Here is a 144,179-nt window from a genome sequence, read left to right as displayed (position 1 = left end):
ACAGGTCTAACCAGTGCAAGTGTTAAATTAAGGAAAATCTAAGTTGCTCCCTTATGGCACAAGAGTGAAGAAAATGGCCTCAAAGATGGCCTTCTTAATAGGGGAGAAGGAGTGCACAAACATAAAATTGTCCTTTTCCCCAGGGCTTTGAAAATACTGAAAACAGATAGGAGACCATATATCTTCTCGTTACTTTTTTCTTCATAGAATATATTACATGATTTTATTGTTATTTTTGTACCTTTTGCACTCATTATTCAACATCTTCATTAGTTGCAGAATAAGGTCCTGCTTTAGAGTTGGATAGTAATAGAAATATAAAAAATTCTGAGGAAGTACTGAATCTGCAAGAATTTCCATCGGGTGAATATGAACATTTGCCTGCCTTGCAGGGGGCAAGGTATTCAAGTCAGCGGGCAGGGCCGACTTTGGGGCTGATGGCGCCAGGTGCAACAGTCTTTTTGAACCCCTCCCATTGGCCTCCTTCTCCACAGATTCCCTCACTACCATCCTCCAGCAGTGCCCCACATTTCTCCACAGCTCCTATCTGACATACATTTCATTTTCTTTATAGTGCTACTCATAGTTCACTCGGGGAGGGGTGTTGTTTATCAACCTCCACACCAAAGTTTGAGTTTTAGTGCCTCATTTCCAGATTTTATTGCTCCTTATACCTCACAAGTGAGAAACTTTAAACTGTTAGGGGTTTAAACTTCCTTTTTGAAGACAAAAGGACTCTGCATCTGCTTCACTCACCAATAATTTAGAAATCCTAAACCTTAGTCAAAAAGTTGCAATCACAACTCATGTAGCATGGCATATCCCTGACCACATTTTAACAAATCGAAAATTTAATAGTAGACACTCCTTTTACTACTTTTACTTATCTTCTAGACTTTGGCCCAAAATCTCTCACTCTAATTGTTCTCAGGTTCTTACTAACTCCCAAATGACACCAGCTATGGACATTGACACTCATGCAACTAATTTCAATAATTGGATACTGAATGCGCTAGGGAAAATAGCTCCTTCCAAATCACTCAACGTACACCTTAAAAAAATATGTACTAAAGTATTCTGAGTAGCTGTGTACCCTTAAACAATGATTTAAATATTTTGGAAATGTCTGGCAAAAAGATTAAAGTGTTGAAACTAAGTTACCACATAAGTTACCACATAAGTCCACCGTTAGGAAATACCAAGAACTATGTAGAGCAACTCGTACAGCTTCCAATATCTCTAAAATCACATTAGTTAGGAGTTCCACTCAAAAGATTTTAATAATTATCACACATTTCATAGCATGCGATGCCACAACTACTTCCATTACAGCTACACAAATCCTTTGTCCTGAATTCTTCTTTTTTCAGTTGTACACACACACCCTGCATCCACAGAAGCAGAACAGAAGGTCGATTATTCTCCCACCAAGCCTCCAAATCCTTGAAAAACTTCCCCCAAAACATCAGAGCCTCCTCTTCACTTCTTGACTTTCACAAGACGCTGAAGATCAGTTCTGTGATCTGTACAAGTTCTTTGTAGCAGGACCATTAACCTTCTGGGCAACTGTGATGAGTCAAAACTGTCACTAAACAACATTCCGATATCTCATCAGCAGGAAAATGAGTTAGCTTGACATTTTCATTGTTGCCTGAAAACAGCTGGACAAACAATGAAGTCCGCTTGCTTTAAAACCATAAGTTATTTTTAAACACTGCATCCCTTCCACCAAAGTCATCGTCTAGTGCAGCTGCACCGGTCGCACCACCCTAAAGCCAGCCTGTCGGGGGGGTTCTATGCCAGAACTATTTTCCTCATTGATGTCTATACAAAGAGTTTCTCGCCTTTTTGTTATATTTGGAGATAGATGATATTCACTATTTGTTACTCAGTAGTGATTGCTACTAAGCTTCCCTTTGCTTTCTTGATGTTGTTTTCTTGGCAATGAAGCTACCTTGATGATTACTGAAGGAATGCTGTTACCTTTACTCATTCATTTTCGAAGGGCAGCTGGAGGACTCTGTACTAAGCTTAATAAAATGGGAAACACTTGTTATGGGGACAATGTGGCTTGACCTTTGGCTCCCCTGCCTGAAGCAGATCACTGCATTCAGTGGCATACCTATGGTGCTAAAGGTCCTAATGCAAGAAAGAAAAATGGGCTCTGTGCACTCAGATAGTAAAATGCCACCACAATTTAAGAGGAGAGGGCCACCCACACAGTGGGACATGCGCCTTTAAAGATAGCTGCATCCCTGAAAGAAACAATACATATATACCTGTAATAATGATGCACCAAATGTTTTAGTCCAATTAAAAATAGAGTTTTCTTAACATAAAAATCACTTCCCTTCCACTTATAAACATCTGACTATTTCAGCCTCCCCACTCTCACTCTTCTTTCACTGTCAACATGCAATGCTTTTGCCTCTAACTCATAAAGATCCTCCATCTATGTCTATTCTGCACTCATCCTTACCTGTCTCCTTTGTTACCTCCCATCACATTGTTCATTCTCTAACTCGCTCACCTAGTCCTTCCTGCTGCTGCCTCCTCACTTTCCCCTGTCTTTTACACCAGCTTTGTCTGTTTCTCACTTGAGATCTTTGACCCTTTCTTCTCCTGCCCATCACTGTCTTTTTCTGCTATTGGGCACATTTCCCCTTTTCCTATTATTGTATTTTTCTCTCCCTCTGGCTGCTTGTTCTCTTTGACTCATCAATGCAGCTCAATCAATCTACCAATCAATCAATCAGATTCTTGTAGAGAGCAGCAATTCACCCGTGAAGGTCTTAAGGCGCTGAGGGTAGGGCAGTTGCAGTTCAGTCGAAGAGCCAGGTCTTGAGGTCCTTCTTGAATTGAAGCATTGAGGGTGATTGCCTGAGGTGCATTCCATGTCTGAGTAATGAGGTAAGAGAAGGATCTGCCTCCAGCTGTGTTCTTACAGATCCTTTGGGTTGTGGCGAGGGCCAGTTGAACGGGGTGGCGGTGTCTGGTGGGTGTGTAGAAGGGCAGGCTGTGGTTGAGGTATGTGGGTCTGATGTTGTGGAGGGCCTTGTAGGTGTGCTCTCTCCTTTGCCTGGCGTATGTCACTTTGGCCCTAGTGTATCTCATGTATCAAAGTATTCCACCATAGACACTGAAGGTGTTGAACCATTATTAAACTCTGTTTTCTTTTCTCATCCCGCCATTCAGTACACTTTATGCCTCATCCATCTCTTGGCCCTCCCCTTCTCCTCAAGCAGACAGCAAACTTCATGTCTCACCTTCTTTCCCTCTCAAGCGTTACTCTGTACTTTTCTTCTCTCTTAAGCTCACTCATTTCTATTCAATTCTCACTCTCTCAGTTAGTACCTTCTCTCACCAGATCAGTCTGTACACGTGTCCTCTCATACCCATTACCTTTATGCACTGCCCTTCTCTCACTCCAACAATCTGTAGGCTTACCATATCTTGATTCCTTTCTTTTCTCTAACATCACTCTGTACCTTCATTTTCTCTCATCTTTTCACTCAGTTCCTTTACTCTCTCCCTCTATCCCTTCCCTTCTTGTCCCTCACGCTATCATAGTTTGTCATTCTCGCATACTAACTTCTAACTCTTATTCCTGTCTAGGCTGTCCTCTTTCTCTCTACCACCCACAGACTCCTTCCCTCATACCCTATTACCTCTTCATCTGTCTTTCTCTCACAGTCCTTATGTATGAGTTTATCTTCTCTCATGCAGAACGTAATCATCAAAGTTGACTCTTCCTTCGCAATCCAATTTTGCCCCTATCCAATGGAGTACAAATGCATCACATCCTGGAAAGAACTTCCTGTTTCTTTTTTCTCCAGACAATCACCATCTTTCTTACAGGTACGTATGTTTTCATTTCTTTTTTTTTTTAAGACCTGCTTTATCTGTCTTTGTTTTTGCTTTTAGTGGTTGCACTCGTGTGCAGGGCAAATGTGATCACAGAGGGCATCTGTGACTTGGTGGGTAGCTTGTGACTACCTGAGGGAGGTTAGTTTAGTTTTTAAATCACTGTTTTTGTATTCCCCAGTACTAGGAAGGCATCTGATGTGGTATGGTGTGGGGCACTTGTTTTTGCATTGGTTCACACTTATATTACTTGTCTACAGTTGCATGGTGTTCGCCTGGTTGTAAGATGGTACCTCAGTGCTTGCCTATAGGTGCACCCTGATGCTTCCGCCTATCTCGAGTCAGGCGGGAAAAGCGGAACAGCTCGGGCAGTGTTGTTTAGGCAACCAGCTGGCTTTTTCAGGAAGTGTTTTACTGTAGCAGGCTGGTTGCTCTTTTGAGCTTGCCTCTTGCATTTGGATTTACACTCGGTTATAAGTAATTTCTTTGGGACTTGGCTGCTGTTGGTTCTGCCTCTCCATCTCTGCATAATGAGTGATGCAGAGGATCGTCCCTGGTGGATGGGCCATCTGCTGGGGTTGCTGTGACCCCAGATCTTCAGGACATCATTGCAGCCACTGTGGAGGCTGCATTTTGGGCCCAGTAGGGGGCACCACCTGCTAATGCTCCTAGAATTTATTATTTCGTGGAGGGGGATGAGAAGGTCCTACGGGCCATTTGTGCAGGGCACAGTTGTGGCCAAAATCATGTAGCATGTATGGGATAATTTGGGCTTTGCTTCTTTGGTTTAGACACCAACTCATTATTACTTTTTCTCGCAAGATCAGCGTGCGGAGCCAGATTCTTTGCCCTTGCTTGCTTCTATTCACCATGTGGTTACAAATGAATGGAAAGTTGTTGAAAAGTAGTCTTTTCTTCATTTCTTGTTGTAACGTTACACTCTGGAGACGTTTGGAGAGGAATTCCGAGCCTCCATGAAGATTGGCAACAATATGGCTGGTTTGTCCACCCAGGCGACTTTGGCGTCAGAGGATGTTTTGCCATGAGGCGCAGTTGAAAAGAAGGTGGAAGGGGCGGTGAAAAGGGCCTACGTGGCTCAAACTTTGGGGTTAGTGCGAATGGCTACTCCACTCATGCTATTCAGTCCCTCCTTAAGGTCTTCCATTCTTTGGCGGAAAAGCTTCAGGAGGGTGTGGGTTTCACTGCCCTCTTGGCATTGATGGAGCAACTGGTACAATTTCTCCCCGATATCACCTTTGACAATCTTGGTGTATCTGTAGCGGCTTCAAGTGGCACCATTATGGCCTGTTGCAAAATCTGGATGCACTCTTGGAGGCCAGATGCAGCCAGAATGCGGACCTTTTTAAACTTCCTTTTACTGATTCCAATGGTTTTGGGAGTGATTTATAGGAGCGGATTAAGAAGTTGTAGAGAAACAGAAACTGGTTACTCCTGTTCTTCCAATTGTAAAAGGCAGTGTTCTGGCTACAAATGTGCCTTTATCTGTGGGGTAAGGCTTCCCCCACCACACCTTTCAAGGCAGAGGTCATGGCCAGGGCACTCCTACTGCTCACAAGTCCTGGTACTCATCAGCTGTCCCATCTTCTCCTGCACCTCCCAAGGAATGGCTACTCCAGGTTTCGCCCAGTGTGAGGGTCATCTGCAGTACTTCAGGACATTTGGACGTGTGTCATTTTGGATGCATGGGACATCTAAGTGGTCTTGGGTGGCTACAGGATCAATTTCAGTGACACTCCTCCTCGCCATTTTTTTAAACTCCTTCCCCATGCTTTCCAGGGAAGCTGACTGCACTGCATCAGGGGATTCATTTGCTGCTCTGGAAGACTGCAATCCTTCTGGTTCCTCCTAAGGAGGTTTTCCATGGTTATAATTTCCTGCTTTTTTCTGATGACAAAGGCCTCAGGGGAGTTCTGTCCTGTGCTGGAGCTCAAGGGGATCAATCAGTATATCCCCCATGTGCCATTCGAGGTGGTCTCTCTCTAGCTAATTCTGCCTCTCTTGCAAATGGGCGAATCTCTGACCTCCATTGACTCCATGGATGCCTAGCTCCATGTCCCGGTTCATCCAGCTCACCATCAATTCCTCCAGTTTACTTTCCAGGGCAACCGCTATGAGTTCTGGGTCCTGCAATTTCTGCTGGCTGTTGCGCCAATGGTGTTCACAAAGCTGCTGGCACTGTTGGTGGGTATTTTACATTTTGAAAGGGTCCAACTGTTTTCTTATTTGGATGACTGTCTAACTGCCTCTTTTTCTAAGGCACAGTTGGAGAGTCACTGGCTGGCCGCACTGTTACAGTTGTACAGCTTTCTTATCAATTGGAAGAAATCCCAGATCCAACTGCCTCAGGATCTTCTCTTCATTGGGGCCTGCTTCAGGATGGACTTGAAGGAGGTCTTTATGTCCGAAGAGCTTTGTGTTTGTCGCTGCTCCCATCTATCCGCTCTCCTTCTTTGCCCCTCTGCATCTGCGAGAACATGTCTCTGCATTCAGGGGGAGATGTTCTCTATGTTGGCCCTTATCCCTTGGGGAAGATTGCACCTGTATAGCCTTGTACACCATCTCCTGAGGCATTGGAACGTGTTGTCTTCGGAATAGGAGAGACTGGTTACGGTGACTTATCCAATTTGGAGGGATCTCCAGTGGTGGTTGGACCCCGCTCATTTGAGCAATGGTTTTTAATTGGTTCCTCTTCCTGAGCTAGTTCTCACGACAAAGGTCAGTGGAATGGGATGGGGTGCCACTTTGGGGAATTCCACTGCACAAGTGCGGTGGAATAGGAGGGAGACTATTCATTCCTTGAATTGGAAGGAGCTGGCAGCAGTTCTGAAGGCCTTTTTGTTTTTTTGTCACTTGTTGAGATTTAACTGAATGAGAAGCATTGGTAGAAGCTGCTGGTATGGAGCGCACAGGTATGTCAGACTAGGCTGTAAAGGTGGGCAAGGCCATGAGTACCCGGCCTTTTAAGACACCCTAAGACAACCACTGACTGGGATTAGTGGGAAGTGTACAATTAGTTCTTGCACTTGAAGACATGCAGAACAGGAAATAGCATATGTGTGGTGTTCTGTATCTAAGACATGATGTAGTACATTTGTTGCATACTGCGGTGTCTGTACAGACAGACAACCAGATTGTCCGCTCCTATCTGAATCTGCAGGGTGGCATGTGTCCCTCTCTGTTTCTCCTTTCCTGGACGATTTGTCTGTGGGCCAAATTCCATCTCCTGGCTCTCTCTACAGTCTGTCTTCCGTGTAGGGAGAGTGGGCTTGCCGATGCTCTGAGTCAGAGGTTTCCACCCTCTGTGACGATCTGTCTAGATATAACGCCTTTTCAGTCCATTCTTCTCAGTTCTGTCACCCTTGGCTTGATTTGCTCACAACAGAGAAGGCCCTCCTTCCCCACTTCTGCAGTCTGGTTCCATCCTCGAGGGCTTGGGCGTGGGTGCCCTGGTGGTTTCCTGGACCAGGGGTCTCCTATATTGTTTTCCACCTATCCCTCTTCTCCATCAGGTAATTCAGAAGGTGGTGCAGTACCAGGCGGAGATTCTGTTCATTGCACCAGCTTGGACGAAGCACCCTTGGTCCCCTAGACTTCTCCTTCTGTCAGTACGGCCCCAATGAGTTTTGCCAATTCATCCGACCCCACTGCCTCAGCCACTTCTTCCTCTAACATGCTTCGTAGGTTGAGACTTGTGGGTTGGCACTTGAGAGGCAGTCCCACTTAGACCAAGGGTGTTCTTTGGATGTTGAGGTACTAATCCAGCAGGATTAATTTGCCCATTTCTCACTCCTATTATTTAGCTGGCCAACCTGCCCTGGCATCTTTCCCTTGGGGGTCTACTAGGGGTGTAATCTGCCTCTAGGACAACATGTAAGGGGCTTCTGTTCGCAATATTTGCTTTGCAGCCTTTTGGGCTTTGCCTCACTCTTTTATGACCCATTACCATTTGCAATTAGGTCGAGATGCAGCCTCTGATTCTGCTTCTGCTGTTTTGAGTTCTGGGAGTCCTTCTGCAGTGATGTATTTGGATCATTGAATTAAATACACTCGTTTTTACTATACCAGTTGTGTTTTCAATTCAGTTGCTTGGCTTGGGTACGTACTGATACAACAAGGACTGTGAGAGGAAAACAGATGAGGAGGCAATGCCCGGTTACTTACCAGTAATTTTCATTACTCCCAGTCTATGTCTTCCTTGTCACAATCCTGAGTTCCCACCCGCCACTCCCAGTTGTACAACTGATTTCTTTCTAGGCTTACTTATTTCAGGAAGTTCTTCCCAGATTGCGATGTATTTGTACTGCATTGGATGGGGGCCAGATTTGTTTGAGAAGGAAAAGTCAAGTTTGGTGATTATGCTCTGTATGAATGGAGATAAACTCATATATAAAGACTGTGTCATGGACATTGGCTTGGATTGATGAAAATTGCTGGTACATAACCAGGCATTCCCTCTCTTGTTTTCTGTATCTATTTTCTATCTTTTTAAACCTACATGTATAGTTTACCTCCTCCATATAACTCTCATAAGGTATGTCTCTTAGTCTCCATCTTTCAACTTCTACCATAACTCGTTTAATTTCTGTCCCTTTCTCTTCCTAGGCCCGCTCTTCCACTCGTGCATCACTTGCAGATAGGTGTTAGGCTCACAACTCACAGCGAACAGAGCTGCCTAGAGATGTAACTGAATGTGAATTGGCAGAGGTAGAAGCAGCTGGACTGGAGCGCACAAGTGTGTCAGACTAGGCTGCAAAGGTGGGCAAGGCCTCTAGTACCAAGCCCTTTAAGACACCCTAAGCCAATCACTGACTGGAATTAGTTCTAGCACATGAAGACAAGCAGAACAAGAAATAGCATGTCTGTATTACTGATGTAGTACAGTTATGTATTTAAGTTATGATGTAGTTCAAGTGTATCTATATTGTGATGTAGGCTATTAGAATGTGGGGTGGTTATCAAGACAGATTGTTGAGGGAGATCATTGGCAGTTGATCTAAGACATTGGTGTGGGAGGGTTCTCTTCTGCAGATATACCTAATTAAAGAAGATCAACATATTGCTAAATCTTCCTGTTTTATCTGAGCGTCCATCTTACAGAGTGTCATGCAACAACAAACATGAGTTTAGGAGGCTGTTAATAGTTGTTTTATGACATTCGAGTCAGCCATTGCGGCCTCATGCTTGCAATGTCATGTGCTGTCAGATATCATAAGTAAAACACTTATTTTGAACTGAAGTTTTAAGGGGATAGGCATTTTGTGAACATATCTCGCAAAGTTCATTACCGTGTTGAGAAAATGAAGCAAGCATGTATGTCTTGAGAACCAAGGCTTTTTTTAAAGGGAAACTTTAGAACCCTATCAAAAAAGAACATATATTTTGTTTTAATGCACGTGGTGAAAGTCTGCATGCTAAAGGGACAGTTTAAGATCTATGTACACTTTTAGAAATAATTTCAGGTAATTTCCCTGATTGGAACTGGTTTTATATTTTTAAAAGAAACCTAGTCATAACAACCTCTTTCGAGGAAGGATAGGTTGAGATAATGGTCAAGGGATGGTGGAAGGGACCACTTTGAGTTTTGGCAGGCCTCTCTTTCCTTTTTTCACCGTTCCTGCACTTTCCAATATTTAATTACTTAGTCTGATTTTGTCTCTTGGCCATCCTTTATACACTTTCTGACTTATAGAGCTCTAGTAGGAGCTACTGAACTTAGATTACCCTGTGGTGGTATCCAAAAGCCCAGGGCCATTTCTGATTTGTTGTCAACCATTATTGCTACTGGCTACTCCTGTGCCAGGTACTGATAAATCTGATGTGCTATTATACTACCTGATGAGATTTAAATGTACACACCATTTCCAAGATCCATTTAATTCTTCTGTGTTTGCATTTCGCACAATTCCTGGTTTGCTGATCTGCCATTAAATGCACATTTTAAGTGAATACCAATATTGTAATTTTACTAGTGTTTTGTTGTCTTTAGAATTAACTTGGATTACTTCTGCTACTTTCAAACCAAAGGTTTGAAAGTAGGAATCAAGAAACAGTTTCCAAAATGACTGCTTCTACACTCAATTTCTTTTATAGCTGTACTTTCCAAACTTAAAGGGAAAATGAAATGGCTAGAATATTTGGCAGCGCAGTTTGCATATCCTGTTCATATTTCCTTTTTTAGTCTGGCCTATGGAAAGCAATTGGTGTTGCCATCCTCACGTAATCAATTACACAGAAGATCTGGCTCGGCCTTCTTCATCCATTGGTTGGTTCAACTTCAGTTCACACCTTGCTTCTGCCCATCACGGTATACAGCATGAAGCAATCGGTCAGCCATTAGCTGTCTTGCACCAATGGCTGTTGCGTCATTAACTTTCATGTACTGTGAGCCTTCTACTATTACTAAAGTGTTCTGCTGAAGAAACTAATACTTCTCTTTCAACTCAACTTGTTTGGATGACTGTTAAAATGAGTGAAAATAAAGCGAGGTGCAACACCAATGGTTGTAAAAAGAAATTCGGTCTTCTACATTGTTTTAAAAGTTAACGGGTAGAATCAAAGTTACTGGCGCAGAAAAAATAAACGCATTTTCCACATAATTCATTTTGGAGATGAATTAGATTATTTCATATTCATCCCCCCTCTTTGATATCAAATATAAAAACACTAAACAACGGTTTGGAAAGGAAAGTCTGGTAGTCGAAAAAGACACTTGGCGTTAAGTTCTCTGCAGCAATGAGAACACAAAGGTTACTTAGCAATCACAGGGAAGCTCTGTTGAAGTGGAAACGCTTGTGGGACACTAGGAATGAATCGTGTCAGCACGCGCTCTGCCCAAGCCTGCTCAGCACTGAGCTCCCACTTTGTGGCAATGGCGGCGGCTCTTTTAAAGAAGCTCTTTGTTTCTCGTGAACGATTGCGTTCAAAGGCGAGAATCATCCGCAGACCAACTTCTCTCTCAGACACTTAGGTCATGACATTCAAGGAATAATAATGCGGTGAATCGCACACCTCCGGTTGCGTTTAGAAAACCAAATCATTTGGGGGTAATTTAAAGGGCTTCTCGGCATCTAACAGTCTTGTGATATTGGTTTCCTTCCTGGGGAGGCCGGCAGCTCGACATATAGAATTACGCGGGCATAAAAGAAGCTTTATGTTGGAAATACACACAGATTTGTATTTTAAAGTAAGCTGGCGGGGCACAAGGAGGTAGAAAAGGCAATCTTTGTGACTTGGTTTGAACGGCTTATCATGAGTTATATTCCCGTAAATCTCAGCCGCAAACGTGGCATGTTTCCCAATGAGCGCATTTCCTAATGTCTCCTTCGTTTGAGTTTGATTGACAGACGACCTCGCCAGTGCGAGGGAGGGACGGAGGCTGCGCCATTTGGGGGTTGGCGCGCGTTCATCCCTCTGACAGAAGAAGGATGGGTTGGGGCAGTTGTGCCAGGACTAATGTTTCCTTCAAGAGTTTAATGCAGAGCGTAATGTCTGAAAATGTCTGCAGATTGTTAGACCCATAGCAACGTTTTGTGTGCTGTAGAATCAGTGAAATTTCCCATTCAGACTGCACATGTAGGTGTGTTTTGTTTTACTGTTTTTCTTCAGTTGCAGGTTTCCCAAGTGCTCATTCATGTCTTTTCTTCGTGGCAGCAGTATTGTAGGCATCGGGTACTTCTTGACCTAGACGTCTCGTATTCCGACATCTAATGTCACCGCAGAGGAACTTGTTAGAAGCCAAGATTTATGCTGGAGAAACCAAGATATATGCTGGAGAATTGTTGGATCGATTCATAGATTTTTATGTGAAGCCTAGGGGTTCCAAAAACCCTCCTGCTGGAGTAAACCCCAGACAGAATATTTGAATCAAAGTAGGCGGATTATTAATAGTTGCATATGGAAGTTAGGACCACAGACATATTCTGCCAGCAGGTCAGATTTCGCACAGTAGTAAAATTAGTGGTAGGGCTGGGGCCTGGGTCCTCCGAAGGAAGGAGGAGGATTGTAGTTTAATGAGAAGGTAAAGTAAACTGTCAGAGTCATTGCTTGCGGATATTTGTGCACCTTATCCATTTTTCCCATCACCCTTGCACACATTGATTCATTCAAGAAAAGCTTGTAGGTAGTGGGCACAATGATGGAAAAATTCACAAAACACACCATATTTCATGGCTTTGGTGGGGAAGGGATTTTTCCAATAATACCGGAAGAAAATTAAAGTCAGTAATTAACATTTTCACTAACGTTACATCTATGGATTGTCTAATATGGTGGAGTAAATGTAGTGGTGGACACTTACATAATGTAAACCATGTGCATATTACCGTGTCTACACAAAATACCTTATGACAAATTGCCTGGAGTTTACAAAGGGAGATGCTAAAACAAGAATTATAATGTTGACTGTCTGGAATGGGGAATAATAATGCAGACCCAGGATTACTGGAAGTGCCTTTTCTACTCCAGGGAAGGGGTGGGTTGGGGGGGGAGGAATGCATGGTGTATGATGGGTATCGGGGGTCAGGAGGATGGCAAGGCAGGCTGAGATGCTTCTGGGGAGGAGCTTTCAATGCACCCATGTTGTCAAAGGGGGTTAAATGGGAATGGGGCTGAACCTGTGTCTTTTATCTCCCTCTGACCTACAGGTGGTTTTAACCGGGGTGAATATGCACCTGGTGAAAAAAGGTCTTGATGTTCTTGTACCTGGTCATTTTGGGTGCAGTAATAATGGCCAATTGGAATCCTCTGAGCACTATCACCCCAGCCCTTCCCCCGGAATACCACTCCAGGATGCTTATAATGAGAGTAAAAGTCGAAGATCCATTCAAATCGTAGGAAGAAACCCACAATAAATTTGGATTGTGAATTTCCCTTCTGAGATGAAAGTAAGTTTTACGTCTTGCATAGCTGAACAGAGTCTACCCGTACACTCTTGTCACATTATTTAGAAGTACACCAATATGGTTACACCTGAGGAAATATAACAACTCCCATCGAAGTGCTCAAATGCATTTCAATGCAAATTGTATTTCAATTTTCATGATTGTGCTGCTTTTTTTCCTTCTAACAGACACTGAAGTGTGATTGAAACCTTTATGAGACTAATGAATTACACAAATTATAGAATACCAGTGACCGTCCAAACTCAGTTTAAGGACCGGGCTATATTGTGTCACATGTCTGCAAATCTTGATCATCATAACTGTAGAGCACTGATGCATAAGTGATGCATTTCTTGTTAATTACATTTAGTATAAACCATCTCAAACAGACTGGAGCTACTGCACAGAAATCCATTCCAATGAGAGCCACCACCCCCTTCTAGAGATTTGATCTATGATGTGGTTAGTTACTTGTTAAAGAGATGTCCAATGTGGTGCCCAAGAAGCCGACTAGCTGAAGGAATTTTGTTTGTCATCAAGAAGACAGACATCACTTACCCATCTGTTAGGAATGGGGTCTCTAGCTGGCAGTCGGTTTGCACCCTGTCCAAGTAGGGACCCTCATCGGGGGCTCGCATGGCATCATGAACAACAAATCCAACAGTTCAGGCCAGCCGCGGTGTTGCCGGAAGACCCACAATAGTACCTTGGAAATGTAGGGCATTATGATCCTCGCAATGAGATCCGGAGTGCAGCATAGCTGGAGTCGGCGGATGTTGATTCCAGAGGTCAGTGCAGGGGTAGTCGGGCCCTTAAATTCACACATGTTGCAGATCAAACTCTGAGCTGATGACCAAGTCAGGGGCATTGCCATTGATGGCATCAGGGCTGCGGTGCGAAGTAGGATGGTGCGACGTGCAGTGCACACAGGTCACTGTACAGGCAGCGGCTCGGTGACGGTGTCCTGCAGTGGTAGTGAGACCAGGGCTGCAGTGTGAAGCAGGGCAGTGCGACATGTAGTGTCTCCAGGTCACAGTGCAGGCAGCAGCATCGACATTGCTGAAGTGCTGTCGTTGCCAGGCTCAAGGTGTCTGTACGAGATGGGGGGGCACCATGTGCTGCCCACGGCTCGTAGTGCAGGCAGGGTCGTCTGTTGACGATGCTGGAGTCGATGGCGCTGGCATCGATGGACCAGAGCTGTGGTGCGGTACGGGACAGTGCTTTGTGTATCTCATGAGTAATGTCTACAAGCCACGGTGCAGGCGGCGCCGTCGGTGTCAGCGCAATGCGGCGTTGCGGGGGATACCATACTGCGGTGTGAGCAAGGCAATGCAGAGTGTGGGGGGGGTGAAAGGTCACAGTACAAGCAAATGCTCAGTGATGGCATCAGCGTTGGTGAGAACAGGGTTGCGGTGCAAAGTAGGGCACAGCTCCGTGCGTCTTCGTCAGGTCACGGTGCAGGCAGCAGCATCATTGACAGCATCATGGTGGTTTTTCTTCAGTTGCAGCACAAAACACACAGTTCCCAGTGCTGCAGGCAAATTAATCTGAAGTCTTTGGTGTCCCTGAGACTCCCAACAGGAGGCAAGCTCTGCCTCACAAGCAGGATACACAGCAAAATCTAGTTTTTGCACTCTTTAAGGCAGAAGCAGCAACTGCAGGCCAACCCAGCAAAGCACACACAACAAAAGGGCAGTACTCATTCTCCAGCTCTTCAGCACTTCTCTGTGGCAGAGGTTCCTCTTGGTCCAGGACTGTTCTGCAAGTCTGGGGTTTTGGGTCCACTACTTATACCAGTTCTGGCCTTTGAAGAAAGCAAATTTCAAAGGAAAGTCTGTGTTGTTCACAAGATGCTTTCTTGCCCATGCGTGACTCCAGACACACTCCAACGGGATGGAGACTGCATTGTGTGAGGACACGCACAGCCCTTTCAGGTACAGGTGTCAGTTCCTCCCTCCCCACTCTGGCCCAGGAGACTCATTAGGATATGCAGACTATACCTCACCTCCCTCTGTGTCACTGTCTAGAGGGAATTCACAAAGAGCCCAACTGTCACTCTGACCCAGACATGGATTCCACAGGCAGGCAGAGGCACAGAATGGTTAAGCAAGAAAATGCCCACTTTCTAAAAATTGCATTTTCAAACAGACAATCTAAAAACCAACTCTACCAAAAGATGTATTTTTAAAGTGTGAGTTCAGAGACCCTAAACTCCAAATCTCTATCTGCTCCCGATAGGAAATTACACTCAAGAATAATTTAAATGTAATGTTAATGGCAGCCTATAGAGAGTTAGGCCTTGCAATAGTGAAAACTGAATTTTGCAGTATTTCACTATAAGGACTTGTAAAACACACCAGTACATGTTCTACCTTTTAAATACACTGCACCCTGCCCATGGGGCTGCCTAGGGCCTACCTTAGGGGTGTTTTACATGTACCAAAAGGGAAGGTTTGGGCCTGGCAAGTAGGTACACTTGCCAAGTTGAATTGGCAGTGCAAGACTACATACATAGACACTGCAGTGGCAGGCCTGAGACATGGTCACAGGGCTACTCGTGTGGGTGGCACAGTCAGTGCTGCAGGGCCTCACTAGTAGCATTTGGTTTACAGTCTCTGGGTACACATAGTGCACTTTACTAGGGACTTACTAGTAAATCAGAGAGGCCAATAATGGATAAACCAATCACCAATACAATTTACACAGAGAGCATGCACTTTAGCACTGGTTAGCAGTGGCAAAGTGCCAGAGTACTACAGCCAACAAAAACAGGTCAGAACAAATGGGAGGAAGGAGGAAAAAGGTTTGAGGATGACACTGAAAAAAGTCCAGGTCCAATACCATTATTATAAAGCCCAGTGTTCCCTTAGGCGATCGAGGAAACAATCATTTCCTATGAAATTTACTGTAATTTGTTCAGTAAACTGAAGGACTGAGTTTACTCAGCTCTTTCCCACATTCAGTGCCTGGCCATCCTCCCTTTTAAAGACATGATTCTGCCTAGTATTTTTGCTCACTGGCTGAGACATAAATCTTTGATGATCTTATGCGTTTGTGTGTTAAGAGTGGGACAACAATATTATTATTGCTTGTTCTTCCAGAATTTTCACAGTGTTGCTCGTTTGTCCCTAGCTTAGAATGCGCTATTCTTTCAATATCTGAATCATAATGTAGTTTTGGAGTGCCATGATTCGGTTACATCACACAAGGTGTGGCAATCCTCAGGTACAATGATATAAAGTTGGCTTTACAACAACATCTTTCCAGCCAATGAGCCATACTCCATGGAATCTCACAGACAGACATTTGTGAAGGGCACTGAGACAGGTCATACTGCAATTCAAACAAACCAGTAGACCTGGTAACAGCCCCTACTCAAGGGTAAACTTGTGCAGTGAAAGGACTCAAAATGTGAACAGAGAATGTAAGTAATGATCCTAGGTGGCATTTGTTTAGCTGGGGGCTGGATATATAGTGAATTTCTTTGTTATTTCCCCCAGCTGCTGGTTAAAAAGTAGAGTTTATTTACTATTTGGCCAGAGCCTTGCAAATAGCAGCAAACCTTCACTATTTTCCTGGCCACTGGCCAAAGGCGAGATTCTGCACTCACTGGCCAGCAGACATTGAAATAACAAAGACACTTCACTACTACCCAGAGGCTGGCTAAATAATAGAGATTATGTACTATTTGGTCAGACGGCAAGCAAGTAGCAATAAACATTATTATTTACCTGACTCCTGGTTAAATAGCAGGCATTATGATCCATTTGGTCAATGGCTTTTCAATTGGCAAGAAAGTTCACTATTTACCTGTCTGCTGGCTAAATAGCAGATGGTATGGACCATTTGGCCAATGGCCTCACAAATAGCAAAGATAAGAGCACTGTTTTCTCAGTTGGAAAGTCAGTCATCAAGGATAAATTCTGCATAATCCAATACCCAAATATATGATTCTTAAAAGTAGATGATGTTCCATACTTCTGTATATTGATTATCCTCTCATTAACTACTCTGTTTTTAACAAATAGTGTAGCACTGATTACATACAGCCAGTACTTAGACTACTGAGTCAACACGTGGGACTACATAGACACACTTCTGTTGAATCTCAACATCCCTCATATTTTCTGCATGTAAACAAGACAACTGCTGTCTTTCAACAGTCTACTTTCTCTGTCCCACAGACCAACAATGAAATTATTCTTCCATCTCTACGCCGATGTTATGGTACTCGTGGTATTAACAAAGAACATATTAGGGAAACTTATAGAAATATTTAAAATGTCCTCAGAATATTCATCATGAGAGGTTGAGGGAGTAAAGGATTGTGAAGATTCCATTTCACTCCCAAGAATAGAAATGTTTAACTAAATTAGTGGCTGCAAATTCAATCCCATAAGAACCTGTCAGTTATTCGGGCTTTCACTGTGGACCCCCTGGTAAACTGAGTACTTATGCTTGTCCTTTGGTGGGGCTCTGACTCAAATTGTACCCATTCTTCATGAGACTGTCTATGGGTCCATCAACTTAGGCTATACTTTGACATGTCCTAGTCGCAGCAGACTAATATTGCTTTGGCAAAAGACTTTTAACCTGTGTTGCTGTGGAAATATTGGCTGTTCACAGTTTTTGTGCACAGTATGTGTGGTTTATTGATACTCCATAAATGATAAGGTATGTTTGATCCCAAGTGCATGTGCACAAGCTGATTGTCCTGCAAAGTAGGCTTTCTTAAAGCTTGGTGATAATCCTAGTGTGCAAAAACTGCTTCCCAAGGCCACCTCCCTAAACCAGTTATAGTTGGGGGATGAGGAGAAAGCTGCCAATGTAGCCCCTTTGTCACTGTAGGTTTCTTCCTGCTTTAGAGAAACCCAACTATCCCCCACTTCCTATGTTGCGGTCGGTCTCCTATGTCATGAAAACAGCTGGAGTGGGATGTCTGACCTGGAATCAACAAAAAATGACAAAAAGATAGAAGCACTTCTCCAGGATTGTGCTACTTTGTATTGTAAGATTTGTAGAGTGTTTATTTTGCTACTGATAAAACACAAAAGCACATCTGGGTCATCAGCTACAAAGCAACCCTATTTGTTGTGTATTGTTGATGTTGTGTGGTCTATGCTGGAAACACTTAGAAACATGGATGAAGGTTGAAAATGTGCTCCAGTCATTCATAGCAAACTTGTGGGTGTGCTCAAGCATGAAGGGAAGCAGAAAGTTTTAGAAGAGAGAAAGTTGCATTTTCAGATACATACCATTATTTTAGTGGTTTGCTTAGTAGGTTGTGAGTTTGCAGTGTGACTTATATGAAAGGTATCATGTATCCAACTATGTGACAACACTCTTGTATGCATGGAGTGTGGAAGAAAAATGTAAGTCAGATGGAGTCAGACTTGTGGATATGAACCATATCTCTAATCAGACTTATGCATGACCATCTGTGTGGGAACAGCAAGGGTATGCTTCCAATAATAACTATACTTACTGTTAGACCTGTCAGTCCTAGAGTGGTCTCCCTCCAAACTCTTTGCCTGCTTGCCTCATATTTTTGCTGATTCTTTATGTTGGCCTTAGGACTCTGTGCACTTTACCACTGCCAACCAGTGCTGAAGGAAATGTGCTTCTCCCCTAAAACATGGGTTGATTGATGTATCCACAATTGGCACATTTAATTTACCTGTAAATCTCTAGTTCAGTGCACTACATGTGCCCAGGGCCTGTAAATTAAATGATACTAGTGGGATTGCAGCACTGCTTGTTCCTCCCACTCAGGGAGCTCTTAAACATGTCTCAGGCCTGCACTTGCAGAGCCTGTGTGTGCAGTTTACCCTGCCATGTCGACTTGGCATTTAAAACCTATTGCCAGGCCTTAAACTCCCCTTTTATTATTGATGTGACCCCTAAGATAGGCCCTAGATAGCTCATAGGGAGGGTGCTCTGTAGCTAAAAGGTAGGAAATGTACTTTTAAGTTTTTCATACACTTGTAGTGAAAAATGCCAAATTCGTTTTCCACTACTGTGAAGCCTACCCCTCTATTAGGTTAACGTTAGAGATTCCAGATTGCATTTAACAAGATGTAATTCCTAATTGAGAAGGAGTAACTGTGTCATATTTAGTACCTATGGAATTGTAATGACAAATCCTCTTTAATGGTAAAGTCCAAATTAATATTACATTTTGAAAATGCCACTTTTATAAAGTTGGCATTTTCCTGCTCTTTTCCCTGTGTGCCTGCAGCCCATCTCCAATACATGTCTGTGGTGGGGTGATAGCTGGTTTCCCGCATTCCCTCTATGCATCCTCTTACAAAAGAAGAGTAGGTGTGACTGAGCAGCTATCAGAATGTTGATGGATCTTCTTGGGCAGGATGGGAGGGAGCTGCAGACACTTACACCTGAATAAGAAGTGTCCTGCTACCCCACAAAGGCATGCTTAACTCCCTGTAGTGAGTCCGGAGCCAGGGCAGGACGAAAGAACCTCTCTGCACTTTAAAGACCCTTCTTTGAAGTCACCCCCACCTCAAAGGCACAACTGGGTATAATTATTGGACCCTGCTGAGGAAGAACTTGACTCATCTTATTCGAACCCTGAGTGACTCCAAGGGCTCGCAGGTTTGCCTCCTGTTCTTCTGAAGTCTCAGGGACACAAAAGACTTCTGACATATCTGCTACAGGCCCTGGACCCATCTTCAAACAGCTTCTGACTCCTAAAATAAACCTCTGCAGTCCAAAGTCCTTGAGAGTGGTATTTCTGACTTTGCGTCCACTGATCACTGCCAGCGACGCTCTCCTTGGTCTGAGAGAACGTCTTCCCCATGTGCAGGACTCTTGGCTAAACTTTGAGAAGGTAAAAATTCAGCGTGACTTGTCTGGGACTGCATCCAACCCGCACGCCATTTCAGTCAGTCTGAATCTTTTTATTTCACCCGTCTAGCGTGACCAGATGGCCCCAGTTGGCGCTTGAGGCTTTCAAGCACTACAGTCCAGTTTAATCTTTAAAAAAAATCATATCTCAGCATCTATTTATTGGATTTGTGTTGTTTTGGTCTTGTTTTACTCATAAAAATATAATAAAGTATGTTTCTAACTTGGTGTGGAGTCTTTAAGTAGTGTATTTAAAGTGTTACTGTTTTAAGAGTTGCACAAATGCTCTTCATATTGCCTCCTAAATTAAGTTTGCCTGCTCTGTGCCAAGCGACCAAGTTAATTTATGGTGTCTAACTGATGTACTATGACTAAGATTGAGGTCCCTAGTTGGACAGGGTGCATACCTCTAGAGAACCAATTTCTAACCATTAACACCTTGCAATATGCTAGATTCCTTTATTGTAGCCATAAACAGAAAGGCTTCCACAGCAGAAAGTGGTATCATCTGAGTAACAATACTCATGTCATAGCTCAATATAGACATACAAATAAGATGATGGCTGGCAAAGTAGCGTGGTCCTAAACCAACTATATTACTTGCATTTTGGGCAGTGACTAAGTTCCCAGGCGCGGCCCGTCCTTTAGGGTGGAGGGGCCATGCCTCCCACCTTTTTCCCCTCATGAAGAGTGTCTGTCAGGCTGAACAAAGGTCAGCCTGACAGACACTCCTCATGTTCAGGTAAGGCAGCCAGGAGCAGACATCCATTACCTCCTTGGCTCAGCAAAGGTGCCTCGAGGCCCTCCCCTGGGTGACGAGGAAAGCGTCACCCATTGACTTCGACCTGGGCGCTTCAGGTTTTAGCCCTGAGGCACCCAGGGTGAGTGTCAATCAGTGACACCTTGTCACAGAGTGGGGTGGGGTCAGCAGTTTCACTGACCCCATCCCACTCTGTGACGAGGCTGGGACTGCTGCCTTCCCTCATTGGCTGAGAGGGAAGGCAGCAGTCCCAACCCTCCTGGGACCTCTGAGGCTGAAGGTTAGTGTGTGTGTGTGTGTGTGTGTGATCGACCTTTTAAAATGAATGTTTGGTGCGTGCGTGCATGTTTGAATGTTATGAGTGTTGTTAATGGCTGTGCATGCGTGCGTGTGTGTGTGAAAGAATGAGTGTGTGTGTGATATTTTAAAATGAATGTTTGGTGCGTGTACATGTTTGAATCTTATGAGTGGTGTTAATGGATGTGCGTGTATGAAAGAATGTGTCTGTGATCTTTTTAAAGGAATGTTTGGTGCGTGCGGGCATGTTCGAATGTTATGAATGCTGTTAATGGATGTGCATGCATGCGTGTGTGTGTGTGAAAGAATGAGTGTGGGTGATCTTTTAAAATGAATGTTTGGTGCATGCGTGCATGTTTGAATGTTATGAGTGTTAATGGATGGGCGTGCATGTGTGCGTGTGAAAGAATGAGTGTGTGTGCTTCCCGCCCGCCCCCTCCCTCCTAAAGCTGCAGGCCGCCACTGCTAGTTCCTACTTAATTTTCCCCTTATTATGACAGTCAGTGGTAGAAAAGAAAACATTGGAAATATTTTCTGAAAAAGGTTAATAGTCTAATCACTGCTCTCCAAGTATTATCCTGTTTATGCAGCATATTCAACTTGACTTCTTGAGGAATGGCTTTTGAAGTAGCTAAATAGTTGGTGTGGCATTAATATATTCAACTATATCATCACCACTTGTCGATCAGATAATCTTCAAAAGTAGACTCCTGCACTTTTTAGAATATTTACTTTAATCCCAACCTTATTGGATGCACACAGTCTATAGGAATATAAAGAAAACATATTCATATTTAAATGCAATCCTTGTTTGAATTTGATTGACATCATAATTCAGTACTACTTTTGAGAGAAAACTTTCAGAGCACAAGAGCTCAGACATCAACAATCAAGCAACAGACACAATAACATATTGTCCAGTCCTGTGCAAATCTTAGTAAATAGAAAGTATGCCTCACAGGAAAATGAAATACTGCACAGTTCAAATAGGAACACAGTTACTGGGTTGTAATCTCATCTACAAATCTCAGTGAAGCACTACAACCCCTACAGCACCTTCTCCCAGCTCTAGGAGTTCTTCTTATGTCTATGGTCCCTCACAGTTTGTGCCACTACGAGCTCAGAAAAGTAGTCTATGCTTCTTAATGGCAGATTTTGGTGTTCAGTGCATTGTGTGTGTTGTAAGAACAGTCTCTCTGTCTTCTCACTAGACCATGTTTTACTAGCTTGAGGAAGAGGTGACCCTGTTGGTGTTGGAGTGTTTATTCTGCCAGTATGCTCTTCCAGCAGTGGCTGGAGGAGATGTGAGACCACAAACACAGATTTACTTGGCACAAGGGCTGTTATGAGGGGGTCAGCATGGCACCACTTTATATAGGGTGCTCTTCTGCTGCAGTTGCCGCCTTCCAGAGTGGATATAGAGGGGCACTTAGTTTCAGCAGTTGCAGCCTCCCAGGACGGATTTGGGCTTTTGCTTTGGCAGCCACTCCTTGGCAGCCCCAGCGTCAGGCAGTGGCACACTAGTCTGTTAGCACACAGTATACATGCCAGATGAAACAATGTTGCTCTTTAGTTGTATGTCTTGATTCAGTTCTCTATGAAAACCACTAATGACAATTGGGAGACTCTTTATGACACAGTTTGACTCCTGGCTTCATTCCCTTCCGAGTGTTTCAGAAGATCCTGCCTGACAAGAGTCATACCTGGTAAAGGCAACACCTGGTTAAGGTATAGCTCATAAACAACACTATTAAAGTGGTAATGAAGAGCAGACACTGTCAATGGTTTTGGTTTAACAAAGCAGAACTGGGCTGTTCCTGACAGCACCCAAATGGGGGACAGTAGTGTGTGAAGTTTTAAGAAGAAATCAATCTCGATTCCAATTCAGGCTACACAAGTGATGACATAGCGGGCCACAGTGTTTGGCTAGTAAACCCCATTTCTTGGAGCCCTTCTCCCGTAAAGTCAGGGCTGTAGATGGGATTGAGCCAGGCTTTTTATGGGGCACATTAAGGAACAGTTCTTACAGGTGATACTGCAGTCAGAATCCTCAGAATGTTAGGGCCATTCCTTCTGACTGGAACTCCATCAATAGGGAATGATAAGCTTTGCACCCTCCCTGATCCCATTTGAACTCAAATAAAGGAAACTGAAATAGTTTGGATTTTGGGGAACATTCAGACTACCTGCCATAGCTGACCACTGCCTCCTCTTTGTCTCAAGTAGGAATCACCAAGGAAATAAATGGAAGTTATTCATAAGGGGAGATGATGAGAATTCAGGCTACACACAAGAGATAGCCATTTTCCATTTTTCTCTCTGGCTAGGGAAGTATTTCCTGAGGAGTAACATGGAGGGAAGAATCTGGAGGAGACAACTAATTCCTATCAAATAGTCAACTTGCAGGTAATGACTGCTTTACTAGTATAGAAATGAGACTACAATTAATTGAACAGAATGCCAATGGAAAATTAAGGAATATTCTAAGTAAATCAGAGAAAGACAAACAGACTTCAAAGACACCAAACAAAAGCAACTGACATCTATTTTACTGGTTGACTATATTAGAAATGTTCTCTTCCTTCGTTTGTACCAACTAAACGTGATCCTCCTACAAAATACCCACTATCCTACCATTGCATGAGGTCTCTTCCACTTCATGTTTGGCTAATAAAAGACCTCTGTCACACCATTTATCCAATCGTGTGTCAAATATACATGATCTCCACTAGTTAGCCTGCAGCAAGATAAACAGTGAACTTTGAGATATTTAGCCAGCTTCTGGCTAAATAGCAGAGATGATGTACCACTTTGCCGACATCAGAGTAAATATCAGAGATTATGCTATATTTGATCAGCTGAGGATAAATAGCAACTTTTGTGGCCATGATGTTTAAAAGGCAACATAGTGCCACCCTCTTTGGAAGTGTAATCAGACCACTGAAAATTAATCTGTGTAAAGTCTTGGTGTAAACACTTGAATACCTACAGCTAACTAACTAAAACCCCAGAGAATATGCCCTGAAATTTGAAGGACACCATCAAATTGTGATTGCAGTCAAGCCCACACCTGATGGGTGTTACACCATATATCCATCTGAAGTTAAAAGAACCATGACTTTGCTGGTACTTTTGTCACAAATAAATGTTTTAGCTACCACCCGCCCTCTCTCAGGCAACCTAAAGTTTATTTTTTATTGTGAAATATGTCAGCTGGACAATTATGCTTACAAGAAATCAAAGATTCTGAAACCACAGGACATCTTCCCAGTACAATATACAATGTACAAAATAGGGAACAGGGAAATAGAAAAAGGCATGCAACATCCAAGGAGAATCTGCCTTCCAATTGAGAGGCCTCTCACATGACGCAGGTCACAGAGGTGAAGGTTGATTGAAGGAGACCTGGCCGTGAAGGACCCGTAAGTCCCAAGGGAGGATCCTGGGGGAGAAGGAGGGGGCCAGGACTGGAAGAAGTATGCAGATTAAGAAGGACACAGCCAAGGGAGGTTTGCTTGACAGACAACCTGATGTAATCATCCACCAGCAATTCACGTTCCTAGGAATCAAACGATTGATACACAGCAAAGGAATTGCATGTCCAGCATTCCTGATTCATATGTCTAACAAATAAATACAAATTATTGTCCTCATCTAGACAAAAAGCAAATATGTTTTTTGTAGAGATCTGCACCCTGCAGATCATCACTGAAGTCCTGAAGTCAGCAGTTGCCATTCTTCAGTGGCTTCAAACGGTTGTTAACTTGCTTGTTTCCTCCTTTTGCAAGTAATTATTCCTGTGGTGGACTCCCTCCTACTTTTCAACATGCAATGGCATGCCAATAGATCTGGCATTGGCTACCAGTCTTTGGTTTTGTCAATGCTTGGTTTGTTATGTTTTCTCAAAATGGAATTGTTGGGGAAACTTCTTTTGGTCTCAAGCAACAGAGCAACACACATTGGCCATCATTATGACCTTGGCGGTAAATACCGAATACTGCTGTGCTGACTGCTGCCAGCAAACCGCTGCACATTATGACACATACACACAAAATCAACAACCAACAGCCACAACCACAAATCCGCCAGACCCACTGAAAGTGATAAACTGTCGTTACTACCACCCATACCGTTACGCGACCAACTCTACACCCTTCAAATAATGACCCACCAATCACCACAGCGGACATTCAGCGACGGTAAACCATTGGCGGTGTACTCAGCCGTGGCGGATAAGGCCACCCAAAGACAAAACAAGACAACATAGGCCAAAACAAAAAAAAACACACCTGACACAATTACACCCACCCTACCCTCCAACCAACAGCACTATAAAATACCCACCCACATCACCCACAATCCTTTGCTAACACGAAAAGAATCAAAAAGCTAGCCACGCAAATCACAGAGACAACTACACACACACCACAACCACCCATTCATCCGTCACGCACCACACACCCCACACCCACCACATTACTCAATGCCCTTTGCACAACACACACCTCACAACACCCATGTCCCTACAAAGGCACCCCCATTTCACTGATGTGGAGTTGCGGTCATGGTTGAGGAAATAGTCAGGGTAGAGCCACAGATGTTTTGAGCACAAATCCAGTAGATATCCATTGCCAGGAAGATGGAGCCATGGCAGAGAATCATGGACTGGGTGAATGCTGTGGGACAGCATCCACGAACAAGGGACGACATCAGGAAGAGGTTGAATGAACTTCAGAGGAAGGTATGTTCCATAGCAGCAAGGCACCAGCTTGGTATCCAGAGGACTAGTGGTGGACCCCCCCAACTTCTCCCCCACAGCTGACAGCATGGGAGGAGCAATTCTTGGCAATCCTGCATCCTGAGGGACTCACTTGAGTTGCCGGAGGACTAGACACTGGTGATTCAATATTTACTACCTATCCCCCCTCTCCATACCTGCATACCACCACCACCCCACACCCTGACACCCATCACTCCACTCCATCCCAACTAACCTAAATGCCGAGCCCTGCGTGCCATACCCACTGCATGCACATCCGTCTCAGCCCTGCATGTACACCCACCACCAATGCATGCACAGCACAGAGAACTAACAATCCCACAATACATCACCATACACAAACAAAGGGGGCAGGGCAACAGCAACAATATAGGGGAAGCTAGGGCTGCAGAATATGTCACAGACATGTAGCATAATACACCACTTACATGCGCACAGAAGCCCCAGCCAATGTCAGTGGTAAGGAGGTGCCACGGCTACCCAGTCCTCCACCAGAAGATGCCCCCAGTGATGACAGCAACTCTGGACTTCTGGATCTGGATGAACTCCCTGGCCCATCTGGGACCAATGGTCAGTCGGCTACCCCAGCCCACACCCAGTCCACCGAAGACCCTCCCCCCTCAGTATCCAAAACCACAGCAGCCACCCAGCGTCCCCAGACGACTGTCCCCAGGACATGTCAATGGCGTGCAGGTATGGGGGATAGGTAGTAAATATTGACTTGCCAGTGTCCAGTCCTCCGGCAACTCCAGTGAGTCCCTCAGGATCCAGGATTGCCAAGACTTGCTCCTCCCATGCTGTCAGCTGTGGGGGTGGAGGTGGGGGTCCACTGCCAGTCCTCTGGATAGCGAGCTGATGCCTTGCTGCTAAGGAATATACCTTCCCCGTAGGTCATTCCACCTCTTCCTGATGTCGTCCCTTGTTTGTGAATGCTGCCCCACTGCGTTCACCCGGTCCACGATTCTCTGCCATAGCTCCATCTTCCTGGCAATGGATATCTGCTGGATCTGTGCTCCAAACAGCTGCGGCTCTGCCCTGACTATTTCCTCAACTATGACCCGCAACTCCTCATTAGTTAAACAAGGGTACCTTTGTGGGTACATGGGTGTTGTGTGGTGTGTGTTGTGCAGAGGGTGTTGGGTAATGTGGTGGGGTGTGGGGTGTGTGGTGTGTGCCATGTGAATGGGTGGTTTTCGTGTATGTGTGTGTAGTTGTCTCTGTGATTTCAGTGGTTAGCTATTGCAGTATTTTCATGTTAGCAAAGGACTGATGGTGATGTGTGTGTGTGTTTTATAGTGCTGTTGGTGGATGTGTAGGGTGTGTGTAATTGTTTCGGGTGTGGGTTTTATTGTTCTGGCCAATGTTGTCTTGTTTTGTCTTTGGGTGGCCTTATCTGCCACAGCGGTGTTCACCGACGTTGAATGTGGTGATTAGTGGGTCATTATTTGGAGGGTGTAGTGTTGGTGGCGTAACGGTATGGGTGGTAGTACCGACAGTTTATCATGTTCAGTGAGTCTGGTGGATTTGTGGTTGAGGCTGTTTTGTGTTCCTCTGCGGCGGTATGCTGACGGCAGTCAGCACGGCTAAATTCGGGACTTTACCACCAAGGTCATAATGAAGGCCCAATACTTGTAAAGGCAATCATCGGAGTATATCTGTGTAAAAGGGCTCTTTTTGGACAGCTAACAGTCCATTGTGAGCACATCTAGCACAAAATATGATTCTGGAGTGCATTATGATCATAAAATAGTTTCCAAATTATGCATCTCATGCTAAAGTCACAGAATAAATCGACTATGAAAGGTAATTCAAAACATAGGACCATATTTATGAGGGCCTTGTGCTGCTGTTAAGTCACTTTTTGTAAAGCAATCCTGGCACAAACCTTTACATCATATTTATGGAGCCACCAAAAGCCCCTTTGCGTGGCTTTAAATGGCTTTATAAATATGGAGTAAGACAAGGCAGCACAAATCGCTGTGTTGCCTTACTCTGCGCTAGGGAGGTAGTCCATGGGCATTGCAGTGGGTGTTTCTACACAAAACCCATGGATTTCGATGCATCCCCAGACTGTTAAAGACCTTCTAAACCTGGAAAGGCACCAAAACCTTATGCCTCCCCTCTTCTCGATTTCTTCTCCTTTTATGTGCATTCTGCTGCACACATAGAAACAATACAAAGCCTCACCAGGTTTGTTTATGTGCAGGAAGGGAACCCTTCCTGCACAAAAACAATCCTGCATGCATTGCAGACACCCTTGCACCATGGTGCAAAGGTGCCTGAATTGGAACTAGGCAGCCAAAAGGGCACCAGTGCAGAGAGAAAGGGAAGGAATGTACGGTATGCTATAGTTACAGGGCATTCCTGTCCTTTCCCTTTGATGCAGAACAGCCCAGCAAGGTCACTTGTTGCACTGCCTTGCTCCAAAATCCCATACATCTGGCCCGTAGAGTTCCTCCCTTCTGTCACATAGCTGCACCTTCTCTGTTGGCAGAAAATCTCAATACAACATTTAAGTCTGGGGTTAGTGGACAGTATAATGGTATAATGAGCTCTGCAATGTATTAAATGTACAAATCGCTTCAAAACGTTGTACATCTAAATGCATGTTGTACATCTAAATGTAAATACATATAAAACTGAATATGAAAGCACAGTGGCTCTTCAGAAATCTCACATACATTTCAATGTGGCAAATACAACAGGTAGTCACAGAATAAGGAAAATTAGACTCTGGTAGAAGATGATATTACTTAATTGTGTAAAAAAATGCTGTAATAAATCAGTGCCTTAAAAAGCATGGTGAAAATATCAGTAAGCTTAATGTAAACAATTTGCTCTCGTACACTTTTGTCCCACTGCAATCTTGTTGGTATCTGTAAAAAAGTGGGTTATTTTTTGGGGGGGGTAGGAGGACGCTACTCAAGCAATAAACACAATCCTTGTCAGGGTGAAACACAAAAGTCTCTAAATTAACCTGTGTTTAATTGTCTAGTAGATTAGCACAAAAGCAGCTGGCTCGACTTACAGGCAATGTGCAAAGTATTTATGCTGCACACAAACAGTAATAAAATGAAAACACAACAAAAGCCAAATCCCAAAGTAATTTTAAAAATAGAGGAAAGAGGACATTTTAATAAATAAAATGACAACAAAATAAACTGCATCTAATCAGTAGAACTAGAGATATGGAATTTTAAAATTTTCAGTGAAAATAGCGCCATAAAGCAGAAAGCATCATTCAGATTGTCTGGTCGTGATAGAAAGAGGGAAAGTCAGAAGTTCAGGACAAATGCGATAGAGCTTGGGCCGGATACAGGATCAGGTTAGTCTTGCTGAAGAGCTACCTTCTTGAGTTTGGAGCGAAAAATTCCAGTCGCATTGAAGGAGGACACGAGATGGAGCGTTGCAGACAGATGTCACTCTAGCACAAAGATCCAGTCACCACTGGAGCTTCACCATGGTGGATCATGGTGCATGGTTACGGTTAGTGTAAAGGGCAGGTCTTGCATGGCCGATACCTGAGGATGGTCGCTGTTGGTGAGAAAAACAGGTCTCAGTGGAAGTTTGCATCGGCGTTCGTTGTAGGCAGCAGTGTCTTGGGTGACGGGCCCAATCACATTCGTGAAGAGTCCAAACATCAGAATTTTCACTTTTTTTAGGAGGAGTTCACTCTTACACCAACCAAGGGTTCAGGAGCAGAGGAGCGCCTCTTTGGAATCAGGAGTTGGTCCAGAGAAAACCCAGCAGAAGGGCTCAAGTGGATCCAGCAGGGCTAGTTGGAGCCAGTGAGCTGGGCAGTTGTGGGGAGGCCTCAAGAAGCTTTAGCTCACACAGGTGGCTATCCAGCTAGTCCTTGGGGTCACTCTGGTCATCCTGGGTTAAAGGAATGAGGTCCAGCCTTCCTTCCTCAGAGAGCAAGGCAGTCCTTCTAACAGCAGAGCAGCAGGGTAGTCTTTCTTCTGAATCTTCCACAGGTCCAGGAGTGATCTGATTTGGGGTCTGAAAGTGCCACCTTTTATCACCAGTGCCAGCTTGTGGGTGTTGCATGGCCCCTTTTTTCCCCCACAAGTTTAAAAGTGCTACTTTGGTGGGAGGTACAATGAATGCTGGAGGCCCACTAGTAGCGTTTAGTTTACAAGTTCTGCACCCATAGAGTATGATTTACTAGGTATGTACAAGTAACATTAGGTGTAACCTAAATTTATCATGTTTTAGGGAGAGAGCACAAGCCCTTCAGCACTGGTTAGCAGTGGTGAAGTGCACAGAGCCCTAATGCCAACAAAAACAAATTCAGCAAGACAGGAGGGACAAAGGCAAAAATTTGAAGGACTACTGCCCAAGGGTGTCTGGTCTAACACTGAGATTACATCATTATGCAGTGTCATATGAGGAAAATTTTGTTGAGGTAAAAACAGCCACAGGAACAATGCTAGAAGGCTTTACCAAACATAAGTGGCTGTTGTTTTTAATGCAGGACACTGATAACCAACCGACATTCATTTTGAGATGATTTTTTACCTAAGCATAATATTCCGGTAACTTTTGTAGAGCAAAATGCATCTTTTATTACTTTATGCCTTCTATAAATATAGTATCAACACTCTCTTCCTGTCCAGAAGACTCCTCCCTATTCTTTGTTAAATCCTTGGTCATTTTGAGTTTAGATTGTGGAGGGAAACAGCACTTTTTAGGAAAACTGAGCAAGCTCAATAATGTATTTTGCAAAGTATTTGATGACTGAGGGAGGGTAGGCACCAATATTTCTTTTCCATTTTTGTTTTGCTTTTTTGTTGATTTTGTTTGTAGGTTGCACATGCCCTGGAGTTTTAGAGTGTGCAGGGGCGCATGGCATCTCTATGTGGGTAAAGGAGGAAAGAGTGTAAGGGCAGTGGACAGTTTGGGATGGTAGAGGCCTTGGGTTATATTTCCCCTTTTTCTTGCATTTATTTTGTCCAGATGTGTTATGTTCTGGTCTTTGTTTGGGCCTTATGTGCTTTAGACCAATCATTTTGGCTTCAGCATTCTCATTACTTCTGTGCTGGAAATATTTCATGAGCTTGTGGATGTCCTTGAATGTAAGCCACATTTATTTTTTTGTCTGTTCCTGGGTGGGGTACCCTCACCCAGTAGGTAAACTATCAGGCCATGGGCAATTTAATTTGTGGTCTGGGTCTTTGAAGTTTTATGCTGTGGATCTGCTTTTTTTAAGTGGGCACTTCTCCTTTTAATCTTCCTTCATGAAAGAGGCCTGCCCCAGTCAGGGATGACTCTGAAGCTGACAACACAATTCACATAAGAGTGAACAGAGTGCTCTCAAGTAATTCTAACTCGTGCCCTAAGGTCACTATAACTCACGTCTCCGCCATGCACTACACATCACTGATAACATCTTCTATGACATTATTGATATCACTGCAACATTTGTAGTGAAATTATTGATGAGAAAAGTGTGCATGGTGAAGGTGCGAGTTATAGTTACCATAGCGCACAAGTTATAATTACTTAAGATAACTATAACTGCTGAATATCTCTGTATTTTGTACCTAAACTCTGAACCTAACTATAATGTCCTTGTAACCTTTGTTTTTCTCATTGTGTTTCTAAGGTTTTTTTAAATTAAATTATGTATATATATATATATATATATATATATATATATATATATATATATATATATATATATATATGTATATATAATTTGCTCCCAGGAATCCTACCCCAATTCACAGTCTTTTTCTCTCAGGCAAATCCAGGAGACGGCACAAACCGGCACAGGAATGACTTGCTATTTCGAAAAAAGGTATTTTTTTAAATGTCATACAATAAAGTATGAGGTGTCACAAAGAAACCCGAACTATGTGTTTTGGCAAAAGCCTTCGACTGGGCCATCTAATAATGCAGTGCAAAACATAAATTTAAAGGAAGATCCTCCTTTTTTGCCCACACCTTTTCATAAAGCTATATACACACAGACTGTGTGAAGTAAACAGTATTACCTCTTAACATTGTATGATCTTTTGTGGTCAAACCACACCTCTTTCATGAAAAAAGAAGAAAGACATTGAATTCATACAATAATCACATGGTTCGTCAATGATTTGCTTGAAATGTTTTCTCACTAATGGTGAAGTATCACAATATAATTCATCAAAACGAGATAAGCAGCATGAATTAATAGGACAGCAGTTATTCTACTGCATTCTACAATTGCAATCCTGGTAAAGTACCGATTTTACAAAAGTATCAAAAGAATATAATCCATCCCCATAAGCAACACATTTCCTAATAACAAGCACATTCATGACCATATGACCCATATGTGAGACCTTATTTTGTCAACGAGAATTAATAAGAAAGTATAAATGATAGATAGCATAAATAAAGAAAAAAAGAGGAAAAAGATGGAGATAAAAGGTTGAAGGACAGCACTTATTCACCTCTGTTTTACAATTCGACTGCCTGAAAAATGAAGCATGAATGGCATCCACATTAACCCATCCAATCCATAATTCATTTATAAATGTGCATAAAGCTCAACGTCCATATTTAGACCCCAAGGTATCTCTGTTCCTATCATCATAATCAATCTAGATTCTGCTCTCCTGGGGGTTTCAGTTCCCGATTTCCCACTTTTATATTAGTCTTTACATGATGGAATGCCATAATAGCGTACTTCCCTGTATTCCCCAGCGTGTTGTTTCCAAATATGTTTAGCAATAACATGGGAAAAGTCTTTGTTAATTATTGCTTTAAAATGTTGAAAGATACATAATTTCAGTTTGTTTACAGAGCTAACTATTTATCTTTTGCCACAACCACCTTCTAGGGAATAAATTACAAATGAGGTTTCGCATGATATCCATCATCCTATTTTCCTTGAGGACCCATCAAGGCATTTGAACTCTGTCACATTCTTACCATAACAGCATGCTTTGCATTTAGTCCAAACCTTGGACTACCCAGAGTTCCTTGGTTCCTGTTTTGCATATATTCATACCTAATGGCAGTCGCCACTAGGTAGTTAAAATTAGGTCTGCTTTTCCATGGAATTTTTTTTTTTTAAATAATAGCTTTAGCCCTGTTTGCCGAATCTTCGTGAAACTTTCCAAATAAACATTTCATCTACATCAGCTCCTTCCTGGAAGGTTGTGGGATTTTTCATCAAGTGAGGGCTGAGAAAAAAGGGGAGGGGGTGCATTTTCTATAGAATGCTTTAGGCAGGGCTACACCAAAAACAGCTGAATGATATTACACCAAATTCAGCAGGAAGCTAGATCTTGGTGTGCAAATTTTGCCTTTTGTGAATTGGTGTAAATCAGTTCAGTAGTTTTTGAGAAATTCAGGGTAAAAATAATTGTATATTTTGGAGGTGGACTCACTGGAGACTCCTAGACTCTTGTGGAAGCACCAATTTAAAAAGTGTTCTGATTGGCCCAGGGGGCTTTATTTCCCTTGGCCCATCTCTCTCCTGTAGGAGTGAGACTCCTGCAAGAGCATGCGATCTGATTGGTTGCCAGCAACATGAGAAAATGTTGTTGGCAGCCATTACAAGACTCTGGGACTTAGGCCCTCATTTCAACCTTGGCGGTTGGACGAGGCCGACCGCCAAGGCTGAACCGACAGTCGGCCGCACATGCGGCTGGAAACCCGCAAGCCGCATTTGGACCTCCCTGCTGGTCCGGCGGGTGGAAGCAGAGCTTCCACCCGCCGGACCAGCAGGGATGTCGGCCGTAACATTGCAGCCGGCTCCATGTCGCATAGGCTCTCATTATCTTAATGAGACTACTGGATTTTGAGCAACAAGATCGTCCACGATGTGGGTGGACTGAGTCTGGCCCACAGTAGATGACGCTTGTCACTCCAAATCCGGGTTTTGTTCCGGCTAACTAGCAGTGCCTCATCTCTCCCAAATGGTAGAGACAATGGGCAGCCTAGCGCATGACATCTCAGTACTTCTCAGGTAAGTCGTGGTCACTCAGGTCACAACCGGTTCTCTCATACACAGTGCAGTCTCATATATAAATGACAATAGAGGCAGTATAAGTTTTAAAGATTGGTTTAAAAAACAACTGCATTTTGGATAACAAAGCGTGAGCTGCAATAACCAGAACTACACAACACAATAATATTAAAATAGTAACAATGAGAGTGAAGCACAAGAATAAGGCTATTATAGTGCCGCTAGATTATTCTCTCTCTAAGTTATATTTCGAGCACAGCATGTTAAGCTCTAAGCCTGCCTTTCAGGTTCCCCCGGGAGGACATAAACCCTCATACCTGAGCAAAGGCCTGTAATCTGCATCAGCATCTGCAACAGGGCATTCAGCATACAGTTGTGGTTCCCTGGCTGGAATCTCCCTCTTGACGTGTACTAGGACTAGAAAGTGTTTTTATAACTAACACCCAGATGTTCTAAGAAAATGTCCCTACGTAAGGATGTGTATTTTTTACGAATGCTGGAGACTAAACATCTACCATGTTTACCGGCAATGTACCAGACTGTAGCCTTGACTGAAGCACAGGACGATCAAGAATGCATTATTTGAGAACACAGTGCTGAGCTAAGCTAAACAGTGCGATAGAAGAAATTAAAACAAGACCGTAAAAACTGGTTATTGTAAAATAACAATGTGAAGCTGAATAAAATATATCTAGGGCAAAGTGCACAGTGGCCTAATATTTTAAACTAACGTGCATGGAGCTATACTTGAAATGGCAACACAACACCCTCCCCTTGTCGGTAGAAAGTGGTTCAAGCCAAAGCTAAAATGCCCTAACCTAAAATATATCTAAAACCCTACTTAATTTTGACAAGTCAAGAGGACACACAAGCATACTACTCGGCAATTTAAAAGATGAGCATGCGGCCCAGAGCCGAATTCAAAGGAAAATTTCAATTTAGGACAGTTCCAAATCAAGCATCCGTCATGGAAAGCAGGAGATCCTCCACTTCAGAAGATGAGAAAACCGGTAAATCCGCGCCAAAACCCACTAAGGAGCAGGTGTGTTCCATAGCCCCAGTGTCAACCAAGGCGGCATCCCGTGCAGTGCCTATTAACGAATTAATGGTAACTTCCTCCAAGAAGGGTAGCTCGTAATCAGCTTCTTTGAGCAAACGCAGCCGCAGCGCGCATGTCTGGTAATAAACCCTCAGCGAGAACATCAACAGATCAGCATCAATCACTGAGGGGGTTGCTGTGAAAGACAAACTTCCAGTGCATGTTCAAAAGAGCACTAACGGCACCGAAATACTGGCTGCACACAATCCAAAACCGGTCTGAATGACAGAGACCAGTCACACCCCAAATGTTCCAGGAGTGTTGCTCCAAACTGCTGCATCATGCGGTCACGACACAGCTGCGCTAATGGGAGCGCCTTCATTTGTCCTTGTTGCGGCGGGACATCTATTGCGGAAAAACAGCAACAGCAAAATGCCGGCTAATAAAGCGATAGTTATTGGAAATCCCCAAAAAATGCTTCCGAAAATTGAGTGAATAGCCGAAGGTATCAAACCGAATATAAAGGAAAAGGTGTGAACAAAACCAATACCAACAGCTTTGAAAAAATTTGCTAATCCAGCCATGCTGGACACATTAAATATACATCCCACGAGTTCACCAAAGTGTCATGGAAAGTTCGTATTTAACAGGGACTGTATTTCTGCCGACGACCTTGCCACTTGAAGTGCGTAGGTCTCCCGTGCAGATGTAAGGGCCACATGCTTCTGAAACAATAAAGCCTTCAGTCTACTTAACTTGTCAAAGTTCACCTTGGATGTAGCAATGTGAGGCCAGATGTCAGCTACCTTCTTAATTTTAGTGGGGGGAAACAACACGTTCCCGCAGCATGTAACGACCTTAGAGACCGAAACAGCGTAAACTATTCCGGCACGCATGCCACAACAGTCTTCACTATTGAGAAGGACGTAGCTGCCGTTTGAAAGCACCTGGAACGTGCGTTTAATCAAGGGGACTGGAACTCCCTTCAGATAGCAAGCGAACTTCGCAACCGAGGCATTACACACCCCATGCAAGGACAGCTGCTTACAAATCATCGAATGGCTGACTGAAGTCTCGCATTCACTACCGCTAACAAAGACCTCTTTCATGCCATTGAGGCATTTGTACGAGAAGGGAAGCTCCCACACCTCATGGCAGTCAGACAGTGAAAATCGCGATGAGGCTGTGCCTGGGGCCCCCAGGGGCCCCGCGACTCCCTTTACCACCAGCCTTTCCATGGCAGTGTTTACTGCCATGGACAGGCTGGGGGTAAGGGGAGTCAAAATCCCCAGGGTAACGCTGCAAGCAACGCTGCCCTGGTCGATTCTGACCGCCGGGACATCCATGGCAGTAAACCGCCGGTCCCGGCAGTGTGACCACTGCGATACTGCTGCGGTCATATTATGGCAATTTGTACCGCCAGCCTGTTGGCGGTACGAACGCCACTTTAACGGGTTGTAATGAGGCCCTTAGTCTTCAATCGTGAAGAAATATGGGGGCAGGGTGGGGATACCCTGACCCCTTAGGCCCAGTGGGGGGTCCAGAGGGACCAGGCAGGGAAACCTGTGTTTGCTCTCGCTTGGCAGGAGCATTTTTAAACCTCCAGTATCAAGGGCCAGATGTATGTAAAAAGCGGTTTGTGATTACCTAATAATTAATCTTTGTGATTCGCTATTAGGAAATCACAAACTGGGATGTAGTACAGTGTGTTTGACACTGTTTGCGAGTCCTCATATTACTTTTTTAGAGCACTAACCATAACTTCCATGGGAATAAGACCCCCTAATTTTGTCATTTCTAAAGGACATGCTTTAGGTATTACAGTTTTGATTACATCAACATGACATCAGGCTTGCTACACTTTTGTAATAAATATAGAATGTTAGCAATCGAGTTCTTCATTAGAATACTGTGGGGAGACAGATGTCAGGACATGGACTCGGATAATTGAGGGCAGGCAGGAGGGGCAGTGGCAGCACAATGGACCATGAAGGGAAGGTGAAAGGGAAGGAGGGAATTGGACAGGTGCCCCAAACTGACCTTACAGTGCAGGTGTCAGGGGTTGCAGCAGCACAATATACCACACAGGGCAAGCTAGATGGCAGTGCAGCACAACGGACCAGTGAAAGCAATAGGGAGGAGACAGGGCCATGCACATGGACAACAGAGAGCAGAGGGAAAAAGGACAGGGCAGGAAGCTGACCATACTAGACAGACAGAAAAGACAGTTGCTGCAATGCAGACCATGAAGGGCAGAAGGGAGGGAGCAGGGGCATGACAACGGACCAGACAAGGCAGGTGGGAGGGTATAGGGGCTTGCACATGAAAATCAGAGGGCAGAGGGCAAGGGGGCAGTGCAGGAACAGCAAGCCGACCATGGAGGGCAGGTGGGATGGGCACTGGAAGCATGACACATCATGGAGGGCAACAGTGAGACTATAATGACATACACATAGACAACAGAGAGTAGATGGGAGGCGGTCAGGGACAACAAGCTGACCACACTAGACAGCTGGGTGGGGCTGCAGCAGCACAAAGGATCATACATGGCAAGCAGGAGGTTAGTGGCAGCACAATGGCCATGGTGAGCAAGAGGGAGGTGGTAGGGGCATGCACAAAGGACCGCGGAGGACAGAAGGGATGGCTAGCGCCTGGACACAGACAAGAGAAGACAGGGGAAAAGGCTTTACAACAAACCACACAGGGCAGGCAGGAGGAGCAGTTGCAACACAAAGACCATGGAGGGCAGAAGGGAGTGGCAGCAAAATTGACCATGGACACCAGGAGGGAGGAGTTAGGGGTATGGAACTCGGACAGGCAGAGTGGAGGTGGCGGGGGCAGGTGGCAGCCATCTGACCATGCTAGGGAGGTGGGAGGGGCAGTGGCAGCTCAACAGAACACTCAGAATAGATAGGAGGGGTTAGTGGCAGGTCCATGGAACATGGTAGGCAAAAAAGAGGGAGAAGGGGCATGCAGACAGACATCAGAGGGCAGGAGGACGGAGGGTAGGGAAGTAAGCTAAGCATAGAGGCCAAGCAGGAGGGCAATGATGTGGCATAGAATGGGGCAACAGAGGGCAGAAGGAGTGGGCAGGGACAAAAAACTAATGGAGGCAGTGGCAGCACATCAGACCATGAAGGGCAGGCGGGAGGGGGATGATGCATGAACTCAAACAACAGAGTGTAGGGAGGAGGTGGATGGGGCAGCAAGCTACTGTTCAGTACAGGGGAGAAGGGCAGTGGCTGAACAACAGCCACAGGGCTGTAATAAGGGAGCAAGGGCATTGACTTAGACAATGGATGGCAAGGGAAGGCAGGAGTATTCCAGGCCTGGCACAGCCCCCAGTCCCCCGACCATGCATTGCGATGGCCATCTTATTTAATGTTAACAAAACCCTAGAAATTCACCAAAAAAAAATAAAGGCTACAGGGACATTATAGTTAGGAAATAGAATTAAAAAAACTCAGAAATTCTCTAAAAAAACAAAGGTTACATGGACGTTATAATTAGGTTCAGATTTTACACGCACAAAATAATAGAAATTCAGCTTTTATAGTTAGATTTATTTCAAGTAACTATAACTTGTGCCCTAATGTAACTATAACTCGCACTCTCAAAATGCACTGCTAATTAGACCAGATATTACATCACTCGTGACATCTCCTATGAATGAAATAATTAATAATATCATGCTGAATTTCTATGGTTTTGTGCATCTAAAATCTTAACCTTGTGCCTGGCCCCCACATGGAGCCAAATTGGGAGGAGGGTACGCATTCCCCTTCCCTGTGGCTATCTCAGCCCTGGGGACCGTACATTGCCGGTATGGGAGGAGGGTTACAAAGCCCCTCATCCCCTGGCATGCATCCAGCACCCTGGTGGCACCCAACCCCATGTCATTCACAGCCCACGGCCATGCTCTACAGGGGTCAGCTGAGAGGCCAGACCCTGCTGCCAGCTCTTGGCAGGCACCCAACTTTGCCCCTCTAATGGCTTTTGTTGTGCGCAGCAGGTGGCCTTCTGCAGAGTCTGGCCTGCAGCTGGCCATGTGGGCAAAACCCACATGCAGCCAACCAAGGAGGGGGGCATGCAACCCCCCTCCCCAAGCCACTATTGGCCCTCGGAACCCCATCTCCCAGGGCCTACACAAATAATAATTGGGGTGGCGCTTGGTCCTCCTCTCCGGGCTGATTTTGGCCCTGGGCACCCCATCTCCCAGGCCCTGGCACATTATTAAGTGGGAGTGGGAACACAGTCCCCCTCCCTGGGACAATATTTGCCCCGGGGACCCTGTTCCCTGGGGTCCAGCTGAAATTAGTGAATGAGGAAGGGGGCCATGGCCCTCTCCTCAGGCTGATTTTGGCCCTGGGGACCCATCCCCGGGGCCAGTTCAAAATTAGTGAAGGGTAAAGGAGCCACACAGCCACCCTCCCTGGGTAGATATTGCAGTGGGTCCTATTTAATTCTAAAGGGAATCAGGAGTTTAGCTTAGCCTTCTGGCTTGCAGACCTGTGCCCCCATCACCCAGTGACGTTTAACCTACTTAGCTTGCTCTTTTTTAGCCTATTTATTTCAAAATGGTTGCTATGTTTATAGTTAGTGAAATGTTTTAATTTTACCTTATCAGTGCCACTCTGTGAAGGCGTCACTATCAGCATTAAAGTTAAGTGAGATACATAGGTATTCACATCATGTCCCTTTCCCACTTACGTGAGACAGGAACATAATGTACTTTCGGAGGTAATTGTTTAAATAATTGCCACCCCAAGCATGCCTCCTTATCTATTGTTTGGAAACATACCTGCATAAAGGGTCCTACAAGATCTGTATAAATCCATCTCATGCAGACAAGGTTATCAGAGGGATTCCTACCAGATGCTATTGATGCCATCTATACTGCATGTCTCCTTGATGCAGACCCAGCCTTCGTGACCCCACAGAGTCTGATCTAGAGACCTCATTTAAAGGTAACAAGGGTTGGGTGGCGCTTCTCATGTACTGGCACATTAGGTTTATCACATCTAGTTCTCTTTAGGTTAGAGATTAGGTTCTTCATGACTAGGGTTTTAATTATATTTTTAATTCCATGTTGTAGCAAGATGGTGGGGGTCTTTGTATTCATGACTCTCGTCTTTTTCTCGTCACTTCTTGCATTATTCATTATCCTAATCAATGCAGCTCATGCATTTTACATTAGATTGCAGCCTTGTTAATGAACCTATTGAAAAATTAACTGCATCTCCTTCATTGCCTGTGTGCAACTGAGACTTATTACTCATGTGAGAAAAGGGTACTTTTCCTTTTAACCATGACTCCCTTGAGATGTCGCACACTTGAGTCCATGCATAAAGGCTGCCCGAAATCGCCCTTTACTGTTTGGGATTTTGGTGAGGTACTGCTTGTGAGTTAGAAGGGTTGGGCCGACAGTTGTGACTTGTTGTAGGATTGGCCTAGTCACCTACACACAAAAGTGCTGTTATCCCTAAACCAGCAATCTTGCCTAAGAGCGTGAGTCCAACTACGACAATATCATCCCTGGGGACCCCATCCCCTGGGCACTGCAAGTTAATGGTGGGTGCCCTTACCCCACCCAGGGCACCTATTGTCTTACTGTTGGAGGCCACACGGGGAGCCTCAATACCGCAGCTCCTCCAGCAGGAGCCAACAATGCTCACAAACACAGGAAGCAGCAAAAATGCTGCTCCCTGCTTGCGAGACCAAGGGTCTGATTACAACTTTGGAGGAGGTGTTAATCCATCCCAAATGTGACGGATATACCACCAGCCATATTACGAGTTCCATAGGATATAATGGACTCGTAATACGACTGGTGGTATATCCGTCACATTTGGGACGGATTAACACCTTCCTCCAAAGTTGTAATCAGGCCCCAAGTTTTTTATCTATTTCTGTGCCCGCCTAACAGAAGGCAGGAAAACAGATGAAAAGTCCACTGTCAGAGGTGGGAGCATTCCTAATGCTCCCACCCACTGTGAACAGAGTTACTGTTCGCACTGGCTTGGTGGAACCTTTTGAAATAGCTGCGGCCAAGTGAGAGCAAACAGCTATGTCCTGAAGGGAGCCAGCCATGGGCCACTATGGCTCTGGGAGGGAGGTTGCAGCCCCTCTCCTTTTAAAGTGCATAGCCGCGATCTGGCGGAGTGGTGGTCCTGGGGTCTGAAAATGGCCCAGATAGGTCGTCCATATTGCCCCAGTCTCCCTTTAATGTAATGGCCTGGCCTCTGGAAGGTGGTGGTCCCCGGGCCTGAAAACAGCCTGGGAGAGGGGCTCCTCGGCCCCATCCCTGTTTTTGTTATCTGTCAGGCCCCATGTGATGGGGTCCCTGGGGCCGAAAACAGCCTGGGAGGGGGTTGCGAAGTCCCCCTCACCATTTTTTCTATCGGCTGGGTCTTTGGGAATGGGATCCCAGGGGCTGCACAACCCCCACCACAATTGGTGAGACTGCACTTACACGGATTGCACTTGCTGCACACACTGGGCTTCACCAAAAGAGGATTTTGCCTTGTTTTCAGGACTCATGAGTGGAATCCCTGAAAGCAACAGGTAGGAAAGAGCTACCAAGAGATACATACATCATTTTGTGCAAGAACAAACACAGCCGACCAGCTCAACTGGGCTTTTAAGAATTTACCCAGGTTCATTGTGTGGATTGCAGTCTCAACTCTCAAGGAGCAACTCAGAGCTTCCAGTGTTGTGGATCCTTCAAGACCCCAAAAGGACCTTCAGTAAGAAGCTCCAGAAGTTTGGAACCATTTGGAGAATTTTGGGTAAAAATCCCTATAAGTTGACCAATCTTTCGTCGAGAGTCAAGCTGGTGACATTGAACCATGACCAGGCTTTGCCCCACGAAAGCTCCAGAGGTCCTCACTGTGGACGATGAGAACCAAGACCTCGAGGACTTTACTGAGGCCTCCACCTGAAGCAAGCTGGGTGATCGAGTAGACTCACTCAACATTGAGAGGAAAAGAAGCAAGTGACTAAGTGCGAAGGTAAAATTTAGACTGAGGCCTGTCACTCAGTGTAGCCAACCTGGGCTCCATTGCGGTCAGACTTGGCACTTTTCACTTTTTGGAGCTAGGAAGCACATTTTTACATTTGGGGCTTTATTAAGAGGCTGGCGGTCCGAAGACCGCCAGCATCGCGATGGTGGTCAGATCGCTGTAGCTGTGGCTGATCCGACCGCTACATTACGAGGTTGGCAGGCAGACCCGCTAACCTACTGCCGTGACCACCAGGATTAGTGATCCCGACAGGCTGACGACAGTCCTGGTTGTAATCACCCTGCTGATTACAACTTTGTTCTCCACCAGCCTTTTCATGGTGGTCTGACCACCATGAAAAGGCTGGCAGAGAACAGGTGCAGGGGGCCACAGCGACACCCCCTGCACTCCTTGAAATGAGCACTGTCTGCTGCCCGCTCCAATATGAGTCGGAGCCAATGCTGCCACACCTTTCACACTTGGCTGATGGGCAGGAACCTTGGTACCCGTCAGCCCAGTAGGAAAGTGTTAATAGGGCCAGTGAGGAGAACACCACCTTGACGAATGTCTCCTCACCACAGTTCTGGCAGTCAGGTTTTCCGACCACCAAACTCGTAATCAGGCCCTTAATCTTTAACATTTCATATCTGTGGTTCCCTACATTTGATTTGTGCTATTTTGGTGTAATTTTAATCATAAAAATATTTCCTATTTGTATAATTTGGTGTTGGATTTTCATTTTGTGTTGTGTCTTATGTATTTACTGTAGTGGTGTTCATAAGTGCTTTACACACCTGTCTCTTAAGTTAAGTCTGTTTGCTCACAGCCAAGCTACCAAGGGTTGAGCAAGGATTAATTTATTGAGAACTTGACTGGACCTTATTTGTGGCTGAGGTGTTATTAGTAGCTAAAGGCACCTACAGGCACCTACTACTAAACCACTTTCCAACAAACATCAATTCTCAAATTCACTCATACAGTCAACCAGCCTAAATCTGCCACATTTATAATAATTAGATAAAAATATGTTTTTAATTCTACAAAATGTTGTATTAACAATAGCAAAATACAATAATTTTACCATAAGCAGGTAATTTCATGAAATGAATATTGGAGGTGCAATGGAGGAGTTATAGTTGCGTAACTCAAGAAGTGACATTGAGAATTGATGTGACACTGTGGGCTCTACTGTGAGAATTAATGTTGGAATTAAAAACATAACTACATAACTATAACTGTTGCATTTCTAATGTTTGTGTAGTTTAAATTTGGGTTGTGTTTGCAGACCACTATAATACCCTCTGACTATAACTCACTTGTAACCCTTTTTTTTCTAAATTTGATGGGTTTTTAGAAATAATAAGTTAAAATGTATGATATTTTTTGATGAAAGATTTAAAAATGTAGAATGTTTGTTAATATTTTTACATATTTGAAAGCTACTACATATATGAAATATAACCAAATAAATATGTGTTATAATATATGTATTGTATTTAAAGGGGGCATGGCCAAAAGGTCACCCTTTTGTAAGGCGCCACTCAGGAATGGGTCCACCTACATTAATCCTAGCATGAAGAGGCACTATGAGACCCCCAAACTGAAGAGCAGACTCTCCCTCCCTGCCTCAGGTAGATGGGGGTGGTCCTATCGACCCCTACGAGACCGACGAGGTGGCGGGCGTGGCTGTCTGACATGCCCAGCCTCGTGACTTGGCCTAAGCCCAGGACATGATCGATCATTGGAGCGGAGGTATTGAGCCCCCATGCCCCAAAGGAAAGCAACTGCACCTCTAGATTTTACTGCGGAGGCTGTCTGGGGACCTGTAATACAGACCCTCTTTCCTGCTCAGTGCGACTGAGGGTGGTGGAGGGCAAGGAAGCTGCCTGGTTGCCCGTGACAGGCCCCGGACGTGCTTAGCCCTGTTCGGCTGCACCCACTACAACTGCTCGACTGCCCAGTGAGCAGTGGCGGCCACGCTTGCACAAACTACTTGCCTTGCTGGATGAGGCATTGAATGGATGGGCCCAAGTGGCCACTGTGGCTGGAGCTGCGTGGATGCACTGGAAGATGCAGCCGCACTCCATTACACCGACTGCCCTGCTGGGTGAGGCTCTGGAGGGTCTCCTATGTACTGTGGGCCTAGCTGATGCCAGCATTTGTACAGCTGACGAGCCTTCTGGCCGGGGTGGCGGACATTGCTTCATGTGTGCAGTGCCCCTGTGTACATGTGAGCGTGCCGGTGTGGCTAGTCGAGGAGCAAGTTACTTCCTTGGGCCTGGGGGGACTATGCAGCAAGTTGATCTGGTGGTGCTGGGGGAACCATAAGCAGTGTGACCATGGCACTTCAGACATCAGATGCAGCCATTTCGTGGACGCCTCTCATGCTGGACCTCCATTTGGCACCCGGAGGGATGGTGCTGGGGCAGATAGCATGGCCCCCAGACACCAGGCATTCATTCCTTTATGACAATGCACTAGTGAGCGATCTATGGTGCCATATCGAACAGCCACCTTTTCTAGCTGCTAACCACCTCAACTGTCCATAGAAACACAGCAGGTATTCGAAGATGTGCTTGTGGGACCCCACCTCTGGCTGTTTTCTTGTTGACGATGCTGGGGGGCACTTGGTGTGTGGCCCCTGGCAGCAGGACTCTTGGCTGCTTCCTTGGTGACATTGCAGTGCAGACAGCTACACCAGAGATTTGGGTCGCCTCTGAAAACACAAACCACTGCAGTGCTGACCTCTGGGAGACGTTCTCCCCCCTTTTTTACTTCATCCAGACTCCCACCCAGTGCTGGCAGGGATGTGAGCAGTGGACACACGGATCTATTGCTCCTTGCTTGATGATCCACCTGCTTTGCCGCTCCTTCCCCATTGTCTTGCTAGACATTCCCTGGCCCTCTTCTGGACATTGCTGTTGGTCAGGCAGTAGCTTTGCTACAGAACTCCAGTCCCCATGAGCGGCAGCTGCCGGGGCATGGTCTGGCCAAAAACATCGAAGCCTCCATCCCAGAAGTTCATCAAGGCTGTGCTGGCAGCTTTTCCCACATAGACCCAATCCTCCAGCTGGAGGGCACACTAAAAAAACATACAGGGATGTTTGACAAGGTGTTGCAAGCCATCCAAGTCTCTAAGACCACCATGAAGACTCAAATCAGGGCGATCCAAACAAAAACTGGACTGCTACAGGCAGATCACACCAAATTCACTGAGAGAGTGGATGAAGCAGAATCCTCCTTGACCTCTATGAGGACCTCCCTGTTATAAATGCAAGAACAATTGAAAACCTTACAGACTGAAGTGCGAGACCTCAATACGAGGGTGGAGAATGCTGAGGGGCACTCTATGTGCAAAAAAATGCATCTCCTTGGCTTCCCTTAGAGGTCGGAAGACCCAAAAATAGATCTCTCCCTGGAAGACTGGTTGACCACTATAGTTTTGGCAAACTGGGTTCCAAAGTTTTTATCCATCGAGAGGGTGCACAAGATCTCTGATCACCACCCTCCACTGGGGGCTTCTCCATTTCCAGTGATAGCACACCTGCTGAACTATAGAGACAGGGATCTATTATTGCAACTGTTCTGAACAAAAGGCCCCTGGATCTTTAACGGAAACAATATCATGATATACTCGGACCACACGGCGGAGGCCCAGAGACATCACAACAACTTTGGAGCAGTCAAGGCACAGCTACACATTCTGGGATTGACACATGTCCTACTTTTTTCCGCCAAAGCTTATGGTTATGGATGTTGGCATGGCGCATTTCTTTCCTTTCCTGGAAGATGACTAGGCATGGTTTCAGCCCAAGGGAATACATGACAGCACTCACACCGTTGATAGTCTCATCCTTTTGGAGGAACAGGTTGCTAGCCGCCTACCCTTGCGCTTTGAGACATTTAGATACCTGTCTATCAATGTGTACCGTGCCGATAGGAACCTCCTGGATGGCAACCACTGGAGAACCCAGACATCACTGTGTCAATCCTTGGGCTTCTGAACGCATTTACCCTTGTTGCTTATGGGCAGGGCTTCCACAACAAGACATTACTGCTCCCAAGACTCTTGCCATAATTTGCACCACTACCGGTGGTCCCAACTAATGCATTTTTTAAAGGCCTGAAAGGATTGATTTCTGACTTGATATGGGCTGGGGTTCACATATGAGTAGCTATTTGGACACTTCAGCACCCCATAATGGAGGGTGGTCTGGGAGTGCCTAACCTCAAGCTTTATTTTGTGGCAACACAGATACAGTGGCCTAGGAGACGGCTGTTGGGTGACATTCTGGGAGACAGTAGGGCTATCTGAGAGGAGGTGTGTGACGCTGGGGTCCTGGACCGGTTGTTGATATGAGGGGGCCTGTCAAGGGACCTAGGTAGTCTGATGTGTGCTGATAAGCTTTTTTGGAACAGGTATAAACAGCCCAGATATAGCCCAGCTCCCTACACCCTGCAGATGCTGCTTTTGAGTGTGCCTAGGATGAGGGCACTGCTCGGGGTGCATGATTAACCACTGTGGCAAATAGCTGAGGCGACCTGCATAGACGACCAACATAATGCAGAAGCCCTGCAGCACTTTCATGAGCTGCAGGATGTGTTTGGGATGGGAGCAGAGGTATTTATTACCTACAATATGCTCATCCTGCAGCTTAGAAGAACTTTGGCAGTAGGACAGGAGGTGCTAACCTTCCACCACAGCCTTCAATGCATCCTAACACACAGCCTGGGTAGAAAAGCAGTCACCATGCTATACACAGCTTTACAGGCTGCAGATCCTGCATCATCCAGTATGTTATGCTGGGAGGAATGCCTGGGGGTTGTACTGGTAACCAAACAATGGGGGATGGCCATGGGAGAAGGTGAAACATGTCTCCAGCAACGCCCGCCTTCAGTTTACACAATTCAGTTATCTGAATCACTCATACCTTACACTTCACCGACTTCATAGTGATGCCCCACTGTAGTCATTCTGATGAGACTTTTTAACCCATGGTATGGGAGTGCCCGATGCTGATGCAGATGAGGTGACAAGTGATAGAGCATGTATCGACAGTGGTTGATGTGCAGATGCCACATGACCCCTTGTTATGTTTGATGGGAAAATTGACAAAAAAACACACTAAGACTACATGAAATTAGTAGATCTAGCCATGGCCTTTGTTACAAAATTGGGTTTCTAGTTGGCAGAGGTATGTACCCTGTCCAAGCAGGGACAACAATCCTGGTCAGAGTAAGTCAGGCTTAAGTTAAGAAGCAATGTGTAAAGTATTTGTGCAACCTTAATTGAGGTAACACAGTGAAAGTCACCACAAAAAGGTTCCTAACCATTTTATAAAAATAGAGAATTTATGAGAGTAAAACAAAAAGAAAAGGACATAATTCCAATCAACAGAATTTGAAATGTGATTTTTTAAAGAATAAAGTAAATAAATGGTGCTTAGAAGTCACTAGCGGTCAAAAGGTTACTTGAGGTCACGAGGTACAGTTGCAAATACAAAGTTCAGGCTGACTGACTTTGGACATGACCCTGCAGAAGGGCTACAGAACGAAGGCAGGGTTCACTGACATGGTACCTTGGATGGAGCAAGCTTTGAGAACAAAAGCAAAGGCGATGCATTGATATTTTCCACATATTTTTGGGTCACTGCGTCGTCATCAAGCCTTGCAATTGGGTCCCGCGTCTAACTCCGTTGAGATGAATGAAATGCGTTGTCTTTGAGCCATGCAGAGCATCGTCACCAAGCTGCACAGACTGTGGATCTGCTGTCATCATGCAGTCTCAGTGTTGGAGGAGTGATGTGTTGGCTCTGATCAGCACAGTGGTGACGATGCATCGGTTCTTATAGAAAACAGCTGCAGAACCCACTTCTGAGGACAAGGACTGGAGGAGGGTCACTTCATGCAGGGGTAAGACTTACATAGTTGGCAGAGTCAAGCAGTACCAGGACAGTTACAGACAGCCCTTGATGTCCCTGAGACTGCAGGAGAACAGGGGGCAAACCAAGAAGCCGTTGGATAATCTTGGGTTCAAGGTTGTAGAGAACAGGTCCATTCCTTCTCACTTGAGGCAAGTAGCAGTAAGCAGCAGGCCAACACATCAAAGCAAGTAGCAAAGTGGCAGTCCCTCCTACAGCACAGTACACAGCAAGCAATAGGCCTGCACACTAATGCAGCGAGCAGAGTGGCAGTCCCTCCTATCAGCAGAGCAGTCCTCCTTCCTGGCAGAATGTCCTTGGTTCCAGTAGAGTTCTGACTGGTGGGGTTTGGGTCCAGGACTTAAATCCAGTTGACCCTTTGAAATGGGGGAAACTTCAAAGAGAGGCCTTTGAAGTGCACTAGGTCCCTGTCCTTCCTTCCGTGACTCCACTCCACAGCGGGTTATACAGCCCTTTGTGTGAGAAGAGGCACAGCCCTATTCAGGTGTAAGTGTCAGTTCCTTCCTACCATCTAGCCCGGGAAGACCCATCACCCTGGTGATAGGCCATCGGGATGCACATGTCACACTCAGGCTGCCTTTGTGTGTGACTGTCTAAAGAGAGTGCACAAAGCACAGCTGTTGTCCACCCTAGATGTGTATTTAGAGATAGGCAGAGGCGCAGAATGGTTAAAGTAAGAACATCCCAGCTTTCTAAAAGTGGCATTTATAGGCTTTCAATTTAATTCACCATAAGCTGTGATTTTAAATTGTGAATCCAGATTTCTATCTTTTCCCAATTGGGAAATCAGTTGCACCAAGGTAACCCCAATGTTAACCTATGGAAGAGATAGGCTTTGCTGTAGTGAAAAACACATTTAATAGTTGTTCACTACCTGGACATGTTAAACTTAAAAGTACTTGTCCCACCTTTTAAAAACACTGACCCTTGGGGCTAACTAGGGACTGGTGAAGGGGTGATTTATATATAATAAGAAGGGGGTTTGGAACTGGGTGCACTTGTCAGGTCAAAATGGAGGTTTACAACTGCACACACAGACTCTGAAGTGGCAGGCCTGAGACATGTTTAAATGGCTACTCTAGTGGGTGGCACAATCAGTGCTGCAGGCTCACTAGTAGCATTTAGTTTACAGGTCCTGAGCACATATAATACACTTTACTAGGGACGTACAAGTAAATTAAACATGCCAATTGTGGATTTGTTAATATTACCATATTTTAGAGTACAGAGCTGGTTAGCAGTGGTAAAGTGCATAGAATCATAAAGCCAACAAAAACGAGGTCAAAAGAAGAGACAGAGGAAGGCAACAAGTTTGAGCATGACCCTGCAGAAAGGGCCAGTTCCAACATACCTCTTTAAGTGCTTGACAGCAATGTCCTGGAAAGCTGCACAACCACCCTCAGTAGAATGCTGGCTGCGAGTGGCACACAAATGGGTAGCAGCTGAGAATGATGCCATGTCACATGACCTGCGGCTCGGGTGCTGGAGGGGGACAGGGACGCGTACATGGTTAACCCCATGACAAATTGAATGCCTATTCATAGTTCTTAAGTGGGTGTGATGTTGGGTGATCATGTCCGGCCTTACATGCAAATCCAGAGGGGATCCTTATGTGAGTCATTACACCCCATGGCCCACACGGGGGGCTCCACATGATTAACCTAGAGATGTGTCCTAATTCCCTACTCACTATCACACAGATGCTTCTGTTATGGGCATCGCCTTGGGGACTGTGAAGGTTTTATTTACTATATTTGTCATGAGTTGGACACAAACAGTGTACCTGTATACCACTCGCATCTTCACCCCAGCTGATAATTTCCTGTTAGAATTTTACGTGTTTCATTGTCTTAAGTACAGTTATATTTACTGACACATGAGTGTGCTCTATTGTTGAGTTATGATTAAATGCCATTAAAGACATTGGCCCTCATTATGACATTGGCGATAAGTCCCGCTTACCGCCATGCCGACCACCACCAACATACCGGCGCCGCAGCGGATTACTGCTACCCATATTATGACACACACGTACCAATCCGTCACTCAGTAATTCACAGAAAACAACAAAAGCTAAAGTTTCACCATAGTTAGGTAAAAATATACACCAAAATGTAACTTTTTATAGTAAAAAAACCACTGAAATTCATTAGGAGTGACTAAGTGAAGTAACAATAACTTGAGCACTCTCTATGCATAATGATCTCATTAATGGCGCCATTTCCTATGTCATAAAGTTATGTTGGCAGTGGTATCATAGAAGGTCATGGGTGATGTAATATGTGAGGTTATGTTTGAGGTAATTTGTTTTAACATTTCACCCCCCCACCACAGGTCGAGACCCATCTCCCCACGGGTGTTGCAGGTGAGGTTGGAATGAATGAGCCCCATGTCCTGTAATCTGACCACAATATTTCTCTTCATGAAATGGACTACCTATTAAAGAGCTAGCTTTTCTAGCAGTCACAGGAGCAAGGTGGCCTATTGGAAAAAAGTCCTCTCAGCCAATCAAATTTCTCTATTATTTGAAGCTGGGTTTCTGCAGGAATCCTGAGGGAGTTCCATAAACAAAACTATCCAGATAGTTATAAATTGTCTCCCAAACTACTGACTGGATCTACACCAAATCACAAAAAGTATGCTTTCTGTGTAAAGATATGGCTTTCTGTCGAATTTTGTAATTCTGCTTAACATTTTGGCTGTAGCACTGTTCAAAAATCCCTATGGAAATTGCATGGGGAAATTGCATTTCGGTACCCTTTTTTTCTAGGCCACCACATGACATATCAACCTGAAACGTTTTGGAAAGGAGCTGAGGTGGATGAACTTTATTTTAAGGAAGTTTCACAGAGACTTACCAAATGACACCAAAATTACAAGTGAAACAAACAAAAAAACACTCTTTTCCTGTGGTAACTAGATCCTAGCTATAACTACAGAGAGACGTATACCACTGTCTAATATATATTATGTCCTGGACCATGGTAAACTGGTAAGCTAGACAGCTGGAATTCTTCATGCTACAATCAGCAACATTAGAGTCTGAAATATCATGGTTTCCAGGGGCCTCTTCCATAGGAGGTTTTGGATCTGACATGGCAATAATGATAGTCTCCTGAATAAGGGCAACAAAAATAGTGTAACAGAACGTGTAAACATAGTAGGCTTCTTGACAGGGTTCTTTCACATTCTGATTTAATAAAAACCTGTCATAGTTTAGGAATATACAGCAGTCCTGAGTGCATCTGATCCTACAGGGGACTGTATGAGACAAGAAACATGGTGACCTTCATTTCAGACCTCTGGGAAATTTAATATCCTTTGATGTCTTATGTGTTTGTGATCCTAACACTGGCTCCCTTTCGTTAAAGAAGGCTCTTCATGTTGTCTTTAATTAGTTTTAATTATTTCACCTTCCTATCACTTTTTAGCGAATCTACCTCACAACAACATTGGACCAGACAATTGTGGCTCCTCTGAAACAGATCTCCTGCAAAGACACTCTTTGCGGGCCCATCAGCCATTACAGGGCTGCCCCAACAAGGAGCACAGCCCAGTGACGAAGCATGCCACAATTGGTGGGTGAGGACTCATTCCCCACAGCTATGTTGCCTCTAATAACCACACAGCAAGACATTATTCTCGCATTAAGGATGTATTTTGTATGAGGTGAGCTTCTCCCTTCTCGGAATTGTACTCTTAGTTTATATTGTACATATATATATATATATATATATATATATATATATATACATACAATGTCACCACTGGCTAGTTATAGTTAGAACCAGGTTTCCATAGTAAATCAATTATTTTCACATTCTGAGTATACCATGCTCCAAACTCTAAATAAGGCAATTAGTGAACAAACTAATTGCAATGATTTTGAAATGTATAAGGAGAGGCTTGTTTATTAACTTAGGTATAGGAAGCATTTAAAGCTTATTGAAAAATAAGAAGGATGGTAGTTGGTCGTTTGTATAGAATATGTGCAAATGTTGGTTTCTGTAAGTATTTATTTTAAAATGTAGATCTTACTTGTTAATGATAATTCCCAACTTTGGTGCACTTGCTGTCTTCTCTCCATTGGGTAAACCAAGATTTCAAGGGTCCAACAGTAGGAAATTCATGTGGTGTAACAGTAAATTGTCTGACTTAATTTAAAAATAGAAAATGATCATTGCCTTGCTTGGATGCATATATATCTTTATATGGAAGTGCAAAAGTACACCATAGCAGTCTAGTAGCTTTTTTAAGATGTCAGCGTCAGTTTCTGTTGATTGCAGGTGTTAACCCCAGTTTGAAAAATGTGGTATTTAGAGACTGTAAAAAGTTTGTTGAGTAACTGTAAAGTCTTGTTTTATTCCACGTAATAATCTATGTTAATTTATTAATGTTTCAAATAGAACAGCTGTTTTTTGACGCGTACAATGAGTATCATATTTTAGTAGGGTTTTTGTTACCCACATACAAGTTTTAGAATTAATGCAGTATGTGCTAGTGTAGTAGGCAATCTACTGTCTCTTCTTATCCACTTAATATGCCATCTTTTTAATATAACTTTCTATATTTGTTTTGTATGTATGACCCTCTATTCATCACAGTTTGAAAAGACATCAATCCCTTTTCTAGGTCTCGCCTACAGACAAGCTTTTGTTGTTGAATACATATAGGCTCTCATTACGACATTGGCGGTATGTGCCGCTTACCGCCATGTTGACTGCCGCCAACATACCACGACTGTGGCGGTATACCGTTACGCGTATTATGACCCACACATAGAAATCAGACACACACACAAGTCCGCCAGTCCAAAGGTAAGTGATAAAATGGCGGTACCAAAACCCACACCGTTACGCCAACAGAAATATGCCCACAGCATTATGACCCACGAATCACCGCGGCGGACATTTAACCACAGTAAACCATTGGCGGTACATACTGCTGCGCTCAAAATACACACAACCTAACAAAACAACACCACATTGGACAATTCAAACTACACACACCTGACACACATACACACACCACACCAACAACACTATAAAACACACACACACACAATACCCACAACCCCTTATGATAAACAATATTGCCAAGTGAGAGAGACAGACCAAGAGCATCCACAGAACCAGAGCCACAAAACACCATCACCCATACACCATCCACGCACCTTACAGCACACACCCCAACAGATCACCCCACACACCTTCACACACACCACACACACTACACCCATGGAACCACAAAGACACCCCAGGCTCTCAGAGGAGGAGCTAAGGGTCATGATGGAGGAAATCATCTGGGTAGAGCCACAGCTATTCGGATCACAGATGCAGCAGACATCCATTGCAAAGAAGATGGAGCTATGCCGGAGGATCGTTAAACTAAAAACACACATTGTTGCTTTAAATGATGACATCCCATGGGGTAGTTTACTGCCTTGACTGCACTATTTTATTGTTTTCATTTATTAGGGTTGATTATAACTTGTTTTTTCAATCTTTGTACATAGGGTTTGACTGGCACTATTCCTACTTTTTCAATTTTGATCAAATGGGCAGCCTCCATTTGAAGAGTTCATTATATATCTCTTCATACAATTTTTTGTTGTTTCCTTTTTTCCCCACTCAGACGGGGATGTGACAAAAAATATGAAGCTCCGTCCCCTTCTTCAGCATCTACGGACATTTCAAGATGGCCGCCACCAGCCAGGATTCTTTCCTGGGAGGTCTAGTCCGTTGTTAATTTCTCCGCACAATTGCCTGCGACTTCATGCTACCCTGGACCCACTTCCGGATTCCGCATTGACGCGCTTGGTGCGCCTTTAAAAATATTTTGACCGCAATCCTTTTCCATCTGCAGGAGCGCGGTCCCCGGGTAGGTGTCCGGCTACTCAAGACGGAGGTTTTTGTGAGTATTTGTCCGCCAGCACCGGCTTCATTAGACATTTATTCCTCCATTTTATATTTCCAGCAAGTAATCTCGGCCCCTGATAGAAGCTTCTATCTGTCATATCGGGGTAATGTTAAGTGACTGTTGGTCTCACGCTTAACTTTGTGACTTTTCCGGGGTTTCACTCCACGTTTTTCTAGACTTGGGTGCACAAAGTTGTTTCTGTGAACACAATCATTTATTTGAATTTCACAATTAACTCAAATTGACTTGGATTTTGGACGGTGTTATTTGATTCCATGAATAGACATAATATATAATTATGGTTTTGTTTGAATTTTAACATTTAACCAATTTATTTAATTGTACTGCTTCCTTTATATTGTTGTATTTTAGTGCCACAGTTTTGGGCTTTGGGCCTGCGTACTCCTAGGAAGCCCGTACCTTAGGATGGGACGGTAAGCGACTTATTCCTCCTATTACGACACTTGGGACGAGCCACGAACATTACAGTTTCTTCCTTTTGACTTTCACTTTAACTACACTTGCTTGCACAAAATATTTCCACAGGTATAACTGTGTTCTTTTCACAGGGGGACTTGCTGACTAGACTGACCATGACGTGCAGCCTACATGAGTAAGTGACCGACCAGTACTTACTTTCCTATATTCCAAATTAAGTCATTTATGTAGTTACTCAGAAGTAATATTCGTGGTCCTGATGAAGCGTCACTGGATCCTTTGAGACCATCTAGACGCGAAACATGTCGACCTAACATCATAGGATCTGGGACATTTCCCACTTCCTTCTATTGGAGTGCAGTTGAGCATTATCTCCACAAGCACTCCCCCCCTCAATTTTTAATCTTGACCTAAACCTGTTTCTGAAATATTAAATTTGATGGGTATGGTTTAGAGCCAATTTGATCTCTTTATTCTCTCTCTCCTGTATGCACCTATAGCCTGTATTCATCATAGGTAACCAATCTTTGGCTAAGTACCACCACCTTTTTTAAGGGGTGGGCCGTCAGACATTGCAGTGCCAGTCTGACGAGGAGCGTGGCCAGGGATGAAGCTTGACATCCTCTTGGGTGTGTGAGGGCTCCCCAGCTCCTGATTACAGTTGCCTTGTGATCAAGTAATACTTTCTTTTTGGAATAGTGTACTTTATGATTGTTGTATGTTGGATCGTGGACAGGGTCAGTGCCGTGGGACAGCACCCAAGAACAAGGGATGACATCAGGAAGAGGTGGAACGACCTATGAGGGAAGGTGCATTCCGTGGCAGCAAGACACCAGATAGCAATACAGAGGACTGGCAGTGGGTCTCCCCCACAACTAACAACATGGGAGGAGCAAGCCTTGGCAATCATGCATCCTGAGGGCCTGGAAGGAGTAGCAGGAGGACTAGAGTCTGGTAAGTCAACTCTCTATCACTATCACCCCCCTACCTGCATGCCATCACATACCCCGCCCCTGCCCTCACCCCCATCGCCCCATCACCTCACATACACCCCACCATCACAACCCACTCATCCCAATGCCAAGCCCTGTATGTAACACCAATGCAAGGACCCCCATCACAGACCTGCATAGACACACATCACTGAAGCATGCACACTTGAGACATTCACCTAGCCCACCAAATCACTATTCGCACAAAGCTAAGCTGCCAGGGTAATAACAACCATAGAGGGCAACACATCAATGCACAAGATGGCACAAACAGAAACAATAACACTGCATTTACATCCCCACAGGTCTCCCTTCCAACTTCACTGGAGAGGAGGTGCCAGCAACATCAAGTCCCCCCCAGAAGAGGCCCACAGTGATGACAGGAGCTCTGGACGCCTGGATCTGGATGATCAACCTGGCCCATCAGGGACCTCCAGACAGTCGGTAACCCAGGCACAGTCCCACACCACCACGGAGCCTCCCCCCCCAGGAAACACCACCACAGCACCCAACCAGCGGGACCATACCACTGTCCCCAGGACACGTCAATCAGTAGTGTGTCCACCACTAAAGTGACCCCAGGCCACCCCACAAACACAGGATGATCAGAGATCTGGGGTCAGTGGCAATGGGCACACGGTTCAGGGGACAGAGGCACAGGACAACAGGGAAGCTCATAGGTCTGCTGTGCAACAGGGGGAGGACAGGCCCAGGGAACCGACTCTCCAAGAGGCACTCACCAACATCCTGGAAGCATGCCATAATTCCCAGGAGGCGATAGGCCAGATACTGGACAAGTTGCAGGAGACCCAGCGGCTGCAGGAGGGATAGTACCTGGGGATCAGGGAGGAATTGAAGGACATCCACACCACCCTGGTCACCATTGCAGGGGTGCTGGCAGACATGACAAACACCATGAGGGAAGCAGTGGCACACCAACAGGCCGCTCACACTAGCCAAAACGATGAACAGCCTTCCACCTCTGCTGCCGCTTGTGGACAGGAGGCCCCGCCACAAGAACAACAGGCCACCAGCACCCCTCCCCCTGCAGAAGGAGAACCACCCAGCAAAAGGTCCCTGCGATCCAGGCAGAAGCCAGAGAATATTGCCAAGACCCCAGCCAGGAAATAAGACTCTCCTAAATGTCACCCTTGTGTCCCACTCAGTCACCCTGTCCTCCTTGAACTGCCATTGCTTCACTTCCTATGCCCCCGTGGACAATGCACCTGTGATACCAATAGACTGGACTCTACCCTCGACATTCCTCCATCAGCAACCCAGCCCATTGTAATACCCCATCCACTTATTAGCACCTAAATAAACACCCTTGGAAAAAATACAAGTATGGAGTCTGTCAATTGGTTGAAATATGTATTCGTTTAACAAGCTGTAAATATTGCAATTCAACTCTCCAGTAATGTATACATAGGTATGACCTGTAGTTGGAAGCAGTCAACACACCAGGAGCCAGAGTGGGGCACATATAGCTGAAAATAGAGATGGCAAAGGGTACAGTAAGTGGCCATAGTAGTGGGAAAATCTTGCCATATACAATGTCCAACACAAAACTTTCAATGTGAGGTGAAGCTACAGTGTCTTACCTGTGTGTCACTGGAAGTACTGTTGTATGATTGATGTTCTGTTGTCCTCATCCTCTGCCTTCTCTTCGTCACTGTCTACAGGGTCAACTGCTGCCACATGCCCATCTCCGCCTCATCCTCCTGCAGAAAAGGCACCAGGCATCTCAAGGCAAGGTTATGTAACATACAGCATCCCACGATGATCTGGCACACCTTCTTGGGTGAGTAGCACAGGGAACCACCTGTTAGATGGAGGCAACGAAACCTGGCCTTCAGGAGGCCGAATGTCCTCTCGATTATTCTTCTTGTTCGCCCATGTGACTCATTGTAACGTCCCTCTGCCCTTGTCCTGGGATTCCTCACTGGGGTCAGTAGCCATGAGAGGATGGGGTAACCAGAGTCACCTGCAAATATCGATGGATACCTGTTAGCCAAATAGCAACCCTTAGGGCCAACACCATAACCATACACCAACATATACTGGGTTGGAAACATGGGCTCACCTATTAGCCACACCCGGTGCCTCTGGAGTTAAGCCATCACATTAGGGATGCTGCTATTCCTCAGGATAAAGGCATCATGCACAGACCCAGGATACTTAGCATTGACATGGGAGATGTACTGGTCCGCCAGGCACACTATCTTCACATTCATGGAGTTAAAGCTCTTTCGATTTCTGAACACCTGTTCATTTCTCCCGGGGGGAAAAATGCAATATATGTACCATCAATCACCCCAATAATGTTGGGGATATGTCCCATTGCATAGAAATCAGCTTTTATTGTGGCCAGATCCTCCACCTGGGGGAAAACAATGTAGCTGCGCATGTGTTTAATCAGGGCAGACAATACTCTGGTCAGCACTATTGAGAACATTGGCTGAGACATTTCTGCTGCCAACCCCACTGTCACTTGGGAAGAACCAGTTGCCAAGAAATGGAGCAGAGATAGGACTTGGACAAGAGGGGGGAATCCCAGTGGGGTGGCGAATAGCAGATATCAGGTCTGGCTCCACTTGGGTACACAGCTCTGTGATTGTGGCCCTGTCCAGCCTATAGGTGAGGATAATGTGCCTGTCCCCCATTGTTTCCAAGTCCACCAGGGGTCTGTACATGGGGGATGTCTCCATCTCACATTCATCTGTAGCGGTTGTACTCTAGGGGGCAAAAAAGTGAGCAGCTGGTCAGTATTCCACATTTCCAAACTGTGCACTGCATTGCATATTGTGACAGTAACAGTATGTTTTTGGATAGGCCCAACTGGTGCCTATGTGTATTGTGACACAGTTAGGTGGCATGGCCTGCCCCCGCCCCCTGAAATGGCACCCGCCTGACCTTTGAAGATGGACATGTGGAAATGAGGTAATGCCGCTGAAGTTGTGCACCGTTGCGGGAGGTGGTCGAGTACCGCCGTGCAACTCCTCATTGGTTGCATTTGGGCCCTATGGGTTACAGTAGCCATTTTGTATCTGTTCTCTCACTTGCTACCTGACATTCAACAGGAGAGGACCTAAACTGCAAGTGCTGCTGTGACCTGTGCCTGGAACTGACCATGGCTGGGGAAAGGGCCCCTGCCGTTACCGCTGCAGAGTTGGAGAGACTGGTGGATGGGGTCCTACACCAGTACCGAATGCTGCATGGGCCTCCAGACCAACAGGTGAGTACACTGTGAGCACGATGCATGGGGCATGAATGAATGTAGTGTTGTGTGTGAGGGCCTTGTGTAAGGGGGGAGTTGGTGGAAGGGTCCTGGGCAGCGTGCTGCATGTATGGTGGGAAATGTCTGTGCATAAGGGGATGGGAGGGCTATGGTGGGACATGAGTGTAACAGGCCGGACGGTATGGCTGATACCTTTTTCTATGTGTATTTTTCTGCAGGTTAGCGCCCATCAGAAAAAGGGTATATGGCGTGCCATCGCCAAGGACGTGCGGACCCTGGGGGTCTACGGCAGGCGGTGCACCCACTGTCGCAAACTGTGGGAGGACCTGAGACACTGGGCACGGAAGATGGCAGAGGCCCAGCTGAGGATGGCCTCCCAACGAGGAAGGGGTGCCTGTCAAACCCTGACCCCCTGATGTTCCGCATACTGGCGGTGGCCTATCCGGAGCTGGATGGGCGCTTGAGGGCATCACAGCAGCTGCAAGGGGGTGAGTACAGTTTCCCTATATACTACTTGCGCGTGGTGGGGTGGCATCCGGGTGGGGGATGTGGGCCTCTGGGTGCCCCTAGGCCAGGCCGGACATTGCAGGGTAGGTCCCATGTTGGGCAGGGGTTGATGAACACCACCTCCGACAAAGCTAGTAGGCATCCACTACTGGGCAGGGGTCTGTGAGTGTCAGATATGCCGCTATTGGCATTAGGTATTCCTGTCCTTGGGCTGGCGACTAGCATTGTGACTGTTGGTGCATTGCCTAATGCGTAGGGCTGTTCCCTGTGTGAGGGTGCTGTATATGCCAACGGTTTTGTTGGGGGAGCCACTGACCAAGTGTATCCTTTGTCCCTCCCCCTTTTTAATTTGTCACCCTGTCCTTATGTGCATTAGCATCATCTGGCGGAGGAGCAGTGGCACCAGCAATGGAGGGAGCTGCATCCCACATGATCCATGAGGCCAAATCCACTGACGGTAAGGGCACCATTGGGATGGAGGGTGAGGGGAGCACCACGACGGAGACAGGAGGGGACAGTTCTGACAGTGATACCTCCTCCGTTGGAAGCTCTTTGCTGGTGGTGGACACCTCTGTGCCCACCCGAACTACAGGTACAGCCACCACCCCCTGTACAAGCACTGCCCTCCCAGCAGCCCCTCAGTGAGTTTCTCGTTCCCGCTCACCCAGGCACCTCAGGCCCTGCCCCAGTCAGCCCTGCTGCCCTGAGTGAGGAGGCTATTGACCTTCTGCAATCCATCTCTGTTGGGCAGTCATCCGTAGTGAATGCCTTCCAGGGGCTGGCAGGCCATTTGCAATAAATAAATGCATTCCTGGAGGGCATTCACTCTGGCATGGCGGCCCAACAGAGATCAGAGGCACCACCAGCTTCCAAGGGCAAGGGCAAGGGGCCTGCCCCTACAGGCAGGAAGGACAGGAGGCCTGGTGCTGGGTCTGATTCTGAGTCCCCAACACCAACCATGGTGTTTCAGCTGTCTGAGGCTGTAGAGGAAGGGCTTGAGCCTCCCCACATCACAGGCATTCCCGACACCAGTACCACCACCAGCACTGCCACCAGCACCACCGCCAGCAGAAGCCCCAGTGGGCAGCCGCCTGAGGCTGCAGGGGATGGGCTGGAGCCTCCCACCACCACTGCCAGCACCCCCACCAGCACCACTGCCAGCAGCAGCAACCCCTGTGGGCAGCTGTCCGAGGATGCAGGGGAAGGGCTGGAGCATCCCACCACCACCACCACTGCCAGCACCAACACCAGCACCACCACTGCCACCACTGAGCAGCCGTCTCCGCCAGCGAGCAGTGTGTAGTCCTGCCTCCATGGACTGTAGTGCGTCCTGGACCCTGCAAATCCTGTGGGTGTGACACCCAGGAGAGAGACTGTGACCTTGCACTCCCCAAGTGCTGCATCACAGGGCACCATGCCCCCTCCATAACCGGTGGAAAAAGCCATCCACTCACCCCATGCTTGCCAGGATGAAGCACACTGGGCACTGCTCCCAGAGAGTAAGACAAAGGCAGCTTAGTGTGGCAGCATGGGTCACTTAGACTTAAGGAGGGGAGGAGCTCTCACCTACCATATTTGCACATCACAAAGGCTCTGCCTGAACACTCTCACTAAGGATTTGTCACTAACCTATTTGTGTCCCCAGACAAGCTGGGGCTAGGACGGAAAGAAAGGGGATGGCAGACACCTCAGGGGTTGGAAGCCTCTTGAAACATCTCCTAATTCAAATTGGGCACCAGGTATAAATATTGAACCTCAGACCCCATCACTTCAGTACACATCTGGACCTGTAGATGACTCTGCACCATGGTGCTGCTTTGCAAGAAGGACTTATAGGCCCTCATTCCAACCCTGGCGGTCATGGACCACCAGGGTGGAGGGACACGGAAGCACCGCCAACAGGCTGGCGGTGCTTCCAGGGCCATTCTGACCGCGGCGGTAAAGCCGCGGTCAGAAAAGGGGATCCGGCGGTTTCCCGCCGGATTTCCCCTGGCCCGGAGAATCCTCCATGGTGGTGCTGCTTGCAGCGCCGCCATGGGGATTCCGACCCCCTTCCCGCCATCCTGTTTCTGGCGGTTTACACCACCAGAAACAGGATGGCGGGAACGGGTGTTGTGGGGCCCCTGGGGGCCCCTGCACTGCCCATGCCACTGGCATGGGCAGTGCAGGGGCCCCCTAACAGGGCCCCATAAAGATTTTCACTGTCTGCTTTGCAGACAGTGAAAATCGCGACGGGTGCAACTGCCCCCGTCGCACCCCTGCAACTCCACCGGCTCCATTCGGAGCCGGCTTCATTGTTGCAGGGTCTTTCCCGCTGGGCCGGCGGGCGCCCTTTTGGCGGTCGCCCGCCGGCCCAGCGGGAAAGTCAAAAGGACCCCCGCGGTCTTTTGACCGCAGAGCGGTCTTTCAATGGGGTTACTTTGGCGGGCGGCGGGCAAAGTCAGAATGACCCCCATAGTCTCTTACCCTGTTGTCTGAGTAAAAGGATTAGACCTGCATCTTGAACACAGGACCAGCACAGTGATGGCAAGGACTAGTTGGCTGGCTTCCTGATCAGAGCCTCAGGGACAGAAAAGGCTCCAACAACACTCAACCCAACACCTGGCCTCTGTTTGCTGTGAGTCCTACCCTGCCAAGTAGTGCCACCCCAGTCCTAAACACTTGGATGTGGACCTGAAAGTGTCCTGCCAGCCCAGCTGGGGTACAAGAAGTACCGACTCATTGCCTTCAAACCACTGCATGACACACTTCCCAGCAGTACAACCACATTGCCTCATCAAACCACACATTGGTACCGCTGGATGACACATCTCCTATGTAAGACTTTGCATTGCAGCCCACAGCTTCATTGGAACTGCAGCTGCATGATGCATCCTTGGTGAAGGACTTTGCATCGCAAGCCCCTCAACGATGGCATTCTCAATGGCGATGCATGACTCTTTATCACAAACGCTGCAACTCCTTCCAGGCCAGGTGGTACTCAACGCAGCCTCAATGCAGAATTTCACATCACAAGTCCCTCATCAATGGTATCCTTGACAATGACATTGGACCTTGCATCGCAGCCTCACAGCTTCAAGCAACCTATGATGCATGACACACCTCCACACCCAGATCTTACAACTCCTTGGCTGCATGAAGCATCCTCGAAGGGGGACTACGCAATGCTCCACAAACAGGATTTAAGGTACTTTAGATCAGCGGGCCTAACCTGATCCCAGTAGCCAGCCGCGCTCCATCACAGTCGGTCTGAACTTGTGACTTTGTCCCGGTCCAGCACAACCAGATAACCACCTTTAATGCTTTGTGGGTTTTGGTGCTATTTTCACTCAAATATTTAAAATTGCATATATCTGGTTCTTCAGATTGGATTTTTGTTATTTTGGTGTTAAATTTTGTTGTGTTTCACTTTATTATTGTTTGTAGTGCTACATAAATACTTTACATGTTGCCTCTAAGTTAAGCCTGACTGCTCTGTGCCAAGCTATCAGAGGGTTGAGAACAGTTTAATTTAGGGTTTACTTGTGACTGCCCTCTGATGCAGATTGTGGTTGTTGCTTGAGTAGAGTTTCACCCCCCCAACCAGTAACCCAATTTATTACACCCATGAATTGTGATACATGAAATAGGCCTCCTGCCTTCTGGCGCCCCAAAAGAGGTTTGCCTCCAGCCTTAGTGTGATATTAGGGTTGCACAATTGAGGAGCAATCAGTCTTGACTCATATGTTAGTTTTGGCTTATCAGTTGTTGCATCTATTTTAAACTTGTGTTTAACAATGGGTGGAAGGGCAAGCCACTCTCTGCTGCAGACACAGTTGCACTGCCACATGTAAATCAAAAGGTGATAGGGGAAGCTTGCTACTTTACCATCCAGACCACAGTCTCATCTTGCTGAATCAAAATACCCATTTATAAAATCTCACAGCTGTGTTGATGTCTCCAAAATGGCAACCTAAACCAAAGCTTTTTCATCACAATGGATCATCTTTAATATTCACAACCAAGAGCAATCCCAGATAAAATGTTGCATGCAGTTCTCCAGATCACCTGTGCTCCTCATTGTTGGTAGAAATGATTGACTCTGGAACTGGTGGAAAAGTATTGGTCATGTAAGGAGTTTCAGTTTGATGGTGCCTACTGTCCCATTCATGGATAACAGCAGGACAGCTGACCAAACTGTCTAAGGTCTACCTGATGAGACTTTAGCAGTGGGGTCTAGCCTTATGTATTGTCCTAGGTTCAATTGTCACCATTAATCCAAATATGATTTTATGATGAAATCTGGAGATTATACTGTTTCATTCTAGACAGCCTATTCTTAGACTGTGAAAAGAATTGAAGTTTTTGCTAAAACAGTTTTGGAGGTATGCTACTTACTAAAACATAACTTTGTCTACTTTGTACATCCATAGATAAAGGCACTTTGTGCAAAAGAAGAACAGACTGTAGATTTATATTTATCATGCTCTGTGCAGCCAAGGTGCACTTCCACTTTCTTCTTTGCCTAATGTATGTAAAACAGTTGAGGTCAAGAGTTGATAATTTAGACACATAAAACAATGTTGAAATAGGGTAAGACAATGTAGTGAAGGAAAATGGTATATTAATAATAATAATACCTACCTCTCCATAAAAGCTTTTTAATTAGAGTTTACTACATATGGAATCTAAAGTACATAGGCCCTCATTACAACCCTGGCTGTCGGTGTTAAGTGGCGGTAATACCGCCAATAGGCCGGTGGAAACAAAAATGGGATTACGACTGTGGCGGAAACTGCCAACATAGACAGCCACTTTAACACTCCGACCGGCACGGCGGTACAAACAAACAGCGCGGCGGACACCGCCAACAGACAGGCGGGAGACAATGTACTGCCCACCCTATCACAACAAGCCTATCCGCCACCTTTTCCGGGGCGGAACCAACGCGAATAAAAACACGGCGGAAACAGTACACAGAAGGGAAAACACTCACCTCTCCACACCTCACGAGGAACCAGGATGCCATGGAGCCCGAATTGCAGATACTGCCGGCGATGGTCTTCCTGCTCCTCTATCAGGAGCTCCAACGACGGCAGCGACAGGGGAGGGGGGAGGGAAAAGAGAGTGACACACAAACACATGCACCAACATTATGTACACCCCACCACCCCCCTGGAAAAATGCAAGGACAAAAGGAAATGATTTGAACAAATGTAATCATGTGAAATATCATTATCAAAATGCAAAATCCAGTATATACAATTATATACACCAATTATGCAAGTCCGGATAGTGCACCAATCATTGTCCGTGGACCACTGGGCCCAAAATGCATGGGTGAGGCCCACACTAGATACCTGACTCCAAACGGAGAGAATACTGGAAGGGCATCACATAGAAAATATACAGGCACCTCAGGGGGAGGGGGAGGGGGAGCACCTCAGCCAGATGAATGCACAACGCCACTGCTCCACGGGGGGCTCCATGCCCACAGTTTGGTCCTGGGGAGTGCAAAGCCACAGACTCACAAGTCTTTCCAGTGGGTGGTTTGCCCACTGCTTTATCCTGGGGAGTGCAAAGCCACAGTCTCTCTAGTGGATAACAGTCTCCACTGGTTCTGGAGGGGGATTGGTGCCCAGAGTGCTTCATCTTGCCAAGGACTGAGGTAGTGGATGTGATACCCCACTGGTTCTGGAGGGGGCATGGTGCCTTGAGTGCTTCATCCTGCCAAGGACTGAGGTAGTGGATGTGATGCTCCACTGGTTCTGGAGGGGCATGGTGCCTTGAGTGCTTCATCCTGACAAGGACTGAGGTAGTGGATGTGATACTCCACTGGTTCTGGAGGGGGCTTGGTGCCCAGAGTGCTTCATCCTGCCAATGACTGAGCTAGTGGATGTGATACTCCACTGGTTCTGGAGGGGGCTTGGCGCCCAGAGTGCTTCATCCTCCTAAGGACTGAGGTAGTGGATGTGATACACCACTGGTTCTGGAGGGGGGCAATACACTCACCTGGGTGTGTGTGCCACTAGATTGCAGAGGTACAGGTAGCATGATACGCCATGGAGGCAGAGACATACCCCACACTGCTGCGGCTTCACATTCCATATGCAGGTGACAACTGTGATGACAGTGATGCTTTATGGAAGCTGCCCAGGGTCCTGGAACTCACCACCAGCCTCGGACGACTGACCACTGGGGATGGTAGCCATGTCTGCGGTGGTGCCACTGTCCGAGGACGTCGCGGGGCCGCTGGCGGTGCTTGCGGCGGTGTCAGTTGCAGCGGTGCTGGCGGCGGGGTCTGTGGCGGCAGTGCTGGATGCGGAGTCTGTGGCGGCGGTGCTGGTTGCGGGGTCTGTGGTGGCGGTGCTGGCTGCAGGGTCTGTGGTGGTGCAGGTGGCTGTGCAGGTGGCGGTGTTCTCCGCCGTACAGGTTGGCGTTGACGTGGACAGAAGGTGTGACACTGGTCCCTCAGTCAGTGCCACCATGCCCTCTCCTGACCTGCTCTTCAGTTTTTGGCCCTTCCCCACCTTTGATGGTGGTGCAGCTGTCTTGCCACTATCCCTTTTCATTTTCCCTGACCCCTTGGTGGCAGGTGTTTTCGGTTTCTCCCTCCGGGATGTGTGCACCTTTTTCACCTTGGCAGGTGGCGGAATGTTCTTGCCCTCGCTCCGTGGCACACTGGCAGCCCTGATGGTTGGTGCACTCCATGACCCCGCAGTTGCTAGCTCCACTGTGCCTGGGGATGTGGTGGCTGAGGTGCTGGGCTGGGACCTGGAAAGCCTGGCCCTATGGGAAGGACGGGGGAGGTGTAGGGAAGAGGTCAATGTTAGCCAGGGGAACTTTTTAGACACACTGGGATGGGTAGATGGAGGGGGTTTGGGAGTGGAGGTAGAGGTATTGCTTGTAGGAGGTGTACGTCTGCTGAATTTGGGTGAAGGTGCATGGGCTGGAGGCTGTTGTGAGGTGGATGGCTGTTGGGTGGGTGTGTTCCTGCGTTTGTATACTTTGGGAGGAGGGCTCGCAGACACACTGGTAGAGGACACTGGGGATGTGTGAATGGTAGTGGGGGTGGTGAGTGCATTGTGAGTGGTGTGTGGTGATGGGCGTGCTGGTGATGGAGGTAGTGGCTGAGAATGTAATGCATGCAGAGGTGAGTGGAGACGAGACAGGGAGGGAGGAGGGAGACGTGGAGGAGGAGGACACAGTAGAGGCAGTGGATGTTGCTATGTCTGCATGTGTGTGATGCTTGAGTGAGTGCCTGTGGGATGTCTGGTGCTTATGTTTGCCTCAGCTTCCTTAGTGTGTTGAGGTGTGTGCATGCTGGTCTGATGGTGTGCTTGGGATAGGCTGAGGTACAGGGGATTGGGCCTGGGTGGAGGAAGTTGGAGGGGGGAGGCTGGACACAGGGACAATAGCTGCCATCAGTGCTGAGGCCAGAGCCTGAAATGATCTCTTTTGGGCTGCCTACCCAGAATGAATGCCCTCCAGGTATGCATTTGTTTGTTGCAAATGCCTCTCAACACCCTGGATGGCATTCACAATGGTAGACTGCCCAACAGTGAGGGATCTCAGGAGGTCAATAGCCTCCTCACTGAGGGTAGCAGGGCTGACTGGGGCAGGGCCTGAGGTGCCTGGGGCAAAGGAGATGCCCACCCTCCTGGGTGATTGGGCACGGGACACACGCTGAGGGGCTGCTGGAAGGACGGTGCTGGTAGGGGAGGTGGAGGCTGTACCTGTTGATGCGGTGGGCACAGAGGGGCCCGCCACCGCAAGGGAGCTCCCATCAGAGGAGGAGTCGCTATCGCTGGTCTCTGCTCCTGTCCCTGCCGTGGAGCTCCCCTCACCCTCTGTCCCACCTGGGGCTTCAGACTCCATTGTTTCGCCCTCCAGGGCCAAGTGGGATGCAGGTCCCTTCTGCTCCGGTGCCAATGCTCCTCCGCCTGATGATGCCATTGCACACAAGAACAGGGAGACCACAAAAAGGGGGGGGGGAGACAGGAGAAAGACATGTTCAGTGCATGCACCACCACTACCGTTAGCGGACACAACAGACACAGCAGCCCTTTGCACTATGCCATGCACGTATAGTGTCTAGATTAATCACATGCCCATGGGGTACAGGGCTTAAGCCTGATTGCTGCACACCTGGAAGTCACAGGAGCCTGACTAGGTGTGGATGGCACTAACCACTAGTGGGGTTGGGGTGCCACAAAGCCTGCCTCACAAGGGACCTTGCCTACAAACTTCATCCTGGCTTAGGGGAACCCACTGCCCACCTCCTCCACCCAGACACCTCGTAATGTGCTCAGAGTCAGCTGAATGAGAGTGTACTCACCCCCTTGTGGCTGCTGTGATGCCCTCAAGCAGCCATCCAACTCAGGATACGCCACTGCCAGGATCCTGAACATCAGTGGGGTCATGGTGCGACGGGCACCCCTCCCACGCTGGGTGGCCATCCCCAGCTGGGCCTCTGCCGTCTTCTTGCTCCAGCGGCGCAGGTCCTCCCATCTTTTACGGCAGTGGGTGCTCCGTCTGTGGTGGACCCCCAGGGTCCGGACGTCCTTGGCGATGGCAAGCGCCAGCGCAGTTACCTCATATCCCCTTGTCCCACCTTACAGGTCAGGCAGCCGCCATTTCAGGGGGCCACATGGCATTAATATTAACTGCGTCACACCAATGTAGGCCTTGATTACACACAGTTACAGGCACATTGCGGATTAATAAATGTGTGCAAATGACGTTTTGTGATAACTCAGTGTTGGCTGACTCTCTGCTCGCTGTTCTCGTCCATAGGGCACGTCTGCTGGGGCAGATGATGAGATGGCGGCATACTCCAGTGTACAGACCGCTGGTGGACCTGTCGACAATGGAAGAGAGACACATAATAGTCACCTACAGACTTGATCGTGCAACAGTCCATGAACTGTGTGCCCAGTTGGAGCCAGACCTGATGTCAGCTGTCTGCCATTCCACAGGAATTGACTTCTAGTGCAGGTCCAGTCAGTACTCCATTTCCTGGCCAGTTGTTCCTTTCAAACAACAGTGGCCATTGCATTAGGGATGTCCCAGCCAATGTTCTCTAACGTGTTGTCCAGAGTGTTGTCTGCCCTGCTGAAACACATGCGCAGCTACATCGTGTTCCCTCAGGTGGAGGATTTGCCCACAGTGAAAGGTGACTTCTATGCCCTGGGGCTTATCCCCAACATCATTGGTGCCATTGATGGGACACATGTGTCCTTGGTACCCCCCCACCGCAGGAGTGAACCGGTGTACAGAAACTGGAAGAGCTACCATTCGATGAATGTGCAGATGGTGTGTTTGGCAGACCAGTACATCTCCCATGTGAATGCCAAGTATACAGGCTCTGTGCATGACGCTTACATTTTGAGGAATAGCAGCATCCCTCATGTGATGGGGCAACTCCAGAGGCACCATGTGTGGCTAATAGGTAAGGACAAGGCCCCTAAACATTGTGAATAGGTGTCTGGGTATGGGGTTGTCCCTATGGGTTAGTGTGTGTCTAACAGTTGTCCCTCCATATTTGCAGGTGACTCTGGTTACCCCAACCTGTCATGGCTACTGACCCCAGTGAGAAATCCCAGGACAAGGGCAGGGGAATGCTACAATGAGGAACATGGATGAACTAGTAGGGTGATTGAACGCACCTTCGACCTCCTGAAGGCCAGATTCCGGTGCCTCCATATGACAGGTGGTTCTCTCTCCTACTCACCAAAGAAGGTGTGCCAGATCATAGTGGCCTGCTGTATGCTGCACAACCTGGCTTTGCAACACCAGGTGCCTTTTCTGAAGGAGGATGGTCCAGCTGGTGGTCTTGTGGCAGCTGTGGAGCCTGTGGACAGTGAAGAAGAGGAGGCAGAAGAAGAGGATATCAACAACAGAAACAACATAATCATGCAATACTTCCAGTGAGACACAGGTAAGAAGATGTCACTGCCTCCCACATCTCATACTATTATTGGAGCTAGCATAAGTCTGTCATTTCCACTCAGTGTATGGACCCTGACTTGTCACTTTGCCTTTCCATTTCACAGATGTGGGTCCCACTTTGTGCCTTCTGCTATATTTCCTCCAGCCCTACAGCTGTGTTACATCAGTATGTGCACAAGTAAATTGACATTGCTATATTCCATGGTTATTGCAATTACACGTTTGTGAAAGCACAGACTGACTCCAGATTGTTTTGTGATGGAAGTGTGTTTATTTCTGTGCAAATAAGTGGAGGGGGTTGTAAAATTGGCAGGGACGATGGTGGAGGAATGTCCATGGCAGAGTCCAGTCTATTAGTTTCGCAGGTGCATTGTCCAAAGGGACATAGGAAGTGGAGCAATGGCAGTTGAAGGATGGACAGGGTGACAAAGTGGGACAGAAGGGTGACATTCAGCGGGGTCTCGTTTCCTGGCGGGGGTCTAGGCAATGTTCTCTGTCTTGTTCCTAGATCTCATGGGCTGTTTGCGGGGTGGTTCCCCATCTGCAGGGGGTGGGGTGCTGGTGTTGTGTTCCTGTGGCGGTGACTCCTGTCCACTAGCGCCGGCGGAGGTGGAGGACTGTTCATCGTCCAGGCTAGTGTCAGGGGCCCCTTGTTGTGCCACAGTGTCCCTCCTGGTGTTGACAAGGTCTTGCAGCACCCCTGCAATGGTGGCCAGGGTGTTGTTTATGGACTTCAGGTCCTCCCTGATCCCCAGATAGTGTTCCTCCTGCAGCCGCTGGGTCTCCTGAAACTTGGCCAGTACCGTGGCCATCGTCTCCTGGGAATGATGGTAAGCTCCCATGATGTTGGAGAGGGCCTCGTGGAGAGTGGGTTCCCTGGACCTGGCCTCCCCCTGTCGCACAGCAGTCCTCCCAGCTTCCCTGTTTTCCTGAGCCTCTGTCCCCGGAAGCATGTGCCCACTGCCACTGCCCCCAGGTCCCTGATTTTCTTGGGTTGGTGGGTTTGCCTGGGTTCCCTGTAGTGATGGACACACTGCTGATTGACGTGTCCTGGGGACAGAGGGATGGGCCCGCTGGGTGGGTGCTGTGCTGGTGTTTCCTGAGGGGGAAGGGTCTGGGGTGGTTTGTGCCAGTGTCAGGGGAACTGACTGTCCCGAGGTCCCTGATGGGCCGGGCTGGTCATCTTGATCCAGTTGTGCAGAGCTGCTGTCATCACTGTGGGTCTCTTCTGTGGGGGACTGGATATGTCTGGTACCTCCTGTCCGGTGACGTTGGGTTGGGGTCCTGCAGGGGTGTAAAGGCATGATTATTGCATCTGTGTGTGCCATCGTGTGCAATGGGTGAGTGACCCTGTACTCCAGTGCTTGCATTCTTGTATTGGTCCTTGTGTGATATTTGGTTTGGGGTCTGTGTGGGTATCTGTAGTGGACATGCTTTGGTGATGGGTGTCCATGCTTTGGTGTTGCATGCAGGGCTTGGTATTGGGATGGGTGGGTTGTGATATTGGGGCATATGTGAGGTGTTTGAGTGATGGGGTGAGGGTGGGAGTATGTGATGGCATGCAGGTAGGGTGGGGGGGATGAGGTGGTAAAGAGTTGACTTACTAGAGTCCAGCCCTCCTGCTACTCCTGCGAGGCCCTCAGGATGCAGTATTGCCAAGACCTGCTCCTCCCATGTTGTTAGTTGTGGGGGAGGAGGTGGGGGTCCACATCCAGTCCTCTGTACAGCAACCTGGCGTCTTTAAACCACGGAATGCACCTTCCCCCATAAGTCGTTCTACCTCTTCCTGATGTCTTCCCTAGTTCTTGGATGCTGTCCCACTGTATTGACCCTGTCGACAATTCTGTGCCATAGCTCCATCTTCCTTGCAGTGGAGGTGTGCTGCACCTGTGATCCGAATAGCTGTGGCTCTACCCAGACTATTTCCTCCACCATGGCCCTGAGCTCCTCCTCAGAGAACCTGGGGTGTCGTTGAGGTGCCATGATGTGGTGTGGGTGATGTGTGAGGTGGTGTGTGTTGTGATGTGTGAGGGGATGTGTTGTTGTGTGTTGTTTGAGGTGTGTGGATGTTGTGTAAGTGATGGTGTTGTGTGTCTGTGGATGCTGGTGTTGTTTATGGTGGTGTCTCTCTCTGGCGTGGTTTCAGAATTCTGGTAGTGAGGGTTTGTGGGTGATGTGGGTGTGTGCTTTATATTGGATTGTGTGTGTGGGTGTGGTGTGTGTATGTGTGTCAGGTGTGTGTATTTTGAATTGTCCAATGTGGTTGTGTTTTGTAAATGTGTATGTATTTTGAGCGCAGCGGTGTCTACCGCCAATGGAATACCACGGTTGAAAGACCGCCGCGTGGATTCATGGGTCGTGATAGCGTGGGCGTATTTCTGTTGGCGTGACGGTGTTGGTTTTGTTATCGCCAGTTTATCACTGACCTTTGGTGTGGCGGACTTGTGTGGGTGTCTGGATTATGGCAGATTCCAAGCTGTGGGTCGTAATAGCTGTAGCGGAATTCCGCGGCCGCAACAGTATGTTGGCGGTCTTCTGCACGGCGGTAAGCGGCATTTACCACAAGGGTTGTAATGAGGGCCATAGTGTGTCAGTAATTATATTCAAACCAATGGGAAGGTGAAAAACACAGTTTGTTTGTTTATAAAACCTAGTACACATTTTCAAACCACTGATTTGATTACATAAAAGGCAGTATCAGTGGTTTGGGACTGTAAAAATGACTATTTCTCGTGTACCAAACTCAGTTTGCGAGTCTGAAAAGTCTTTCTGACTCACAAAATGAGTATTGGGACCCATACCGCATCACAATTAGGAAGTGCAGTGAAAAGAGTGTTCCTGCCTAATTATGAATGGGTATGTAGTGTGTCAATGTTTTGCAACTGCAATTCTGGTACCCAAGAATTGAACAGTTACCAATACCCCAAAGGAGGTGGTAAATGGTTCCCAAAGGGCAAAGGGTCCTCTTGGGACTCCTTCCCCTTTGGAAATTTTGTTGGCAGCCTCTGATGAAGTAGATAGAAACATTTATGTTTTTTTAAATGAGCACCAGTTTCTGGGCTGCTTAAGAAAACAGTTTTCCATTTGGGAATGCACACACAGGGGCAGCAGATTGCTTTTTTTTGCAGGCCACCATCCCTGTGTTTGTAGACAATGAAAGAGGGTCACAAATTGCAACCGGCCTAGTTAATATTCATTAGGCAGGTCAGTCTGGGGCCCCCTTTGAAAGGTGATTTTGCTATCAGCCCTTCTAGATTAATTCACAAAATCAGATATTGATCTGAAAAAAGGGGTCGCTTTTTGCAACCACTTTTTGTGAATGGACTCCTGTGTATCTTTACTCAGATGACATTTCCTAATAGTCATTGTTATTTATTGGTAAAAGGATTCCTTGCTTGCAGAAAGCAATACTTTACTTACATTGTAATGTATAGCATCACAATCAGTACTAAATTTGGTATTTACATTAGGTTAATTTCCAAGAACGTTCCCCTCTTTACCCTAAAACATCATCAGGATCACATTTAAAAAGTAAACATACAGGTACTAATTCTAGAAGTAAAAACTGGCACCCTTCCCCAGATGAATCTGAACATTATAGAGCAATATCTCTTTTTAGAAAGACATCTGGAATTGATAACGCCCCAGATTGATCCAGAATTTCTGCTTGTGCACTTGTTTATCTTAATCACTGTTAATATTTCAGCATTTTGTGGAGAAGGACTGTTTTTATGTCCTTTAAATCAGATGCAGCCACAGTAAAGAACCCCTCATGGAAAACACTGACTGCAGGTACTTTATGGTTTTTTATGTGTAAACTGTTAAGTTCTAACCAATCATCAATTTTCTCATGCCAACATAAGAATTTTTCAGATCCGGTGGAAAAATCTTTTTCCATCAAAGTACTCCTGTGGTATTTTCTGTAAAGTCCTTTTACGCAATAAAACTTTTAAACTTTTCACCAAATCATGTTTCCAGACTGGGCAGTTTCTTAAGCCAACATAAAATTGAAAACTGACAAACCCACAAATGTAACTTACATTTTTGACTAATTAACACGTTTGAGTAAGTTTACTCTTTTTTTGCTATGCATAAAATTCGAGTTTTCATTTACTTCAAAAGTGAAACTTACACTTGGATATTGTGAATAGCCAAATAGTAGTACACTAACTTGTGGGAGGGAAGGGTGGAAATATGGCTTCAGCGATTTGGTTGCTTGGTGAATTTTGCCTTTTATTTAGGTGTTTGGATTTAGTTACGGATACATAAGTCAATAATAATGATCAACACCAGTCCCAGAAAGTACAGAGCGAGGTCTATGGCTTCTTCGTCTTGACAGGCATAGTAACTGTTTCCTTTTTCTCTCTACTGGTTTTCTTGAGTGGTAATGCCGCCACTGTTCTCCTCATAGAGAGTGATAATGCACACACCTTCAGGGAAACAGATGTGCCCGGTCCCGCCATGGATTCAGAATATGAAGTCCTCCCACTGATCCAGCTGGCACAATGACTCGGGAACTAGCAACGACGATGGAAACAACAACTGTAAGTACACACACCTAGCACACACTGGAGGGAAAGGCATTAGTACACACACACACACACACAACAACCACAAAAGGACACACAACACCACCATCACACATGCCAACAATTACTATACACATTTTGGCTACACACATGCATGGAACAAACACAAACATATCCAACACACAAAACAACCCAATTACAGCACCACCAATGGCAGAGCCATGCACATACATGCAACCCAGACACAAACAGCAAGCACAACCAACACACAAACAAGTCACACACGCACAAAGAAAAAGCCCACATACACCAAAGAGCCATGTAGAGAGAAAGGCAGGACAAACATGTTAACATGTTGGCCCAGATGTATTCAGAAGGTGAAATGGATAAAAAACATCAAACTACATACAAACATAAGGCCATTTTCCAGACCAATGTCCATGTCTACAAAGGCACAAATGGCACTGCACTGTGCTGCTGCTTGACTCCTGCTAAATGACCTCCACAGGTTAGCGTCTCAAGGGACAGGCAGGCACCTCAAGGTTTAGGGAGGTGGGTGGTGGGGGGTGGGCTGGGCTTGGGAGGGGGGTCCTTGGGCTTGAGTCTGGGTTTGGGAGGGGGGTTCTTAACCTTCGGAAGGGCAGACTTCTTGGCAGGGGGAGGGGCATGGGTACTACCAGAGGGGACAGGGGAGGACTTGGAGGTGAGCGCTTGGGGGTCTCATGGGGTGGGAGAGGGGTAGGAAACATTGAAAACTCAAGGAGGAAATGTTTCTTTGACACAGGCCGGTCATGGCAAATGGGTTTGGGAGTGGAGGGAGACGGAGTGGTTGTCAGATGTGTCTTCATGGATGTCTTGGGTACAGGTGCATGCGTGGAATGCTTGTGTGCGCTGGGTGTCTATTGGGTGGGTGAGTGCGGGCGTTTAGGTGTTTTGGGAGGAGGTGGGGAGGAGGTGTTGGGAGATGCCATGGTGGATGGATGTTTTTCTGTTGGAGTGGTGTCTGCAGGTATGGTGCATGTGGGCGTGTCGTTGGTTGTGGTGGGTGCAGATGTGGTGACTGGGGTGGATGTCTGCGGGTCTGATATTGTGCTGACTGTGGGTAAGATGGGACTGGTGGCTGGATTCATCAATGATGCTGTGGTGGCTGCAGGTGTGTCTGGTGTAGTGTCTGTGAGGGAGGGGGTGGCGGGGGAGTCCGTGCAGGTAGTGGATGTGGGTGTGTCTGCAGGTGGCTGTTGTTTGTGTGCATGTCGGTGGTGGGTCTTGTGGTGCTTATGTTTGCCTGTGGAACCCTTGTTTGTTGAGGTGGATGTATGCCTATGTGAAAGTGTGCTTTAGATGGGAATGGGGAGAGGGTTTCATGGCATGCCAGATCCCCTGCATAGGTGACACAGAAAGAAGGAGAAAGTCATGTAGACAGGCACCATACCAACAGCAGTCGATTATAGATATCAGACCCACCAAATGCCCACACATGCCCATCCTAACACATCACACACATTAATTCCATGCCCCTGCATGCATTTACCCCTAGACCGGAACTCACACACACCCATATCACACATGACTATTGATTTGGGCTCACCTGCTCCTCTGGTCCCCCTTATAGTTGTCCATACAGGGGTAGGAATCCTTCTACCAGCTTCTCAAGCTCTTCTTGGGTAAAGGCTACGGCCCTATCACCCTAAGGACATGCCATGATGGCTCCCAGAGACAGTACACAGCAGCTCACGTAGTGGAGGTCTTCCTTGCAGGAGTGTCAGGAGTCAAGTTAACAAGGCTGCATAAAATGGCATTCACTGCCAACGCATACAGGACCGTCACCGCTGGCGGTGATCCCCATTGCTCCTAGTACCCCATAGGCAGCAATGTTAACCAATGAGAAGTTGCACAGCAGTTGCGATTGCCTACCGCCATGACGACATACGCCTATGGTCTTAGGTCACTTCCATCTGTCCAGTGCTGCAGGATAGGTGGCTGCCTTTTTCTGCACATTTCATGCATTGATACAGATAATTAAGTGTTCCACACAATTTTAGCAGCTGAATGCGAGGTAGGCCTTTGTTGTGGTATCTCGGTTTGGCTCATACGTATGATATGCATGACACAGTTGCCTTATATGGCTGGTATGTCAACAGCGTTAGGTGTGTGTGACAATGATATGTAGTGCTAACATGTGTGGAGTGCATATCACATTGAGAAATCTCTCCTTTCTATCCTAGATACCATGTCATGAGGATATTGAGACATGCACCAGTGTACCGTCCGCTAGTGGACCTTGTAGCCCTGGAGAAGTGGCATATAATTGAGACTTATTGTCTGAATCGTCAGACCATCATGGATCTATGCACCCTGTTGGAGCCAGATCTATTGCCTGCCATACGTAATGCCTCTACCATCCCTCCCACAGTTCAAGTTCTGTCAGTGGTACACTTTCTTGCCACAGGCTCCTTTCAGATTACAGTGGGCTTGGCAGCAGGGATGTCACAGCCCATGTTCAGGTTCCCCCAATGAGGGGATATGGCCTATGTGAAGGTGGACTTATATGATGTGGGACACATCCGTCATGTGATAGGGGCCATAGATGGCAACCATGTGGCCGTGGTCCCTCCCAGTGCCAATGAACAGGTATATAGAAACAGGAAAAACTACCACTCCATCAATGTTCAGGTGGTGTGTATGGCAGACCAATACATTTCCCAAGTAACAGCCAAATTTCCTGGATCTGTGCATGACTCCTACATTCTGAGGAACAGCAATGACCCACACATAATGACATGACTAGAGAGAGAGAGAGCCTGGCTCATTGGTATGTATGTAATTGGATGTGTGTCTCTGTAATGGCACCGGTCATCACAATCTTCCCAGTGTCTGTACCTGTATTGTGACAGGTCCTACCTCTGTGCACACAAGTGACTCTGGCTATCCTAACCTTCCCTGGCTGTTAACACCAGTGAGGTACCCTGCCACTGAAGGGGAACTCTGTTTTAATGAGGCCCACGGCAGGACAAGGCATGTAATAGAAAGAACATTTGACCTCCTGAAGATTCAGGTGCCTGCACATCTCTGGGGATACCCTTCTCTACATTCCCAAAAAGGCATGTCAGATCATAGTTGCCTGCTGCATGCTCCGCAATCTGGCCCTGCGAGTTCAGATACCCTTACTGGCTGATGATGAGGAGGCAGCTAGACCAGTGGCTGGTGATGCTGGTGGTGGAAAGTGATGAGGAAGCAGATGAGGAAGGTGCAGCTGAGTCCAGGGCAGAGCTCATCAATGGAGTAATGTCAGTGAACAGTCAACAGGGTGTCTCAGTGGCACACAAGGGAGGCAAATCAGGAGAGGGCCACTTTCTGGCAGTGGGTTTGGTCTTGGCATCTGCTCTAGCCAGATGTCTGTATGGAAGTCCATGTTTGTAGGGGGGCACTTCAGCTACAGAGGGAGGGGTGCCTGAGGCCTAGGGCTCCCATGGCAGGGCCTCCATCCCACTAGCAGCAGCAGATCTAGATGGCTCAGATGTGATGTGCCTAGTGGAAGGGGCCTGCTGGTGGGTGAATGAAGCATGCAGGGTGGTGTTGATGTCCTCTAGCACCCCTGTAATGGAGGCCATGGTGGCACTGTGGGCCTGCCACTGCTGCATGACCTCCTAGTGGTATTCCCTCTGCAGCCTCTAGTTTTTCCCCAACATGATTATTATCTGGCCCATCCTGTCCTGGGATTTATGATATACTCCCAGGACTTGGGAGATGGCATCCTGGTCAGGTGACTGCCTTGGCTGCCCCGTCCTCTGGCCCACAGGTCCCCTCTTACGACCCCTGTCCCCATGTGCCTGGGCCCCTGGCATGGTGTGCCCACTACCAGTGACAGCAGAACCTTCATTGTCTTGGGTGTGAAGGGGTGACTCAGGTCCCTGTACTATGGGACACACAATTGATTGTACAGTCCTTGGGGCACAAGTGTGGGGACAAAGGGTTGGCTGTGATGTTGGTGCCACAGGGTGGAGGGGTGGTTGATGTTTGCAGGGTGAGGCATGAAGTGGTGGACTGACCAGGGGTCCCAGATGGGCCAGGTAGGTCATCAATGTCCAGACATCCTGCACCCTTTTCCTCACTGGGACCTTCATCCTGAGGAGGGCTGTCTGTCTATGGTATCCTCTCAAGGTTTGTGGATAGTTGATAGTGACATGTGTATAATGCTCCATAGGGGTTGTTTTGCATTGTGTAGTGCCATTGCATCGCTGTCATTGCCATGTCATGGACCTCAGTGGAGGCATCTAGTTGTTGTAGCTAGTGCAATAGTCATATATGCAAATGATGTGATGTGGAGTGCGCATTGCAAGCTTTGCATGGCTTAAAAATGACTTCGTAGTTTGCACCACGCATATACCATGTTGCGTGGTGCAAGCATGGTGCAAACCCTCCATAAATACGCCACTCGCTCTTTATACATGTCATACGGATTCCACAAACTACACAAAATGGTGGGCATCCTGAATGTCCACCATGGAAAAAATATCAAACTCCTGCTGAATGATATAGATTAAATATTTTTTGTACCCACATGTACTGCCCCGGCCTCCATGCATCACACTCCACTAAATAGTAAAATATTTACTTTATTTCCACAAAACAAGCAATCGTGTGGCATGCTGCTTTAACAAATTAGGAATGAAATCTCAAATGGCTGAAATGAGATAGAACAGGATGGGAAATTGGTACACGGTCACTGCTTTACTTTAGCCACACATATAGCTCGCAGCAAACTTATGTGTTTTGTGACCAAAAATAAAGCAAATGAAAATCACATTTCAAAACCTGGCACTGAATGTTTTAGTGTCAGTGCAATAGTTGCAACTCTACTCTGCAACAAATCCCTACCGCATAAACAGACAAACACCAGTTGCCCAAAATAATTACGAGACAGCGTAAGAACAGTGAAAGAGATTATACTCACACAATAAAAGCTATTCACAGCCCTATCAAAGTGTTCGAGTGGGTCCTCCCGTGACCTCCTGCGACAGCGCACTAACAGGAATCTGGATCCAAATGATAATAACCACATTTACCAGTACCCACTAATTACAATGCAAAGGATTAGTATGCCGGTCAGAATTAGAAAAGGGCAAATGGGATAATGACAAGAGACAGAAACAATGACACTAAACATCTTCACCTTTTCTGGGCTTCCTGCTTGTCTCAACAGGCACTGTAGTGGTGTCCATAGCTACACCAAGAAAATACTCTTTCAGATCATATTCAGCAAGATTACAATTCACTGATTCTACTATGCCTCATGATGTACCTTGTAATAATCTCTGATGTGGCTGGGAACTCTGCAGTTATCTAGACCTCGGCTAGTATTTGTCTCCATAACTATCTTTAACATATTAGGAGGTGTTAGCGCATCTGACCTTAATAAGTAAACTTACAAGGGGACGCGAATAGGTCAATTAACCTTTTGACTCGCAATTAAGATGTTCTTACCATAGATCCAGTACATAATCAATAATCAATACACAGAAATCAATAATCATTAGTAATCAATAAAATCAATAATCAATGGAGTCAGTAATTAAACTTTCATTCATGAATAACCACACCTTTAGTAAAAGTTTAGAACATTTATTTCCCGATATTAACAATGCTAAGGTCATGTAGATTAATCTCAAAATCAAATGAAACAAATACAGAAACAACACTGGTTGTCCAAAGCGGCGGAAGAAACGTAATCTAATCAAAGCTTGAACTACAACACATTCTAAGGTTATGGTGCAAATCAGTAACAAAGTCAACTGTGTCAACGTTATAACATACATGGAATTCAGCAGAGAAATTCGTCAAGCATTAGTCCCTGTTATTGTTAAGTCTTTAGCGAGACTCCTTAACTAACATCAAATTAGCATCAGCATGCTGGGCTGTTGTAGAAAACATCTAACTATGGCTCTATCAAAACATCGCAGTTAGTAATAGAAAGAAAAAGCAAATATGCATAATATTCACAGTCTGGAATATACCTATCCTCAGGGTGGATCAGCAAAAGCAGAATCAGTCTTCGCCCTCAGGACATCAGTCGATCAGCAAGGCATGAGGCTTCAGCATCAGAATCTAAAAGGGCAAATTCCTTAAGCATTAAAGTTAAGCATGTCTCTTCTCAAGACGCATCAGAAAGTAGTAACCTCTCAGTCAGGAAAGATGGGCAAAAAATGACAGCATGAAGGCAAGAGCAGAATGTCTATCTTCTCTCTTTGCGGTGTCGTTAAGTCAAAACTGTTAAACCTATCCCCTAAATCCCTATTGGTCGGTTAATCATATGTTCGCACTCTGTCCAATAAAACAAAAATCCCAAATCTATGAATTCTAATATTTCTCCGTTCTCATATTGTTGATGGGTTCGTCTTACGATGTCCTCATCTTCTGGCTTGTCAGGTAACAATATTGTTGCAGCTTCTACTCTAGTCAGTTTCTTCATTGTTCTTGTCCTGGGAAAGTCAGTCTCACACACATTATACATAAAATGATGCATTAGCAGGAACATCATCTCCTAGCAGTCGGTTCTCACAAAAAGCTTCTGTTATGAGCACATTTAAACAATACAACAGAAATCGACAGTTTAATTCACTTGGACAGCAATTTAATTAAACGCTAAGAAATACAGCTTTACATGAGGCCTGGCAAATAGGCCAAGACACTCGCTAAGTTAAGGCCTACAATTAATAAAGCTAATGCTTACTGCATAACCCTCAATATGACATATTACTGCATTAGCCTAACATGTATTCAACATTTCATATTATTTAAATCATTGATTAGTACATTTCGTTAACATTGGTGGCCATTCTTCGTAATCACATTTTGAAATGTGTGTATTATTTTTCTACGTTATTAAATTTACTACATACACTTATTAATCAAAATACATAAACACTCATTACTAATTTTTTTGTTAAGACACCTGCACTAGCAGAGGTAAATATGTGATTTGAGTGATCCTTAATTCACATAGTCCATTATCTCACTGCTGTACGAGTCAAGCAAAATAATAAAAGGCATCATTTAGAGTTCGGTGAATGCGTTACTTCATCATAAACTTGACCGGCATGCCATTTGCCATAATACAAGTGCATCATGTCAAATGTAAATTGTAATAAAGCAGATGGGATGTCTATTAGGTTTATAATGGAGTAACCCATCCTGATGGCCCCTAAATCAGGCCCTAGGTCTGTAGTTCATAGGCCTAAGACTTCCTGCAGTATTGAGTCCCTAGAATTCACCAAAATGGTGTCAATATAAATTTGAAGTTTAAAACAGAAAATCAGATGACACCAATATAGAGTTCATAGCACAAAACCAGATCCCTCCAATATACAATCTACAATGTCATACCGTAGACACGGAATCACCTTGAAGTGAATAAATCTGACTCCTGGAAACAAGAGCTCTACTGCAGCAGCACGAAGATTAAGTGCCAAGCAAAGAACATCATACCACAAGAGGAACTTATACAGAAAGGATCAAGATGACTGCCACTGCTCCAAGTCTTGAGATGATTCTGCAGCATCTGGGAATTGTAGTTCACCTGTGTTTTGCTGCATGCTTCGAGTAGTGTATGAGTCACAGCCTTGAAGCCTCCACCAAAGCAGCATCACCCTTCAAGTACCTGATGAAAAATGGATTTAGGAATGATACAGCAGGTAACAAAAAAAAAAATGGCCCCACACTGCCATCTTGGGGGTTTCTGTTGACCTTTACCAAGCACTCAGCTTTTGGCCTCATAGCGTATGCTATCACCACAACCCCTCAAAGGCAATATTGGACCATATTACATGGGTACCCAATTATTTTAAATGACATGGTTAGATGCTTTAATGTGCCAAATTTAGTGTTATAAAAGCTCATATTTCAAAGTAAAACATGAAATCTGAAAACTGTTTCATAGTTCTTGGTAAAATATGGATTTAAAAACAATACTGATAGCCTAGAAACAAACCACTCCAAAGAACATTACCATTATCAGGGTTACTAGGATTATGTGGCATGGAGAACCAAATTATAAAACAAGGTTATCTAAATTATGCATGAACATTTGCAAATTGTGTTGCATATTCTAAGGCATATGTTCATACATTAGAGCTATAAACAATATATTTGTAAACTCTGCAAATTATGTGGGAAACTTGGTACATTTATAATTTTCTGGTAAACACTGCAATATCATTATCACACAAATGCATTGGCTATCACAATTCTCCACTGTTTTATCAAAAATGTACTCAGTACTTCATCCCAAACATTCTACTTAATCACTGCCCGCTCTAAACCACACTTTGAAGAAAAATAGTGTTTTTAATACAACATCACCAGCATACACATGTAGCATGTACAATAAATTACAATACTGGGCAATGTGATAAAATCCTATATCCAGTTCGGGCTGATTATTCCTATTTGGAGCAGGGTTAAGACTGGGTACAAACAGAGGCGGCATGGTAGGTAAAAGAATGATGGGCTGGAATGTTACCCCAACTAATTACCAGTAGTTAGGCAAATTGAAAGCACTCCTCTCATCACGTTTTGTATGTTTGATGTACGGCCTGAAGGGGCAAGGGTGCCCAGACATGGTCCTGCACACCTTATGCCACTGGAGCCATGCTACACTTAGCTGAAAATCCCCAATCAGAGCAAAACTTGTCTTAACTTGTTTGTGTTCCTGTTCAGGGAGAGCCTATTCTGGCAGTTTAGGATGGACTGTTCCTATTGAAGCAGGGTCAAGATTCAATTGTATATGGCTGGGCATAAACTGATGTGGCATAGTGGGCAAAAGAACAATGGGTTGAAATGCTACCCTGAGCAATTGCCAGTTTATAGACAAATTGCAAGCATTTCTCCCATCACCTTATGTGACTCTGATGCATCGCCCTACGTAACAAGGATATGCCTGGCAGTTTGTGGATCCCAGTCACATGCACCCTGTGGTACTGAGCCAGCCAACCAATACCTGACCGAAGAGGCCCTGTAAGGGTGAAACCGATTTTGGGTTGCTTGTGATACGGTTATGGGAGGTCTTGGCCAAGCAATTCAGGCTGGGCTGTTCCTATTGGAGCACAGTCAAGACTGATTTGCATATGGCTGGGTCCAAACTGAAGTGGTTTGGTGAGCAAAAGAATGATGGGTTGGAATGCTAGTCCACCAATTGCCAGTGTTAGACAACTTGGAAGCCTTCCTCCCACGTCTTTCTCTCTATCACTTTATTTCTCTGTACACTTTGTACAAGTGACCTATCTGACATTCTGCTGAGATGAGAAGTGTATTATCAGCCCTAGGTAACTGTTTTGGGATGAATGGAGGAGGAACAGCCAATGAAAACCAATGAGTTGCCAGCTATTGACCACTCAGAACTCTCATTTTCTTCTGATCGCTATCCTAGCATGTTCACTCCTTGGAAAAATTATTCTTTGGATTAAAGCTTTTGTCAGACATTTTGGGAACAGCAGTGCACTCATCAATTACATTTCCTTCCACTAATTTGACTCTGCTTTTGATAGGTAAATACATTCTCCACCTGGACCCAAACATGGCCTCAAGTTAGTACATTTTCGCTTCAATGTTAAGACATCTCCACTAATGGCATCCATGCATGCTCAAAATCTTACATCCACTATATCAACAGTGTTGGGGTATTACATTCTATGTGGTGGAAAGCCATCCCTCACCCTGAAGTTGAATCAATGAATGTATCCAACCTTTGAATGCTTAAGCATCAATGAGTTGGTTTCAAGTTTGCAAAACACCACCTACACAAGCACTTGGATTTAAATTCTGCTGACTGTATCGAGGCCTGAACCAAACAGATAATATAAATGGCATGGAAAGACAAATAGGCCCTCATTACAACCATGGCGGTAAATGCCGCTTACGGCCGTGCAGAAGACCGCCAACATACCGCTGCGGCCGCGGAGTTCCACTACAGGTATTACGACCCACAGCTCGGAATCTGCCATAATACAGACACCCACAGAAGTCCACCACACCAAAGGTCAGTGATAAACTGGCGATAACAAAACCGACACCGTCACGCCAACAGGAATACGCCCACAGTATCACGACCCACGAATCAATGCGGCAGTCTTTCAACTGCGGTAATCCATTGGCGGTACACACCGCCGCGCTCAAAATATACACACACTTACAAAACACAACCACATTGGACAAATCGAAATACACACACCTAATACACATACACACACCACACCCACACACCCAATCCAATATAAAGCACACACCCACATCACCCACAAACCCTTACTACTAGAAATTTGAAATCAGGCCACAGAGAGACACTACCTAAAACAACACCAGCATCCACAGACACACAACACCATCACTTACACAAGATCCGCGCACCTCAAACAACACACACCAACACATCCCCTCACACATCACAACACACACCACCTCACACATCACCCACACCACATCATGGCACCTCAAAGATACCCCAGGTTTTCTGAGGAGGAGCTCAGAGTCATGGTGGAAGAAATCATCTGGGTAGAGCCACAGCTTTTCGGATCACAGGTGCAGCACACCTCCATTGTGAGGAAGATGGAGCTGTGGCAGAGAATCGTCGACAGGGTCAACGCAGTGGGACAGCATCCAAGAACACGGGATGACATCAGGAAGAGGTGGAACGACCTACGGGGGAAGGTCCGTTCTGTGGTTTAAAGACACCAGATTGCTGTACAGAGGACTGGCGGTGGACCCCAACTCCTCCCCCACAACTAACAACATGGGAGGAGTAAGTCTTGCCAATACTGCATCCTGAGGGCCTTGCAGGAGTAGCAGGAGGACTGGACTCTGGTAAGTCAAATCTTTACTACCATATCGCCCACACCTCTCCTGCATGCCATCACGTACCCCCACCCTTACCCTCACTCCCATCACTCCATCATCTCACATATGTCCCACTATCACAACCCACACATATGAATACCAAGGCCCTGCATGCAACACCTATGCATTGACCACCGTCACCAAAGCATGTCCAGTACAGATACCCACACAGACCCCTAAAAAACTATGACAAAAGGACCACCATCATTCCCAGTAGACGATGGGAATGATAGTGGCCAAGTTTCAGGAGACCCAGCGGCTGCAGGAGGAACACTACCTTGGGATCAGGGAGGACTTGAAGTCCATTAACAACACCCTGGTCACCATTGCAGGGATGCTGCAAGACCTTGTCAACACCAGGAGGGACACAGTGGCACAACAAGGCGCCCCGGACACTAGCCTGGACGATGAACAGCCCTCCACCTCTGCTGGTGCTAGTGGACAGGAGGTACCGCCACAGGAACACAACACCAGCACCCCACCCCCTGCAGATGGGGAACCACCCCGCAAACGGTCCCTGAGATCCAGGAACAAGACAGAGAATACTGTCAAGACCCCCGCCAGGAAATGAGACCCCCCCTGAATGTCACCCTTCTGTCCCACTTTGTCCATCCTTCAAATGCTATTGCTCCACTTCCTATGCCCCTTTGGGCAATGCACCTGTGAAACAAATAGACTGGACTCTGCCATGGACATTCCTCCACCATACCTCCAGCCAATTTTACAACCCCCTGCACTTATTTGCACAGAAATAAACACACTTCAATCACGAAACAATCTGGAGTCAGTCTGTGCTTTCACAAACGTGTAATTGCAATAACCATGGAATATAGCAATGTCAATTTACTTGTGCACATACCGATGTAACACAGCTGTAGGCCTGGAGGAAATATAGCAGAGGGCACAAAGTGGGACCCACATCTGTGAAATGGAAAAGCAAAGTGACAAGTCAGGGTCCATACACTGAGTGAAAAAGACAGACTTATGCTAGCTCCTGAAATTGTATGAGATGTGGGAGGCAGTGACATCTTCTTACCTGTGTCTCACTGGAAGTATTGCATGATTATGTTGTTTCGGTTGTCTATATCCTCTTCTTCTGCCTCCTCTTCTTCACTGTCCACAGACTCCACAGCTGCCTCAAGACCACCAGCTGGCCCATCCTCCTGCAGAAAAGGCACCTGCCGTCGTAAAGCCAGGTTGTGCAGCATACAGCGGGCCTCGATTATCTGGCACACCTTCTTTGGTGAGTAGTAGATGGAACAACCTGTCATATGGAGGCACTGGAATCTGGCCTTCAGGAGGTTCGTTTGATCACCCTCCTAGTTCGCCCATGTGTCTCATTGTAGCGTTCCTCTGCCCTTGTCCTGGGATTCCTCACTGGGGTCAGTAGCCATGACAGGTTGGGGTAACCAGAGTCACCTGCAAATATTGAGGGACAAGTGTTAGACACACACTAACCCATAGGGACACCCCATACCCAGACACCTATTCACACTGTATTGGGTCCATGGCCTCACCCATTAGCCACACACGGTGCCTCTGGAGTTGCCCCATCACATAAGGGATGCTGCTATTCCTCAAAATGTAAGCGTCATGTACTGAGCCTGGAAACTTGGCATTCACATGGGAGACGTACTGGTCTGCCAAACACACCATCTGCACATTCATCGAATGGTTGCTCTTCCGGTTTCTGTACACCTTTTCACTCCTGCAGGGGGTACTAATGCACCATGTGTCCCATCAATGGCACCAATGATGTTGGGGATATGTCCCAGGGCATAGAAGTCACCTTTCACTGTGGGCAAATCCTCCACCTGAGGGAACACAATGTAGCTGCGCATGTGTTTCAGCAGGGCAGACAACACTCTGGACAACACGTTAGAGAACATTGGCTGGGACTTCCCTGATGCAATGGCCACTGTTGTTTGAAAGGAACCACTTGCCAGGAAATGGAGTACTGACAGGACTTGCACTAGAGGGGGTATCCCTGTGGGATGGCGGATAGCTGACATCAGGTCAGGCTTCAACTGGGCACACAGTTCCTGGATTGTTGCATGATCAAGTCTGGATGTGACTATTATGTGTCTCTCTTCCATTGTCGACAGGTCCACCAGCGGTCTGTACACTGGAGGATGCCGCCATCTCATCACCTGCCCCAGCAGACGTGCTCTATAGAGGAGAACAGAGAGCAGAGAGTTAGCCAACACTGAGGTATCCCAAAATGTCATTTGCACAAATTTATTAATCCGCAATGTGTCTGTAACTGTGTGTATTCCAGGCCTACATAGGTATGACGCAGTTATTATTAATGCCATGTGGCCCTCTGAAATGGCAGCTGTCTGACCTGTAAGGTGGGACAAGAGGATATGAGGTAACTGCGCTGGCGTTGTACACCGTCGCGGTGGGCGGTCGAAGACCGCGGCGCAATTCTGCATTGGTTAACATTGGGCCCTATGGGTCCAAGGAGCCCATGACGATGTACGCCGGTGGTGATGGTACGCACCACCGCGGACGTGACCGCCATTTTCTGTCTGTTCACTCATTTGATACCTGACATTCAACAGGAGAGGGCCTACACTGCAAGTGCTGCTGTGACCTCAGTCTGGAAGCGACGATGGCTTATGTGTTTGGGGAAAGGGCCCCTGCCTTCACTTCGGAGGAGTTGGAGAAACTAGTGGATGGGGTCCTCCCCCAGTACACACAACTGTACGGTCCTCCAGACAAACAGGGGAGTACACTGTGAGCATGCTGGATGGGCAATGCCTGTTTTGAGTGGTGTGGATGGAAGATACATGGGGGGGCTGAGGCCTGCATGTGCGGATGGTGAGTGCATGTGCGTCAGGGCAAGGGTGGGAACAGGGGTATGAGTATGATGGTCCGGACGGGTAAGTAATTTCCTTTCCCCCTGTACCATTCCTGTAGGTCAGCGCCCACCAGAAGAAGGGTATTTGGCGTGCCATCGCCAAGGATGTCCGGACCCTGGGAGTCCACCACAGACGGAGCACCCACTGCCGGAAAAGATAGGAGGACCTGCGCCGCTGGAGCAAGAAGACGGCGGAGGCCCAGCTGGGGATGCCTCCCAACGTGGGAGGGGTGCCTGTCGCACCATGACCCCCCTGATGTTCCAGATCCTGGCGGTGGCCTATCCAGAGTTGGATGGGCGCTTGACGGCATCACAGCAGCCAGAAAGGGGGTGAGTACACTCTCATTCAGCTGACTTTGCACGCATTACGAGGTGTCTGGGTGGGGGAGGTGGCCAGTGGGGTCCCCTAGGCCAGGGCGATCTTGGTAGGCAAGGTCCCTTGTGAGGCAGGGTCTGTGGCACCCAAACCCCACTAGTGGTTAGAGCCAACTACACCTAGTCAGGCTCCGGTGACTTCCAGATGTGCATCAATTGGGCTTAGGCCTCGTACCCCATGGGCATGTGATTAATCTAGGAACTATAAGTGCATGGCGTAGTGCAGAGGGCTCCTCACTGTCTGTTGTGTCCTCCAACGGTAGTGGTGTTGCATGCACTGAACATGTTTTTCTTCTGTCTCCCCCCCCCCCTTTTTGTGGTCTCCCTGTTCCTGTGTACAATAACATCACCATTGGCACCGGAGCAGGAGGGACCTGCATCCCACTTGGCCCTGGAGGGTGAAGCTACGGAGTCTGAAGCCACCAGTGGGACGGAGGGCGAGGGGAGCTCCACAGCGGGGACAGGAGCAGAGACCAGTGACAGCGACTCCTCCTCTGATGGGAGCTCCCTTGCGGTGGCGGGCCCATGTGTGCCCACCGCATCAACAGGTTCAGCCGCCACGCCCCTACCAGCACCGCCCTCCCAGCAGCCCCTCAGCGTGTGTCCTGTGCCCACTCACCCAGGAGGGTGGGCATCTCCTTCGCCCCAGTCACCTCAGGCCCTACCCCAGTTAGCCCTGCTGCCCTCAGTGAGGAGGCTATTGACCTCCTGAGATCCCTCACTGTTGGGCAGTCTACCATTGTGAATGCCATCCAGGGTGTTGAGAGGCATTTGCAACAAAGAAATGCATACCTGGAGGGCATTCATTCTGGCCAGGCAGCCCAACAGAGAGCATTTCAGGCTTTGGCCTCAGTACTGATGGCAGCCATTGCCCCTGTGTCCAGCCTCCCCCTCTAACCTCCTCCACCCAAACCCAATCCCCTGTACCTCAGCCTATCCCAAGCACACCATCAGATCAGCATGCACACACATCAACACACAAGAGTGGCTCAGGCAAACATAAGCACCACACATACCACAGGCACTCACACAAGCACCATACCCATGCACACATACCAACATCCACTTCCTCCACTGTGTCCCCCTCCTCCACGTCTCCCTCCTCCCTTCCAGTCTCGTCTCCACTCACACCTGCATGCACTACATCCTCAGCCACTACCTCCTTCAGCAGCACGCCCATCACCACACACTTCTCACGTGCACTCACCACCCCATTACCATTCACACATCTGCAGTGTGTCTACCAGTGTGTCTTTGAGCCCTCCTCCCAAAGTACACAAACGCAGGCACACACCCACCCAACAGCCATCCACCTCACAACAGCCTCCAGCCCAAGCACCTTCACCCAAATTCAGCAGACGTACACCTCCTACAACCACTACCTCTTCCTCCACTCCTAAACCCCCTCCACCTACCCGTCCCAGTGTGTCTAAAAAACGTTTCCTGTCAAACCTTGACCTCTTCCCTTCACCTCCCCCCCGTCCTTCCCCTAGGGCCAGGCTTTCCAGGTCCCAGCCCAGCACCTCAACCACCACATCCCCAGGCACAGTGGTGCCAGCAACTGCAGGGTCATGGAGTGCACCAACCATCAGGGCTGCCAGTGTGCCACGTAGCAAGGGCAAGGACATTCTGCCACCTGCCAAGGTGAAAAAGGTGCCCACATCCCGGAGGGAGAAGCCGAAAACACCTGCCACCAAGGGTTCAACGAAAACGAAAGGGGATAGTGGCAAGACGACTACGCCACCATCAAAGGTGGGGAAGGGCCAAAAACTGAAGGGCAGGTCAGGAGAGGGGATGGTGGCACAGACTGAGGGACCAGTGTCACACCTTCTGTCTATGTCCATGACAACCTGTATGGCGGTGAACACCGCCACCTGCACCGCCACCTGCACCGCCTCCGGCACGTCTACAGCCGCTGCAACAGTCCCCAGCCTCTTCCCCGGTGGGCAGCCGTCTGAGGCTGCAGGAGACATCCTGCTTTCTCCCTCAGCAGGTGCTGACACATGCCCCACCGCCAGAGACCTTGCCGCCAGCACCGCCGCCACAGATCCCACCGCCAACACCGCCGCCACAGACCCCACCGCCAGCACTGCTGCCACAGACCCCACCGCCAGCACCGCCACCACAAACCCTGCCGCCAGCACCGCCACCACAGACCCCGCAGCCAGCACCCCCGCCACAAACCCTGCAGCGCAACGACAGACAACGCCGCAAGCACCGCCACGACAGACACCGCCGCAAGCACCACCAGCGGCCCTGTGACGTCCTCGGACACTGCTGACATGCCTACCATCCCCAGTGGTAAGTCGTCCGAGGCTGGTGGTGAGTTCCAGGACCCTGGGCAGCTTCCATGAAGCATTACTGTCATCACTATTGTCACCTGCAGGTGGAATGCGAAGCCGCAGCAGTGTGGGGTATGTTGCTGCCTCCATAGAGTATCATGCTACCTGTACCTCGGCAATCTCATGGCACACACACCCAGGTGAGGGAATTGTACCGGCCACACCACACGTGGAGCACTCTGGGCACCAGGCCCCCTCGAGAACCAGTGGAGAAAGGCATACACTACCTCAGTCCTTGGCAGGATGAAGCACTCTGGGCACAAAGCCCACTCCAAAACCAGTGGAGAGATACATCCACTAACTCAGACCTTGGCAGGATGAAGCACTCTGGGCACAAAGCCCACTCCAGATCCAGTGGAGACTGACATCCACTTGAGAGACTGTGGCTTTGCACTCCCCACGATAAAGCAGTGGGCAACCCACCCACTGGAGAGACTTGAGAGAATGTGGCTTTGCACTCCCCAGGATAAAGCAGTGGGCAACCCACTCACTGGAGAGACTTGAGAGACTGTGGCTTTGCATTCCCCAGGATACATCAATGGGCATTGAGCCCCCTCGTGCAGCAGTGGCATCGTGCGTTCATCTGGCTGAGGTGCACTATCCGGACTTGTGTAGTTGGTGTACATAATTGCGTTTACTGGATTTTGAACTTTGATAATGAGATTTCACATGATTACATTTGTTTAAATCAATTCCTGGTGTCCTTGCGTTCTTCCAGGGGTGGGGGGCGTATGTGTACTGTTGCTGCATGTATTTGTGTGTATGGTGTTGTGGGTGGGGGTGGGGGTGTTGCGTGTTACGTGTGTCACTCTATTTTCCCTCCCCCCCCCCTGTGTTGTAGGTGCAGTACTCACTATGGTCGTCGCCGCCGTCATTGGTGCTCCTGATAGAAGAGAAGGAAGACCAGCATCGGCAGTATCTGCAGTTTGGGCTCCATGGCGTCCTGGTTCCTCGTGGGTTGTGGAGAGGTGAGTGTTTTCCCTTCTGTGTACTGTTTCCACCGTGTTTTTGTTCGCGTTGGTTCCACCCCGGAAAAGGTGGCAGATAGGCATCTTGTGATAGGGTGGGCGGTACATTGTCTTCCGCCTGTCTGTTGGTGGTTACCGCCGCGCTGTTTGTTTGTACCACCGTGGCGGTCAGAGTGTTAAAGTGGCTGTCTATGTTGGCGGTTTCCGCCACAGTCGTTATCCCATTTTGTTTTTCGCCGGCCTCTTTGCGGTATGACCGCCGCTTTAACACCAACCGCCAGGGTTGTAATGGGGGCCATCATGTAATTTTTGATAGAACGGTGGAAAATAAACAATATCTGACAAATATTCTGGTTACAGAGATTGGTTCAGAATTAAGTTGTAGTCTACCCTCACATTGTACAATAGGCTTCTCCAAAAAGGAGCTTGTGAGCTACTGGTAGGTCTCCTGCTACCTATAAGTAGCTTTTGCTCTGTAGAATTAATAATAACAGTAAGAGATCAGGCTCCAGCTGTGTACATAGATTCATGATGGTCTGATCATTCAGACAATAAGTCTGGATGATGTCCATGTCCTCCAGAGCTGCAAGGTCAACTAGTGGACAGTACACTGGTGGTTGTCTCAATATCCTCATGGCAGGATATCTAGATAGAGAGGAGAGAATGTACATTGAGAAATACACTTTACACAGAACATGTCATAATCGCACACACCTAACACTGTAGGACATGCGCAGCACTGCTGATACATACTATTATGGCATGCTGAAGCGGCTTGGGCACCATCCTCGCAGCACATTGCTTAACCTGTAAGTCATATGGGACACATATCACACATGTAATATACCATATGTGGCACACTGAGCTGTCCTGCACTGATCAATAGAATAGTAATGGGATACACTAATATAGTGCCAGCGCCTATGTGCCTCTGAGTATCTAAACATGCCCATCATCTGATATACTGCCACATCACGTCACTGTGTCATGCATGTCACATGTCTTTGCACTACCATGATGGTACAACATAGGCTTACTCCGCCATTTGGGCAAATATGTGTATGGCACACTTATAAAGGCACATCAAAGCATGATATGTGCACAAAATGGCAGCTGCCTGTCCTGCTGCACTGGACAGTTGGAAGTGACCTAAGTCTGCCAGCGTAGGTGAGCCCAATGCCATAGTCATGTGTGTTAGGGGTGGTGTGATGGTGAATGGGGTAAGTGTACCGGTGAGGGAGTACATGCATGCAGAGGGCATGAAGTGAAGGCATGTGAGCGGAGAGGATGGGTATGTGTGGGCACTTGGTGAGTCAGATGTGTACAGGCCCCTGTTGATGGTATAGTGCCAGTGCACGACTTTCCCCTTTTTTCTGTGTCATCCATGCAGGTAAATGCCCACCAGAAAAAAGGGATCTGGCGTGCCATCTCCAAGCAAGTGCTTGTTGCAAGCAGTGGAAGGACCTGAGACGATGGGCCCAGAAGACTGCGGAGGCCCAGCTGGGGATGTCCTCCCAATGAAGAAGCGGTGCCCATCGGAGCCTGACAACCTTAATGTCCCACATTTTGGTGGTGACCTACCCTGAGGTGGATGGGCATTTGAGGGCAGCACAGCAGCCAAAAGGGGGTGAGTACTGACTTTATCATGGGACTGGGCTCGGGTTGTATGGGATTAGTTGCCTTACTGTAGCTATGGGACAATGTTGCAATGCAACATGTATGTAGACTATTGGGAATGGGTAGTAACCACCCGGGCTGAGTATACGTTGTAGATTTGCTTTCATGGTTGATGTAAAAAGATATACATCTCCCATATCAAGACATCTCCATTCCTGGATTGTGGAGATGGTCTAGTGACATTGGCACAGGTGTAACTCCATCCTGCCTATGCAATGGATGTGAGCTTGTGGATCACCCTAACCTCTAAGTACGAGCTGCTCCACCCATCTCTATTTGTGGCTCTGAGGTGTCAGTCCACTACTGTATATGCAACTGTGTGACTCTTGTATTATCACAGGGACTATATACATCAAGTACTGGTAATGGTATTGACTGAATGTGAGGCAGACATTACATTTTCACCACTTGCATGTAGGACTATTGTATGTGAAGGTTGCTAAAGTAGGATACTGATACATGTATAATTGATTAGGTCTGATTGCAAATATCATGCATTTCTACATGCTAGTCTTGTGGGGTTGAAACCCTGAACCCAATGGGATAGTACTAGAGGTGGTAAGTGCCTAGGCAGACCTCGTCATTCTCAATATGTTATGTATATTCCATGTATGCCAATGTCCTTGCAATTACAGTGCAACATAGCTTAGTTACTGCCTACATAATGTCTCAATGGTTACTTGGGGGCACATCTGATGGAGTGGGACAATGTCTGCTACCCTTGGCCTAGCAGAAGTGGTAGATTAGGACAGGATTGAGTATTGTATGAATTATGGGATGTTGATGTGAATCAAATGTATTTACCCTCCTGAGGCTGCCCTATGTAGTAGTGGGATGTGTTGTCAGTGCAAAAGCTGTGTTGTTAGTCCATGTGTGCATAATGCTTACATGCATTTACCGTCTGAGATGTGTGTTGTATGGACTCAGGTACAAATATTCACAAATTTGGAATGGTGTGTATAAGGGTGGTGAAGTCCTACTGGTGGAACTGCATGTGTGATGGTATTGTATGTGGACCATGATGTAATATGTATGTTCCTGACGTACATCAGTTGTGACACTGCACTCAGTGATTGAGCATGGATATGCAATATGTGCAGTATGGCCCATTGTAGATGCACTTAGCTCTATGATTAGTTGTGATATATGTGTTTGGTGTCTGCAGATCTTCCTCTGTGATTTGGTCAGATTAATCACATAGCTATACCCCACACTTGTATTGTACACATCATACGTCACCTGTATGGGTGTCTAGCTTGTAGTGGCTACAGTTATGATATCTGTACTGGCATTACTGTACAGAGTGTTAGGTCAGCCATGTAATGGGACAGGCAAATGCTGTGTGGTGTGTGAGTGGAGTAGTCTTCACTGTAAACAATATTTTACAAAGGAGATGGACTGATCAGTTGTTTTAATTGTAGAGGTCTGATGTGTTTTGTTCAGTCAGCTGCACTTCCAATGAGTGATAGGGCTATGGAGAGGTATGATGTAAAATCAGGGAGTCATTTGTACTTCACCCAGGGCATGATGTGCATTCAAACCTGGCTTTGGTGGTGATCATGTAGATGACTCCAGTCATGCTGACTTCTTGGATATAGGTGTAGGTGTGAGGGTTGGCATACAGGGGTGGGTAGCAGTGACATGCTGTGACATGATGCAGGAAATGTATATTGACACATGCGATAACCTAGCTAGTATGTACATGTTTACATGTGTGTATGTGAGGTATATGTTAACCCTTTCTCACCCTATCTCTTTCTCTCCCTCCCTCTCTCTCTCTATTTGTGTGCATCATCATTGGAAGGCAAAGAAGATGGGCACGGGCGAGTGGGGATGCTGCAGGCCATGGGACCCAGGGTTCACGGGACCCAGGGTGCTGCTACCAGCGACAGCAGGGGACCTAGTGGCATGGAGGGCAAGGGGAGGTCCACTGGGGAGACCTGCTCTTCCACGTCATCTTCGGAATCCTCCTCCAGTGGGCACTCCCCGGTGGTGGAGAACCCATCTGGGACCACCCTAGCACCATCCTTGTCCACACCCCTTACTACCACCACCCTCCCTGTAGCTCCCCACCCAGTTGCCTATGCTGGCTCACCCAAGATGGTGGGCGTCTCCTTCGCCGCAGGCACCTCTGCCTCTGCCCCAGTCCGCCCTGCTTCCCTCAGTGAGGAGGCTATTGACCTCCTGAGTTCCATCTCTGTGGGTCAGTCGACCATCATGAATGCCATCCAGGGACTGGCAGCTCAAGTCCAGCAGAGCAATGAGTTCCTGGAGGGCATTCACAGTGCACTGGCTGGCCTACAGAGATCCTTTCAGGCTCTGGCCTCCTCAATGACGGCAGCCAGTCACCCGTTGTCTACTGTCCCTCTCCACCTACATCTTCCCAATAGCATACCCCTCTTTCCAAACCCAGCCAAAGCACACAGACATACAGTCAATCGTCCACCTCAACATCTGCAGACAAACACAAGCACCACAAGACCCACCACTGGTATGTACCCAAACAACACCCACCTGCAGACACACCAACACTCACTACCTGCACAGACTCCCCCAGCACCCCCGCCTTCACAGACACTGCACCAGACACACCTGCAGCCACCACACTAGCAGTCACTGATGCAGTCACTACTCCTATCTTACCCACAGTCAGCACAATATTATACCCACGAACATGCACCCCAGTCACCAAATCCACAGACACCACAACCACTGACACATGCATATGCAGTACATCTTCCATACCTGCAGACACCACCCCAATAGAAAGTCACCCATCCAGCATGGCATCTCCCAGCACCTCCTCCCCCTTCCTGCCAAGGCACATGAAAGCCCACACTGACCCACCCAACAGACACCAGCACCTATAAGCATTCCTCACTTGCACATGCACCCAAGACATCCACCAAGACACCTCCTACATTCACTCCCTCTACCTCCACTCCCAAACCTTCTTTCCATGACCACCCATGTGTGTCTAAGAAGGTGTTCCTCTTGGAGTTTACCATGTTCCCTACTCCTCTCCCACCCCGTGATATCCCAAAACGGTCTGTGTCCCTCCCCAAGTCCAGCCCTTCCACCTCCAAGTCCTCGCCTGTCCCTGCTAGTACCCATGCCCCTCCCCTGCCAAGAAGGCGACCCCTCCCAAGCCCAAGTACACGCCCCAAAAAAACCATTCCAAGCCCAGAGCCCCCCCCCAACTCAGGCCCAAACCCCCCTCCACCTCCTCCTAATGCCTGAGGTGCCTGACTGCCCCCTTGATGCCCCTACCCTGTGGAGGTCACCTAGCAGTCAGGAGTCATACAGGGGCACACAGAAGTGCCATTTGTGCCTTATGCACTTTGGACTGGCCAGTGGCCCTATGTTTGTATATAGTTCTTATTTATAGCCTTACATTTATATTTATATTTCTTATATCTGGGCCAACCAGTTGTTGGTTCAATTGGTAACATATTTGTCCTACCTTTCTTTTCACATGGCTGTTTTGGTCTTGCCTGCTTTGGTTTGTGTGTGAGTGACATGTGTGTGTGTTGGTTGTGCTAATTGTTGTGTCTGGGCAGCATGTGTGGGTGTGGCCCTGCCATTTATCCAGCTGTGATTGCTGTTTGTTGTGTATAGGATATGTTTGTGTTTGGAACATGCATGTATGTTGATAATTTGTTTATTGTTTGTGTTGACATGTGTAATGATGGTGTTGTGTGCCCTTGTGTGGTTGTTGTGTGTGCGTGCATGTGTGTGGTGATGGGTATGTCAAAAGCGTTGTGTGTTTTGTTAGCATGGTATGATGTATGCCTTGTTGTATGACTGTGTGATTGTGTATATTGGTTGTAAGGTGTTGTAACGTGTTGTTGTATGTATGTAGTGTCATGTTGAGGTTTGTAATGTATTAGCTTGCCGTAGCATCTGTGTTGTTGCAGTTGGTGTGCTTTTGGGTGAATTGGTGGTGTTGTGTACTGTTGTGTTGGACTTTGCCAGTACTGTGTGTGCGGGGTGGTGTGTGTATTGTACGTGTGTGTTGGCTGTGATGTGTGTAGTGTGGATGTGCATGTGTGTATGTGGGTGTGTGTGCATATGCGTGTGGTTACATGTGTGTGTGTGTGTGTCGCCGTCGCCTGCTATCCCGGATGTGTATGTTCTGTCAGTGGGTGTACTTTTGGGTTTTCCCTACAGTGTCAAGTAGGTGTGTGTACTCACGGTTGTTATCGTCGTTGCTGGTTCCAGAGTTGTTTTGCGAGCAGGAGCAGCGGGAGGACGTGCAGTTCAGGTTTCATGAGTGAGTGTGTGCATATGGGTGCGTGGTTACGTTTGTGTGTCACCGTCGCCTGCCATCCCAGATGTGTCTGTTGTGTCAACATGTGTGCTTTTGGTTTTCCCTACAGTGTCTGGTATGGGTGTGTGTACTCACAGTTGTTATTGTCATTCCTGGTTGCGGAATTATTGTATGAGCAGGAGCAGTGGGAGGACATGCAGTTCAGGTTTCACGGCGGCTCCAGACTGCTATGTGTTCCAGAAGGTGAGTGTCTCCTTTTATAGAGTTGGTTTCCGCTAGGGTTTTCGTGGTGGTGCCACCTCAGCAGAAATCTTGGCGGTGTGCAGCCTCATAATATGTCAGAGGGGAACATGGTGCCTACCTGCCTGAAGGTGGCTACAGCTGTCCGTGGTGGCATGACTGCACTGGTGGAACAGGCGGTGGTTTGTCTGTCTTCTGTTGGGAAAACCACCATGGTCATAATTTGGAGGTCTTCTTTGCTGGCCCCGTCGGTGATGCAGCGGCCGCCGCCAACATGGAAGTCCTGGTACCGCCAAAATCGTAATGACCCCCCTAGTCTTCTTGTGAAAACGACTGCAATCAATATATCAAGAGCATAGATTTGTATGTCAACTGATCTAGTTCAGTCTGTCTAAAGACTCAAACCTGACTGCCTGCAATGATCTTAACACTATGCACAGAAAAGGAGCAACAACTTTTTTAGAGGTTTTAGCAGCACAAATCCTTTAAACAACATGAGAAGCAACCTATAAAATATGTTTAAACTCACCAATGCTGAGAGATAGATCAGATTGTTAACAATATAGGAAAAATCGAAATAAATATGTCTAAAAGAAAATAGCACTGGAATCTGCTCCACCTGTGAGGCAAAAAAAAAAGATTACTTGCCTCAGCACAGAAACCACCTGTGCTCAGGCTTTGTGTGCCTCCATAAACTGCAAAACTGGATTGAGAGAGGTCCAGACTTGTCACAGAGATACCAATTGGCTGCCAGCAGTCAGTCACAATGGTTATATGATATGGATCCTTGTAACAAATCAGAATATTGCCTGGAGTTATAATTATTAGAACACCCCATACAAGAACTGTGTATGAATCACATGAGCTGGTAATTTTGCAGTTGAAAAAGCTGGCTTTCTTTTTTAGCAGGTTGTATATGGATGTGAATCAAGCAAAACTTGCAGATATGCTATATAAACTACATCTGTCTATGAAAGGCTAAAAAAAAAAGAACAATTGCCCACCCCCTACACATACGCACATACACACAGTCAGGATCTCCTTGTTGAGTAGGGTACCACAAATATACACAACCTCCTTGCCAACAACGTTGAGATAAACAGTAGTGGCCAGAGTCAGAGAACCTCTCACAAAGCTTTGCACTATCTTGTACTCTTTAAAGGAAGTTTGGTTAAGAGAGCACCCCCACCACACACACTGATGCAATCAGAACAGATGCCCTGGATATGGAAATGTTCTAAGGTGAAAAGAAGACCTGGTAAGCTTCTACACTGTTGTGATAGGTGATGTCATTCAATAGCTTTAACCTCTGTATTCAGACAAGTAAAGTGAATTATATTATGGATGACTTTTTTATAGGAACTCAAGAGAGAAGAGACTGAAAAGGAGAGTATGTACAGATGAGAAAAGCAAAGCACTAGTAGAGTGACTTAAAGAATGAAATAATTCTCTCTGAAGATATGGCACCCCTTACCATTTAGGAGTGGGATAAGGAGAAGAGAGGGAAGTAAGGTCTACATTTGTCCATCTTCCAGTCTTAAAATCTATTAGGACAGTGTTAGAAATAGGGTCCTTGGTTGGCAGTCAAATTACCACCTGTCCAAGTAAGGATCTTCACTCTAATCAGGGTAAAAGAGAATCACCCTCAGATAATCCCTGCTTACCCCCTTGGTAGCTTGGCATGAGCATTAGGCTTAACTTCAGAGCTAGGTGTAAAGTATTTGTACCAACACACACAGTAACTTAATGAAAACATTGCAAACTGACACAACACAGGTTTAGAAAAATAGAAAATATTTATCTAAACAAAACAAGACCAAAGCGACAAAAATCCACAAGAGTCTTCATGTAATTTTAAACACACACTAACGCTGTTAGCGTGAAAATGTACCTTGGGTGTGTCAAAAGTAACCCCGCACGGGTGAGTGTGTGTCAAAAAGGGCTTGCGATGCGTCGATATCACTCACAAGCGAGACCTTGCGCCATTTCTCCATTAGTCGGGTCGTCGAGCGTAGTTTCTTCTCTCTGCAGGAGAGCAATGCGTCGATCCGGTCAGCACTCTTGGGTCCGGGCAGGCCTTGCGTCATTTTTACACACCCAGCGGTGTTTGTGTCAGAAATTCAGCCGCACGATGATCCGAAAACCATGCAGCACGGGTTGCGATCTCACCAGCCTCCGTCAGCGATGCTGCGCGTCATTTTTCCAGCTGCGGGCGTTGATCTTCCGGTCGCGTTTTAACCAAGCATTGATTTTCAGCCGCAAAGCGGGCGGTGCGTTGATTTTTCAGCCGCAGATCGGAGTCAAGTCCATCTTTTCCCCGCACGACCGTCGTGACGTGGATTTCTCACTCTTGGGCTGCCAGCTTCTATTTTCAGGGTCCGAAGAACTAGATGGGCACCACTTGGCAGAGTAGAAGTCTCTCCAGAGACTCCAGGTGCTGGCAGAGAGAAGTCTTTGTTGTCCCTGAGTCTTCAAACAACAGGAGGCAAACTCTTAATCAAGCCCTTGGAGAGTTCTTCACAAGAAGGAAGGCAACACAAAGTCCAGTTTTTGTCCTCTAGCAGAGGCAGAAGCAGCAACTGTAGGAGGGCTCCACAAAGCACAGTCATAGGCAGGGCAGCTCTTTTTCCTCAGCTCTTCAGCTGTTCTCCAGGCAGAGATTCCTCTTGGTTTCCAGAAGTGTTCTAAAGTCTGTGGTTTTGGGTGCCCTTCTTAAACCCATTTTGCCCTTTGAAGTAGGCCTACTTCAAAGGAAAGTCTCTCTTGAAGCCCAGGCAGGCCCCAGACACCCACCAGGGGGTTGGAGACTGCATTGTGTGATGTCAGGCACAGCCCTTTCAGGTCTAAGTGACCACTCCTCCCCTCCCTCCTAGCACAGAAGGCTCATCAGGAAATGTAGACTAGACCTCAGCTCCCTTTGTGTCACTGTCTAGTGAGAGGAGCAACCAGCCCAGCTGTCAAACTGACCCAGACAGGGAATCCACAAATAGGCACAGAATGGTTTAAGCAAGAAAATGCCCACTTTCTAAAAGTGTCATTTTCAAACACACAATCTTAAAATCAACTTTACTAAAAGATGTATTTTAAAATAGTGAGCTCAGAGTCCCCAAACTCCACATGTCTATCCGCTCCCAAAGGGAATCTACCCTTTAATCAGATTTAAAGGTAGCCCCTAGGTTAACCTATGAGCGGGACAGGACTTGCAACAGTGAAAAACGAATTTAGCATTAGTTCACTGCCAGGACATGTAAAACACATTACTATATGTCCTACCTTAACCATGCACTGCACCCTGCCCTTGGGGCCACCAAGGGCCTACTTTAGGGGTGTCTTACATGTAAGAAAATGGAAGGTTTAGGCCTGGCAAGTGGGTACACTTGCCAAGACAAATGTACAGTTAAAACTGCACACACAGACACTGCAGTGGCAGGTCTGAGACATGATTACAGAGATACTTAGGTGGGTGGCACAACCAGTGCTTCAGGCCCACTAGTAGCATTTGGTTTACAGGCCCTGGGCACCTCTAGTGCACTTTACTAGGGACTTACTAGTAAATCAAATATGCCAATCATGGATAAACCAATTACATACACATTTTGTATCAGAGCACTTGCACTTTAGCACTGGTTAGCAGTGTATGAGACACTTGGTTTATGTTGTAATTTGCACGGTTTAATAGGTCAATAGGCGTGGTTGACGAGTCGAGTTTGAGTCAGAGTGTGTGAGTGAAAACCTTCGATGGAGATTTGGTAAGTTCTAAACTGCACTAGGACAAGCCATTGACAAGTCAAGAGTGAAATTTGCGGGTCAAATTTTGCTTGCGAGTGCGGGATCTGAGAAGGAGAAAGTAGCAGCCGAGACTTCAAGTGAAATCTCTGTAAAGTTCTGAAGCGATTGAATTACCCTTCCTGTAGTAAACTGGCAAATTTGAGTTGTTGTTAAAGTGCTCGCAATATATTGCATTAGTTGTGTGAATAGGGAGTGAGGAAGACAAGCTGCAGGATTTTGTCAGCTGCAGTGTGTGTGGGTGTGACATCATTGGAGCCGCGCTGGGATAGGTCAGATAGTGAGAAGGGTCGCGCACAGATTGGCAGCCGTCCGTGAGAGGCAATTGGTTGAGAAGGTAGGCGAAGGGTGTTCTGGGAATTAAAGTCACTTCCTGATTCAGTTATAAAAAAAATAAGGGACGCAAAAATTAAGTTCTTCAAGGCTTTAAGCAGCGCTTTGAGGGGAGATGTGTACATTACCATGAGTGTGGGGGAGCCTACACCGCCAGAGGATACTCCGTGATGGAGGAGAAGGGAGTCGCGCCATGTCTTTGGCTAAAGCAATGGTGCAAATTAACTGAGAAAGACAGGTGCTTGGCGTTTCCAGAGAATGAGACGTTCAACATAGGGGTTCTAGAGAATTTGCAGAAGGCGTTAAATGAGCAGAAGCCACCTCCAAGGCCAGCACAGTTTGAAGCATTAGCCATTTGGGAATTAATGGCCATACGACAGAGGCAGCAAAAGTTTGAGAGGAGAATGAGAAGAGCAGAAAAGACGCTAGCGGAGGCTAGGTGGGATAGTGAGACCAGGATGTGGAGAAGAGAAATAATAGATGGAGTAAGGATATTTCCGGCAATCACTCAAGAAGCCGAAACACAGGGAAGAAAGGCCACTTGTAAAACAGACAAGGGTTCTAGTAGAGGGAAAGAGAATAACAAGTCTTGGGCAGATGCAGATGACTCAGATGATGATGAGTTCCTTAATCAGTTGTTACATGATCGTCCACCACCATATGCCATGGATGACAATAGACCAAGTACTAGTGCAGGTCCTGTCAATTCAACACAGAATCAGGGAGCAGCGAATAGAGCACAGGCAAATGCAGTTGCGACACCAGCTCCAGTGCAGAATAGTGTCAGCGTATCCACTGTGTCAGGGATGCAAACACAGTTGCAGCCACCACCAATTCAGAGGCTCTACCCTGATGTCCCAGTATTAGAAACCACTACGAGCTTGAGGGTGCTGCCTGACCAGGCATATGCGAGATCAAAATTAGTACAGATCGAGCCAACTCCACTTCTGCTTCCCCAGCCGCAGCAACAGATGGTTCTGAATTACACTTCGAGCTCATGACCGCAGTCAGTCACAGCACCCGTAATGAATCAGACTATGGGAGTTAATGCTCCCCAGGGTGTGGGAAACAGGCAGGCGCCAGCTGCTATATCTTTGCCGATTACAGTTGGTCCACCTGTACCTATGTATGCACAGGCAAAGCCTAGTGTATGTGACCAAGGGGTAATGACTCAAGAGATGATAAGAGAAGGGTTCGTAGGAAGCTCTCAAGGGATGACACCGGGAGAACAGACAGCAGAGAGATCTAGGTCCTTGTTGGACTTCAGTCCGATTGGGGTTCCTCTAGAGACGATGAGACAGACTGGTTTGGGACTACTAACTCCACAGATACCCAGTACGAACATGTCGCAACCACCAATGATGCAGGCTGGTAATATCTTGTTGCAAGGTTTGACTGCGCAACAGCTGAATGAATGGCTAGACAAGCTGAGTTCACCGCAGACTACCCCTGCGACAGCAGAGCGGTCAGAGAGAGATGAATACTTGAATTTTGTAAGGTTGGGCATGGAAGCAGCCGAGTTAGTTGAAGGGAGCATGGGAGTGAATAGGCTAGAGTCATATACTGAAGCAGAATTGAGGTATCTGTGTCCAAAAATAACCAAAGAAGTGAGCAAGGTGCACCAAAGGTTGGCAAACCTCGCAGACAAATATGGCATAGACTTAGACAATACTAACCATCTGAAAAGGAGTTACAGATTAGACTTTGAGCCTAAAGATTTTGATCACATGAGGTCCACTGGAATGAAGACCTACCTTAAGGGGATACTACAGAGTGCGCAGGTTTGGGGAGCTTTAGAGAAGTGGGAAGGCAGATGGGCAAAAAAGAGAGATAAAAGGAAAAGTGACCACTTGGAGCAGCAGCAGCAAACACCAGCGCCAGATACCGGTACAATAAAAATGCTACCCATGAGAGAGATGGCTGGAGGAGTTCTTGTCCATGTACTGTGGACTAGACGTGACATTTTGTCATTCACCAATGATTTCCCCAGGCTGAGGGAAAAGCCGATAGAATGGTACCAGCAGACAGATAGATTTGTGAAGCTTGCGAAGTGTCTCTGGGAAGACTTGAATACCTTGTTTGAGATCATTGTTCCTGCTGATTTATGGCTCGAGTGCAAGAGAAGTGTTGACTGGCCAACCGCAGAACCGGCAAGGGATAGAGTTACCGGAGCACCCTCTCCGGAGGTAATGAAGCATTATTATAAGGTCGTTTTTGAAGCAGAAATTGTCGCCCCAGAAAATTGATTGGCAAAAGATTGATCGAACAGCACAAGAGGGCAAAGAGTCGATACATGTTTACTATGAGAGGTTGTTAAAAGCATTCAAGCATTACGGTGGGACCGAGGTCATAGAGCCGAAAGATATGAATCACCTTGTGTTCAGGTTTGTGGAAGGGCTGAGACCAGAAATTAGCCAGATGATTAAGAATCATTTGATTTGCTGGCAAGCTAAGCCAATTGATGAGGTGTTACAGTATGCAAAATACTGTAGTGATGAGAATGAGTTGAAGCAGAGAAAGTTGAAGGAGAAAGTGATGGTGATGCAAATTAAAGCAGCGCAAGCAGGGATGCAGGGAAACGGAGTACAACAGATGGTTCAACAGACGCAGGGAAACGGAATGCTTCAGCCGCAAACGAGAGGCAGAGGGCGAGTAGGTTTTGTGAACCGTGGTCCAGATTTGAATACTGTTGTGGTACAAAATCGCGTGCAAGGAATGAAGAAGGTGTTACCATGCCATGCGTGCGGGGGCGTGGGACATTGGAAGCGGGAGTGCCTGATGATGGTGCAGGAGGGTGTTGTTCACCAAAGCAATGATGTCAGTGCATTTCAAAATGTTAAAGGACCAAGAATGAGGGGTCCTAATCCAAATTTTCAGAATAACATGGTTCAATGCAGGGTCTCCAACCCATGCAACAGGTGCATATGCCACGTATGCAACCAGTGCAGATGCAGCAAGTACAACAGCAGGTTCCAGTGGTACCTAGACAGCAAATGCAGTTGCCCTTAGCGCCAATGGGACAGCAACAGGTGATGCTTCCTCAACAGGTCACAAGTCAAGGAATGGGTCAAAATAACACAGTACAACAGTTCCCATTGCGTGGTGAGAATGGAATAAACAATTAATGGTCGGATGACAGTTCAGATGGTGAGGAGTGCAGGCTTTCAGCGTCCCTAGAAGTAGATCAGAGGGGACCCTATGTGCAAGGGAAGGTGATGGGTCTCAAGGTCTCATTTTTGGTTGACACAGGAGCCACACGCTCTACAGTCAGAAGTGCAGAGGTTCCGAAATTGCCCCTTTCAGGATGCACAATAAAAGTAGTGGGAGTGGCAAATCAGCTCCTGACCAACCCGATCACAGATCCGGTTCAAGTCGAAATTGGTACCTTTCAGGGATTGCACAGGTTTGTAGTCTGTGATTCAAGTCCCATGTCCCTACTGGTAAGAGACTTAGGGGGTTATTCTAACTTTGGAGGAGTGTTAATCCGTCCCAAAAGTGACGGTAAAGTGACGGATATACCACCAGCCGTATTACGAGTTCCATAGGATATAATGGACTCGTAATACGGCTGGTGGTAAATCCGTCACTTTTCCGTCACTTTTGGGACGGATTAACACCTCCTCCAAAGTTAGAATAACCCCCTTACTGTGCAAGACGAGGTGTTCTATCACCTGTTCAAATGAGGGAATAGAGGTGCAGACAAACAGTGATGACGAGGGAGATGATGGTCAGATTTCAGAGCCAGAAACAGAGACTACAGATGAAGAGTACCCCTTGATAAGCTTCTTCCCGATGTTCACAATGACTGATTTGCCCGCAGACCTGCAGGGGACAGTTACAGAGAAGGTTTGGGACTTGACAGGAAACGAAGTAGGATTGATAAAAGTAGTAGAACTAGTCAAAGTCGATGTGAAGCCAAATGCTGTGTTTCCCCAGGTACTGCAGTACCACATGGCACAAGATGTTCTCATACAGGTGACGCAGATAATTGCAGACTTTGTGAAGCAGGGAGTTCTGATGGAAGGGATGAGCAGCCTATGCAACTCACCTATAATGGGTCTGAGAAAGCCCTGTGGGAAAGTCCGAATTGTTCAAGACTTACGAAAGATTAATGACATAGTGGTGAAGTGTTGCCCAATAGTGCCAAATCCAGCTGTGATTATGTTTCAAGTTCCATGTGATGCAGAATGGTTCTCAGTTGTTGACTTGTCCCAAGCATTCTATTCTGTGCCTCTTCATGAGGACAGCCAATTTCTCTTCAATTTCAAATTCCTGGACAAGGTCTACAGTTGGTGTCGGATCCCTCAGGGGTTTTCGGAGTCACCATCTATCTTCAATCAAATTCTAAAGAAAGATTTGGAGTCATTGGAACTGCCTTTCCAATCGACTCTAGTACAGTACATTGATGATTTGTTGATTGCCTCCAAAACAAGAGATGATTGCAAGTACGATACTATTGCCTTTTGAATCACTTGGGAAAGAATGGGCATAAGGTGTCCCCAAAGAAGCTGCAGCATTGTCAGAAGGAAGTGAAGTATTTAGGCCATTTGATTGAGAAAGGGTCAAGGAAAATATCTAAGGAAAGAGTGACTGCCATATTACAGATGAACCCCCCGACATCCAGGAGAGATGTCAGGATGTTCTGGGAATGGTGGGCTACTGTCGTCAGTGGATCCCAAATTTCTCCATTATCTCCAAGCCCTTGGCGAGACTGACAGCTAAAGAGGTTAAGGATGGCTTAGATACCCTAACTATGTCTGAGAAAGAGATAAGGGCGTTCATTGAATTGAGGGAGTGTATGTGCAGGGCTCCAGCTTTAGGTATGCCTGATTACACAAAGCCTTTTGTCCTGTTTTGTCATGAATGTGATGCTTGTTCTTTGTCTGTCCTGACCCAGGTCCATGGAGGTGCAAACCGACCAGTAGCCTATTTTTCAGCTACCTTGGACCCAGTAGCAGCAGCCTTACCGGGTTGTCTGCGTGCAGTTGCAGCAGTTGGTCAAAGTCTCACTCAGTGCAAAGGCATAGTGATGGGACATCCCTTAACAGTAATGGTTCAACATTCTGTTGAAATACTATTAACCCGAACTAAGACCCAGCACATGACAAATGCTAGCTTGACCAAGTATGAGACTATTATATTGGGGTCACCAAATGTGTCACTGAAATGTTGCACTGTTTTAAACCCGGCAACTCTGCTTCCCAACGAAAATACAGATGTTGATGATGCTGAAGAGGTAGAACATGATTGTCTTGAGGTAACAGAATTGTGCACCAAACCGAGAACTGACATTAAGGATACTCAATTGGAGGAGAATGACTACATTATCTTTGTTGATGGCTCATGTCTGAGAGACTCAGTAGGAGTACTGAGAGACGGATATGCTGTATATACAATCACTGGTATCCTAGAAGCATCTTGGCTTGAAAGGGTATACTCTGCTCAAGTGGCTGAATTGATTGCTCTTACTAGGGCATGCCATGCCGCTGACAAATTGAAAGTGACTATCTATCCTGATAGTAGGTACAGATTTGGGATTGTCCATGATTTTGGCCAGCTATGGTCGCAGAGGGGTTTCATGGCCTCTTCTCGTTCTCCAGTGAAAAATGGTGAAAGAATTAAGGAATTGTTGCATGCGATTCAGTTACCTCTTGAAATTGCCATGGTGAAATGCAATGTTCATGTGAAATCACAAGATTTTGTGTCAATGGGAAATGGATATGCAGATCAAGTCGCAAGGTTTTGTGCATTGAATTGTATATCGTTCAAGGATCAGTGGGAATTGTTACCTGAAACAGAAAGTGAGACATGCACAGGTTACGCATTGGGGGTGGTTGACACAATGGAAGAATTAAAATTGCTACAGGGCCGTGCCAGCAGGGAAGAGAAACGCTCTTGGCTCAAAATGCAGTGTGCACAAAGACCAGATGATTTGTGGGTTTCAGATGAGGGGAAGATGGTTTTGCCAAACAGTCTTTTGTCTCAGTTTGCAAGGTTTTATCATGGTCAAGCACACAATGGGAGAGACGCCATGATCAGATTGTTCAAAATCGATTGGTTCAATCCAAAATTCAGAGAAGCCGCAGAAGTGATCTGTCACTGGTGCATCATCTGTCAGCAGATGAATGCGGGGAAAGGGACAGTGGTCCATTTAGCAGGATGCAATTAGATTTTATCGAGATGCCTGTGTGTGGAGGTCTGAGATACGTGTTGGCGATTGTGTGCATTTTTAGCCACTGGATTGAAGCTTACCCTACACATAGGAATGACAGTCTCACAGTAGCGAAGTTGCTGCTTAGGGAATTGATACCACGTTTCGGGTTTCTGATCTCTTTAGAATCAGATAAAGGAAGTCACTCCAACAACAAGGTGGTTAAGCTCTTGTGTGCTGTGCTGAACATTGAACAGAAGTTGCATTGCAGTTACCACCCTGAAGCATCAGGACTAGTGGAACAAATGAATGGTACTCTGAAGTCTAGAATGGCAAAAATGTGAGCAGCTACAAATTTGAAATGGCCGGATGCTTTGCCCTTAGTGTTGATGTCAATGAGAAACACACCCAACAAGAAACAGGACTGTCTCCTCATGAAATTCTCATAGGCCGAGCTATGCAATTGCCCGCAGTACCTCAAATACTCTTGTGAATATCACAGATGATATGGTGTTGGACTACTGTAAGGGTCTGGCTGACATGGTCCGCTCTTTCTCTTACCAGGTGGAAGCAACAACATTGCCACTGATAAATGATCCAGGTCACAACCTGAAAGCTGGTGACTGGGTTGTTGTCAAGAAACACGTAAGGAAGTCGTGTTTGGAGCCACGTTGAAAGGGGCCATATCAGGTGATACTGACAACTACAACTGCTGTGAAGTGTGCGGGAATTCCAAACTGGATCCATGCCAGTCACACAAAGAAGATGACGTGTCCAACTGATGAGGAAATTTAGTTGTTGAAAATAACAGCTACAGAAAAGGAAGTCTCCGGGCCGGAGAGTAATCAAAGGGGAACTGAGACTACAGGAGAGCCCGTTGAGGACGGCTTGGTCACTCAAACAGCAACAGGTATCCAGAGGGGTGACAGTGAGCCTATCTCAACTGAGGCACCGGGAGGAACAACGCAAAGAGACGTTCTCCCAGAAGCAGATGGATACGGGTTTGAAGTTGAGCCCCTGACAGACCCAAAAGGTGAAGGAGTTGAGGCGGAAGGAAGTCAGAGTGTCCAGACTCCTCCTGAGCCGCTTGCAGGTCCAGCAAGAGAAAACACCATAGAACAAGAGGAGGGCGTTGAACAGCAACAAGGAAAGCCAAACTATGAAGGGACATTGAAAGGAGATAAGTGGGCAGAAACGCAAGTGACAAAAGGAAAAGTGGTTGTCGATGAGACAATTGAGGAGGAGATAGATACGACAAGGAAAGAAGATCTGAGTGAAGGAGAGTTGCAAGGTGACCGCAAATTGAAAAGAAAGAGAATAGCAAACAGAAGATACGCTGGTCCCGAATGGGCTTATGCAACTTCAGCTGAGTGGCAACAAGAATTCTTGGCATTCTGCTTTGATCGAGAAGTCCCAGGTCAATACTATGGTACCTGAGTTGGCCATAAGGATATGAGACTGTGTTAAGTTGAAATCAAGTTGAGAAACCTGAAGAAAAGAGACTGATAAATTACCGGATGTGTCACTGTTAACCTGAATTGACTTTTGAAAACTGATTGTGACAAGCTGCTAACTGGATTGACAAAGGACCTTGGGAGCGAATGAAGAAAGCTGTAAATACTTGCTAAAGAGAGACTTTGCTTAGCCTCGCAAAAAAAAGGGCTTTAACCATCCTCAGTTGATTTGTTGCTTACGTTTGTAGGACTTTACTTCCTGATTCTTTACAGATCATGCCTAGCACGGGAGATGACATTGAGGGGAGTAAGCGTAGTAAATATTTGGGTGTTGCTTTGGGGGTTGTGTGTGTGATATTCATTATAGCTTTGTTTGTGGAGATGTGATTGGTGGATGAGAATGAAGCTAACAATGCTATAGTTTCTGAGACCGCTACACTAACACCTTGGGAGAAGTTTGAGCAAGATACAAAGTATCTGCATGACGAAACTAATGCCAAAGGGGAACTGTCTACTAACGTTTTCTATTGCTTGCTGAGTGAGTATGTTGACACTATGGATGCAAAGGCTTGTTATGTGTGTACACAAATTCCTCTTTCAGTTCAAGAAGGAGTTACATATCACAGTTTACCACTAACCTATGGGATTAGTTGTAGTCTGCTACTAATGCGTTTCTATAACCAAGAAGAAGTGCAATATTTTTACTCTAACTATGACCTTGTGTTCTCGTCTGTGCCTATCACAGAAGATCTGAATAGTGTAGCTGATTAAAGGATTCTTTGAACCTAGAGTAACTATTAGTACGTCATATGCTCACCGCAACAATTTGACATGCTTGCTCACACCTGTAGAGAAAAGCTTTTTAGATCACACTGAAGACAGAAGAAGGGTTTTAAAGGGGAAATTAGAAAAGGGCTTACAGCAATAATCCTTTCTTAGTAATAGGAACAATGGAATTAGGGAACAAGGGAAGCTAGCTTTAGATGCGAAACATGTAGGTAATCTTTGCATAACACAGCCAAAGTCATATTATGACAATGTGTTTGTGGGAACGAGTGAATGTAAGCATATGTTTTTGTTTCAGATTAAATGGACGTTCATGCTAAATGGAATGGATCAGGCAATCCCAGGGGTCTATTATATTTGTGGACTTAATGCTTGTTACCGTCTCCCAAAGGGATGGTATGGGACATGTTACTTGGGGAAAGTTTTCCCAAAGATTTACCAGCCGGAAGACTTAAAGAAATTTCCAAAAGTGACTGAATTACTTCGTGCTAGACAAAAGAGAGAAACTGCTGCTTGTGTAGTAGGAGACATATTTGGAGCGATAATTCCTTCAGTAGGGGTTGTCTTAAATTCCATAAAGATTCGAAAGTTGTCTACTATTGTGGATAACATGTTGACAAACTTTACAGCGGCTTTACTCCTGATGGAAACTGAACTTGCTGCGGAGAGGGCTATGACTCTTCAAAACAGGCTTGCTTTAGACATTCTTCTAGTGAAAATTGGCGGAGTCTGTAAGATGCTTAATGAGCGTCACTGCTGTGTCTACATACCTGACAATAGTAATGAGATTAGAAGTATGCTTACTAACCTAACAAGAGATAGTGCAGATTTGAAAGAATTGAAGGAACCAGGAGTTTGGGGAAAGGTTGGAAAAGGATTTGCTCATGTGGGAAGTTGGTTTAGTAGTCTTTGGCATGGGGTATTGGGAAAAATAATACAAGGAATAGTGATTGTTCTGGCTTGTTTATTTGGACTATGGTTATTGAGCAAAGTTAGCGAAAGGATTAAAGCAAAATTGGCAAGACATAAAGCGAGGCGGGAAGAAAGGAAAAGGGAGAAAATGTTTTGAGCAAAATATGAAAAGGCAAAACAAAAGGAAGAAATTGAGATGACAGAGATGAAGAAGTGACAAAGTGGTTAAAGGAAGGATTTGTGTGATGACAAGAGTCATCAGAGGAGGGCTTGTTGGAGTGTAGCTTTTATAATCAAAGTTTAACATGAACTGCTTGCAAAATAATGCATAATGAAGCTGCATAGAAAACGGATTAATTTGTTCCTAATGTACGCGTTTGAAATGTGCCCACGCGGTGTGGCCACCAATGTATAAAAGGATTAATGAAATTGACTAATAATTAATTATTAATGTACTAATGTATGATTTTGTTCTAGTATTAAGAGTCATATGTGAAGATTTTGTTGAATTAATCATTAGGCCTTAGTTAGCAAGAGTCTGGGCCTAGATGCCTGGCCTCATATTAAATGTGTTTTCTAAACGTGCAATGTGCTTTCTTCCTGAAGGACATCAAGCTGTACTTTTCCAGAAGCTAGAGATGTGTGTAACCGTAGTAAATTCTTTCTCATGAGATCCGACTTGCTCAAGGAGAAATTCTTGCCAAATGCAACAGTGTAATTCGCAACAGGTACAAGGTCGCCTAAACTGGTAAAGACAACAGAGCTACTAACTGAAGCGGTGCGTGTAACTTTTCTTACCTGCCATCTCACCCGATGAAGACGTAAATCACAGGAGCCAAAGAACTGCATGAGAACTGTCTTAGGTGAAAATTCTAGTAAGGTGACCACTCAACCATTGGACAGAGATAGTGGTGCGACAGAATTTGCCCAATTGGAAATTAATGGTTTGTTCGACGGATTTAATATAATGACATGCCGCAAGGAGAAATTGTCCACTCTTTTGCCCTCCTTTGCCGTTCCTTGCAGCCATTACCTTATCATTATTTTTCCTACTTTGAATCATCCTCTTTACTCGACATTTATTTCACCTCCTTCAGAGGGAAGAACTTTCTACCCTGTTTGCTGAGACTTTGCCATTCTGTCCTGACTGATGGCGGATCGACTACTGTCCTGAGGACGAAGACTGACTCTGTATGCTGACCCATTATGGAGGGTAACTATATGATAATGAAAATGTAATTGTCTGCTTGCCTTTCCTTTCTAGGTGCAAACTGCTTATGATAGAGACCCAAATTTGTGTTACTAAATTGTTTTGCATGAATCCCAACATGCTGATGCTACTTTGAGGCTAGTTAAGGAGTTCACCGACAATTGGGTGCAAATAGACAAACGACTGGATCTTTGCTTTGTTGAATAATGTATCTATGCTACTCTGCTAAACTTGATTCATGTTAACACCGTGTTTTGCCCTGATGTTTATAATCTTTGCTTTGCTTAAATCTTACTCAAGTTGCCATATTGTGACATTATTGATGTGTTTCCTGCGGTTGAGACTAATAAACTTACTAGTAGATTGTAATCAATGGGGAATAAATCTCATAAACCTTACTAAGTCGAGTGTGGTTATTCGTGGCTAAAAGGTCAAGGTGAGTTTGGTTTCTTATTAATGTCATGAACTAATTTAATTAATTTGCTTTTGTGAATACTGATGAGGTTATTGACCTATCGATTGATATGCTGACTAGTTATCTCGTCTTAAGGTGTCTCCAATCAGGGTCAAAAGATTCATTGGCCTAAAACGAGTTCCAGAGTAAGTAAATTACTTAGGGCGGGACGCGTTATCAGTATTGTGAAAAACATCTAATGAACACACTAGATTTTAAGGGTGGATTAATATTAGCCTATACTAAAACATGTAAGCAGTTATCTTGTTATATCAAATCTCCTTAATTAACACAGTGGGTAAGGGTTAGATGTGTTGGTGACCCTGTCTGACAAACCATGAGGATAGAAGATCTGCATTGTGATAATCCTCTTTTGGGTCTCTTAGAAGGGATTGTAAATTGCTTTGACAACTGTCATTTTGAACAGATTAGTGATTTTAGTACAGTATACCTAATGATTGCCTTGTGGTGAATCTAATCTATTTCAGAGATTTTCTTGAACATACATTAGCAAGGGTCGCTGTCCATTACTCTTCTGATTTTTGCTGTTTATTTGGACGCAGAATACTTCTAATTTCTGATTATGTACCCTGTATCTGAGCCTTCATGTCATATATTGCATTTCTCTTTATTACCTACCTGAGATTTTGTAATAAAATCATTTAACTTTTAATTGCTTCAGAACTATTGTTCCAGTAACTATTTAATTTAATCTACTAGTTATTGGGGCTTTATCTCGAGGAGGGTAGTGACTCTTATTTGCTAAATGAAGGGTGCTGGAGACGAGCCGCCAAAGGTAAATTCTGGGGTGATCGCAATATTGGGGTTCAGTGCAATTTTACGGTTTGACTCCTACATCAGTACTGTAAAGCTATAAGGGTGAGCTGACTAGTGTCGCGGTTGATGGTAGATGACGTTTCATTCTCTTAAAGTAAATGGTCAACATTTAGATACTTTTATAGCATTTTAATGAACCATCATGGTATTTAACATCTTCACTCTTTAGTCATACAATATTCTCATAACACAACATCTTGTCAATTAGATTTAGACCTTTCATATCCTCCCTGTCGACTGTATTTCAATGTATTTTGTCAATCATTTAAGAGCACCTATCCTGTAATCTTTCCCCGTCATTTCTTTGTTAGTCCAGAACCTCTGTGTGGCTGGAAAGCTGACATCTCTGGGTCAAGTCCATGGTGTATAAAACAGCTAAATAAATAAAGATATAAATAAATAAATAAACCAATAAACAAATTCCAGATCGGTCTGTTTTAGCGAAAAACACTCTTATTCCAGGCCTAACCTATGTATTTCGATTCTTTACTGCTTTACCTTAGTAACGTCTTGTTTTTTTTTTCTCTTTAAAAGGGGCAATGAAGACTTAATTAAAGCATGATTCGTATAAAGGCTACCTTATTTGATTAGAAAGTAAATGAGTCTTTCAAATATACCTTAATATGTTCTTTCATAGTGCATAATGTGTGTGTTCTTTCCCCTAAACTCATTCAAAGACTTTTCGCAAGCTTTGATAGACCAGAGCTAACAGTTACCTCAAAAGATACAAGTGGCCCTGTAGCAACAGCTAACCTCTTTCATAATAAACTCTTTCTTTGCACCATGTACATAACACGGGCTCTGTTGGTAGTGAATTAAAAGCCGACAAATGGGCACGTGAGGAGAAGGAACCCATACAAGAAAACATACAGCACCGCACTACAGCAAAACATGCACAACACAGAATCAATGCCTCCTGCTCCGGCCAGTGACGTAGAACACAGTTTAGTTCTGTTTCTCGGAAAATTCATTCTGCATTCTGCAAATATGGGATTATGTGTGCTTACCTCTGGCTCACTCGGCGGCCTGCAAAATCTTCCAAACCTGCCGCGCTCAGCCAGCCTGAAAGGCTCCAGTGCAACTCTAGACACATATTAAAAACATTTTCCAACTCAATTAGGCAAGGAGTGACCTTCAAAATTATAAGCAACTGCTTAAAGTTCATAAATCGTACCTTCTTTGTGGTATCCTATTGAATATACGCGATTTAGTGGTGCAATAACATGACAAATTGTTTCAAAACGGTTGTGAAGCTCGCGAATTAGAGCACAACAAATAATCAGCCAAAATTGAATATATCTAAATTTCGAAAAATGACTGCTTAGATAATTCTAGGTTTGTTACTGGTAGAGTATCTCTTTCTTCGAAGCAAATTTCTAATTTTTATTTCCAATTCTCAAAGAATTCTGGGAGTAGTCATGAAAAATTAGCTAGTTCCCAGTTTCCAAGAATACAGAAATGTGTACCTATTTATGCACAGGGACATGTGGCACGTCTACATTTATGCAGATATAAATATGAGGTACTAATGCATAACAGCACTTGCCTACAGTTTTGTTTCTTTACAGTGTTTGTTTTTCTTCTCATTGGAATACCATACCCCAAACAGCAAATTTGTGGGTGTTTTCTAATTTTTGCCACCTAAAAAAAAGATTTACTCCAAATCCGGACTGTAGCAAATCCTGCAAATGTTCTCTGAATACCCACAGATTTGTGGGTGTTCTCCACTGTGTCCACCACCTTTTCTTGTGAGAATACTTATATGTGCAACCAACCCGTCACTGCCCAGTGGCTTACAACCTTCCCCAGTATGCACAATTATTGATTCTGTATCAGCAACATTTTTAGGCGCATTTTTCTTGCGCCCTTTACCGCCCCCTACCGCCACCATGTGTGCATATTTAAAATACGGCGCACCATGGCGCAAGGTAGGGGGCAATAGTGTAATTTTTTATGACGCTATTGATTTACTCTGCAGGGGTAGCGCCAAAATGTTGGTGCTACTCCTGTAGAGTACATAGGGACCCATTGTAAACAATGGTGTGTTCGCTTTTAACGCCCGCTCTGAGCAGTGTTATGCCACTGTCTCCTTGTGTTTTACATGTTTTAAAATATTTGCTGAAGCAGTAAACATTTAAAAAGTAAAAATAGACATATGGCCATCAAAATGATTAAAGATAGAGCCCAGCAAAAAGTCAGTATGTCTAAGACAACATACATCTGTACACGACTGTGCAAATTCCTCAAAGCACTCGTCTTAATAGACTAAACAGAAACATGAAATAAATGGGGTAAACCTGGGCATGCTATATATCATGGGTACTCACAAACATTTTCCCAGGGGCCAAAAAGCTTGGTCTGTGATGTGTCTGAGGGCCGAATTGGGGCCAGCAGGATGGCGGTTGGGCAACAGAGTTGGGGGGATTGGCAGTAAAGTAGGTGTAGGCGAAGCAAAGAATATACATCTAGTGGCTTAATTGAACTATGTGAAACCAGAAAACCTGGGATTAATCCTTACTTCCCCACTTTCCCAAATTGTGTGATCCTAGGCTGTTGTTCATTTTCTCTCACCCTCCTCTTTCTTCAAAATCACATATGAGGACCTCAAAATACATGATTTCAGGGTGTGCATTATACAAAACCTGCTCCTTTGTTTGATTTAATAAACTATAATTCTGTTCATGTATAATAGGAATCCAGGCCACCCAAAAAGTACACATAACTGACTGCCTCTTTGATTCACTATTGACGTTGTTGTCAGGTTAGGGGAAAGAATAAATATTTCTAAATTCAAGTTTGAAAACTATCACTTTTAAATTAAACATTTTCAAAGCACTGATATAACAAATTGCACTGAAAAGGTCTGCATGTTAACTCAATACATTTTTTGAATTTTGAAGCCACTGTCATATTTTTACACTTTTGCAGCAAGATGTGTTAAAAAATGAACTTGTTTATAAAGTGAAGCACAGATCTCCCTAGTTACTTCCTTTCTTTAAGACCCATTAACCTTGAAATAAGTGATTGCCTGTCTACTTAATATCTTTTTTTATTTTTTGAGCTGAGTCGGGTAAACAGAAGCTCACTGTTCCTGCCACCCAAGGGGGCAGCATGTAAAGGTCAGGGGGCCTGCATGCGGCCCCCGGACCGTACTTTGAGTATCCATGCTATATATTAACAAACTCAGCAAACTGTGCATTAATATTAAGCTCATTTTATCAGATTTAGGAGCCTGTGACTATCTTCCTTAGCGCTTGGGTTGCTTCCATGATGTGAATCAATGTTCTGCTTTCGCATAGATCTGATATTGATGCACTGCTATATACAGACATGCATTAGCATTTACTGCCACTACATGTACGTTACATAAGGTAATGTGACATTTGCCTGGGAAAATGCCTTAGACAAGGCTCCTGGAATGTCGTTGTAACTGTTTGTGACTCCTATTTTTATACTACTTGATATGGTGGTTCTAGACTGGTCTGTAGGATAGCCTTTGCACCTGCTTACTCCTGCAGAGAAACCAAAGACTACCACATTGGAACCTACAAACTACATGTCCAAATCAAATCTCCATTCCTTAGTAAAATCCTGGAGAACAAAGCCACTTGTTACCTTCTTTAATATGAACAATCAAATATGCTGCTACAAGAGAGCCAGCCAGGTTTTGGAACTGAGAAAGAGACCAAAACCTCAAAAGTCAATATCAGAGAACATCTAACCTCCTCACTAGATAAGGAGCATTCTGAATCCCAAATTCCTCTGAATTATTAGCAACATACAATGCAGTAGACCACAAAACTCAGTTTCAATTATTTAAAAAGTGGACTGGGTTAACTGGTGTGGCTGTTCAATGGTGCCCCTGCAAGGCACAGTTTTCTCATCAATAATTTTATTGCAACTGTTACAGTGATGTTATCCGAGATGTCATAGAAGATGTCATGATGTGATATATGAGGTAAGTAGCAGTGCATGCTGAGGGAACAAGTTATAGTTAGTTTAGGGCAAGAGGTAAAGTTTATTGATATAAGTAGTACTATAACTGCTAAATTTCTATGTTTTTTGTATGTAAAATCTGAACCTAATTATAATGTCCCTGTAACCTTTGTTTTTTTCAGTGAATTTCTAGGATTATTTTAATGTGAAGTAATATTTAATTACCATACGTTAATACAACCGCCTTCATACACAGCCGGCAGGAGGTTAGCTGCAGGGTCTGACCTGTGGTCTGGCCCTGTGGCCAACCCCTCTGCATGCAGCCAACACCAAGCTTCAGCATTCCCCCCACATTCAGCCAAACCCAATGGTGTGTGTCTGTGAGTGTGTGTGTGAGTGTATGAGTGGGTGTCTGTGTGTGTGTTTGAGTGGCTGTGTGGGCCTGTGAGTGGGTGTGTGGGTGCCTTTATGGGTGTGTGAGTGGTCGAGTGGGTGTGAAAGTGGGTGCGTAAGTGTGGGAGTGGGTGTGTGGCTGTGTGAGTGACTGTATGGGTGTGTGAATGGTTGTGTGGGTTTGTAAGTGGGAGTGTGAGTGAGTAGGTGTGTGAGTGGCTGTGTGGGTATGTCACTGGATGTGGTAGTGGTTTTGTGGATTTGTAAGGGGGTGTGTCAGTGTGTGAATGGGTGTGTGAGTGAGTGTATGAGTGAGACTGTCGTAGTGTGGACTCTTGCTCTGGGCAAGACTGCTGGTTTAGGGATGACAGTACTTTTGTTTGTAAGCGACTACGTATTTCCTACAACAAGTCGCAACTGTTGTCCCAACCTTACCGGCTCACTAGCAGCACCTCACCAGAAACACAATAGTAAAAGGTGATTTATGGCAGCCATTACGCATGGACTCGAAAATAAGATTTCTCAGGGAGTGTCGTGATTAAACGGAGATTACCCTTTTCTCACAGATATATCATGTCTCATACAAACACAGGCAATGACACAGAAGCAGTAGAGTTACAATAGTTTTTATTTAACATAACTGCAATTTGCGATAAGTTGCTTGGGCTGCAATGATTAGGATAATGAATAAAGCAAGAAACAGAATTGTGAAGACAAGAGTCATTATTATAAAGACCCCCACCATCTTGCAATATATAGGAAAAATATATGAGATGTAATATGCCCTAATACCCTAATGTGAAAAGGCCTAACCTCCTACCTAAAGGAGAGCTGGGTTTGTTAAACCTAATCTGCCAATGCCATGTCCATGAGAGGAGCCCCCAACCCTCGTTACCTTGGAATGAGGTCTCTATCTCAGACTCCGCAGGGACACGAAGACTGGGTCAGCGTCAAGACGACTGCAGCATCGGTATCAGCGATGGTGGTGATGCCCTCTGGTCGGAATCCCTCTGATTATCTGTCTAAAGTGTGATGTATTTATACAGATCTACAAGGTCCCCTGACGTAGGTGTGTTCCTACACAATAGATAACAGACATGCTTGGGACGGCAATTAATATCAACAATCCCTCGAAAGTATAGAGAGGGAAAATCCCTAAGTGTGAACACCTACTGTTTGTTTGTCTTTGGTGCTTGATCTTGACGCCTTGGCGCGGTGACACTGATAATGTTACCCATAACAAGTGGCCTAACTATAAACAAGGCAGCCATTTTAGAAGAAATAAATAATTAAATGGGCAAAGACAGAACAAGCTAAGTAGGTTAAAAGTCACTAGGTGACGGGGGCATGAGTCTACAAGCCAGGGGCTAAGCTAACTCCTGTTCTCCCATTAAAACGAACTAGGATTCACTACAAGTCTGTGAGTTGGTGTTTTTTTTATTTGGGATCTGGATCCTCAGATCCATCGCTGATTCACACAAAGGGCTGCAATGAGTGAGGAAAAGGACCTGTGGATCACTGCGCACCCAAAAAATAAAGCATGTTTGGGCAATTCCTTACCCATGAGAGGCCCCTCAGAGACCTCTCTCAGGGTCGAGGTACACTGACCGCTTCTAGCAGTTTTCACTTTTATTTTTCCTGTCGGGACCTGTGTCTCAACAGACAAGATGGAGGTCACAACTTTCCTGTCAGGTTAGGGCCAACCAATCAGAGCATCGCTGTTGGCAAGTGGATCCATGGTGGATCCGTGTCTCTAGATATACGTAAATCTTTTTTCTTTAATAACTCCATAACTACTGAACAGATTTCCACCAAATTACAAAAAGAGATTGTTCTGGACCAAGATCTAGCTTTCTGACAAATTCAGTGTCATTCTGTTTAGTGGTTGGGGCTGTAGTCATGTCTAAAATCCCTATGGGAAATTACATGGGGAAACTGCATTCTAGGACTCACCCTTTTTCTCAGCCCCCCCCCTGACGAATCATCCTAAACCTTTCCAGACATCAGCTGAATTGACTGGTGCACTAGTTTTCAAAATGTTTTGAAGATTTGTCAAACAACACCAAAGTTATTAGCAAGATAGATAGATAGATAGATAGATAGATAGATAGATAGATAGATAGATAGATAGATAGATAGATAGATAGATATGTCCCCTCCCTGAGCCACTATGGGCCCAGGGCAGCCCCAACATCCGGTACTGTCCTTTTTTATTAAGGGGAGGCGGTGTGCAGCCCCATCCATGGGCCACTATGGCCCCCAGGGACACCATCCTTGGGGTCTTAGGTGCTCCTAGGTGGGTGCCCTGGGTGCACCAAGCAGTATATTGGAGGCTGTGAGGGGAGCCCCGGGCCCCCGCAACCCTGCCGGCTACACACATGCACCTATCGTTAGTGTTGCAGAAGTTAGCACATAGCTTCCCAGGTGTTTGTGCACTTTACCTCTGCTAGCCAGCACTAAAGTGTCTGGACTCCCCATTAAAACATGGTTTACTTGGCCTATTCCTAACTGGTATATTTAACTTGCCTGTTCGTCCCTGGTACATGGTGTAAAAGGTTCATGCAGGGCCTAGAAGGTAGGGGTTATGTGTGGACTATAGTGCTTTTTGGGCCCTCCACCAGTGTGACAAAAGAAAACATAGCTTCAGGCCCACACTGTCTAGCCTGACTGCTGCAGGGGGACCTATTAAAATAGTCCTTTTTGACAGACTCATTTTTAAATATTAGTATATCTCCCTTATGTAAGTACTGCAGCCCAAAAGGTAGAGTGCTTAGTATTTTAAAGTGTGACATGTACACAATTCATAGTACCATTAAGGGTGTGAGAAACAATAACAAAATGACACACAATCACATAAAATGCAAATCAATGATTTCACACTGTATTTTAGTACAACTGCATCTTCACATCAATTTTTGGCATGAGGGTGCATTTAAACAAGAGCACTGTGAACAACAGTTGTTGTTCTTATCCATTCACAGTATAGTGAATTATTGTGAATCGCGCTATTCGCAGTAAATGTTTACTGTAAATGGTGCAAAATTATGTGAAAGGCATAATGGTATAATCTCAGGGACATTACCTAACAGGCATTAACAAAACAAATCCTAAAAATACGTAAATTATGCCTACGCAATGTCTTTTAAATTTCACCCATGCCATATTACCATGTCCTTACAGTGACAAGGCCCAGTTGGACATATTTACTGTAACCCATGTGTGGAGATGTTAGGGTTAATGAGTCTCAATTGCTCGAGGCATTAATAAGAATCAATGGCCTCCGCCAGTAAAATATCTCAATAATCCAGTGCTCTAATTAACCTCATTGGACATGGCAGTTTATACAGCAAAGGAATTAGGCACTAATAAACATCACTGGCTTAAAGTAGGATCAAATATCAATGGCCCTTGTGAGCAATAATGATCCAGAATGACCCAGGCAGTAATAACCAGCAACGACCCACGATGGTCATGTGAGTGCATGGATGGATGAAAGAGCCAAGAATGAACTTGCATGCATGGGTAACTGGGTAAGCAAGAACATGGATGAATGGGTAATTAATTCAATGATGGATGGAGGAGCTAGTACATGGATGGATGAGTGAATGGATGAGTGAATGTATGTACCGATGAGAATGTGAATAGATGACTGTGTCAATGAATGAGTACTCCTGAAGTCCCTTCCACCTACAGCAACTCAGAGTGTGCTTTACATGGGAGTATAACACTATATGAATGGCAATAATTTCGGACTACAATAATGCTGCACCCAGTGCAATGCCTACCACTACATTGTAATGTTAAGTATAATGTTTACATCTACTTACCTTGTGACGTATTGACCCAGTAGATGCAGTTAAAGCACCATTAGTATATTACATTACGTTCAGATTTGCAGCATCACTCAGTAATCCTTGGAGCAACTTCAGAAGTTCCCCATCATCAGCAATATATTCTGCATGTTCACATTTAAGCGTTTTATATCTCTTAGTGCATGGTCAGATTTGCACCACTTGTCATTAACCCTAAATGCATGCTCAGAATTGCATCATCATTTGTAATCTTTAGTGCATATTCTGATAGTCACCATCATCTAATGACATTAACTGTTCTGATTTACAGAATCTCTTATTAATCATATAGTGCATTCATGTTCAATATTGCAACACCATTCAATAAAGCCTTAAATTATGTTCACGTTTTCACTTCCACTCATTAATCCTAAATGTATGTCCAGAGTTCTATTAATTAGTGCACCTTCAGGTCTACCCCGTCATTTCGCATTCCATAGCTCAAACTGGCCCCTCCAAATGTCACCACTAGTACATGTACAGCCAGTGTACTGGTTGGTGTGTCGATGACTGCCCAGTAAGTCTGCCTGAAGCATCCTTCACTGCTCCCACCTAATCTTGTGCCTAGAACACCTGCTCCAATATCTGTCATCCTGTTGCACCCACTTTGGTGTCAGTGGGAGCGCAGGTTACCAGGAGCCTCTCTTTCTCTCCCTCCTTATTCATTCAAGATGCTAGAGCGCCACAACCTCCTTGGTCTGGTTGAGTCCACCTGCATCACTAAGCCCCCATATCCAAAAGCAGGAGCCACCTGGGCTCCTCACCTCTCAGTCAGATGTGCTCATTGGGCCCAGATACCCACCTGAGCTACCATCGTTGGCTGATCTGCATTGCCAACAGCCTGCTTTTTTCAGCATAATGACTGGGAGAGCTAATACCGTTGGATGGAGCTGCAAAGTTGTGAAAAGCAGCATTTAAGTGAAAGGCAGATGTTTGCGATTTAATAGGGTAGAAGTCATGTGTGGGGTGATAGATGGTTATATGCCAGAATACTATGTATTGAAATATTGTCAGACATAAACCTTGTGTCCATGATATCTTTTACAAAAATATTGTCTTTTTGTTTGTAGATGTTTTAGTAACTCCACTAGAGCAATAATTGTGGAACCATTCCTGTAAAAATCCGCACAGCGGAGAGGAGCTGCAGTGCACGATTTTTGGAAAAGGATGGACTCTTTTGCCTTCTGGTGATTGAGGGTTCATACTTCCTTGTGGATGCCCAACAAATGTCTATCAAGGTAAACTCCGTGTGTCATGACTCACAGTGCAATAGAGCCATTTCAGATGGATATGGATGGTCAAATGGGATTGACACACTATAATAGGTGTTAGTTACCTTTGGCCGACAGCGGGCGGATTTTTTTCTCCAATTTCTCTTGGTAGAGATTATGTAATTTTGCCAAGAATGGATGGTACACAAATCCGTACGTACAACACACATACACATGTGTGATGGTGAATTAGGACACCAGAGTAGAAGCAGATGCTTCAGCATTCTGGTTTACACATTTTGCACGTGAAAAGACATTGAATGGGATCTGGCTAATCAGGCTCAATATATCCTTGAACGTTTCTAAAAGAGCTGGCAAAAGTGGCCGCTACTTTTCTACGGTACACAGAGCTGTGTAACAAGTTTCTTTATTCTGCTTTCTTATTCCGTAAGGACCTCAGTACATTAGGGACATGTTTACCAATTCCACACCCGAAGTTCTTCTAAAAGATTCCTACATTTGCAGTTTTCTCGCCAAGTAACCTCACTCAAGACTTTCTTGGCAGATGATCTCTTAAACCACGGTTCAGGTGACGACAGAGGAGTGGTTGATGCTGTGTTAGTACTATTCCTGCAAATGTAAATAACCTCTCAAGGCTAGCTGCATGGTTTTTCTTCAGAAGTAAATTTACTTCGACGGGGCACTGTTGCAGGTGAGAATCACAATGACACTCTGCTCCAGCCACTCGTTGGTTACTTCTGACTGTCAATTGGAAGCTTTCCATGGCCTCTCTGTGGCTGTAAAAATGGCTCACTCAAACCGGGTCGCAATTACAGTCATGAGTGTGAACTCTTCATTTTGAAAAATTATCATCCAACCGTTAACTGATTGGTTAAGATGAGCTTTGAATGATCATAACATCCATCTGGTGTACTATTTTTCTCTTTCTGTAGTTTTAAGCCTTCGAATGTGCAATAAAGCATAAATTGCCATGCTCGGTACTCCCTTCCAACAAAATAATCTGCGTCAGTCCCTGCACGCTGCATGCATGGCCGCATCTCAGTGTCCAATGGTTTACCCTACTAGCAATCAAGCCCCGTGATGTGACGCAAGTACAGGCAGGCTGGCTCTCTGCGCAGGTGGAAATCTGAAGTACTGCCGACCCTCAGTCAAGAGCCCATGAATGCAGTTGCCATGGAGGTGTCTCAAGGCAGACAGACTTCACTGTCCTCGGCACCCCCACTCCCAATCAGCATATCACCATGAAGGGTTTCACCATCCAGTGATCAGACTCTGTGATATAAACTAAACTGTATTAAGCTAGGTTTGTTATGTTGAGCATTCATATTCCTGAAAGAGTTTTTGTCTTGATGACAAGAACAGACATAACAGTTAATTTTAAACTAGGATAGCGATGCTGCAAGTGCTTCAAAAAAGCAAATTAACAGATGTTAAAGTATCGAAAACGTTGATTTCTGTACTATAAAAGGGTCACCATGTTGAGTAATGCAAAAAAAAAAAATGCTTTTTTTGTCATGTCATACAGCGGCTGCCTACTTGAAAGTATAGAAAACTTTGATTTCCATACAGCCATGTTGCATGATGCAATGCAATAATGCAAAACACAGCACCACGCAACAAGGCTATCATCTTGAAACTGAAAGTATAGAAAAACGATGGCAGATTTACAAGGCTGTAGTGTTGCTTTTTGTGACGCTCCAGTGGCACTAACCACTTCTCCATATTTATAAGGACACACTTTCTGACTCTTTTTGTGGGTTAATGCCACCTTGTAAATATGGGCCCCTCCGAAGCAGTTTTCTGTGGCTGAAGGGCGTGCAATAGGTGTTGCTGTGAGCATTCCACACAACACCCATTGCTTTTGACGCTGCCCCAGATTTACATGAAAATGTAAATCTGAGGCAGCACCAAAATCGAATGCCACACCAGGGGCAGGGTTAGCATGGCACAACGAGGAGGAATACTTTTATTCCTCCTTGTTTTTTTGCTTTTTCTGTGTGCTGCATTCTGCAGCACACATGGAAGAAGCAAAATGCTATGGATGATTGTTTATGTGCAGGAAGGAACACCTTCCCGCACATAATCAATCACACCCCTCAACGCAGACAAACTTGCACTATGGTACAAGGATGCCCGCATTGGCTCTGGCAGCTTAATTTAGCGGCAGCGCAGGGGGAAACGCATGTGTGCACCTCATTCTTGTAAATACGGTGCATCCCTGCGTTTCAAAACTGGTGCAGCACAGCACTGCTAATTTTGGTCCAGCACTGTGCTACACCAGTTTCTTGTAAATTTGGCCCTATGTTTTCTATAATTGTTGGTGCCACTAATGGTTTTAAACATTGCAAACTCACCTAGACCAAGAGCTCGTTAAAAAGTGAAATCTGGAATAGACGCAACTGTGAAAAAATAGACAAACAGAAAATCAGTACACAGATATACATATAAATACATAAACATTATTTATTGATTGGAAGAGAACAGAGGTGTGGACAGTTGAGTTCTATGGTTTTTGAAAACTTTTGGGGGCTCACTTCATGGCTGCTTGGCTGACCAATTAGAATAGCTAATTGAGGCAAGGAAGGTCAGGATTATTTACTAAACAGGGCTGTGAGGCATCTAAAATAGTGATGAATTTGTTTCAGAATTTTATTCCAGACACAATATTTAAGAGCTTTTGTAGCTATGTCTGCTAGAATGTTGAAGGGGGAAGAGGTAGAGTAAACCTAATGACATAGTGATCTGACCAGGTGATTGGAAGTATCACATCCAACTGTAAATCTTGGTTTCTTGAAAAATACCATCCAAAATGTGCCCTCCTAAATGCATGGAAGTATTTATCAATTAATTGTAATGGAAGCAGCTGAGGGTGTTGATGAGCTACTCCATCTCTTTGTTGGCAAAATTTTCAAGATGGAAATTAAAATCACCTAAAATAGTGAAGTGTGAGATGACATACAGGATTCAAGAAGGTCATTGATCGATTTTAGGAACGGTACTCATGGGCCCGGTGGTCAATATCGAAGTTCATTAAAAACATATTTATTAGTGAGTCTACATTTGAAAATAAATGCTTCACAATTTAGTTTAGTTACTGGCTCGCATGTAATCTCCAGATGCTCATGATAGACTATTGCTAGCCCACTGGAGACACAGTCATGTCAATAGATAGCATAGCTCATAGGAACAGGGGCCGCAACATCAGGAACATAGGTGTCATCTGCCCAGGTCTCCATAAGATAAACAATCTCTGGTGAAGAAATTCAAAGAGTTCATATTTGTGCATGATTACTGAACAAGTGTTTCTCAGGATGCAATTGCTATTAGAAATGTTGGCAGAAGTAGTGGCAGCATGGTCAGTAAGCTTGGTGTTAGGTGTGTTAGCTGTAGGGAATGACTTGGAACTACAGAGTAAAATGCAGTTTCTCAATGGAGTTCCAGCTCATTACAAAAAAAATCAAACCTTCTGCATAGGGTATTCCTGCCTGGATAATTAAGTTGTAGAAGTTGCCCTCTGGAAAAGACCTGAATGGAAATTTGATAAGGGGTTGTGGTGCGGGTGTGATCCCGGCACAGAAGGGCTTGTCTTTCATGTGGTTTTGGTGCACCAGCGGCATGTCTGTCTAATGACCAGATTTGTATTGGGAGTTGGGCGCATTGGACAGCGTGAGCACTGCACCACTAACCTACTTAAAACAGTATAAACAATGTACAGATTTTACAAACCAGAAACGAACATGCTACTGATTGCAAATAGGTCTAGACAGACCAGGCACCCGCCCAACCTCCTGATTTTTATGGGGAGTTGGGTGCATTGAGCATCATGAGCGTTGCACCTCTAAACTACTTTCCCCATGGCCTCAGCACGATGGTCATCAGGGAGAAATGATAATGGAAAGAAAGTGTGAGCTCTTACAGGCTCCCTAGTTGTCCCCAGAAAGAGAATAAAGTGAAGTGCGAGCAGCAATACAGGAGAAACCAATTTTGATTTGCCCTAACAAGTCGGTCTAATAAGTAGTTAAAAACAATCCACAATAGTCCTAATAAAAGGTTAAAACAGTTGAAAATGCCCCCAGCAGTTTAAACAATGTGCAAGAATTTACAAACCAAACACAACATGTTACTGATTACAAATAGGTCGAGACAGACTCAGAGACTTAGGCTCAGAGAGGAAAAACTGGTTGGGGTGTTGTGTATATTCCCATCTGTTGGAGACCCAGCCTAGCAGTCTGGGATGGACTGTTTAAACTGGAGTAGGACCAATTCTGATCTGCATGTCTAACAGGTGTATTAACTGCAAATAAGAGGAAATGGAATGTGACTTGATGATTAAAAGTGGACGAGATAAATTCAAGCATTTAATCCACAACTTTCTTGCTTTTCTAACTGTAACATTATAAATGCAATAGTAATGCCCAGATGTGAGTCTCATGCTCACTGTGCCAAATATACTTAAGCTGCACCTCACTGATCAGACCCAAATAGACCAAAATCAACTTGGGGTTGCTTGTGATCCCAAAAGAATCCCACCACAAGGAAGAGGTAGAGCATGTAAAAGTGTAAAGTTCAGGAAGGTGAGTAGAGAAAGAGTTTAAGTAGGAATGGATGAGATGTTTGCACTGTGTTGTGATGCTGGGAAAGTGCCAGCCTGCCTGATGTCAGTGAGTTAAAATGACCTGATATGAAGAGCACTTGCACTTTAAAGTTGATGACTAGGTTGAGGGAAGAGAAGACTACTTTGGGAGACCCTCAACTTTAATAACGTTGTAACTGTAATGGGAGTTTTATCGGTGATGTTTGGAAGGTAAAGGCTGCTATTGCAGATATAAAGGAACTGATATCTAGCAGAAGGACCCATTCTGGATGATTAGTGTAGGCTCATTTTTAAAAAAAATGGTAGACAACTTTTTCTGTAACAGTGAAAATACATTTTGTCAGGACATAAGAGATCAGTTTGGGTTGATCATGGTGTGTTATTTGACAAAGTAAATTAAATAGTGTCTTAAAGAATTTAGCCATGGGAAGTCATACGGCCATATAGTGACAAAAAACAGGAAACTAATGAAGATATGTGTGTGGAGATGTGATGTGAAAAGTGGGAAGTGCAGAAGATTTTGGTGTAATCTAGGTAGGTTATAGAAGTAATTAAATGAGGAAGTCGTTTTTTGGCTAGGGGGTTGCAAAGAGAAAAGCGCAGACATCTTAGAAGAGAGCAATGGAGGTTAACCACTGATGTCTGAGTGGGTAAGGATGTGACTGAGGACTATGGGGCCTATTTACAATGGGAAATGTACATGAGAACAAATCTAGATCTCTGAATTTAGTTTTCTACTTCTTAGTAAATTTACTACTTTTGGAAATTCTAAGTGTAAATGTACTCCAACAGTAGAGATACATATCTCCACCCTCTGGAACAGAGAGTGCAGCTAAATTTATGAGTTTACATGTAAGCAGAGGCCTCTGCCATTGGAGTAGTGCTCCCCCTATGGTAAAATATAAGAAAGCGTAAAAAAAGTAAACATGTTTTTATGTTAAATAATGTAAATTAATTGATATATTTATTTTAAATCTACAACAAAATAAAACTACTACAGCTACAGCACTAGTACCACAATTTCGAATATTTAACTAATTTAAACATATAAATTAAAATATTTTCAATTGTTTATTGTAAAAAATATCTTCTAAAGTAAAATGTTGATATTTATTAATTCCATATTAAAAATCATCACTAAACATTATGTATATAATTAATTTCTTTGTTTTAACTAAAGGTACATTTATTTTCAGTAAATTGAAAAACGTTCTTACCAATTAAATTTTACAGTAAAATAGTATTTTTATTGAAACATATTTGTTAATGTTAAATTTAATGTATCTCCATTTTTTAAAACAATCAAAATAAGTTGATTCAGTTTAACATTATTTACTACTCGTTTTTCTTTTAGTCCCTGTCTATATTATTGTTGTGGAGGGTGTTGCAGTACCAATGGTTGGCCACAATATTATAGACTGGACTTGCTTCAGGTCTGAGAAGAAGTACATTTATAACTGTTTTGGGGCCTTCTTGGCTGTAGTAGGTTTACAAGTGCAATTTGTGAACAGGAATTGACTTACTCTTCTGTGGGTGGATGCATGTGCCTCCCTAAACCCCTCCTTAGCTCTCCCTAAACCTCTCCTTACTCCTCCCTAATCTCCTCAGTTTTTGTATTACACTTACTGTACACTTAAGTGTTTGAAGAACACTGCAGAGAAAAGACAGAAAAGGCAGAGGTGAAGGGCTTATCATGTAGGTTTGTCTATAACAATTTGTAGTACGTGAATGGGACTATTGTAGTACTACTAAACATACTACATTATGCAGTTTATGAATAGGCCCCCATGAGAGGGGACTCTCAGAGCCGAGTTGGGTAGAAGGGATTTCCTGAATGGAATTCTACCCCACCTGATTACAAGGGGGCTGGATGTTCGAGTGCCCAGATTTACTGGGTGTGGAAACATGGGACCCAATTTTACAGCAAAATAAACTTACTTGATGGTTTGGCTGCCATACCAGTCAAATAAAAAAAAAGGTTCCTTGCCAAATGAATAAAGGAGCAGGACAGGGCCAAAACTGAACAAACAAAAGCAAGAAACCTTCCTCCTACATAGGTTCCATTACTGGAATCCTCCAATAATCGTATTAATGTTGAGCAAACATCTGTGTACATACATTGATCATTATAGACATAAACATAAATCTTTGATATCTGAATTTATTATTAAACCATAGATACAAATGTCTAATTGCAGAAACAATGGACCTAACCTAAAAAAACTCAAACAACCATCAAGCATACTGACTCCACTCAGATACATCTATATAAAAAGAAAAAGAAAAACAGTTGGCTAAATACATATTATGACCCAGGGGTTCCTCTAATCAAAGAAGATACTGGCCTTCATAATTCAACACATTTATAAGGCATATTTTCCCAAAATCGACCGTTTGTTATTCCATTTTATAAATTCAAGTCTTCACATGATGTTTCCATTATAGGTCCATAGTAATAAATTGTTTCAGTCTTTGGATTTATCTTCCTCGACTGTATACGTTGTGTATAAATTGTACTTTGAATCCACAGTGAGGGGCATCAAAGCGAACTTCTGGCCAACAGCCGTGCTGATGTACGTTTCATTGTAAGGTGACCCAATGGTCACACACCTTCTTCAGGGCACGCATTCATCCAACGCTAGTTAAAAAATTCATGCAAAAAAGTCTGGTCCATTTGGAACCAATCTACAGACAAAACAATCAAAAAAGAAATCCAAATGTCACAGGATACTCAATCGATATTCTGACTTGGTAACTGTATCATCCACCTTCAATTCCAGTATATTTTATCAGTGTAGAGATGCATTAGATGCGCATTCATACCACTAGCTCTGTGCACATGCATTATGTAATGAATTAAATTGAGACAGAGAATATAGTCCATCCACCCAAATGGAATCTAGTCACAAAACATATTTATAACTATTACCCTTAGTCACCGTGATACCTATACTTCAAATAGATAAAAGCAGAAGTAACTAAGATGAAGATATAAATAGAAATCACCCAGAAAAAACAGTGACGCGAAACCACCAAATGTAAAAGAAAAAATGAGAAAAGGAAGAGAAAGAAAGAGAGGATAAGACGAAAATCTCACCGGCTGTTCTCTTTTTTAAATCCTCTCTTTATTTACGGGACAGGTCACAATGGTATATATCAAGCCCTCACGTGGAGCACGTTGAAACTTCTGCCAAAGTCAAACAAAGGCAGTCTGACTAGTTGTTTTTAATCCTCAATATTCTCAAAACGACCATTTGGCAAAGATAACCATAGTGATATATTCATTAAGCATAATTCACTCGTAGCTACAGATTCGAAACTACCAATAAATAATGTACCCTTGCAAAAGGAGCCCCCATCAAAACCTGTGTGGACATATATATAGTATTTTCTGGGTTAATGGCAAGGTGATTAAAGCAAAGATACGATGAAGGAAAAGGATGCTGCATTCTCTGTACATGTCTCCAAACTAGTGCGTCCAATTACAATGCCTAGCGAGTACTCAGAGTCCCAGGTTTATAAGGATTTCCCAAAATCATTGAAATATATATGGGAACATGCTAGGATAAGATGCATATGATCTCCAGATGTATAATGCGACAAATATCCAATGCTCATAAAAATGGGAGTGCATGACTGAAGTTAATCCTCTTCACTAAAAGTGTCCCATTGTAAGGCTATGGATTGTGTCCCTAACCCAAACCAAATCTGCTGATTGTAGGCATAATAAAACATCCCCTAATCTCACTGTGGGTACCTTTGAAGATGAAATCCTAACTTATCGGCAGGTGGTTGTTGAATAATACATGGTCTCCGAGCCACGCGACTCCAATGCGGGCGTCCCGCCGACTGTTCTTTCCACCTGCAAATTAAGACTCAATCAGACACCAATAACCAAACGTTAGTCTGCGGGTGCCGGAAATCAACATCGAGAAAGGGTAGCTCATGATGTTTATTTGAACACCCACAGGAGTTAAGCTGGGTGGCTATATTTGAAGATGCAAATTATTCCTTGAAAATAAAGTTTCTATGGGTATCCAAGAAACGGAACGTCCCTTAGGATTGCATATCTGTGTGTAATCTCTATTCAAGATTTCAATTCCTCACCATATCCAAACACCTACGGAAACTTGAAAGATCAATAATAAAATTGTAAGAAAAAATTATATATGAATATTATATGTTCCCAGTAGGGGTAATAGTGAGGCACCCATATAGTGGATAAAGCCAACCATTATTTTATATTGGAGTGCTTGAGTGGATCTACACGCCAATCCCCAAGCATATTTATGATAAACCATACGCTTTGACTTTTTCCATAATAAAGTTTAGCAACCCCAATGGGCAGGATGTTCCCAATGAATTGCTGAGAAGGTGAAACAGATCAAGCCTAGAAAATAAGGGTATGTCCAGGCACTCAATATAGGAGCCTGGATCCAATGAATAAACATACTCTACTAGAAAATAACTAAAAAGGAGCCATGTTTCATCCATAATCTGGACTCACTACCTCCCTTCTGGAGGGGGAAAAATTTAGCAGAAAAGGGAAAGCACCCTACCTATCATGGCACAGATCATGATTAAGAACACTGGACGGGCAAGGCAAAACTTAAAGTCAGAGATATCTGTACAGCTCAAGATTTCAATAAAATAGATGTGCCTATCATGTTGAAGTTAGCTAACAGACTACTCTACCCACCTATATATTCCGGGCAATTTACAATTCTGTTGCCACTTCCATGCTCTAAAGAGCATTTTTCCAAGGATATCTATCATTAAGTCCTTTCTCTACCGTGTCCAAAAAGAAGACCTAGAAGACTTTCCGCTTACCTCTATAGACATCCAAATTAGAACATATTGTAGGGTTGATTCTTTCCAAAATAATCAATTTCAATCCTTACTTTTAAATTCCCTGCAATGAGGGACCAAGGGACAGTCACCATACCAAACAAAAACGCATAGCCTATTTATCAGATAATGACTTCCATATTATCTATTTATTATTCTGCCATGATCGGAAAGGAGTTCAACATCTTATTCACATCCTAGTGGGTAGAATATTTTTATTGAGAGGGAAACAAGAGCAAAACTCCTCTCAACAGCTTACACACCTTAGGATTCTCCCCCATTGCCACTTGATCCACCAGGACATAACCTGCAAATAAGGGAGATGTGAAGGAGTTTACCAACCTTCAAGTGCTACCTCTGCTATCAATTCCAAAAAGAAATTGAAGACATGGACAAGGTCTGGCCCCACATGATCCAAACCCAATTCCTCAAACCATTTTCCCCAGGCAGGTATGTAACATCTGACTGTGCTCAGGCCCTTGATGAATTCCTCAGTGAATCCAAAAAGTTCTGAGATTTACCAGTTTTGCCTATAAACCTTCAACACCCTTATTGATCCCTTCAAATATTCTGACAAAGGGAGAGATTAATTGGATAAATCCCAGGAAAATTCCATCAGAACTCGAAACAACATTTGCAATCAGCAGAGCAGGATGTAGAGAGCCAGCTGCGCTGATTGCCTCCTGGCTTGAGCTGCCACTTTTGCTTGCAGGTAGAATGGTGGGAAGGCATAATTGCTATCTGCACCCTACTCTTGTAACAAGGCATCTGTTGCCACTGCCCCCGGGTCCACACTTCCGGTGAAGTATCTCGGGACCTGGTGATCCAATTCTGAGGCAAAGAGATTGTCTGAAATGGACCCTATCTTCACACCAAAACCTAGAAGATATCCTTATAAAACATCCATGTGCTTGAATCCTGGAAGTGTTTGCCAGTTTACTTTGTTGAGCTTTCTCAGGCAATACTACACTTTGACTGCCACTTGATTTTCCAGCCAGAAATGTCAGAAATAATTTGCCAGTCCTAGAAGGGCTTTCAATCATGTTTTCTCAGGGTGATTAATGCAGCACACTAAGGAGACTTTGGCCCTCATTACAAGTATTGTGGTCTTAAGACCACCACACTTGTGGTGGCAGTCAGACTGCCGCCATAGTGGCGGTCCAACCACCACATTATGACCATGGTGGGGCTGCCGCGGTCCAACCGCTGCACTGCCAGGTTGCTGCCAGTCGACAGCCTGGCTGTCTCGGTGGTCGTAATTATCCAGGGTAGCGCTGCAAGTAGCGGTACCCTCAGGATTATGAGTCTCCTTTCCGCCAGCCTTTGCATGGTGGTCAGATCGCCATGCAAAGGCTGGTGGAAAGGGAGCATCGGGGCCCCATGTGGGCCCCAGCCATGCACTTGGCATGGGCAGTGCAGGGGCCCTCATGGACAGCCCCGTCGTGCTTTTCACTGCCCGTATTACGAGCCAGCGTCAATGTTGTGGTGAGTTTCCTCACACTGTGAAATAGCCTCACAAACTTCCAGGTAGTTAAAATATAAGATCAATTTGCCTTCTACCCACAGTCCTAGGTAGATAAATTCCTGCACCTGGTTCTCTGACCCCTGTCTGCTGATATCTGACTCTATCATCATATCCGGAGTAGATTTTAAGTTTGGCAGACTTCTTAGTTGTGATACTTTCAGTTGTTGCAGTGCTTTATAGTGGAGTGGCCCCAGGAAAATGACCTAAATCAGTGATGCTAACAGGCTTACCAACTGGGGCAACTGACGTACAGAAATCTTTGGCCTCACTAGGACCTTCTTGAGTTCTTTCCGGATATTCAGAGCTTTCTTTTTAGGTGACTCAACATGGCCACCACAAACTCTAGTCCTCTTTAACCTCAGGAAGGTTAAACTATCCGTTGGCAATAGTTTGGGTTTCTCTGTATTGATGATCAATCGAAGGCTCTGCAGTAAGGAAATATACATCTCCAAGTGATGTTTGAGTCACTGAGGACGCTTGTCAGCAATCAGTGTATCGTTGAGGCATATTATCAATCTGACTACCCACATCCATCGGGAATTCCACCACTGTGTCAGCATCATCAGAGAAAATAAGGTCAGTCACGTAGGTGCTGTGATTTGCGCTAGATCACTTGGCTGGAATGCGGTGACAATCACCTTGAATTCGCAGCATTGGAGGCAGTGTCAAGATTCTGGGGGAGATTTGAATGTGGTCAGTTACGATCGGTTCGCTGCCTGAGGAGGTTGGATAAGCATGCTATGAACCTAATAAAGGTTTATGAAGAACCTTTGAAGTGAAATGTGTATTCCTAACAGTAGGCATCCTTCAACTGGAGGCACATCTTCCAATCCCCTATTTGGTGGACATCTCTGAGGAGGTGAAGTCCCACCATCTTGAAGTGATGGATGACCACCTATTCCTTGCACTCAATGAACTTTATCACCAGCTAGAAATATGTCCCTCACAGCTGTCCCAAAATGCAGGAAATACAGAAAATGCTAGAGCGCTTTTATGAGTTGGCGAGTCTCTAACCAGAGCTTGAACACTGGAAGGAATTTTTGACAGCCTCAGACTCTGTCTGATATTGAACTCATGCTCAAAGAGAAACATGCTGAACAGACCCCACAAGGGATGGTGTACCAAATATGTGGCCATTAAATACGTCACACAGCAGAGAGAAGAAACCAAACCGCAATTCATTTGGACTCGCTTATGGCTCTGCGTATGTTGGACTTTGAACTTGTATGACCAGAGTTGCTGACCGGAGCACTCTTGCTCCCTCTGGTGGCCAGAGGACTGTTCTGCATGGCGTGGTATGAACAACTGCTCCTCAGACTACAGACATATCAGAAATGAAGAATTAGCATCACTGCCTCGTTCACGTCAGGTAGACGAGCACACAAAACAACATGCATAAATAAATACTGCAGTAGTGTAAATTAATAGAAGAAAAACTGAGGAGTACTTTTATGCTCCTGGTCAGTTGGGAAAGAGTGAGAGTCATCAAGGAATTAACATAAATTATTATGGATTGTGATTGGCTGTTTTAGGATTACATTTTCCTTGGGCGTAATGAGAAATGTAGTATATTGTGTTAATATTACTCTCAACTCAGGCTGTGGTTGGGGAATAAGATGTAGTAAGAAGAACTAATTCTTATCTCTGGATCTAACATCATATACTAATATGATGAATTAGCCACATGAGACAGTGAGTTTTTGGTGATGTGAAGAGCACAATAATCAGACTGAATAGGTTTGTATAGGCTATTAGATAATAGGTAATGGATAAGCCTTTTGAATACTAGTTCCTCAAGTACATTAGCACAGAAAAGCAGTTGGCTTTGGTACTTGATATTTTGAGGAGCAGTGGCAGTACAGTGTGCATGAAACGTTTTGGATAAATTCATGGGTTTAACGAAAGGTTAAACAAGGTGAAAGAAAGAGGAAAGGATAAAGGATTTGATGATTCAATTTGTAAGGGTAGAAACAGGAGGAGCTACCAGATTTGAGAAGGCAAATTATCTAATTTGGAGATATGGAATAAAGAAAGATCTAACAGTGGGGGGTAGATAAGTAGGGCAGGAAGATAAACAAGAGAGTCAGTTGAGCAGTGAGCAGTATGGTGAGTGACTTTCTAATGCTCCGAATATTGTAAAGAAAGTACTTGTTGGTTACAGTGAGAGATAGTTAGAACTAGTAGCGCAAGTAGTAGAGACTGCATCCTAAGAATAATACTGTATACTATACTGCATTGCATCAATTAGATACTAACAGACAACATTACATTCATGAACACTAATACACTGCATGTCAATGTGCATTGCATCTCAAGAAATATAACCCACCACTTTCTACCCTATGGATGCTGCCAATGCAGACTTCACTGCATTCTATCAATACTTCACCGAAAGGGCCTTAACCTACTCCATTACACTGCATCTGCGGTACAGGGGTCACTAACCCACTAAACTGCACTGCACCTTAAGGAACACCACCACTATATTGCATTGTTATTTGTGGGATATTCACAAGCTATAATGCACAGCATCATAGAGGCACACCAACATATTGAACTTTACTAAATTCTTGAAACAATACGATACCATGCTGCACTGCATCCTACACATGCTTTCTGATTGCAACGCATTGGTATCCTTAGGACAATAAAATATCACATTACATTGCATTCTACAGACACTAACCCACCACCTCACATATAAACTAGTGACACTACACCTCTAGACTGCTCAACATATAGTGATATCAGTATGCTCACTGTAGCACAGGGGTAATACCATGCTGCATTGTATCAGTTGGACATTAACACATTACAGGTTACCACATTGAAGGGCAATAACCCACTATGCTGCACTGCACACCAGGGACATTAGCAGACCACAATGAACTGTATCCTATAAATGCTAACCCAATGTACTGCATCTTGGGGCCCTTGCCCTCTCTTCTGTATTGCAACTTTGGAATGTTCATCACCATGACTACAATGAACTGAACTGAAACAAAAGTAAATGAATTGACCACAACTCACTAGATTGCACTACAGATGCTAACTGGCTGCAGTACATGGCATCATAGGAACACTACCCCAGCACATTCTATTGTGTCCAAATTACACTAGGAAATTACACTGCAACTGCATTCTAGAGGCAGTAACCCATCGCAGTACACTGCCTACTAATAACACTAATTCACTTCACTCTTCACTTCATATTAGTGACATTAACTCAGCACTACATCCCACAAATACTATAATGCCTTGCTGCATGTTGGGTGCAAACTCATCCCACTGCACTGTCCTGCAGAAGGAATCTGGCTCACCGTACCATATACTAACGACATGAACTCACACCATTGACTGCACTGTATAAATAGAAAACTATGCTACATTCTGGCAACATTAGTCCACCACACTGCATCTTAAGAATAATACTACGCCAGAGTTGAGATTAATATTAACACAATATGCTACATTTAACATTACACCCAAGGAAAATGTAGTCCTAAAACAGCCAATCACAATCCATAATAACTTATGTTAATTCCTTGATGACTCTCACTCTTTCCCAACTGACCAGGAGCATAAAAGTACTCCTCAGTAGCCTACCAAAATGCACACGTATTCATCAGTCTATAACAGGAAATGCAGTGCAGAGCTCTGCTACCTAAAGATGCTAACCCACTTAATTCAACAGCTTTTTAATAATATTAACATGTTGCACTGCATTCTAACAACAATAACCAATCAATACACATTGTTATCCCAGTTAATGTAACTCATTATATTGTACTGCATCATTTGGGCACTACCTAGAATACTGCACGTATTGTAGGGGCACTAAATTACCATATTGAATGGCTTCATAGAGATATCAGGTCACCAAGCTACCTTACACACTAACGACACTGAATTTTCCTACTGAACGACACCTCACACTGTAGGAAAGTACCATCTTGCCTGGCATGTTACCCCCATATTTCACTGTATATATGTTGTTTTAGTTGTATGTGTCACTGGGACCCTGCCAGCCAGGGCCCCAGTGCTCATAAGTGTGCCCTGTATGTGTTCCCTGTGTGATGACTAACTGTCTCACTGAGGCTCTGCTAACCAGAACCTCAGTGGTTATGCTCTCTCTTTGCTTTCCAAATTGTCACTAACAGGCTAGTGACCAATTTCACCAATTCACATTGGCATACTGGAACACCCTTATAATTCCCTAGTAAATGGTACTGAGGTACCCAGGGTATTGGGGTTCCAGGAGATCCCTATGGGCTGCAGCATTTCTTTTGCCACCCATAGGGAGCTCTGACAATTCTTACACAGGCCTGCCACTGCAGCCTGAGTGAAATAACGTCCACGTTATTTCACAGCCATTTACCACTGCACTTAAGTAGCTTATAAGTCACCTATATGTCTAACCTTTACCTGGTAAAGGTTGGGTGTTAAGTTACTTAGTGTGTGGACACCCTGGCACTAGCCAAGGTGCCCACACATCGTTCAGGGCAAATTCCCCAGACTTTGTGAGTGCGGGGACACCATTACACGCGTGCACTATACATAGGTCACTACCTATGTATAGCGTCACAATGGTAACTCCGAACATAGCCACGTAACATGTCTAAGATCATGGAATTGTCACCCCAATGCCATTCTGGCATTGGGGAGACAATTCCATGTTCCCCCGAGTCTCTAGCACAAACCCGGGTACTGCCAAACTACCTTTCCCGGGGTTTTACTGCAGCTGCTGCCAACCCCTCAGACAGGTTTCTGCCCTTCTGGAGTCCAGCCAGGCTTGGCCCAGGAAGGCAGAACAAAGGACTTCCTCAGAGAGAGGATGTTACACCCTCTCCCTTTGGAAAAAGGTGTCAGGGCTGGGGAGGAGTAGCCTCCCCCAGCCTCTGGAAATGCTTTGATGGGCACAGATGGTGCCCATCTCTGCATAAGCCAGCCTACACCGGTTCAGGGATCCCCCAGCCCTGCTCTGGCGCGAAACTGGACAAAGGAAAGGGGAGTGACCACTCCCCTGACCTGCACCTCCCCTGGGAGGTGCCCAGAGCTCCTCCAGTGTGCTCCAGACCTCTGCCATCTTGGAAACAGAGGTGCTGTTGGCACACTGGACTGCTCTGAGTGGCCAGTGCCAGCAGGTGACGTCAGAGACTCCTTCTGATAGGCTCTTACCTGTGTTGCTAGCCTATCCTCCTTCCTAAGTAGCCAAACCTCCTTTTCTGGCTATTTAGGGTCTCTGCTTTGGGGAATTCTTTAGATAACGAATGCAAGAGCTCATCAGAGTTCCTCTGCATCTCTCTCTTCACCTTCTGCCACGGAATCGACCGCTGACTGCTCTGGACGCCTGCAAAACCACAACAAAGTAGCAAAGACGACTACTGCAACCTTGTATCGCTGATCCTGCGGCCTTCTCGACTGTTTTCCTGGTGGTGCATGCTGTGGGGCGAGTCTGCCTCCTCTCTGCACTAGAAGCTCCAAAGAAATCTCCCGTGGGTCGACGGAATCTTCCCCCTGCAACCGCAGGCACCAAAAGACTGCATCACCGGTCCTCTGGGTCCCTTCTCAGCACGACGAGCGTGGTCCCTGGAACTCAGCAACTCTGTCCAAGTGACTTCCACAGTCCAGTGACTCTTCAGTCCAAGTTTGGTGGAGGTAAGTCCTTGCCTCCCCACGCTAGACTACATTGCTGGGTACTGCATGATTTGCAGCTGCTGCGGCTCCTGTGCACTCTTCCAGGATTTCCTTTGTGCACAGCCAAGCCTGGGCCCCCGACACTCTAACCTGCGGTGCACGACCTCCTGAGTTGTCCTCCGGCGTCGTGGGACCTTCTTTTGTGACTTCGGGTGAGCTCAGGTTCACTCTTCTTTGTAGTGCCTGTTCTGGCACTTCTGCGGGAGCTGCTTGCTTCTGAGTGGACTCTTTGTCTTGCTGGACACCCCCTCTGTCTCCTCACGCAATTGGTGACATCCTGGTCCTTCCTGGGCCACAGCAGCATCCAAAAACCCTAACTGTGACCCTTGCAGCTAGCAAGGCTTGTTTGCGGTCTTTCTGCACAGAAACACCTCTGCAAGCTTCTTCACGACGTGGGACATCCATCCTCCAAAGGGGAAGTTCCTAGTCCTCTTCGTTCTTGCAGAATCCACAGCTTCTACCATCCGGTGGCAGCTTCTTTGCACCCTCACCTGGCATTTCTTGGGCATCTGCCCACTCACGACTTGAGTGTGACTCTTGGACTTGGTCCCCTTGTTCCACAGGTACTCTCGTCTGGAAATCCATCATTGTTGCATTGCTGGTGTTGGTCTTCCTTGCAGAATTCCCCTATCACAACTTCTATGCTCTCTGGGGAACTTAGGTGCACTTTACACCTACTTTTCAGGGTCTTGGGGTGGGCTATTTTTCTAACCCTCACTGTTTTCTTACAGTCCCAGCGACCCTCTACAAGCTCACATAGGTTTGGGGTCCATACGTTATTCGCATTCCACTTTTGGAGTATATGGTTTGTGTTGCCCCTATACCTATGTGCTCTCATTGCAATCTATTTTGACTGTACATTGCTTGCATTGCTTTCTATTACTATTACTGCATATTTTTGGTATTGTGTACATATATCTTGTGTATATTTGCTATCCTCATACTGAGGGTACTCACTGAGATACTTTTGGCATATTGTCATAAAAATAAAGTACCTTTATTTTTAGTATATCTGTGTATTGTGTTTTCTTATGATATTGTGCATATGACACTAGTGGTATAGTAGGAGCTTTACACGTCTCCTAGTTCAGCCTAAGCTGCTCTGCTAAGCTACCTTTTCTATCAGCCTAAGCTGCTAGACACCTCTACTACACTAATAAGGGATAACTGGACCTGGTGCAGAGTGTAAGTACCCCTTGGTACCACTACAAACCATGGCCAGCCTCCTACATTGGTTGTGCAGCGGTGGGATAAGTACTTGTAACTACTTACCACTTTGTCATTTTGTACTTTTCATAAAAGAAAAATATACAATACAAGTTCAGTGTATGTACACCTAACCAAAAAGTTTTGCTTTTCTGCTCTTACTCTATTGCTAAGTGCTGAAAAGTACCTCTAAAACTTTCAAAAAGTTTCTTAAAAGTTGAAAAAGTTTTTTTTTCTGTTCCTTAAAAAGTTCTGAAACTTTTTCTTTCTTTTTCTGTCCCTTAAACCTTTTCCTATCATATCTGGTAAAGGTCAAACTCTGGATCTGGCCAGCACAGCTTATGACCACCTTAACTGGAAAGGTGTAAGGAGTCTCTGCATTGATAGAGGTTTAGGGGTAGGGAAGAATCCCTCTAGAGAATTGTTGGTTAATATGCTCATTGAACATGATAAGGCCATAACTGGCACATCAGGTGACAGATTAGCTGATGGTTCACACTCTGATTCTGGGGTAGCCCCAGCAAAAGTGTTAGATGGGAACCTTCCCAACCTGCCCCTTAGCAGGCCACCTAGCAGGGCTGGTACTTATGTGAGTTTTCATCACAGTAGGGAGGTTACTCCTTTAGGCCAGGTTGTTAGAGTGACATCTGTTAGGTACAGGTCTCCCTCTGTCCATTCACACCATTCTTCTGTGTCTAAGCATGCCCAACCCACCCACCCTGATGACAGAGTGTTAGAAAGGGAACTCAATAGATTGAGAGTGGAAGAGTCCAGGCTGAAGCTGAAAAGGCAACAGCTGGATCTAGACAGGGAAGCATTTGACTTAGAAAAAGAAAGGCAGAGGTTGGGGTTTGGACCCCATGGTGGCAGCAACAGTATTACAGATAGTAATCCTGTAAAAGAACATGATTCTAGGAATCTGCACAAGATAGTTCCCCCTTATAAGGAGGGGGATGACATTAACAAGTGGTTTGCTGCACTTGAGAGAGCCTGTGTTGTACAGGGGGTCCCTCAAAGGCAGTGGGCTGCTATCCTATGGCTATCTTTCAGTGGAAAGGGTGGGAATAGGCTCCTTTCTGTGAAGGAAAGTGATGCCAATAATTTTACAGTTCTTAAGAATGCACTCCTAGATGGTTATGGCTTAACCACTGAACAGCACAGGATCAAGTTCAGAGAAACCAAAAAGGAGTCTTCACAAGACTGGGTAGACTTTGTTGACCATTCAGTGAAGGCCTTGGAGGGGTGGTTACATGGCAGTAAAGTTTCTGACTATGAAAGCCTGTATAACTTAATCCTGAGAGAGCATATTCTTAATAATTGTGTGTCTGATTTGTTGCACCAATATCTAGTGGACTCTGATCTGACCTCTCCCCAAGAACTGGGAAAGAAGGCAGACAAATGGGTCAGAACAAGAGTGAACAGAAAAGTTCATACAGGGGGTGACAAGGATGGCAAGAAGAAGGATGGTAAGTCTTCAGACAAGGGTGGGGACAAATATAAAAATGAGTCTTCATCAGGCCCACAAAAACACTCTGGTGGGGGTGGTGGGTCCAAATCCTCTTCTAATCAAGTAAAGAAATCATGGGGCTATTTATGTAAAGTAAAAGGCCATTGGACAACTGATGCCAGTTGTCCAAAGAAAAGCACCAAGCCTCCCACTACCACAACCCCTACTGCTACACCTAGTGTCCCTAGTAATAGCAGTGGTGGTGGGAGCAAACCTACTAATAGCCAAACCAAGGGAGTAGCTGGGCTCACTTTTGGTAATTTAGTTGGGGTTAGTCTTGTTAGGGAGACCACAGAGGCTCTGTTAGTCTCTGAAGGTGCCATTGATTTGGCCACCTTGGTTGCTTGTCCCCTTAATATGGATAAGTACAAGCAACTTCCCCTAATAAATGGTGTTGAGGTTCAGGCCTACAGGGACACAGGTGCCAGTGTTACCATGGTAAAAGAGAAACTGGTCCACCCTGACCAACACCTACTTGGTCACCAGTACCAAGTGACTGATGCTCATAACAACACTCTTAGCCACCCCATGGCTGTTGTGAATCTCAACTGGGGGGGGGTTACTGGTCCAAAGAAAGTTGTGGTTGCCTCAGATTTACCTGTAGACTGTCTACTCGGGAACAATTTAGAGACATCAGCTTGGGCAGAAGTGGAGTTGGAGGCTCATGCAGCAATGCTGGGCATTCCTGGGCATATTTTTGCTTTAACCAGGGCTCAGGCCAAAAAGCAAAAAGGACAGGGTGACTTGGATCTGGAACAATGGACCAAGTGCTCCCTAAAGCTAGGGTTAGTTAAGGTAAAACACTACCTACTATCCCTCCCTCTACAGTGGATTCAACTTCTGAGGAAGAAGAATTTCCACCTTGTGCAGAACCTACACCAGAGGAGCTGGAAGCAGACACTGCTGAGCTTTTGGGTGGAGGGGGGCCTGCCAGGGAGGAGCTGAGTGTAGCACAGCAGACCTGTCCCACACTAGAGGGTCTAAGACAGCAAGCTGTCAAACAGGAAAATGGGGATGTCAGTGACTCTCACAGAGTTTACTGGGAGGACAACCTCTTGTATACAGAGGCAAGGGACCCAAAACCTGGAGCTGCCAGGAGATTGGTTATTCCCCTGCAATACAGAGAGTTCCTCCTAACTCTAGCCCACGACATTCCCTTGGCTGGACATTTAGGGCAGATGAAAACATGGGACAGGCTTGTTCCCTTGTTTCATTGGCCTAGATTGTCAGAGGACACAAAGGAATTTTGTAAGTCCTGTGTCACCTGTCAAGCCAGTGGCAAAACAGGTGGCACCCCAAAGGCTCCCCTTATTCCACTGCATGTGGTTGGGGTTCCCTTTGAAAGGGTAGGGGTTGACATAGTTGGCCCCCTTGACCCTCCTACTGCTTCAGGCAATAGGTTTATTTTGGTGGTAGTGGACCATGCCACCAGATATCCTGAAGCAATTCCTCTAAGGACCACTACAGCTCCTGCAGTGGCAAAGGCCCTCCTGGGAATCTTTTCCAGGGTGGGCTTCCCAAAAGAGGTGGTATCAGACAGGGGTAGCAACTTCATGTCTGCTTACTTAAAGGCCATGTGGAAGGAATGTGGTGTGACATACAAGTTCACCACACCCTATCATCCACAAACAAATGGACTGGTGGAGAGGTTGAATAAAACTCTTAAAGGAATGATAATGGGACTCCCTGAAAAACTCCGGAGGAGATGGGATGTCCTGTTACCTTGCCTCCTTTTTGCTTACAGGGAGGTACCCCAAAAAGGAGTGGGCTTCAGCCCCTTTGAACTCCTATTTGGACACCCTATAAGAGGTCCTCTAACACTTGTAAAGGAGGGTTGGGAACAACCTTTAAAAGCTCCTAAGCAAGACATGGTGGACTATGTACTTGGCCTAAGATCCAGAATGGCTGAGTACATGAAAAAGGCCAGTAAAAACCTTCAGGCTAACCAAGAGCTCCAAAAGCAATGGCATGACCAGAAGGCTGTTCTGATTCAGTACCAACCAGGGCAGAAAGTGTGGGTCTTGGAGCCTATGGCCCCAAGAGCACTCCAAGACAAATGGAGTGGACCCCACATTATTGTTGAGAAAAAGGGAGAAGTCACCTACTTGGTTGACTTAGGCACTGCCAGGAGTCCCCTTAGGGTCCTCCATGTCAATCGCCTGAAACCCTACTATGACAGGGCTGATCTCACCCTGCTCATGGCAACAGATGAAGGACAGGAAGAAGAGAGTGACCCTCTCCCTGATCTCTTCTCTTCCACACAAAGAGATGCTCCAGTGGAAGGTGTAGTTTTGGCAGATTGTCTTACTGCTGAGCATAAAGACCACTGCATAAATCTCCTGGGTCAGTTTTCTGAACTCTTTTCTACTGTGCCAGGCACCACTTCTTGGTGTGAGCACACTATAGATACTGGAGACAGCCTGCCTGTCAAAAGTAAGATTTATAGGCAGCCTGATCATGTCAGGGACTGCATAAAACAAGAGGTTCAGAAAATGCTTGAACTGGGAGTGGTTGAGCACTCTGAAAGTCCATGGGCTTCTCCTGTGGTACTTGTACCAAAGCCTCATTCCAAAGATGGGAAAAGGGAAATTAGATTTTGTGTAGACTACAGAGATCTCAACCAGGTAACCAAAACTGATGCTCACCCTATACCCAGGGCAAATGAGCTATTAGATACACTGGCATCTGCCAAGTATCTACGCACCTTTGATTTGACTGCAGGGTATTGGCAGATCAAGTTATCAGAGGATGCTAAAGCAAAAACTGCATTTTCCACCATTGGGGGGCACTACCAATTCACAGTAATGCCCTTTGGTTTGAAAAATGCACCTGTCACTTTTCAGAGGTTAGTGAATACAGTCCTGCAAGGGTTGGAGGCTTTT

The sequence above is a fragment of the Pleurodeles waltl genome, chromosome 2_2 (assembly GCF_031143425.1).
Source record: "Pleurodeles waltl isolate 20211129_DDA chromosome 2_2, aPleWal1.hap1.20221129, whole genome shotgun sequence".
NCBI lineage: Eukaryota > Metazoa > Chordata > Amphibia > Caudata > Salamandridae > Pleurodeles > Pleurodeles waltl.
The sequence above is the reverse complement of the archived record's forward strand: the minus strand, read 5'-3'. Positions refer to the sequence as shown.